The sequence below is a fragment of the Humulus lupulus genome, chromosome 2 (assembly GCF_963169125.1).
Source record: "Humulus lupulus chromosome 2, drHumLupu1.1, whole genome shotgun sequence".
Taxonomy (NCBI): domain Eukaryota; kingdom Viridiplantae; phylum Streptophyta; class Magnoliopsida; order Rosales; family Cannabaceae; genus Humulus; species Humulus lupulus.
This window is the reverse complement of record NC_084794.1, coordinates 285,561,840-285,706,018: the sequence shown is the minus strand read 5'-3', so window position 1 is coordinate 285,706,018 and position 144,179 is coordinate 285,561,840. Positions and strand designations below refer to the sequence as shown.

The 144,179-nt window shown below is 34.8% G+C and overlaps 7 protein-coding genes across 8 annotated transcripts; 2 read left to right on the top strand and 5 right to left on the bottom strand.

Annotated features, from left to right (window-relative positions):
* The first annotated feature begins 51,254 nt into the window (after positions 1 to 51,254).
* Positions 51,255 to 72,565, top strand: LOC133815623 (uncharacterized). The gene is made up of 4 exons (XM_062248439.1): positions 51,255 to 52,078; positions 52,154 to 52,294; positions 66,110 to 66,266; positions 72,123 to 72,565. The coding sequence occupies exons 1-4, from the start codon at positions 51,530 to 51,532 to the stop codon at positions 72,563 to 72,565; spliced, it is 1,290 nt and encodes a 429-aa protein (XP_062104423.1). The 5' UTR covers positions 51,255 to 51,529.
* Positions 72,566 to 75,521: 2,956 nt separating this feature from the next.
* LOC133816758 (uncharacterized) lies at positions 75,522 to 76,679 on the bottom strand. The gene is made up of 2 exons (XM_062249082.1): positions 76,137 to 76,679; positions 75,522 to 75,624 (listed from the first exon to the last, which is right to left on the bottom strand). Exon 1 carries the CDS (start codon positions 76,611 to 76,613, stop codon positions 76,179 to 76,181), a length of 435 nt encoding a protein of 144 aa, XP_062105066.1. The 5' UTR covers positions 76,614 to 76,679; the 3' UTR covers positions 75,522 to 75,624; positions 76,137 to 76,178.
* A 14,479-nt stretch (positions 76,680 to 91,158) lies between these two features.
* LOC133819625 (CBL-interacting serine/threonine-protein kinase 1) lies at positions 91,159 to 94,783 on the bottom strand. The gene is made up of 12 exons (XM_062252917.1): positions 94,350 to 94,783; positions 94,195 to 94,257; positions 93,588 to 93,659; positions 93,376 to 93,483; positions 93,195 to 93,275; positions 92,931 to 93,110; positions 92,626 to 92,847; positions 92,428 to 92,535; positions 92,178 to 92,294; positions 92,023 to 92,085; positions 91,809 to 91,883; positions 91,159 to 91,683 (listed from the first exon to the last, which is right to left on the bottom strand). The coding sequence occupies exons 1-12, from the start codon at positions 94,563 to 94,565 to the stop codon at positions 91,615 to 91,617; spliced, it is 1,374 nt and encodes a 457-aa protein (XP_062108901.1). The 5' UTR covers positions 94,566 to 94,783; the 3' UTR covers positions 91,159 to 91,614.
* Positions 94,784 to 122,533: 27,750 nt separating this feature from the next.
* On the bottom strand, positions 122,534 to 123,960 carry LOC133816757 (late embryogenesis abundant protein D-29-like). Its single transcript, XM_062249081.1, has 2 exons — positions 123,530 to 123,960; positions 122,534 to 123,445 (listed from the first exon to the last, which is right to left on the bottom strand). The coding sequence occupies exons 1-2, from the start codon at positions 123,885 to 123,887 to the stop codon at positions 122,952 to 122,954; spliced, it is 852 nt and encodes a 283-aa protein (XP_062105065.1). The 5' UTR covers positions 123,888 to 123,960; the 3' UTR covers positions 122,534 to 122,951.
* A 1,582-nt stretch (positions 123,961 to 125,542) lies between these two features.
* Positions 125,543 to 128,887, bottom strand: LOC133819622 (uncharacterized). 2 transcript variants are annotated; one of them, XM_062252914.1, is made up of 3 exons: positions 128,650 to 128,887; positions 127,963 to 128,323; positions 125,543 to 127,649 (listed from the first exon to the last, which is right to left on the bottom strand). In XM_062252914.1, exons 2-3 carry the CDS (start codon positions 128,307 to 128,309, stop codon positions 125,756 to 125,758), a joined length of 2,241 nt encoding a protein of 746 aa, XP_062108898.1. In that variant the 5' UTR covers positions 128,310 to 128,323; positions 128,650 to 128,887; the 3' UTR covers positions 125,543 to 125,755. The 2 variants fall into 2 exon arrangements, with proteins under 2 accessions (XP_062108898.1, XP_062108897.1); XM_062252913.1 differs by having other exon boundaries at positions 127,963 to 128,318; positions 128,650 to 128,886.
* Positions 128,888 to 128,984: 97 nt separating this feature from the next.
* On the top strand, positions 128,985 to 131,548 carry LOC133819624 (protection of telomeres protein 1a-like). Its single transcript, XM_062252916.1, has 10 exons — positions 128,985 to 129,352; positions 129,443 to 129,573; positions 129,642 to 129,834; positions 129,934 to 130,001; positions 130,090 to 130,175; positions 130,265 to 130,543; positions 130,623 to 130,696; positions 130,807 to 130,865; positions 131,004 to 131,156; positions 131,257 to 131,548. Exons 1-10 carry the CDS (start codon positions 129,217 to 129,219, stop codon positions 131,425 to 131,427), a joined length of 1,350 nt encoding a protein of 449 aa, XP_062108900.1. The 5' UTR covers positions 128,985 to 129,216; the 3' UTR covers positions 131,428 to 131,548.
* On the bottom strand, positions 131,533 to 136,062 carry LOC133819623 (uncharacterized). The gene is made up of 17 exons (XM_062252915.1): positions 135,614 to 136,062; positions 135,438 to 135,535; positions 135,212 to 135,331; positions 134,897 to 134,986; positions 134,694 to 134,809; positions 134,197 to 134,296; positions 133,865 to 133,936; positions 133,737 to 133,784; positions 133,581 to 133,658; positions 133,383 to 133,502; positions 133,049 to 133,154; positions 132,801 to 132,964; positions 132,432 to 132,566; positions 132,181 to 132,311; positions 132,007 to 132,069; positions 131,834 to 131,912; positions 131,533 to 131,740 (listed from the first exon to the last, which is right to left on the bottom strand). Exons 1-17 carry the CDS (start codon positions 135,897 to 135,899, stop codon positions 131,672 to 131,674), a joined length of 1,875 nt encoding a protein of 624 aa, XP_062108899.1. The 5' UTR covers positions 135,900 to 136,062; the 3' UTR covers positions 131,533 to 131,671.
* Positions 136,063 to 144,179: the final 8,117 nt, after the last annotated feature.

The following is a 144,179-nucleotide window of genomic DNA, read 5'->3' as shown; positions in this document are numbered from 1 at the left end:
AATTGATTAATTCTGTTTGTTTTGTTGTTTAGGAAAGGAATTTTTGAATCGCTAAGGGAAAGAAAGGAATACGAGGCTAAAGAGAACACTAAGCTGGAAATGCTGCTGAATTGCTGGAGAACAAAATGCTATAGCATTTCTGGGTACTGGGAAATGACGTGGACAAAATACCAGCAGGCTTTTCTTCATCTAACTCAGCGCTTATGTGGCAGTCACTTAAAAGTTAAGTCAGCTGGCTGATGTGGATTGGACTAGTGGACCAAAGAGAAGAAAGTGGGCTTTCTAATTAGGGTAAAATGAAAATTGTACCCTAGAGAGGAGGCAACTAAGTACCAGCCATCATCACATTGAATAAACACAAAAGGGGGCTGCCATCGTTGGAGAAAAGTTGCAGAAAAAAAAAAAGAGCATGAAGAAGAAGAAGAAAAAGAAGGAAACACAAGGAATTGAATGAGGAAGATAAGGACAAGAAGATCCAACCTACAACACCATCAATCTAGGCTTTGTTCTCATGTCTTCCTTTCTTCTCTATTTTGTATTTTCTTATTTTGCATAGCTATTCTAGCACTCATGGATATTAATTTTCTATTTTGGTTTATGTTTGCTACTTTAGTTATGAGCTAAACTTTTGAGAATGGTTGAAAACCCCTTTTTCATGTATTTCAAGTTTGAATGCATTACTTAAGCTAAATTGCCATTGTTCATTCAAGTGAGCTTCATGTTTATTTACTGTTGTTGTTTGGAAATCAATGGCAGGTTATTAAGCTAGATTTAATACTGGAAAGGTTAAATCTAGTAGTTGGTACTTGAATGATGCAAGAGAACACCCATTTTCTAGGTTGTTCTTAGTAAGTAGAATAGGAGTATTTTACTACCTTGCATAACTTTGAGAATTGATGCTTGGATTTGTTGGGGTTTTATGCCCTAATTAAAACCCAAATTCTTTGTAATCTCATTTTATTATCAATAAAAGAATAGAAATCATTTTTTGACTTGGTCAATCACTTTGCTCACATGTTTTATTTTCATGATTATTTATTTAATATAAACTTCTATTAAATCCCGAGCATATAGCTAATCTTATTTATAGTGACGTAATCACAGTGGAATATAAATATGATTATATGTTCAAAAATAAGTTAGTCCTAAGATTAGTCAGTGCACCGGATTTACACTGACTTGCCAATCTACGATATGATCTACTTACACATTACAGTGTTATGTTCTTTCCAGAACATTAGCAAAGTAGATAAGATCGGATGTATTTGTTACATCGGACAGGACCGATATTGACAGTTGATAAGATAAGTAAACATACCGTTATTATCTATTCTAGTCATATCATATAGTTGACCATAGGTCAATTCAATCTCAATTCTGAGTGGTTAGTATTCTAACTGATTGTATTATTTGAGTACTTTGACTTGTTCGTTACCAGCTTACCCTACGGACTAGCCCATACTTACATCTTGGGAACTCGGTAGTATAATTGAGTGGGAGTGTTAATCATAGATATGAACATCTATAGCTTCTGATGAAGAAGTGAAACGATGGTTTCCTTTTAGTTTGGTTCAAGGTGTTAAATGATAGAGATCTCATTTCGGTAATTAAATTAGTTTACTGAAATACCATTTACAAGGAACTAAGTGTTTTAAGGATAAAATACAATGAGGGGTAAAACGGTATTTTAGTCCTATCTCATTGTAGACCGTCTATAGAGGATTGAGTGACAATTATGGTTGTAACAATGGATAATTAATAGCGTATCTATATTTGTTATAGAGCGTTCTATGAATTCAAGAGTGCAATTCCAAGTCTATAGTGGAGTCACGAGGAATTAATAAGTTAGTAAATTTATTTGTTAGATTTATGATAACTTATTGGAGCTTGATTTCATAGGCCCATGGTCCCCATTGTACCTTGGATAAAATCATCTAGATAGTCTCAATTAATTGATTTAATCATCAATTAGAATTATCAAAGTTGACCAGGTCAATTTTGGATAGTTTCACAGAGTTGTGTAATTTTGAGAAGAAAAGAGAAATTATGGCAGATTTATTAATTAAGATAAATTGGTATCTAAATTAATAAATAAATTTAAATCAAGGTTCAAATTATAAATAATTAATTTGATAAAGGATTTAAATAATTATTTAATTAATTAAATCAATAGAAAATAATACAGGCCTTGATTTTAAGTCCAATGGGCTTATAATCAAATGGGAAATTTCACGGGCCTATAGCCCATGATAATTTCGACCTAGGGCTTCAAAATGGCTGTTATTTTATTGATTTTTTAATTAAATTAAATGGCCTAATTGAGTCTATAAAAGGAGTGCTTATAGAGAAGTCAAAAAAGGGTTTTTGATAAGTCAGATTTTCTGATAGTTTTATATTCTCTCTAAACACAAGTCCTTTTCTAAGCCTCTTTCTTATTTTCTCTTCTTCTCTCTATATCTATCTCATGTGTTGAGAATTGCCCACACTAGTCTAGGTGGTTCTAAGGATACATTGGAAGATCGTGAAGAAAATAGAAGATCGGTTCAGTTTCTTGATAATACTCTGCGACAGAAAGGATACAAGAGTTAGAGAAACTGAAGGAAGGACTCTTAATTCCGCTGCGTATACTGTAAGTATTATATTGTTTGTTTCTCTTTGAATTCAATTTAGAAACATGTTTTAGGCTATCTCGTATTAATTTGTTTAATATCAGATATACATGAAAATAAATAAAGATCCTGTATAAGTTTTTTCCAACAACTGGCCTCAGAGCCTTTGGTAATCTTTATTTTCATGCATGAACATGTTTAAAATTGGATTATATGATATGTTTGAATAATTGGATGGTTTTTCATGTTTTTATGAACATATTGATTTTATGTGAATTTTAGCAATTTTTAGGTTATTTTGTTGTGTTTTCTATGCTCTTAATTTTTATATATGCTTTATTTTGTGTAAAACATGGTAAAAATTAATTAGAAAATGGTTTTGGTTTGAAAAATTGCTTAAAAAAAATTTTGGAAAATTTTTGGCCTGGTTGCCCATGCGCGAGCGCACGCCCGCACGCCTCCGCGCGCCTCCGCACGCCACCCGCGCGCAGGCCAGCGCGCGCGCACACCAGCCACCATCGATGAACAGTACCCCCGTGAACAGTGCCATGGGTACTATTCATCAATTTTTAATTTTTTTTTTTTGAAAAATAAATAAAATTAAAATTGTGAAAATTTATTATGTATAATCAAAACTAAAAATATCTTTTTTGTTTTATCATTTAAATTTTTTAAAATAAAGATATTTTTGTTAGTTGATTTTAATAATTAGATATTTTCTACAAAGAATCAAATTCAAATTTAAAATTAGACTAACAACTTAATTTTAAATCTTTTAATATATTAAAATATTAGAATTATGATATCAGATATTTAAGATATGTTCATTTAAATTCTTGATATTTTTATTAAATCTTTATTTGAAAATATAAATATCTTTTTATTCTATAGTTTTTAATATTTAAATTATTTAAAATTTAATATTGTTAGTTAGATATTTTTATGGATATTTGAATTTTTTTAACTATTTGAGATATTTTAGGCTTGTTATAACTATTTGTATTTTTTTTTTTAAATGGTTAAAATATTAGATAATAGTTGTAACAACACAAGATATTTTTTGGAAAATAGTTTAGATATTGATTTTAAAATTTAAAATTGGTTAAATTTTGAAAAATATCATGTTTTTCAGCCAATTAATAAAATATTTTTTTTTAATAAATGAGATTTAAATTAACTTTGGTTAATTGTTGATAAATCCTATTTAAATTAAATTAATTTTTTTTTTCAAATTAACCTAAAACCAAGTTGATTGTTGATAAATGAAATTTAAATTAACTATTGTTAATTGTTGATAAATTTCATTTAAATTGACTTATTTTTTGTAAAAATTTAATTAATTTGAATTTTTTTTGATAAATTCTAGATAATTAATTGTGGTATTTTTGCAAATAAAATAAATTGTGGTATTTTTGCATAAATTCATAGAATTGCTCATATTGTAACATGATTAGGCCCATCCAATTATAACATGTCTGTTTGCACTATATGTGGTATTTTTGCAATTGGGCTTAGATGCATATAGTGGCCCATATGTTTGTTAGATATATGGTATTTTGCCAAATAAAATATTCATAAAATGATAGGTTTTATTTGGGCCCATTAGAAAATGTAAAGTTTAAATTCCTCTCTTGTGGGTGATTCCACTTGTGAAGGCCAATTTGCTTTGCATGACTATAGTGGGCCTAATCAATTAATAACAATTAATAAAACGAAGGTTTAAATTCCTGTATTTTGGACCTTGTATGGAAGATAGGGGGCCTTTGTAGTGGGAAAGACATACTGGACCCAGCCCTCCTCCATACAAGCCCAATTGTTAAGGCCCATTTACCTGAGTTGGACTTAATTGTATAGGTTCATTATATTAGTTAAACCTAAATATTGATTAGCAATAAATTAATTCTAAATTAATTGAATTTGTTTCAATGTGACACTTTAGAATTAATAAGAAATTATAGGACTTTGGTTTTAAAAATTTTAATCTGTTTAATTTTTTTTGGAAAACCATAGTCATTAATTTTCTAAAAATAAATAATAAAAATACTATTTTTAATTTTATAATGAGCTTATTTTAAGAATTTTATTCGATCTCCACCGTTGGTTTAACATAGTCAATAGCTTAATGGGGCCTCGAGGCGCTTTGATTCGTCCCCCTACGGAAGGTGTTCATTAGTTATTTTGACAAGATTAGATTTCGAAAGATAGATAATTATAGGTCAAATTCTACTAGACTCACCCCTACGGTGACTACTAGGACTAAATCTATGATTATTGAAACCGTGGGTCTAGCTCATAAAATAAGAAATTTTGTTTTCTTATTTTGATCGAATAGTAGGTTGTTAATAATGGTGTCCATTATTAAATGAGTTTACAACTCTATTTAACTAGTGGTATTTTTGACTCTCGCCAACCGGGACAAGGATATCATAGATTAGTTAAAAACCTAAAGAAATAGAGATATGATTGTTTTTGGTATTTTTTCTCATATCTTCATATTTTTGGTATATGTTGTGCTATTTCTTGAAATTTGTGTGATTAGAAGTTTTATTGAGCAAATGTGATTGATTTCTACTTTATTGATAATTTGTAGTTTTAAGTTAAGTAGTGTCTACTCCCATCCTTTCTCAACTTTCGATGGAGAAACTCACCGGAGAAAACTTCCATAATTGGAAGCAAAATATCAACATAAAGTTGATTGGTGACAACTCCGAGTTCGTCATGATTAAGGAATCCCTAGAACGAGCATCGTCTCTGCACGTTCTTGATAGCATCGTAAATGCTTGGATAACACCGTCTCCACACGAACGTGATGGACCCGTGAATTCTCGGATGGCACCGTGTCTGCACGTTCGTGATCAACTCAACTATGGTCTGACGCAACTCATGAACGAGCTTCAGATTATTGAACCTATCATGGGTGGACCTAGTAAAGGAGGTGAAAATAAGACCACTGATGTTGCTGCTCATCTAGCTAAGGCTGAAGCTAACCAAGCTTCGTCTTCGAAAGCTGGAAACAAGAGGAAAGGTGGACAAATAAACAACCCCAAGCCTGCAAAGGCTGCAAAGACGAGTGCACAACCACGTGCACAGACGCCTAAGGGGAAGAACATGAAAAACAAGAAAGGTAAAGATAAATGTTTTCACTGCAAAGAGAAGGGGCATTGGAAACGAGATTGCCCCAAGTTTCTAGCAGCTAAAAACAAAGGTAATGATTATAGTTCATTTATCTTGGAAACATGTGTTTTAGAGAATGATAACTCCGTTTGGATTATTGATTCTGGATCTACTAACCATGTTTGTAACTCTTTACAGCTTCTTGAATCGTGGGAGAAAGTGAACGAAGGCGGCTTAAAGCTTAGAGTTGGGAACGGAGCGTTCATTGCGGTCCAAGCTAGAGGAAGAGCTCGTCTGAAGTTCGGAAATAAATTTTTAATTTTAAAAGATGTATTTTTTATTCCGGATTTTAGTAGAAATTTAATTTCAGTTTCCATGTTGCAATTAGAACGATTTGTTATGACTTTCACAAGTTTTAATATATCTATTTCTTTCAATGGATCACAATTGTGTATTGCATGTTTGGAAAACGGGCTTTATATTCTGCGACCTAACGAACCCATCGCTCTTAACAATGATTTATTCAAAGTAGCTAAACCTAGGACCAATAAACGTCAAAAGACCGATAACAATAATATGACGTATTTATGGCACTTGAGACTAGGTCACATTGGCTATGATAGGATTCAAAGACTTACAAAGGACGGACCTTTGAGGGAACTCACCTTAGGTGAATTACCTGTCTGTGAATCTTGTCTAGAAGGCAAACTGACCAAGAGTCCATTCTCTGCAAAGGGTGATAGGGCCAAAGAACCACTTGGTCTTGTGCATTCAGATGTTTGTGGACCTTTGAATATACAAGCCAAGGGTGGTTTTGAGTATTTCGTCACTTTCATTGATGATTACTCTAGATACTCATGTCTTTACCTAATGCATAGGAAATCAGAAACATTTTCAAAGTTTCAGGAATTCCTAGCAATGGCTCAGAACCAATTAGGTAAAAGGTTAAAGATCTTGCGATCTGATAGGGGTGGAGAATATTTGGATATGCAGTTCCAAGATCATTTAACTGAACTTGGGATTTTATCACAACTTACTGCCCCAGGTACTCCGCAACAAAATGGTGTAGCGGAACGCCGAAAACTTTATTGGAAATGGTTAGATGCATGCTTAGTTACTCAACTCTACCAGCTTCGTTCTGGGGACATGCAATTGAAACCGCAAATGACATTCTCAATGTCGTGCCGTCAAAATCAATCCCCAAAACACCTTTAGAACGCTGGAATGGTCGTGAACCTAGTTTACGCCATTATAGAATCTGGGGGTGTCCCGCTCACGTCCTGAGGAAAAAGGAGGGAAAGCTAGAACCGCGAACTGAAGTTTGCATGTTTGTTGGCTATCCTAAAGGTACTCGGGGTGGACTTTTCTACAGTCATTCAGAAAAGAAAGTGTTTACTTCTACAAATGCTACTTTTCTGGAAAATGACTATGTCCAGAACTTTAAACCTCGCAGCAAAGTAGTTTTAGAGGAGACTGTTAAAGAATTGACTCCAACCAATGTTCCATCGTCATCAACGCGTGTTGATGATGAAATTCCCACTCTTCATGTACAACCGACGCAAGTCGATTTAAATGAAGAAAGTACCACTGTTCCTGAGCAAACAGTCACGGAGCCTCGTCGTAGTGGGAGGGTTTCTAGAAACCCAGTTCTCTATGGTATGGATGGTGAAACCAATATGGTTGTTGGTGACACTAGTGATGATGATCCATTGTCTTTCAAACAGGCAATGGCTAGCCCTGAAAAGGAACTATGGCTTGAAGCCATGAAGCAGGAAATGGAGTCTATGTACTCAAATTCCGTCTAGGATCTTGTGGAAGCACCTAGTGACTTTAGGGCCATTGGGTGCAAGTGGATCTACAAGAAGAAACGAGGTGTTGATGGAAATATCGAGACTCATAAAGCTCGATTAGTGGCAAAGGGTTATACCCAAAGAGAAGGCGTGGACTATGAGGAAACTTTTAGTCCGGTAGCCATGCTCAAATCCATTCGCATCCTCCTATCCATAGTAGCCGCTCTCGACTATGAGATTTGGCAAATGGACGTCAAAACAGCTTTTCTTAATGGAAAGCTTGACGAGGTCATTTATATGGATCAGCCAGAAGGATTTAAAGTATCTGGACAAGAAGGAAAAGTTTGTAAGTTAAATAGGTCCATCTATGGACTTAAGCAAGCTTCTCGTTCCTGGAATCTTAGGTTTGATGAAATAATCAAAACCTATGGCTTTGAACAAAATATTGATGAGCCCTGTGTTTACCAACTAAAGGCAAATCAAATAGTGGTATTCCTGGTTCTTTATGTAGATGATATCTTACTCATTGGAAACAATGTTAAGAAATTATCAGATATGAAGAATTGGCTGAGCACTCAATTCCAGATGAAGGATTTGGGTGAAGCAAGTTATGTTCTAGGTATCCAGATCATCAGGGATAGAAAGAACAGACTCTTAGCTCTATCTCAAGCAGCTTACATAGATAAAGTGCTTGAACGTTTCTCAATGACAAATTCCAAGAAAGGGCGTCTACCGTCCCGCCATGGAATTCATCTTTCAAAGAAGCAGTCTCCCCAGACTCCTGAAGAGGAAGATGCAATGAGAAAAGTTCCTTACACATCTGCAGTTGGAAGTCTGATGTATGCCATGTTGTGTACTAGACCAGATATCTGCTATGCAGTGGGAGTAGTGAGCAGGTATCAGTCAAACCCAGGACCGGAACATTGGATAGCAGTTAAGCATATCCTGAAGTATTTGAGATGGACTAGGGATTATATGTTAGTCTACAAGGGTGGTGTTCTAAACCCTGTAGGCTACACCGATTCAGATTTTCAGACTGATGTCGATGACAGAAAGTCTACTTCTGGAATGGTGTTTACTCTTGGGGGTGGAGCTGTGATTTGGAGAAGTGTAAAGCAGTCTGCAATCTCAGATTCCACCATGGAGGCTGAGTACATAGCCGCGTCAGAAGCAGCTAAGGAAATAGTCTGGCTAAAGAAGTTCTATTCGGATCTTGGTGTTATTCCAGAAATGGATAAACCGCTTGTGTTGTTTTGTGACAATACAGGAGCGATAGCCAACTCAAAAGAACCTCGAAGTCACAAGAGGAGTAAGCATATAGAAAGGAAGTATCACATTATTCGAGAATATGTGGCCAGGGGAGATGTGAAGGTTATGAAGATTGCAACTGAAGACAATCTTGCGGATCCGTTTACAAAGACACTACCAGAAACTACATTTGATAAGCATATCAAGGAGATGGGATTAGTAGAATTAAGGCATTAGTTTCAATTAGTGCAAGTGGGAGTTTGTTGGGGTTTTATGCCCTAATTAAAACCTAAATTCTTTGTAATCTCATTTTATTATCAATAAAAGAATAGAAATCATTTTTTGACTTGGTCAATCACTTTGCTCACATGTTTTATTTTCATGATTATTTATTTAATATAAACTTCTATTAAATCCCGAGCATATAGCTAATCTTATTTATAGTGACGTAATCACAGTGGAATATAAATTTGATTATATGTTCAAAAATAAATTAGTCTAAAGATTAGTCAGTGCACCAGATTTACACTGACTTGCCAATCTACGATATGATCTACTTACACATTACAGTGTTATGTTCTTTCCAGAACATTAGCAAAGTAGATAAGATCGGATGTATTTGTTACATCGGACAGGACCGATATTGACAGTTGATAAGATAAGAAAACATACCGTTATTATCTATTCTAGTCATATCATATAGTTGACCATAGGTCAATTCAATCTCAATTCTGAGTGGTTAGTATTCTAACTGATTGTATTATTTGAGTTCTTTGACTTGTTCGTTACCAGCTTACCCTACGGACTAGCCCATACTTACATCTTGGGAACTCGGTAGTATAATTGAGTGGGAGTGTTAATCATAGATATGAACATCTATAGCTTCTGATGAAGAAGTGAAACGATGGTTTCCTTTTAGTTTGGTTCAAGGTGTTAAATGATAGAGATCTCATTTCGGTAATTAAATTAGTTTACTGAAATACCATTTACAAGGAACTAAGTGTTTTAAGGATAAAATACAATGAGGGGTAAAACGGTATTTTAGTCCTATCTCATTGTAGACCGTCTATAGAGGATTGAGTGACAATTATGGTTGTAACAATGGATAATTAATAGCGTATCTATATTTGTTATAGAGCGTTCTATGAATTCAAGAGTGCAATTCCAAGTCTATAGTGGAGTCACGAGGAATTAATAAGTTAGTAAATTTATTTGTTAGATTTATGATAACTTATTGGAGCTTGATTTCATAGGCCCATGGTCCCCATTGTACCTTGGATAAAATCATCTAGATAGTCTCAATTAATTGATTTAATCATCAATTAGAATTATCAAAGTTGACCAGGTCAATTTTGGATAGTTTCACAGAGTTGTGTAATTTTGAGAAGAAAAGAGAAATTATGGCAGATTTATTAATTAAGATAAATTGGTATCTAAATTAATAAATAAATTTAAATCAAGGTTCAAATTATAAATAATTAATTTGATAAAGGATTTAAATAATTATTTAATTAATTAAATCAATAGAAAATAATACAGGCCTTGATTTTAAGTCCAATGGGCTTATAATCAAATGGGAAATTTCACGGGCCTATAGCCCATGATAATTTCGACCTAGGGCTTCAAAATGGCTGTTATTTTATTGATTTTTTAATTAAATTAAATGGCCTAATTGAGTCTATAAAAGGAGTGCTTATAGAGAAGTCAAAAAAGGGTTTTTGATAAGTCAGATTTTCTGATAGTTTTATATTCTCTCTAAACACAAGTCCTTTTCTAAGCCTCTTTCTTATTTTCTCTTCTTCTCTCTATATCTATCTCATGTGTTGAGAATTGCCCACACTAGTCTAGGTGGTTCTAAGGATACATTGGAAGATCGTGAAGAAAATAGAAGATCGGTTCAGTTTCTTGATAATACTCTGCGACAGAAAGGATACAAGAGTTAGAGAAACTGAAGGAATGACTCTTAATTCCGCTGCGTATACTGTAAGTATTATATTGTTTGTTTCTCTTTGAATTCAATTTAGAAACATGTTTTAGGCTATCTCGTATTAATTTGTTTAATATCAGATATACATGAAAATAAATAAAGATCCTGTATAAGTTTTTTCCAACAGGATTGTGTTCTTAGATCTGATTTAATATAGGAATATATTGGGTTAGATGATAGAACTTATTTCATGAGTTTTGGAAAAATCTCATGAACATATAGGAATTCTAGTTAACTCTGTGCGTTTTGCTGAAGCAATGCTGTAGCAACTGGGCAGTTTTAGACATAGGGGGATTTAGCTATTCAAGTTTGTTCGTCCTTTGATTACTTTTCCTTGCAGTTAATTTTCCAGCATTTGTAGCAATATTTCAATCTTAATTCCAGTTCAATCAATTTTATTCTAGTTCACAACATCCAATCAATTTATTTTCTTAAAATCCAAATTGTTAAATAATTGATTTTGCATTAAATTTTACTTGCAATCCCTGTGGAGACGATCTTACTTATCACTTTATTACTTGTGTGACTGCGTATACTTGCGTATATTAATTTTCACAACAAGTTTTTGGCGCCGTTGCCGGGGATTGTTTTTAGTGAAATTTTTCTTGTTAAAATCAATTGCTTTTCAATTTGGTTTTTATTTTTCATCTTTATTTTTCTTGTTCCTTTTTACGTTTTGTTTGTTTGATTGTCTTGCAAGGAGCTTGAGATGTCTCATCAGCAAGGTCTCATGAATTTTTTTCAACACGACTTGGAGCCCTTGTATGAAGTATGGTGGAGATACAAGGCATTTCTAATGAGGTTTCCATATCATGGGCTGTCCAAAGAGTTTCAATTAGAAGTATTCCTCAATGGGCTGAATTCCACAACAAGGGAATGGGTAGAAAAAGGAGATGGTACCACCAATTTCTACCAATTATCATTGGAGGAAGCCTATTGGATGTTGGAAGATATGGCAACATACAACGAATGGTGTTGTAATTGTCCAAATAATGACCATGTTTGGGAGGACAACTACAACAATTTGGAGCCAAATTTTGACACTTACACTCAAGGACCAAATGATGAGATTTTGGAAGATTTTCAAGAGTTCAACATAGAAGAAGATCCTCATCAAATGGCTCAACCAAGTTTACTTGAGGTGTTGATGATGGAGTTCATGGCTAAAAATGATGCCTTAATTCAAAGCCAAGCTTCATCCTTGAGGAAATTAGAGAACCAATTTGAGCTTTTGGTCATTGAGTTGTGTGATAAACCCTATGAAACTTTGGGTAGTGAAATGGAAAATTCAAGGGAGGAAGAAAAAAGTGAAAATGTCATTTTGAGGAGTGGTGATGAGTTGGAGATGCTTGGGGAAAGTTTTGAGCAATTACAAGAGCCCACTTCAATCCAAAGTAACGAAGAAAATGAAAAGTCTCATGTCAATCCACCACTACCCGAGCAACAAATATTTGGTCTTCCATTTAATGAGTCATATTTCATGGAGGAGTACACCTATGACGATCCATATTGGCCACCACCACCTCCACCTCCTCTAGCTTCATTCCTTGGCATCCATCATGCCAATTCTTCGAAGTCAAGAAAAGTTGAACATTTGTGCTCGTCAATTCAACATCTCGCCAATCTTGAGGGCGTTCACAATGAAGACCCATAAGTGAGGGCATATGCCACTCTCAATGGGAGGAAGCCACTTTTTGACGAGCACTTATCCGAAAGTCAAGCCGACGACTTTAAATCAAGCGCTTCTTGGGAGGCAACCCAAGCTTTTTAAACTTTGTCTTTGTTTTGTTTTAAATTCAATAAATATGCAATGTAAAATAGTTTTGACAATTGCCTTGTAGTTTTTTTTTTCTTCGTTTCTTTTCTTTTTCTCTCTTATAGGTGCAAGTATTAACGCAAATGGAGTTGGGTGCACTTAGGAAGGGTAGCACTAGCAAGCTTTCACATCATTGATAAGGTGGAGGAAAGGAAGTTGTAATTTGGGAAGAGGGATGAGTATTGAAGAAAGCAGGAATTTTTTTTTTAGAAGCAGGAAGTCCCAGGTCTTACAGCATTGCTTCAGCATTTTGAAGCAGCACCACCCTGCCCAGATCAGCACCTGCATTCCCGACTTTTCCGGATCAAATTCTCGAACCTTGGCACCCAGTTGATGATGAAGACAGGGACTCTTGTGGTGAAGAGTCCGAATCTTGAGGGAGTTTTTCTTTTTACCTCAGTTTAGTTGTTTTATTTTAATGTTGTTGTTGGTTGTTTATGTTTGCTTAACTCTGTTGTGTTAGTTTTTATGTTTAGGACATGTTACTTAGTAGTTTTTGTTCTGTGTCATGTTAGTTTTTGTAACTGAGAGGTATATTTTTCTTGTTTAGCTTAGTTTAGCGTAGCGCTCGATGATGAAAAATCTCCATTTTCCTCCATATGTGATATGCCCTGAATTTGTGTGTTAAAATTGCGAGTCTGAGTGCTATTTTTTTTGTCCAAATGCTAGTCCAAGAGTAATTCTTTCAATAGAAGTGTGTTTTTGCTTCCCACTGTGCTTTGAGTTTTTAGAATGACTAACACCTTGAGAGAGTTTAAGCTTCTAGAATTGGTTGGTGCAACCCTTGAGGCGAAATCCTAGCTAGCTTTACAACTTAGAAATGATCTAGGCCATCCTTGGACGATTGAGCCTTTCAAGCTAACCCGATAAATATTAATTGTCTTTAGTCACCCCTATTTGAGCTGATTTGCCTAATTTTTCTTAACACCCATTAATGTTTAATATACTCCCATACCCATAATTTTCATTCTTCATTACCCGAACTTAATTGCTGAAATTTATCAAGGACAAATCAATTTATTGGTTAGGGAAGTGAGGGTATAATTAGCAAGAGTGTGGTGAAATATTCATAGTTATAAATGTATAGCCATATTGGGGACAATGATGGGATTTAAGTTTGGGGTGTGTGGAAATAAGCTCACATAAAACTATTCATTAATTATCTTGCTATGTATATATATAAACATATAGTTCTTTACTGTTACTGTTGCAAAGTTCAAATTTTTTTTTTTGAGAAAACAGATATATATGATAAAAAGAGAGAGAAAGGGGCAGTCTTAAAACCTAAGTTTGGGGTGTACCACCCTCTATACAAGAAAATATATTGACCTTCTTTCTCATTATCTAGTCAGTTTTGGAAATGAAAATAGCAAGAGAATTGAGTTGTATCAACTTCATTATTGTGGGTTAAGAGTGAAATCTTGGGTGAGCGCTTGAGAGAAAAAGAAAAGTCCTTGATAAATTGAGGTGGTTAGGTTGTAAGCCATAGAGATACTACCTTTTATCCTACCCTAACCTTAGCCTCACATTACAAGCCTAGTAAAGTCCTTTTGATCTAGGGTGTAAAGCTAGACTACATTAGTGGAGAGGGTTGCACTAATTCAACTTATGGAAGCAAAATTTTTTAAACTTGAGGATCAAGGGTAGTTATTATAGGAATTCAAGGTGTCGGTGGGAAGCATTTGCACACTCTAGTGATTGAGTTACTCTTGGTAAGCATTAAGGACAAAAATAGCATGCAAAACTTGATTGAAACACATAGGTTCAAGGCATATTCACTACCATCATTGCAATTTCCATTCCATATAATTCTGAGAGCATTTTCCTCGCTAAACTAAGTCTGAATGAGTAGTATCCTCTCTGTTGCAAGTGTTGTGTTGTTGCTGTCTTGTTTGTTTTTACTGTCTTTGTTAGTTATGTTTTTCATTACTCGAGGACGAGCAATACGCTAAGTTTGGGGTGTGATAACTCTATGATATAGAGTTATTTTTATTAACTTTAAGCTTGAATTTTTAGTGAAAAGAGTAATGAATGTGATGTTATTTGTAAGTTTGATTAGTTTTTATCTTTCTTTTCTAGTTAGTGCACTAATTTAGGAGTCTTTTAAGTTGTTAGTATTAAATGTAATTAATTAATTAATTCTGTTTGTTTTGTTGTTTAGGAAATGAATTTTTTAATCGCTAAGGGAAAGAAAGGAATCCGAGGCTAAAGAGAACACTAAGCTGGAAATGCTGCTGAATTGCTGGAGAACAAAATGCTATAGCATTTCTGGGTACTGGGAAATGACGTGGACAAAATACCAGCAGGCTTTTCTTCATCTAACTCAGCGCTTATGTGGCAGTCACTTAAAAGTTAGGTCAGCTGGCTGATGTGGATTGGACTAGTGGACCAAAGAGAAGAAAGTGGGCTTTCTAATTAGGGTAAAATGAAAATTGTACCCTAGAGAGGAGGCAACTAAGTACCAGCCACCATCACATTGAATAAACACAAAAGGGGGCTGCCATCGTTGGAGAAAAGTTGCAGAAAAAAAAAAGAGCATGAAGAAGAAGAAGAAAAAGAAGGAAACACAAGGAATTGAATGAGGAAGATAAGGACAAGAAGATCCAACCTACAACACCATCAATCTAGGCTTTGTTCTCATGTCTTCCTTTCTTCTCTATTTTGTATTTTCTTATTTTGCATAGCTATTCTAGCACTCATGGATATTAATTTTCTATTTTGGTTTATGTTTGCTACTTTAGTTATGAGCTAAACTTTTGAGAATGGTTGAAAACCCCTTTTTCATGTATTTCAAGTTTGAATGCATTACTTAAGCTAAATTGCCATTGTTCATTCAAGTGAGCTTCATGTTTATTTACTGTTGTTGTTTGGAAATCAATGGCAGGTTATTAAGCTAGATTTAATACTGGAAAGGTTAAATCTAGTAGTTGGCACTTGAATGATGCAAGAGAACACCCATTTTCTAGGTTGTTCTTAGTAAGTAGAATAGGAGTATTTTACTACCTTGCATAACTTTGAGAATTGATGCTTGGATTGTGTTCTTAGATCAGATTTAATATAGGAATATATTGGGTTAGATGATAGAACTTATTTCATGAGTTTTGGAAAAATCTCATGAACATATAGGAATTCTAGTTAATTCTGTGCATTTTGCTGAAGCAATGCTGTAGCAACTGGGCAGTTTTAGACATAGGGGGTTTTAGCTATTCAAGTCTGTTTGTCATTTGATTACTTTTCCTTGTAGTTAATTTTCCAGCATTTGTAGCAATATTTCAATCTTAATTCCAGTTCAATCAATTTTATTCTAGTTCACAACATCCAATCAATTTATTTTCTTAAAATCCAAATTGTTAAATAATTGATTTTGCATTAAATTTTACTTGCAATCCCTGTGGAGACGATCTTACTTATCACTTTATTACTTGTGTGACTACGTATACTTGCGTATATTAATTTTCACAACCCCCCCCCCCCCCCCCCCAGTCAGTTTGGATAACTTTAATTGGTGTCCCTAGTTGAAGCTCTACTTGTGCTTTAAAGCTAGTGAAAGTGGGTAAGGCTTCAGATTTTGTTCGAAGCATGTAAATCCAAGTGTGCCTGGAATAAGCATCAACAAAACTAATGTAATACTTATAGCCACTAGCAGAGCTATGAGGTGATGGACCCCATAGATCTGAGTGTAGGAATTGCAATGGTGCTGTATAAACTGTGGTAGAGATAGGAAAAGGTAGTTTATGATGTTTACCAAGAGAACATAATGCTGCACACAAGTCTGAATTCTTTTTATTATTAAGTTTGATATTACAAGAGGATAATATTGTTTGTACAATTCGAGAAGTAGGGTGGCCTAGCCTATTATGCCATAAGGAAAAATCAGAGTTGGATACAGACAGTTTAGGAGTATAACAAGCTTGAGTTTGTACATTATTGACACTAGAAGAACTGATTTCAGCTGACTCAGAGTTGGATAGCTCACTTGCCAATCGTCCTAATTGAATAGAATCAAACTTGCAGAGGCCTTTATCAAGCTTCCCAACCAGTAAGGTCTTCAAGGTAGCCTGATCCTTGACACAGCAGAAATTTGGGTGAAACTCAAAAAAATACGTGATTGTCATTAGCAAACTGAGATACACTAAGCAAGTTTTTAGTGATGGCAGGAACATGAAGCAAGTTATTTAAAGTAAGAGTTTGAGAAAGGAGTAGAGAAGAGAAAACAGATTGGCCAATATGTTTAATGTGCAAACCTGTACCATTCCCCATATGAATTTGTTGTGGTCCAGTGTAGTCTGTGCTATGGGTCAAGTTAGAAACATCAGGGGTAAGATGATGAGTCGCACCCGAGTCTAGATACCAGCAAGGATCAGCAACGCACTCAGGAGTAGCATAGAGAGCTTGCATTTCTGCCATAGCAGCACTGCCTTGAAACCCTTGGAGACTCTCAGGACCAGAAAAAGACTTATCAAAACAATAAAAACATAGTTTTACCGTGTGGCCAGATTTGTGACACAACTGACACTGTGGTTTCTGACCCCAAGCAGTGAACTGACCACGTCCAGCTCCCCTAGTGTTAGACGTCTGACCATGACTGGTACCAACTGAGTGTCCTCCACGAGCACCAGATAGAAATGGTTGAGAGCCAAAAGACGGTCCAAATCCAGGTGGTCCATATCCTAGCCCGTAGCTTTGCGGGCCGAAGAACATAGGCACAAAGCCTGGTGACCCCATACCAGAGCCAGAGCCTCCATAGAATCTGTAACCACTGAAATTAGGGTAAGCACTTCTAGCAAAGGGTGATGTAGAGCGAAGAGATTGATTAGCAAGGGGAGTAGGGGAAGAACCTCGGAAGCCAGAGGGAAGTTTCGTCTGGGAGATATTTGCTTCACCATCATGAACCTCAAGCTCTTTGTTCCATTTCTCAATCCTAACTTCCTGGGATATGAGGAGAGCTTCAATTTCAGCTACTGAGTATGCATCTGTGTGTGTATTGACAGAGGTAATAAAAACCTCATAGTCCTTGGATAATCCATTCAAAATTGCTTCAATGTGATCCTGAGGTGTAAGAACATGACCAATCAAAGCCAAGATATCAACAATTCTCTTGATCTTCAAGAGATAATCATCTAGCGAACCAGACATCCTTGTGTTGCGTAACATTGTTTTATACTGGCCGATCTTGGCTCGATTTTGAGCAACATAATATTCACTGAGTGCAGTCTAGATTTGTGCAGTGGTCTTAGATCCGACCATTCGAGTTAAAATCTTCTCAGTCATGGAGGAGAGAAGCCAAGTAACAAGGATGCTGTCCTGTTGATCCCAATCCTCATACTCTGCACTAACACAATTAGCCTCTCGATCTGCAGCAGTGAGGTACTTCGGTGGAGTGAGAGTCGAATCAAGGTGCTTGAGAAGTCGACTGCCTTTGATTGCATGGTAAACTTGATGTTTCCATGGCAGATAGTTATGCTCATCTAAACGAACAGAAAGAGAGTGAGAGAAAGTCACTAAAGACGTTTTGGGAAGAAGAGAGGCATTTTGATTTTGTGATGTAGAGGTAGGAGATGGTAAAGACGAACTATCATTGTTGGAAGAATCCACCATTATTAGAAAGAAAAAGCTCTGATACCATGTGATAGCACAAAGAAAATTGAGAAAGAATTATGTTCAATCTTTATTATCAAGAAAGGTTATTATAAGTGATGATATATCAGCTTGTATATATATCAAGCTGTAAAACAGAATAACAGAACTATAACCAACTGTCATAACTAATCCTATGCTAAACATAACAGAAAAGGAATTAGTACAGCTAATTATTTCTAACAAATAGAGAAGAATAATTATACTGTTTCAATTTTGATACAAAGAGAGTATGCACTACCAATTCATAAAATAAATATGAATTGTGGATACTTTTCAAATTGAAATAGAAATAAAAATAACATAACTCAAAATTCAATTTTCTTTTTCAAAATTAATATATAAAAAGTTATAAAATACTTTATATAACAATAAGATAGATTAATAATTTCAATCTTATTTTATGGTTCAATAACAATGAACAATTTCATTCAAGAAAAATAATTATCCTTCATATACAAATTTCATACAAAGCACTGCCAATTCACAAATTAAATATGAATTGTGAATATTTTTGCAAATTGAATGTCAATTTAAGAAAATTATTTAACAAGCTAAAGTCGAGAAGTATGTCAAGATCCCAATTATTGAATTATTTGCCATATTAATAGTTTTGTCAAGAGCACAGTCACACGAATCAATTTACAAAAATAAATAAAGAAAATGTAGATAAGCAACTACTTATTAAAATAATAATAAAAAATAATAGAATTTTTTTTATAGAACATTAAAATTAGGGTGTATATTTTTATTATTGAAATTAATTAAAATATTCACATGAAAATAATTGATAAACCATATTCAGATAAATAAAACATACATTATTTAAAAAATAATGAGCAAATAAAATAATTGATTAATTTAAAAATAATTGTATAACAATTAAACAATTATTTATTCAAACTTGTTAGTTATAACAGTTTCTTTCTAAAACAAGCAGATAAAAATCTTAAAACTATAATAAAAATATTATTCGAAACATATCTTTGAAGAGGAAAATCACAATAATTAGTAAATAAATTTTATAACATATATGTGAACGTATATTCTTTATAAAACTAAAATTGTCAACCAAATAAAATAAATTAAATCTTAATATATCAATAAAAAAATTATTTAGAAATTGCAATGATCATCTAAAGTCGCCAAATTTTCAACGACTCAGATCTTGGTTGCATCTCAAAAAACTATATAAAACATCTCAAAAAACAATTTTCTAAATACTTTAAATCTTTTAAATAGGAAAAAAATTATTTTAAAAATATGATTCAATCTTTTTAATAAAAAATCAAATTTATAGTTTGAAGAACAATTGGTGCTTATCTCTCATATCTTTTTTGTTTTTGTTTTTGTTTTTGTTTTTTGTGCTTATTAAATTAAAGCATTCCGCTTATTGATTCAAGATGATAAATGGATATAAAATGAAACTATTTGGATGACCATTTAAAGAATGACTATGTGGTAAAAAGAACATGAAGAACACTCATTCAAAAAAAAAAACAGATTAACTAAAACCAATCAAATAAATATTTAGAGATTTCTTATTTAAATCTATTTAAATAATATCTAAAGACAAATAAAGAATAGAAATAAAGTTTTTTTCTCGTTGAATTGCAGAGTTGGTACATGCATATATTTGTAATATATATAGAAGCCGTGATATTCAATAAGTGAAAGAATATTCCCTATATCATAATTATTATTAAAATATTAGTATCTTAGTGATGAAGTAAATGAAAACGTTTGCTAGAAAAAAAAAACTAAATCAAAACGTATCAAACATGCAATGTACACTTTATTTATCATTATTTTCACTACAACAAATTTTAACACGATTTAATTTCTATAAAGTATTTATTTTATATATCTTTTTTTTCTTTCCTCTTTATCTTTATTTACTCATTTTTCTCTGCATTTCAAAACTTTTTCTCAGTATTCAAAAACTAAGTTGAAGATAAAAGGTCATTTTAGGGTTCCCTAAATTTTATTTCACATTTTCCATGGATTACTTCTCTTCTATTTCAATAAACAGAGTAAAAATAATAATGGCTTTGTTTTTTATCTCTTTATTTTATTTTGCTTCTTTATTCTCTTTGATAGGTATTATAATTCTTCTATATATTTTTGTAGGATATTTCAACAGCTGGGGCTTCAGTTGAAGATCTGTCAGAAGTAAGATTTCTATTTAATCTTTTAATTAATATCCTAATTTACTTATATTTATTTTATTCTATAAAAAAACGATATGTATAGAATACTTTTTTGCTGAAAAATAACTTTATAGTTTGGGTTTTGATAGCAAATACCCCAGTTTTTTCCTTTATCAACTATCTTTCATAGTTTGATTATTGTTGTTGACCATGGCTTAGGCTTGTATGCCATTAAAAAATGGATATTGTTGGCTATTGATGCCATTGTTAGTGCTTGCCTTGTAGAGATAGATTTATCGTTTGAGCTTATCAGGAGTTGTTGTAAGAGATCTTTGATCTTTGTTCTTAATGAATTAAGTTTTTAATGTCGAAAAAATAAAATTAATTAAATTGAAAAGGAAAGGCCCAATTTTTGAGTTCCTTACATCTTTGAAAATCCTTACCCTTTACAATTCGTTTGTATACTGATTATAAAACATGCCATTGGTGCATTCTATATTAGTTATTTTAAACATAGTAAAAAATTATTACTAATTCACTCGCAGAAGTTTTTTTTTATTATTCTCTTACCATTTTTCTCAGATTTTGTTTTCATTAGAATTCTCATCTCTGTGGTGTTCATAGTATTTTCGTAGAGTATTTACATAATTGTACAATAGTTTCAATTATTCTTAAACTGTGATTTAGATGTTTTACTTAAATTTTAAAATTCTAATTATATTATTAGTTTCATTTTTAGTGATATTTAAAATGCCCCCAACATATATATTGTGTGTTAATTTTGTCATTTACATTTAAAATCACTCATCCACTCCTCCTCCTCCTTCATATTTATCAACATTATATAATTACATCTATATGTATATATATCATTAAGTTATATATATTATATTGACTATACTTTATTAGTTTCATATATTAAAATTTACAAATTATACTTATTATTTTGTAACTATTTCTGATATGAAGTTATCTCCAAACAATCATTAAACATTTTAATTTCATAACCTCTTGCATCTGTTAAAATATATTTTTCTTTTGTTAGTTCTATTATTCCAGATGTATGATTGAATTCTCATCTCTTATGCAATATAATTTTGTTTTCTTCTCTGTCTTTTTTTGTTCACATTACTAAATACATAAATTGATTGGGCTCTTGCATATTTTTAAATCTTTGAATGATATTATTATAATAAACATATCAACCACCACTCTTAGGTTTCAATGGCAATACAAGAGAAATTCATCAAAGATATTTTACCAACCGACACAAAATGGAAAGCTAAAGTGATTGTTATAGAGAAAGGAATGCGGAAAACTGCTCGGTATACTACCAAAAAATACATGAATTTAATTTTCTGCGATTCACATGTAAGTTAAAGAATTTAATTATATGAAAATTTTTGTCTCCTCCTTCTTTAATTTTCTGCTTTCTCATTCTCAAATATTTTAATTCATTACTTTCTTTATTTCTTTAGGGTACAAGAGTACATGTAACTATCTATGATAGGGAGATCGATATGTTTGAGAACAGACTGATCACCTTCAACAAATATTACATATCAAACGTACAAGTGAAAGAAAGCAAGGCACAATACCGAGTCGTAGACAATCAATATGAATGGGTGATTACTAGACAAACTTTCCTTGAAGAAGTTGAAGACAACACAATGCACACAATGGCATATTACAATTTCACTCATTTTCGTGATTTTCCCCGCCCTATGGATCAAACGACCTCAATTGGTAAAATGAATTATTTTTCTATTTTCTCTTTATTTATATTATATTTTCCTAATATAAACAACAATTAATTATTTTGATTTCTTTTGCTCTAGATCTTCTGGCAGTTGCAATAATCCTCAATCCCAAAAAACAAGTATACATCAGGAACAATTTACAAGAAATAATACTTGTTAATTAAGAGTAAGAGAATTATGATTATATTACTCATAAATATTTCCTTCATTTAATTCCATAAATAACTAATAATTATTCACCAATAGGGAGAAGCCAATATTACTGACTTGCTGGGATCAATTTGCCACAGTTGACAGTGTTGCAATTGAAGATATAATCAGCACCAAACTTATCATTCTTACAATGAGTTTGAAAGTTACATCCTTCAATGGTGATTTGCACATTAATTTATTGTCATATATAATAGCACATCTATTTTGTAACGCCCCAACTCCAGGGACCGTTACAGTGTGCCTTATAAACAGTGCTAAACTCGCTAATCGAGTCATTTGGCCAAAATCGTGAACTAGGTATTGTTATCCAAAAAATTAGCATTGGTGACGTGGCAAGTGATCCCTGGACACGTGGCTGACACCTGGAAACGTTCTACTAGAGTATCGACCAGAAGACACATTAAAAGTAGTACGAACCTGCCTTACCTGCGACCAGCCTGGTCGATGGTTCCGCATACAAGGCAACATTAATGGGAAGATCTTTGTGAATCCTGAATTTATCTCACACAATCTCCTGAGTATCTGGTTATTCAGGAAAGAATATCTGTAACAATCTTTTGCAATCCTCCTTGAGCCTATAAATAGCAAGAGATAGCTCAAGGGAGGGGACTTTTTTTGGCTTTTGAATCATTCGATACTATAGTTGTAACGCCCTGGCTACCCCAGAACAGTTACGGTGAACGGTGGACTGGAAATTTGACTCATTACCTGAGCCCTTTGGTCGAAAACGTGCTCTAAGTGTAATTAACGGGTTAAGGTATAAAACCAATAAAAAGGAAATGGAGATTTTATTACAAACTGCTCTGCAGAGCTAAACAAAACATTTGCAAGTGGTTCTCAGTACAAAATGGTCATTACAGTTTTAAATTTACAATCCCGCCGACCTAAGCGACAAAAGTAGGGTAAACCCCCTAGTTCCTCTGAGAACACCTTGACCGTGGTGGTCAAGCGGCCGCATATGTACACATCACCACATCAACTCTTCACTCAAGGCTAGGTGAGCTTTTCTTTCCCTTTACCTGCACCATAAAGCACCCATGAGCCAAGGCCCAGCAAGAAAACATAACACTTTATATAACATTATCAAATGATTATCATTATAATCACACTGAGCATAAAGCTTTCAAACAAATGAGTAAACACCACATGAGGTTCTGATAAACCACACTGAGTGACTGACAAGCAAGTCACTAATTCAGATGGAAGAGTGGCTGATAGGTAAGCCACTAGCCCTCAACAGGTTCTGGTAACCGTACTGAGTGACTGCCATGCATGTCACTAATTCAGATGGGAGAGTGGCTGCTAAGTAAGCCACCAGCCTCCAAGCGCTTATTTCATTCATCGACCCTCGGGGTCGGTCTGGCATTAATGCTCTCTGAGCCATTCAATGCTGATAATTGATTTGATCAAATCTTGTTGGCTTGCGTGACACACGCTAAGGCCGTCCTGACTAATAAGTCAGCTCAACATGATCAGTGCCCAGTACCACCGCCGAACCTGACTAATAAGTCACAGCTTCACAGTTGATACTAGTACCCTTGCCAAACCTGACTAATAAGTCAGTACCATGCACAAATGAGCAACATATGCTAAGCATTCTGTATTCAATCCATGTCCATATTCTCACAATCACATGCCTCATGAATATCCACACATGTCATATTTGGGGTGCAGTTTTCTTACCTTTGGTTCGAGCAAGAACGAATAAAAGAACAACCCTGAGAACGATCGACTTTTTGGTCCTTTAGCGGTTACCTGGTCATAACCAAATCATGGGATTCCATCAATAAAATGAATAATAAAAGGTTCCCAAACCCAAACCTAACCTTCGGGACCTCAAACACTACTCAACCGGGTAGTAGGTTCAATCCCGAGGCCTTAGGCTTGCATCCCCGAGCCAAAAAGCTAATTCTGGCCAAAAATGCCTTAAGGGCCGCGGCCCTCCTTGGCCATGCCGCGGCCCGCCCCTCAGACAGAGGCGCCTAAACCCAGCAGCCCCCAAGGGCCGCGACTCACCCCTGCCATGCCGCGGCGCAAGCTCCATTTCAGCCAAAACCCCTGTTTTTCCTCCCTTGCGTTTTCCCTTGAAACCAACCCTTCAAACCCAATTTAAACACCACCCAAACCTCTCTCAAACACCCATTTAAACCTCCAAACATCACCCATAAATATCCCTCATCATAACCCAAGTAAAACATCCCAAGAACTCCCCTTGATTCCAACTTTCCATACCAAAATCTAAAGCTGAAAACTATGAACGAAAACAGAGCAAAACCAGTAAAACAATGGATAAAACTCACCTCAAATTCGAAACCAAACCCTCTTCAATGACTGAGCTATGTCTACAACCTCAACCTCCAAGTTCCCTAGCTTAATTCCACACCTTGAGCTCAAAACTCCAAAGAGGAAGAAGAGAGAAATGAACTTACGGGAAGGAGAAGAAGCAAAACTCTGTTTTGGTTATGTTTTCTCTACAGCCATCTAAACCATATATATCCAAATCCCAAATGACCATTATACCCCTAGGTCTTTAAAAGTCTCTAAAGCCAACTCAAGGGCAATTTTGGTACTTTCCACCTACACCGTTAATCATAATTAACGCTTCCCAATTCCCGCTAATCTCAATATTCTCAAACTCCAATATTTCACATCCCGTTACCCTTTAATGCCCGGTAACACTCTAATCATTAAAACACCCCGAGACTCACCCCGAGCCCCGAGCTTATGCCTGTTATGACCAAACCGATAATCAACATTCCTTGATCGTCTCATGCCAAATGGCTCGAGCAAACCCACATCATAATGTGGTCTCAATCTATATTACCAACATGCGTTCAAATAATCAATTTACCCTTAACGGGTCAAATTACCATCACACCCCTGTAATTGCAAATATGGACTCACATGCATGCATTTCACATCATATCATAATATAATCAATATATACATGCATTCAATCATTTAATAACATAATTAAGCAAGTATGGCCCTTCCGGCCTACTGTTCACGCCGTTAAACACAACGGAGAATTCGGGGCATTACAATAGTAATTCTTCTAGTAATATTGTATTGTTCTTCAGAGATTAGTGAAACTCATTGAACCCAAGTTCTTTGATCACTCATCTGATTTTTATATCAATATCAACCTAAGTGTACGTAGGTCATTACCAGATCCTGGGGTCAAACCACTATAAAATACTGTGTCTTATTTACTTTTGTCATCTCATTACTTTCATTAATATCAAGCATATTCTGACTCCGTGTCAGTTGGTCAAATCGTGGGTCAACATTCTGGTGCTTTCATTGAGAGCTTGATTTATCGTTGTTGAGAAAACTAATGGCGAAAGCTAGAAAGAAAACTGGATAGGCGGCCTCCGCTGCACCGTCAAACCTGCCTCCTCCTCCTCCTCCTGCAAGCATGGCAGAGGATGAGCCACAACTGGACTTTGAGGAGGAGGAAATGGATGATGCAACGCTGAAGAGTACCCTGGGCGCGTTGCAGGAAGAGTTGGCTAGTCTGAGGGCCAGTCAAGAAACTGCTGCTGAGGTTATGGCGCAGCAGCAGCAGGAGATTGAGCGGCAGCGCGCGGAATTGAGCGAAAGGCAGGCGGAGGCAGACCGCCGCCAGAGCGAAGCCATGGCAGCCCTCAAGGCAGCCTTGCTATTGGCTAGAAATCAGGCTGCACCTGCCTCGCAGCCTGACCAACCGGTGAATGGACCACCCCAGAGGGGTCCAAATCCAAGCCCACCGATCCAGCCTTCGAATCCGCAAAGGCCCGAGCAGCCTCAGATGCCCCATGACGATGTCCCACTGGATCCTGAGGCACAGCCACCATCCCAAGCTGCTCGGGGTAATCCCCCGCAACAGAGGCAAAATAGGGCCGAGCATCAGCCTCGCAGCCCTAGGCGCCGTAGGGATGATGGGCCGAACCTACCGAACAGAGGTCAGTACCCTCCTGGCAACAGGAGGGACTCAGAGTTAGGCTCTGCGGTCCGGGGCCCCCCACGGCACGATGATGCACGGGGACACCACAACCAGCGCAGGCCACCCTCTAACGCTCGGGATGGTTCAGCCAGGAATGGACATCGAGGGAACAGTCGATCTCACCATAGCCAGTCGAGGTTCAGAGATGGCCACGGATATAATGAGGCCGACTCAGGCAAAGGAAATGTCGGTGGGAGGAATGAAGAAAGAGGTAAAGGCAGGAGCCAGGTACCTCAAGATGACCAACCAAATAGACAGGATGCTGGGGGGCAGCCTAGACAAAATAATGTCTTCAACCGGCTCGGGGGTAGCGAGCAGCGGAGAAGAGAAGAGGACCTGAGAGATGTACTCAATGATCGCCGTGAGAGGCATGGCGAGAACGTCCCCCCGGCAACAGAGGCCACAGCGATTCCTGCTGCTGTGCAGGCCCAGATAGACGCCCTCAACCAGGTTGTGCAGCAACTGGTCGGGGGAAGGACTTCATACATCGACCACGATAGGAGGAAATGCACTCCTTTTGTACAAAGGATAGCTAACGCCGAAACTCCCAGCAAATTCAAGATGCCTACGCTTCCAAACTTTGACGGATATGGAGACCCAGTCTCGTATGTCAATAAGTTTGAAATTCAAATGGACATTCAGAAAGTGTCCAAAACGCTCGGTGCAGGATCTTCCCTGCAACACTTTCTGAAGTTGCGCAGGAGTGGTTCTTCAAATTCCTTCCCGCAAGCATTGTTTCCTGGGAAATGTTCGTACGGGAGTTCTACGGACAGTTCTATGCTGGTCGTATACACCCGACCGAAGCAAACCAGCTAGTCGAAATTCGCCAGCAGGATGGGGAGTCAGTGAAAGACTACATCCAACGTTTTATGCGAGCAGCAGCTGGAGCGAAGACGGTCAGGGACGAAGGGAAGATGATGGCCATAACTGCAAGAGTAAAACGTCGTTATCCCCTCTGGAAGAGTCTCCGAAAGGAAGGGGTGAGAACTACCCAAGAATTTTTGGATCGAGCTGATCGCTATATCAAGCTTGAAGAGGCCATTGCCGACGATGGAAAGCCCTCAGGCAAGGATAAGAAGGCTTCCGAACCCGCCAAGGCCGCCAATGGGTCCAAACCTAGTGGCAACGGCAATGGAAACGGGAACGGCAACGGTAATGGCAAGAACGGTGGAAAACGGCCGTATAACGAGCCTTCCACCTCCGACAACAAACGAGCCAAGGGTAATCGTTATGAACCTCGGTTCACTAACTACACTGCCCTTGTTGAGTCTTGGGGAGAGGTTTACCAGGCCACAAGTTCCAGTGTGCCTTACAAGAAACCTGGGCCCATTCGAAAAGACATTTCGAAAAGAGACACCACCAAGTTCTGTCGTTACCATAATGACTAAGGACATGACACTAATGAATGCATCCAGTTAAAAGACGAAATCGAGTTCCTTATTAGACAAGGACACTTGAGAAGATACGTACGGGCCTCGAGAAGTTCCCAACAAGAAGCTACAGGTGGCAACGAGCAGGCGCCCACACGCCAACGCTCGCCACCATTACAGCCTGCCCCCGTGGCTGGAACACTCTTAACCATCTGTGGAGGCCCGCACCTCGCGGGAAATAGCGGAAAGGCCAGAGAACGGTATGCTCGGACTCTGCTCCACGACCAGGACATCGAGATGATGACTGTGGAGGACCGTGCACCAAAAAAGGCTCGGTCAGAGGGAGGAGAGATAACCTTCTCTGATGACGACGCCCAACACGTCAGGTTCCCACATTCCGATCCACTGGTCGTGGACGTCCAGATGGCCAATATGATGGTGAAGAGGGTACTGGTCGATACAGGAAGTTCAGTGAATATCCTGTATAAATCAACACTGGAACGCATGAAATTGTCCGTGAAGGACTTGGAGCCCTGCAATCAAACGATATACGGCTTCTCTGGAGAAGGACTCGCCCCAGCCGGATTGATCAAACTCCCAGTAACGACGGGTACAGCGCCTGCAATGAGGACATTACTCGCCACTTTTGTAGAGGTCGATTGTCCTTCGGCGTACAACGTCGTTATCTCTATGTGGCGTCTAGCCATGAAGTTCCCGACAAACGCGGGGGTAGGACGCGTTTTGGGAAACCAAAGGGAAGCCAGGGAGTGCTATAACGCCTCGATCACAAAGGCAAAAAGTGGAACGCCGAGGAGCACTACCCCAGATAGATTGCAGATGGCAGTTGATACGCAAGCCCAATCCGGTGATAAAGTCACCAAATAGGGTGTTGCCCAAAGTGAGGATGGAGATCTGGATCCTCGCTTTGGGGATTTTGAAGAAAATGTTGGACCCGTCGAGGACCTGGAGGAGGTCCAACTAGACAAAGAAGACCCAACCAAAATCCTAAAGGTTGGGAAAAACTTAGAGCCTACCACGAAGCACGCACTAGTGGAATTCCTGCGAAAAAACCAGAAGGTCTTCGCCTGGTCGCATAAAGACATGGTTGGGATAGATCCTGCAGTAATCAGCCATGTCCTGAATATAGACAAAACCTTTCCACCCATGCAACAAAATAGAAGGCTGCTTGATAAAGACAGATCACGAGCCTTAAAAGAAGAAGTCGAAAGGCTAAAGGAGAATGGGTTCATACGGGTGGCTTTTTATCCGACATGGGTCTCCAATCCGGTGCTGGTCCCCAAGCCTAACGGCAAGTGGCGGACCTGTGTGGATTTTATAGACCTCAATAAAGCCTGCCCAAAAGACTGTTTCCCACTCCCAAGGATCGACCAGCTGGTCGATGCTACTGCAGGACATGAGACCCTCTCATTCATGGATTCATATTTAGGCTACAACCAGATTAGCATGCATCCCCCTGATGAGGATCACACCAGCTTTTGGACCGATACGGGCTTGTACTGTTACAAAGTAATGCCCTTCGGACTGAAAAACGCAGGTGCGACTTACCAACGGCTTGTCAACCACATGTTTAAGGAGCTAATCGGTGTAAACATGGAGGTGTATGTGGATGACATGCTGGTAAAGTCTAAGAAGGCAGAAGGACATGTGAGGGATTTACAAGAGTGCTTTGATGTGTTAAACAAGTACCAGATGAAGTTGAATCCCCTCAAGTGTTCCTTTGGAGTCGGATCAAGGAAGTTTTTGGGATTTATCGTGAACTCAAGAGGAATCGAGGCCAATCCCGACAAGATAAAAGCCCTGATCGACATGAAGTCGCCAGAAAAGATCAAAGATGTACAAAGTTTGACCGGGAGGATCGCGGCCCTAAGTAGATTCATTTCAAAATCAACAGACAAGTGCGTCCCATTCTTCAATCTACTTAGGGGGAATAAGAAGTTTGAATGGACGGAAGACTGCGAGCAAGCATTCCAGGCGTTGAAAGCTCATATGGCACAACCTCCCATCTTGTCGAAGCCGATCGAAGGAGAAACTTTGTTCATTTATCTGGCGACTACCGAAGTTGCTGCTAGCGCGGTACTTTTATGGGAGGAAGAAGGCGTACAGAAAGCAGTCTATTATGTCAGCAAGAGGCTGATCGGTGCAGAATTACGATATCCGCCAATCGAAAGGTTAGCATATTGCCTAATTCTAGCCTCTAGAAAGTTACGTCCTTACTTCCAAGCCCATCCTATCACAGTTCTAACTGACCAGCCCCTTCGGCAAGTCCTCCAAAAACCTGAGGCGGCGGGGCGATTGTTAAAATGGGCAGTCGAACTAGGGCAGTTCGATATAACTTATTCACTGCGAGCAGCAGTAAAGGGACAAGTCTTGGCCGATCTTATTGTAGAGTTCACCGAACTCCCATACAGCGAGCAGTGCGAACAGCCTGAAGCACCTATGCCTCAAGATAAAACTCCTTCGTGGAAGCTATTCACGGATGGCTCATTCCAACGAATCCCACGCTGGAGCGGGAGTGATATTGATAACGCCGGAAGGGCATCGATTTCACTGCGCCATCAGGTTCGACTTCACTGCATCAAATAATGAAGCGGAATACAAAGCACTCCTCGCTGGATTGAGAATGGCAAAGGATATGAGCATAAAGACGCTTGATATCTACAGTGATTCACAGCTGGTGGTGAATCAGGTTCTGGGAGAATACCAAGCGCAAGGCTTGAAAATGGTGGCCTACTTAAATAAAACAAAAGACTTGTTAGCCCAGTTCACAAAGTACACCCTCCAGCAAATCCCGCGAGATCAGAATTCAAACGCAGATGCCTTAGCCAAACTCGCGAGCGCAAAGGATGCTGACACCTTGAACATCGTGCCAGTAGAAAGAATGAGTAAGCCGAGCATACAAACCACGGAATCCAGTATGGAGATTCGGATGGAAGATACGTGGATGGGTCCTTTCTTGGAGTATCTGATGAACGGTACGCTGCCAACAGATAGGAACAAGGCTAGGACTCTACAAAGGCGAGCTGCTAGATACATATTGGTCGATGGAGTGATGTACCGAAGAGGATATTCGATGCCACTACTCAGGTGCGTTACACCAGAAAAAGCTAAGGAACTCATGAAAGAGGTGCATGAAGGCTTCTGCGGGGATCATGCTGGGGGGCAGAGTTTGGCAAAAAAGATTCTAAGGCAGGGCTACTTCTGGCCAACAATGAACGAGGATTCCATGGAATTTGTACGAAGGTGCGATAAGTGTCAAAGGTTCTCAAAGATTCCGCGAGCGGCTCCAAACAAACTGAAACAAATGCAGAGTCCGTGGCCTTTTGCAGTATGGGGGATAGATTTGATTGGATCCCTACCTACAGGGAAAGGCGGAGTGAAATACGCAGTTGTGGCAGTTGATTACTTCACCAAATGGGCCGAAGCTGAACCACTCGCAACCATCACGACCAAGAAAGTTCTCGAGTTTGTCATTAAAAACATTGTCTGTCGATATGGTTAGCCCAGAAAGATAGTTTCAGACAATGGAACCCAGTTTGACAGCAATTTATTCACCGATTTCTGTGAAAGACATGGAGTTTTTAAAAGCTTTTCTTCAGTCGCACACCCCCAAGCGAATGGGCAGGTCGAAGCAGTGAATAAAACCCTTAAAGACACCCTGAGGAAAAGACTTGAGGAAGCTAAAGGAGCATGGCCAGAGCAGTTGCCTGAAGTCCTCTGGTCGTATAGAACGTCTCACCGAACAGCGACAGGACATACTCCATTTTCCTTAGCCTATGGGTATGAGGCTATGTTGCCTGTTGAGTTAGATCCCCCCTCACATCGGCGTTTGACTTACGACCAGAATCAAAACACCCAGCTAATGATGGAGTCCCTAGACTCAATCGATGAGATACGAGAAAAATCTCAACTCCGAGTTGCTGCATACCAACAAAAAGTCGCCCGGTACTTTAACTCCAAAGTTAAAGAAAGAAAATTCAACGTCGGAGATTTGGTGCTACGATGAGTTTTCTTAAATACCTGCGACCCTACTGCTGGGGTACTCGGACCCAATTGGGAAGGACCTTACCAGATTGAAGAAGTCCTTCATCCAGGCACCTACAAACTTGCACGCTTAAACGGAGATCTCGTTCCACGCTATTGGAATGGAGAACACCTGCGCAAGTATTATCAGTAAACAGTCCTTTATAAAGGACTGGCTTGTATTAAATTTCAATTTTTACAAGTTTTGCAAAGAGGGTTAGCCACGTTGTATGGCTAACTGCTCGTATATGTAAGGTTCTATTATAGAATCACTCGTAAAGACATGTTTAGTCCATTTTTAATACGAGATTATAAGGGACTGTGCGCAGCCAGTCGTTCTTGCCAACCATTGTGAATTTAAATTTATAAGTATTTGTTCATTACGTGTGTTGTTTTTCTGTATTACAAGTATCATTTTTCACACGAACAGGAATTTTCGAACAGGCCATGGTCAGGGCAAGTGACCAAGGACCTAAAGCTCCTCGATCACTTGGGGGGCATATAAGGCACATCGATAGCAAAGCATACTCGCAAGGTATGTAAACACATGAACAAAATGAGTGAAAGCATGCTACAGTACTTAGAGTATTTTTCAAAATTTATGTTTTGTTAAATTGCCAAAGTACTATGCTAAGTTCAGTCATACGGACAAATGTTATAGTAAATAAAGATATTATAGCATCAAGATTTAAGCCTTTACACCGCAAGCATCGCTGCTTGGATGTAACTGTTCAAGTAAAAGAAAAAGATTTACTGCCCGTGCAGCAAAGTTTAAAACAAAAATATATTGTCTTTACAACACGACCCGTGGGTCATGTAACCAAAAAGGGAAAAGTTTAAGAGGCATTTGGGCTTGGAGGGTCCTGAGCAGCATCCTGGTTGGTCGCGTCCTCGACAACTTCTTCTTCTTCTACAACAACAATACTGGGAGAGGCGGGGGTCCTCGCTCTTGCCTCCTCTTCCGCCAGTTGGGCGGTGCAACGGGCCAACTCGGCAGTCCTGACTTCCTCTGAAAGATAGCTGAAGTCGGCACCCTGATTGTGTTTCCAGAAATTGTAGAAACAGCGAAGCGTCGTCCTCTTGTACCTCTCCAGATTTTTGGAGTTGTCAAGCTCCAGCTGCTTCACTTTGCCTTCAAGAGTGGCAATGGCCTCATCCTTGGGCTTGAGCGTCTCTTCCAGCCTTTTGATTTCGCGAAGATGGGTTACGCTGGCATCTCGATACTGCTGCCGCGACTTTATTGCAGCTTCAGCTTCTGACAACTTAGTCACCGCAGCGTCCCTCTCTCGAGCCATTGCCTCCAACTCCTTGGCATGCCTAATCCTCAGCAGCCGAAAGCTCCTCAGCCGCCTTCACCTGATGCCTCTCAGTGGCCTTTGCCTTAGCCTGCTCGATGGAAGCCTAGACACGGGTACGAGCAGTGATAGCAGACAGCAAAGCCTGTGAATAAAGGAAAAAGTTAGAGCCTGCCGTGAAGAATAAAAGACTAAGGCTTAAGAAGTGAAGAAGTACTCACACTGGAGATTTCATTCAAGGTCCTATTCAGAACCTGGTCGGCCCCCATGTTTTCAGCCTCGACCATTGCATCCTTGACGCGGTCACTTTTACTGATGCGTTCAAGGCGATCCTTGGCGGATCGAAGGGCACGGCTCATGAGTTTGGCCCCGAGAGCTTCTTCACGAGTAATTTCCTCTCTGGTGGGCGCAGCCGGAGGATTTGGCGGGGCAAGAGGGGTCTGCTTCTCAGAAGGAGCTGGTGGATGGGCAGAAGTTTGCCCAGTTGGTGCATCCTTGGGAAGGTCTTCTGTTCGACCCTTCTTGGTTGGAGGACCTCGGCTGGATTCACCAGTCTCCTTTTGGACCTCCGGTGGAGTTGAGGAACTTCCTCCTCCTCCTCAGCCTGATACATGTCAAAAATGTTGGGAGTGGCCATGTCTGCATGCAAGTAAACACAGGAAAATGATAAGACAAGAGGCAGGTGAAAAGTTATTATACACCAGAAAAGAGGTAACAAAGTGAATACCCGAGCTACAACTACTGGTCACTACACTATTGACTATATTAGTCATATACTCATTATCTGGCATGAAGAAGTCTGGCCCTAATTTTGGAGTATATGTAAAGTTGCCTTCCTCGTCGAACAAATGACAGGGAATTGGCAAACCATTTAAAAGTAAAATAGTGTTACTGTTCTCATCAGAGGACTCTCCCAAGTCCACAGCTGGCTCTTTGGCCTTTTGTTTCCCCTTGCCTTGGGGAGCAGAAGGCCTTTCTGCGGAAGGATTGCCCGTGGGCTCCCTAATAGTAATCCCCGTTGGCCTCCTCCGAGGAGGAGACACAGGAGGTTGCTGCTCGGGAACCCCCTCGGCAGTGGCTTCGTCCACCACGGACCCTCTAGTTTCATGGCGAGGAGCCAGGAGGCCAGACAGCCTCAAGTTTTCTTCAGTCACCAGGGTCTTGACGCTCTTTGCTGTGTCAGAAATCCTGGCCAAAGTGTTGGACCTCAACACCATGTCTGGTGTTGGGGTCGGGCGTAACCAGGGGCCTGAAAAACAGATTACAGTTTAACAAAAATGGAAGGGAACACATCGACGAAAAGTATCGACCAGTTGGAGACAAGCACTTACCTCCTCGGGTGAAGGCCAGGTTGTTGCTGGTTATGTCCGGGGTAAGGAATTACTCCTTATTATACTGCCCCACATTCGAGATATGCGTAGTGTCACTCAGGAATGTTCGATTGGTTTCCTGGTGACAAAAATGGAAGAAACCCGTTCCGTGTTGTTGCGGGTTAGACTTGAGGTCAAAGAGATAGTTGACCTCGTGGGGTGAAGGTTCTGGCCATTTCTTAAGTTTATACAGGATATAGAGTGCGGCCAGCATTCTATATTCGTTTGGAGTTATTTGGAAGGGGGCGACACCGAAATAATTGGCCACCCCCACAAAAAAAGGGATGAAGAGGGAGATAAGCTCCCGCCTCGATATGATACCGAGACCAGGCGGTGTTTACACCTCCGGGGAGGTTAGCCCTCTGGTCTGCGGCAGGACGTATAATGGAAACCCCTGTGAGAGGGAATCTCCTGAAGCAGTTAGCAATCATCCGAAGGTCACTGAACTGGCCGGGGAAGTATACCACTCGACATCAGGCAAGTTCTGATGGTGAGGGCTGGCCCTGATTTGGATATTAGGGTCAGGAGCAATATTTTCTCGACCACTGGTCGAGGGAGCCCTTGCCTGCGAATCAGGCCGAGCAGGGGAATTTGGGTTGTTTTTAGACTCGGGTCTTTTCTTGCCTGAAGATTTGGAACGGGCCATTGGAGGAGAAGAATGGGGTCTGGAAGAGGATCGCGAAAAAGGGATCTCGTGGACACGGTCAGCTGGTTGTTCTTCTCCCTCGAGTAGCTGGGCGAGAAGGTCGTCGTCAATAGGCCTTTCACCTCCCCACAAATCTGGCATTAAAGTCTGCATACAGAAGAATGGGGAGGTGAGAATAGAAAACTTTTAAAAGCTTTTTAGAATAACGCTGGTCGAGTATAAAAGTTAAGCTTTTATACAACAGCATTCTAACAAAAAGCTAAATTTTTCTACACGAACAGTTTGAAAAACAGATCAAAGGGTGAAAGTAAAAAGTTTTCTGAAAAAGCTTTTTCAACTCCCCTTAGGACGGGAAAAACTTATTTTTTCAACTAGCTTAAAGATCGAATTTTTACTTCGATTTTACGTCCTAAAAAGCATGATCCTGGATTTTAAACTAACTCGTAACTCTATTGTGCCTACAAAATATTCTGTCTACAAGCGTCTCAAACCAGAAACAGATAAAACTCAAACAGTACACATTCAGAAGCATGCACCACGAAAAATTAGAAGCGTGGGAACTCGAAAACTTACCAAGAAAAATGATCGTAAAGATGGAAGAAGGGTCTTCGGAGATCAAGGGGCTCTCGGACGGGGTCCTGAAAGTACAGGGGGAACGGTCTTCGGGAACGTTAAGAGCTCTGGATTTTAGGTTTTCTGGTGAAGACGATGGCGTGCGTAAAAAGAAAATAAAGATTTCGAATGTCTTATATAAGTTTGTCTGTGGCATTAAAAAAATGTAATCATCAGTTTCCCTTTTTTCAAAATATGGGGAAGCGGGATGGCCGTCAAAATATTTTCTGGGGAACCGAAAGGACATGATTAGACAGAAGTGGGTTACTTTTTTCAAGAACACACGAAGGGTTCTGACACGTCAGGCGGGGTTACCGAAGAGTCGTTCGTTCAAAAGTTTATTTACTGCTCATAGTATACAAACTTGGGGGGCAAATGTTATCCAAAAAATTAGCATTGGTGACGTGGCAAGTGATCCCTGGAAACGTGGCTGACACCTGGAAACGTTCTACTAGAGTATCAACCAGAAGACACATTAGAAGCAGTACGAACCTGCCTTACCTGCGACCAGCCTGGTCGATGGTTCCGCATACAAGGCAACATTAATGGGAAGATCTTTGTGAATCCTGAATTTATCTCACACAATCTCCTGAGTATCTGGTTATTCAGGAAAGAATATCTGTAACAATCTTTTGCAATCCCCCTTGAGCCTATAAATAGCAAGAGATAGCTCAAGGGAGGGGACTTTTTTTGGCTTTTGAATCATTCGAGACTATAGTAATTCTCCTAGTAATATTGTATTATTCTTCAGAGATTAGTGAAACTCATTGAACCCAAGTTCTTTGATCACTAATCTGATTTTTATATCAATATCAACCTAAGTGGATATAGGTCATTACCAGATCCTGGGGCCGAACCACTATAAAATACTGTGTCTTATTTACTTTTGTCATTACGTTCTTCTCATTACTTTCATTAATATCAAGCATATTCTGACTCCGTGTCAGTTGGCCAAATCGTGGGTCAACAGGTATGATTAGCGGTTTAGGGATTAAAAATTTTGGTTAAGATGTAACGTTTCACTAGAACGTTTAACATATACATTGGGATTCCAAAAACATAATTTCAGAGTCTATTACAGAAAAATATTTACAACAGTCCGTTCTATGCGGCAAAACAGGGTTTAACCCTAGTTCCACTTTAAACCTCGGCCGTGGCGGACGAGCAGCTGCATATGTACACGTCATCACCTAAGCTCTCCAACTCAAGGATGGTCCAGCTTCCTCTTGCCTTTACCTGCACCACATAGCACCCATGAGCCAAGGCCCAGCAAGAAAACACAATTAAGCATGATATAATATCAACAATGATCATAATAATCACCCAGGACTATCAGTCCAAAACGGATAGGTGAGAGTAGCAAAAGTCACAAAAGTGGGTACAACTCCTTCTTGCCATGTGACGATAGGGTCACCAGGGCTTAACTTATATGAGAACCTTTCATAAGTTTGAACAGGATAGGTGTATGGTGAATAGTCAGCAACATAACCTTTCCCCATGACCATAGAGTCATAACCTTGGAACAGCGTTCCCTAGCCATGTGACAAACAGTCACCGGGGCCATATGCCCTGGCTTTGATCATCTGGTCTTAGACCAGGCAAGCGCTTATAGGTTCATCGACTTTAGGGTCGGTCCAGCATTAATTCCATAGAGCCATTAAATGCAAGTTCATCGACCTTAGGGTCGGTCCAGCATTAATGCCATAGAGCCATTCGATGCTGATATCGATTAGATCTAATCTTCATTTGGGCTCGACGTTCATGACGCTATGCCATTTCTGACTCTTAGGCCAGTGTCCCTGACTAGTCAGTGCCATACACAAGTAAGCCATGCCACTAAACATATATCACATGTTCAATATCCACAAACAAAGTATTCAGCATGCTTACTAAACAAGTACTAGTACAATTAGGATCATGCATAAACACAGAGATTCAAGCTCTGAACGATATCATACCCAGTAAACAAGGCATGTCCTAATCACATGTTTCTCGTGCATCATATGCATAACACTTAACATTCCAACATGCACCAATAATATCCATGCATGTCATATTTAATAATCAACCAACATGCATCAAGAATAGCCATGCATGTCACATAAACACAGGGTGCAGTTTTCTTACCTTGGGTTCGAGCAAGAATTAGTAAAATAACGACCCTTGAGAACGATCAACCCTTTGATCATTTAGCGGTCACCTAGTCATAACCAAATATGGAACCCCATCAATAAAATAAATCATAAAAAGGTTTATAATCTAAAACCACACTCCCAGGATCCATCCCGCACTCTCGGGAATCTTAATATGCTCAAACGGGGCAAAGGAACCAAACCCCGAGCCTTAAGGATCATTTCGAGCCCTAAAATAGGTTTGCTGGAAAATGGACCAGCGATGCAGCCCTATTTCCAAGTCAGAGAGCCCTGCTCTCTGCCCTGCCTAGCGCTGCTGTGCCAAAAACAGACCAGAAACTTTCTGGTTCTTCTTCTTTGCGATTTCTCTTAAAACCAACCCTCCAAATCAATCCCAAACATCCAATTCAACCCCAAATCATCATCTATATCATACCATCATCAAAACCCAATCAATCTTACACAAAAACTCCCATTGATTCCAACTATCCACATCAAAACTATAAGCTAAAAACTATAAAGAAAAAGAGAGTATGGCTTATATTCAAGGATGAAATCTTACCTCAAGCTTGATTTAGATATCCTTCAATGATTGAACCAAAGTCCTAAACCCTCAAGCCTTGCTCTCCTAGCTTGCTAACTCAAATTGGCTCTCAAAAATCAAAAGGAAGAAGGAGGAGGAATAAGTACGGGAGAGAAAGAAAGACGAGGATGATGATGCTCTGTTCTCTTTTCATACATTTTCTACAGCCTTTAAATGATACATATCCTTTGCCAAATGACCATATTGCCCCTAGGTCAAATAAAGGCTTCTAAAGTCATCCCGAGGGTATAATCGGTATTTTCCACCTATCTCGTTAATCATAATTAACGCTTTCCAATTCCAGCTAATCTCGATAGTCTCAAACACCAATAATCCATATCTCGTTACCCTATAATTCCCGGTAACGCTCTAATCATCAAAATGACCCCGAGACTCACCCCGAGCCTAGAACTTAAACCTGTTATGACTAGACCGAACACTTACATCTCATGATCGTCCCATGCCGAATAGCTCGAACCAATTCACCTTATAATATGGCTATATTAATTAATCACAACCATGCACCCAAAATACACAATTACGCCCACAACGGCCAAATTACCAAAATACCCTTATAATTATAAATACACCCATATACACGCATTTACCATCATATAATAATATAATTCACATAAACATGCATATGATCATTAAATAACATCATAAGTCAATTATGGCCCTCCTGGCCTCCTAATCAAGGTTCTAACCTTTATTAGGAAATTCGGGGCATTACATGTTTACTTTAATAGCACAATATCTGTTTACTTTAAAAATTGCATATATAATACCACAATATCTATTTACTTTAACAACACAATATCTGCCCCGTATATAATAGCACAATATATGTTTACTTTAAAAAATGCTTCTTAGCTTAATAGAAATTAAAAATTGTATCTTAACTTAGTAGAAATTGAATTAATATATTTGAAAATAGAAAAGAAATATTTTTTCTCAGGCTTTATGTTTAATGAAGATATATTTTTTCTATTCTCATAGTTATTCCTACATAATTGTTGCATTACAAACTAAAAATCTAATTTTTCAAGTTTTATTGATGAAATAGGTATAATATATTATTTTTATTTATTGCTTTTATATCACTAAAATGTATTTATTAAATTTATTACATTATTGAACATAATAAATATTAATCTTATGGAATATTTATTATAATATCAGAAATATCATTATCAACAAAAATAGGTACTTCTCTCATGATCAGCCCTAATGTTCCTGAGGTGCAGATTTTGCGTAATTGGTAAAATATATACTACTAAATTTAAAATTTCAATATTAATGTATTTATTATTTTATTTGTCAATATATTTAATAAAAACTAATTATTTTTACACTTGTTTTAGGTGCAATAAAAATGAGGCATATCTTGAGGACCTTATCAATCAAAAATCATATGTACAATCATTCTCTATTATCACAGAGTCTCCACTAAATCTTATGACAACAATAGATATTGTTACACCAAGAGAGGTAATTTTTCTATCATATTTATTACTTTTTGATATACATAAATACAAAATATTATACTAATAAATATCAAAAAAATTTCAGGAAAGATCATATTGGGTTACAACATTAGTTACAATCATAAAGCCAAATCAAACACTATAGTACATGATTTGTAATAAATGTAAAAAATTCACAGGTGCTAATACAAATCAACCTTTCACTTGTAATATTTGCTTGAAAAAAGAATGCCTGGCTGAACCAAGGATCATTATCTTTACTTTTCTACTTCTTCAATCAATTACATAATCTAATTTCCAATACTATAAATATTAGTCCTACATGTTATTCTAAATGATTTTTATATTTCTAGGGCTCGAATTATGGTTGAACTTCGTGATCAAACAGGAACTTTAGAAGCCATTATGTTTGGTAAAAATGCTAAAATATTCTTGTCCTATTCTGCAAACACTTTAATGAATTACACCATTCAGGTATCACATAGTGATCATTACCTTCAATTATATTCTTTTATTAATATAAAGATTACACCATGTAATTCTTAACATGCAGGAAACAATAAATCTCTTACACAAAATAAATCATGTATCAACCAACACAAAGTATTGCATATATATATGAGAACAATGAAATTTGTAGTTAGTAATAAATCAGATGTGCAGTATATTGTGACTACATTCCTACCAATATCAACAGAGGAAACAAAATCAGTTACTCAAGCAAAAATCAAAACAACTAATAAAGAAGAAGCAAAATCAATCAGTGAATGTTCAACTGCTAAAGAAAGTTCTTCCGAACAACATAATAAGTTTTTTGATGCATCATCTACTTCTCTTGATAGTATTTCAGGAACTTCATGCAGTGAAGTTAACAATTCATAAAATAGTTTTTGCATTGTATATAACTCACAATAGTCTTAAGACCTTCAACATTAATTTGAAACTAGGTTGCTAGATATGTCTATTTTTGTCTCAAATAATCTTTGAGAATGTATATAATAGTAAAATTACTCTCTTGCTTTTTACAATTATATCAACTGTTCTACATATATTATATCTACATATTTAATGTTATTTCTTCATTTTTGCGTATAAAGTACTTATATATTTTAATATTTTCTTTACTTAACGGGTATATATATAGGACAATTCTTTTATAGGGGCTTCATTTTAAATCTTACCGGTAAAGCTTTTAGTGTTTCTCGACCCGTGAACAGTTTTCGGCGCGACTTTTTTTTATGACCGTATATAATGTAGCTATTTAGAGCATCCTGCAAATTTTCAGAAAATTTTGAATAGTTTACAGTACCGAAAACTAGATTCAAACATGTTGTTTTCCACTCGCATAAAATATATATATATATATATATATATATATAGGGGAATTCTCCTATAGGGGCTTCACTTTAAGCCCTACCGGTAAGGCTCTTAGTGTTTACAACCCGTGAACAGTTTTCGGCACGATTTTTTTTTATGACCGTGTATATTGTAACTACTTAGAGCATCCTGCAAATTTTCAGAAAATTCCGAATAGTTTACAGTACCGAAAACTAGGTTCAAACATGTTGTTGCACTCGTGACTAATTTTTTTTATGCGCGTGAAAAACAACATGTTTGAACCTAGTTTTCGATACTGTAAACTATTTGGAATTTTCTGAAAATTTGCAGGATGCTTTAAATAGCTACAATATACACGGTCATAAAAAAAATCGCACTGAAAACTGTTCACGGGTTGTAAACACTGAGAACCCTACCGATGGGGCTTAAAGTGAAAGCCTTATAGGAGAATTCTCTTTTATATATATATACTCAAACTCAAATCCAATCTCAACAAATAGCAAATATAATTAATGTTAAAATATTTTACCATTTATAGGTTTTTAAAAAAAAAAATAGATAACTCATTCTACCATTATAATATATTCTCAAATCATGTATACAATATATATTCTCAAACTTAATTATTGTTCAACATTAAAGAAATAAAACAAAATCAAATTTGTCCAAAGAAACTTAATACACAAATTATATACACAATCATATTATATCAATTTTAGTTATCTACTGCTTATTTGAATTACTTAACACCAACACATTGTTTTACTAGTATCGTAAATATTTTCTAACTTCATATAAATTTTATTATAAAGTCATCAACTATACATATTTTTAGACCTTAAATTATATTTTTACCCTTATATTTTAAAGTGATATCAACCATATTTTTCCAAGGAATTCATATAATAAATAATATCAAGTCAAAATCATATATATATATATATAACTAGAAAATATAACCGCGCTCCGCGCAGTCTTTTGTAATTATTAAAACATATATATTTTAAAATATTTTTTGGGAGATTATGGAGTGGTGATTCATTTTCACCATACTCGTACAACATGCTCTTTATATGGACACGTGAAGACATCTTGACTATAATTTTCACCTTGTATTTTAGTTGTTTACCTATTTTGACCATTATTTTTAAAAAAAATTAACTTGTGGACCTTATATTTTGTCAAAAATTCAAAAATAGGAATGTAAAGATAGATTATTTGAACCACGTATAATTTGGTTGATTACCCGTTTGAATATTTTATTGTTAAAAGTTAACATTTGGATCATGTATTTTGTCAAAAAGTTAAAATATAAATAGATAGATTTTATTATTATTATTATTATTATTATTATTATTATATGTAGATATTTTTATCTATTATAATTTTTATTAAAATAAAAATGAGAAAAATAGATATATAGAGAACCGAAAATTATTATGTAATTTTTAATAAAAAAATTTTAGTATTTTTCAATGATTAAGTAGTTAATATATTTAAGCAAATTAAATTTTTAATTAAATTAATATGTATATATATTGATATTTTCAATTGTTAAGATATTTTAGAAAATAAAAAATGAATAAAAAAATTAGATTAAATGAGAAAATAAAAAAAGATTTAAAGAGATTTTAGAGTGCCACATAATCTCCTTAAAGCTCTCCTTATATATATATATATATATATATATATATATATATATAGATTCTAATAATACTCATATATTTTGACACTTGGGTAATAACTGGGTCACATGAAAATGTTAGTCTAAATAATTTTCCTTATAAAATGTATCTTTATATAATTTGAATGTTGAATAAAGTTATGTTTATCATATTTTCATTCTCTACTTTTACTAATTTTGTGGGCATCACACCTTCGACTTTTCCCATTTGCTTAGCCCTTTAATCATAAATTACCAGATCACATCCATAGTTTCACATCCAGTTCATATCCATAATTCTATCCACTACAAAATGGCACATTGAAAAAACCACCAGACAAAAAATAAATGCCCTTTTATTTCAGGTTACCTTTTCCCCTTTTGTCCCTATGAAAAATGATTCTTTACAAGAAACTAAATTCTTCTAATGATTGAATGTGAAATAATAATGATAATTATTAGTAAAATAATAATAATTAGAGGATTTAGGATCCAGTTGAGATAAGATCAAATGCAATATTATATACTTGAATAATGTTTGGAAAAATATATATAACGTAGACGACTGGTATACATTTGTTGAAAATTAATTAATCAATACCGTATATACAACTTATCACTTAGAATTACAAGCTTTCTAGTTGATTTTGTTTTATTTCTCTTTTAAATATTTAATCCTATACTTCAAGTATCATATATTCTTATATAAAAATTTTGTATCTACATATTCTTGGATTAAATTAATGATCTTTTATTTTTTTTATCTGTCAAATTTAAGAGAGTCTTACAAATATAACAGAATATACTTTTAAAATTAATTAAAATATACAAAAAAAAATTAGATATTTAATAATTATATTAATAAAATTTTAAATATTATAAAATATAATTATCATTAAATTATATTATATTAGTATAAATTCAAATATATAAATTATCATTATTATAATAATACTTAATACATAATCTTAATTTTTATTTATTTTTTTATCAATTTATATTTTTTTTACAAATATATATATATATATTCATATCAAGTAATAACAAACATTATAAATGTATTATATATAAATATAGTGTGTATAAAGAGTTTGATTACGTAACTACATAAGAAAGTAGAATAACATCATTTTTCTATCAAGAGTAAACAAGTTTTATTTTCAATCATTGAGGTGTGCTTTGAAGAATATTTTGTACCTTAGATAAAGGTAAGCAAGACAATTTGTGATTTAAAAAGTTATCATGTTATTTTTTTTTGAAACTATAAACAATGTTTTAGTTAATTTTTTTTAATATGTTTATATCATTCTTTTAACATATACGATATTGTTTATTTATTTAAAATCGATAATAATTTCAAAAATATGATAAAAATAAACTAATATTTTTTTTTTTAAAAAAAAAACTAAGTAAATGGGTATTACACGTGTGCAATTTTAATAGTTACTACCTATGGATGATTACTTTAATATTAACTATTGGATTAAGATCAATGGTTCATATTTATAGTTTTTAATTAATATTGCTAAAAATAAATAATTTTGATTTTTCAAATTTTTGGAAGGGTCACGAAAAACGTGTATTTATTATGAAAATATAATATTGTAAAATTTTCATTTTTCAAATGCATGTCAATTTTTAAATATAGCTAGTGTCTCTCATTGGTTGGAAACAATATTAATTATGGCAAAAAAAAATTTTAATTCAAAATTAATGTAGAAAAAAATATTTAACTGTTAGTGACTTGCTATACCAAGTCACTATGTTGTCACATTATCATAATTGTTAGTACCATCTATGTGTAGTAGCCATTAAAAAATCTTTCACATATATATATATATAGATAGATATAAGGAATATATCATTTTATACAATTAATTGTTCCTAAAATAAACTTAGTACAATTGTTGTTTAGTTAATACTTTGTATATTGTAAATGGGTAACTCCATGCATTAACCATTTTTTCTCCTTTATTATAAATATATATCCCTTTTAAAGTTTTTCACAAAAATAACTTCAAACCCACTTGAAAAGTCTCAAATACCCTTAACACAAATTAGGGCTATCTCTTCTCTTTCAACCTTTTCTTTCTCCTCTCTCACGTTTTGCACCAACCACATTTTCTTCTCACCATGATCAAGAGAAAAAGTCCAATGCACCAACTATCTTCTTCTACTCATCTTTTCTCCAAATCATCATAACAAAATCTAAATCACAAAAGATCAAAGACAGAATTCGATTGACCAAAAGAACCCATACTCTATAGTTTTAACATCAATATTCGTTTGAAAAATTCCCCAAAGTTGAAGGAGAAATGAGTATTTGAAGCAATTGATAATGAGTAGGTTATTTTGTTATTTATAAGTTATGGGTATGTTATAAAATAATTTAGGTGTGTTTTTTGCCCTAATATGGGCTTAGAACTCAACCAAAAATATTAATTTTGTGTTGACATTATGAATTTCTATTGAAATATGGGATTTAGGGTTTTTGGATTTGAAGATGGTTCAAAACAAGTTTGGACATGATTCGGACCTTGTTCGGACAAAGTGCAAACATGATTCACAGCTTGTTCGGACAAAGCACAAACATGATTCGAACCTTGTTTGGACATGGTTCGGACCAAGTTTAGACATGGTTCGGACCTTGTTCGAACATGGTCTTAACCTAGTCCGAATTCGGTCCAAACTTAATCATTACTATGTCTAAACAAGGTCCGAAAAAAGGTCTGAATAAGGTCCGAACTTGATCCAACAAAGTCAGAACAAGGTCCAAACTTGGTATGAAGAAGGTTTGAACTTGGTCCGAACCATGTCCGAACAATGTGTGAACTTGGTCTGAACCAAGTGCGAATTTTGTCCGAACATGAAAACCCAAAATCGCAGAAATCACACAAAAATCCGTCATGTCAGCATAAAATTCATTTTTTTTGGAAAAAAATTCAGCCTAAAATAGTTTGAAAAATAATTATAAACTATTATATAACATACTCGTAATATATAAACAACAATAACACTTAGCCATTACAATTTTAACATTGGTATAAGGAATTAGCTGCGGCCTGAATGAACTAATTCCACACTTCCAAAAAGAAAGAAGAAAAAAAATGAACTAATTCCTCTAAATAATGTAAGTCTCGCATATATATGTTCTTTACTTTTTTATTAAAAAAAGGGTAGGTAATCATTTGGTACCTTGTGTTTTTACAAAGTATCATTTTGGTATCCTCTGTTTTCCATAATGCTCATATGGTATCTTGTATTTTAAAATCGTACATATTTGGTATCCTAAACTCAAATTTAATTAATAAAATTTTACAAATTTAATCAAACGGCTGTCAATTATGTAAGTTCCAAATTTAAATTTAATTATTTAATTACATATAGCTGATGAGTAGAGTAAGGAAAGTAGTGTACTTGTCTATAAATAGAAGCATATCCATAAGGAAAGTAGGGCATATTGTGTAAATGCTAAATAATATAGGGTCCTCTCTTAAGTGTATATATAGATCCTTACTCATTGTACTGTAACGATTGATGATATATACATAATATTTAACATAACAAACTTTCTCTCTCTTCTCCGATTACATTAGGGAAATTTGAGTTTTTATGCTTACCGAGTTGTATTAAATCAAAAAAATGCAAGGCTTTCTAATCATTTTAAAAAAATGTCAAATCTTTTGACAATATCCAAAATACCCCTCCCATAATTTTTCCATCAACTTCCTCTTCTCTCTTCCCTCTCTCTCCCTCAACCCATTCCTCTCAACTCTCTCTTTAGAAAAAAAATCACGGGTAAGGTAAAATATAAGAAAACTCAATGTAATAGCAAGTATTCCTTACTTAGGACACTAAAATACTGCATTTCGAACAGATCTGGACATGATTTTTGAGTTTTTTTTTCAGATCTGAAACTTTGAAATCTGCAGAAAATCGACGTAGTTCAATAGTGCTCGATGCCAGCTCGACGGGCCTTCAAAATCAAGATTTTCATGAAAAAATCGATGTTGCTCGATGGAGGTTCGATGGTGTTCGATGCGATTCTTGCAAAATACGTAATTTTTCACTCGGGTGTCCGTTTTGGGTGATTATTTTTTTTTTATTTTGGGTATTTTTTTAAGATCTACACGTTTGAGATATATATATATACACATTTGGGAAACATAAATCTTGAAAAAAAAATGACAAATGCAAAATATACCTCATGTTCAAGATATGTTTTGGTATGTTTTCAAGTTCTAATTGGTCGACAATGTAAAACATCTCTAAAAACTATTTTCTAAATACTTTAAATCTTTTAAATAAGAAAAAAAATAATTTTAAAAATATGATTCAATCTTTTTAACAAAAAAGTTAAATTTATAGTTTGAAGATTATCTCACATATCAATTTTTTTTTGTGCTTATTAAATTAAAACATTCAGCTTATTGACTCAAGATGATAAATGAATATAAAATCAAACTATTTGGATGAACCATTTAAAGAATGACTGTGGTATAAAGAACATGAAGAACACTCATTCAAAAAAAATATAGATTAACTAATACCAATCAAATAAATATTTAGAGATTTCTTATTTTAAATCTATTTGAATAATAGCTAAAGACAAATAAATAATAGAAAGAAAGCTTTTTTCTCATTGACTTGCACAGTTGGTACATGCATATATATATATATATATATATATATATACTAGTTAATAGGTACGTGCCTAAGCCACGTACCATAATTTAAAAAAAATTATTTTTGTTAATTATTGTTTTTAATCAAAATAGAACTAATTAATCCACCATTCAATGTACATATAGTTTTTTTGTCCTTGCATCTAATGAAAAAGTTAAACATAAGGGATTGAAAAAGCAACCTTAATTTGAGACATGTAGTGCATTAAAAATTTTGGCTATAAATAAAAGAACATAAAATAGAATTTACTATAAATATATATATATATTAAACATATTATATATATAGATGGGAATGGGCTTTTAAAATTATGTAGAAGAAGATAAAAGTATTATATAGATGGGAATAGGTTTTTAAAATTCTTTAGAAGAAGACAAAAATATAGGGAATATTCTTACCATAGGGAATCTTTTAACTATTTAGCTATATTGAAGATCACCGCTTATATATTATACTAGTTAATAGGTACGTGCCTAAGGCACGTACCGGTAATTTTAAAATAATATTTTTGTTAATTATTATTTCTTAACATTTTTGTAAAAATATTTGTTATTTTTATTTGTTTAGATTATTGTTGACGCCGTTTTTCGCCAACAGATAAAAGAAGAGAGCACGCAAACAATTAAAGACAATGGTTAAAACAAACAAACGAATCAGACACACGGTTTTTACGTGGTTCAGCAGTTAAATCTGCCTAGTCCACGAGTCTCTGTTATTAATCTCAAGATTATCTCTGAACAATCCTTTAGCATGAATTCTCCAGAGTTTTCTCTCAAGAATCAGCAAATCCCCCCTTTACAATGGTGCATGCCTTCTCTATTTATAGAGAAGGATGCAGAATACTATCCCACATATTTTGGGTAGTTACTCTTTTGTGAATAAAATAAATGGCTTTAAATGCCTATAATCAGATATAAAAGGAAACGTCCCTGAAGACCAGGAAACGCATAACTGACCAAATAATATCCCACGATTCTTGGGGATTTACATTAATAAATGAGGATCATATCCCATATCTACAACTCTTGTAGATATTCAAGGTAGTCATTGCGTATCTCCAAGGCTTCACGTCATTGTGCGAGCCGCTGACACTTCCCGAGCTGACATTTCTTTCGAGATGGCATATCGAGCTCGAGATCCCTGCTCCGAAGTTGCTTCTGAAGAGGAGGGGCTCACAGAGCTATCCTTCGAGATCGAGATCATTTCGAGGTCACCATATTCGAGATCTGTACCATACTTTGCAGGCTCCGATTTACAATCGTAGAGCATACCATTAACCCTCACGAGACCATTTAATGCGAACTCAGCTTTCGAGGTCATATTTGCTACGGCTCGAAATCTGGGTATAACATTTTGCCCCCTCAAAAGTATTTGTTCGAATCCTAAGAGAAGGAAACTTTTGAACTACTCTTTTCGGGAACCATACCGTCACACTCTTAAAAACGGACACGTGCCAGATGGGTATTGCTCACTTTAGGTACTTGAGTACCTTGGGAACATGCCCACGATCGTTCGTCTGACAGCTTTTCGGCGCTATCTTATCATCGACTCCCCTCCATTCGATCTGTTGAGGATTTCAATCAACGTTCCTGATTAATTCAGTTTTCCCACCTATTTATGCAAGACTCCCTCTTCGTCTTCTTCACATTTTCTCATCACAGACCAGAAAAAAGAAACACTCCCTAAACCTCTTACCACAGTTCATGCTCATTGCATGTTTTCCAGGCCGAAGAAACAAAAGAATCCTGGTTTGTACGACTCAGTGAGTTCTTTCCTGCAACCTCTTCTCCACTCGACGATTTCGCTGCACTCCCCATTACTGTGTAAGTACGCCATTTTTGTTGTTCCTTTTATATTGTGCTTGCTGTGTATGTTAGTTTACGTTATTAGCATGATGCGATAGGAGGGTTTGAACCGATAGGTTTTTAGGCTTTCTGGATTTTCACTCTGGAAGTTCGTCTCTGGTTTATATTCAGATTCAATCGTTTGAATGTAGTTTCAACTTTCTGGGTTTTGAAGATTTTAGGCTATGTTTCTTGTACACCAAGTTTTCGGGTAAAAACCCTTATTCTTGACAATTACACGAAACCCGAAAAAGCCCTTTCCTGGCTAACCGCCACCTTTCTTTCCCTTGAACTTCGGGATTTTCAAAAAATCATCCACGTTCTTTTTCTTCCCTGTGGAACACGCGCTCTGACTCTTTAGTGAGGGTCTTAATATTTAGTTTCTTGCCCTTAGTTATCCGAGCTTATCTTATCGAGTTCGTGATCCTTGCATGCATGGCCCTCACCATTTTTTCTTTCTCGTTAGATGTCACAGAATCTGGAAAGACGGTGGGGGTCATTACGAGCAATCCTTTACGAGCCCAAATCTCCGAGCCCGGAATCGGTCTTTGTTCGGAACCAGCGTCGGATTAAAGAGTACGAGATCGCACGCGAGCAAGAAGACATCCGAGCCCACTATCGCCGCCAGATTGACGAGGTCATCGAAAAGAAGAGAAGGGTCCTTCGGGAAGCCATCTATCCGGTGCCGAACCCCGGACCTAGGCCAGTTCCCCTCGACCCCGCGTTAAAAGTCACGGTAGCATACCATTCAGGGGAACTTCAGTTTTCCTTAATGGCGGAGCCTTCGTCTTCGCAGCCTAGGAGGGAGATGTTTGAAGCCGAGTTCTACCAGAGCTCGGTTACCACCTCCGACCAGATAACTGACATTCTGGCCCTTCATGGCCTTAGCTCGTTGGACACACTGAACTGCCGAGCTCCGACAAGACATGAACGGAGCTGCTTCGCTCCTGGGGGCCGTGATTCCAGTGTGAAGTACGCGGCCTGGAGCTAGGACCACCTAAAGGCAGGAGCTTTGCTGCCCCTGAAGTCCTTTTTCAGAGATTTCACCGATTTCGTTGGGTTGGCTCCATTCCAACTCAACACCAACTCATACAGGGTGCTGTCTGCCCTGAGGTCCTTATTCCACGAGCTGGGGTGGATAGGACCTTCACCCCAAGAGATTTTATACCTCTTTTGTTTGAAGAGTAATCCCTCCCGAGCTCGGGGAGGAGATGGTTTTTACTATCTTTCGAGCTATCCCAAAGAGACAAAAATCTTTGAAGACCTTCCGAACCATCCCCCTGACTTCAAAAGGGATTTTTTCTGGACAGACGGTCTGTTCCCGTCTCGACATCGTTCGTTTAGGAGAATTCGTAAGTATTCTCGTTACTTTCTATTTTTGAGCTCGAATCTTTAGTCCTTGTATCCATGTTTAGTTGAAGTGTATCTCGCCTTTCAGCTAACTTTCAGCGTCCCACCCCCGACGAGACAATGAAGGAGCACAGAGGGAGCCTGCTCCGACTCCCTTATGGCAGGAGGTCTCTTTCATTTCTGTTACATGAGGACAAGCTTCGAGCTTGTGGCTTGTTGGGACAGGGCCAGTCAACCTCTGACTGGTCCAGTAAAAAATATGAACGCTGGGAGGAAGTGCCTCTGCCCACAGGCATCCTTCCTCCGAGGAGGGAAAGGAAAGCACCTCTCCCAATTCGCTCGAGAAGTCCGCGGTCAGGGAACGAGGCAAATGATGAAGCCTCGGGTTCGGACTCCGATGGAGGTAAAACCCTTCCTACTTCGCGAATGTGGTCTCCCACTTTATTAAAACACAGGCCCAATAGACTAGTCTCGTGCCCACAGGATAGATATCACTTCTACATATGGAGTTGGATAGATGACTGTGTCCATAGGTTTGATAGTGGGCTCGGGAAATACGACACTATGTATACCACAGACGAGATGTGGAATGGGATAGCTGTGCAGTATGGGACCAATGACTATAGGGACCTTTCGAGGTTATCACCAACTTATAGGGAAGGCCCTCCCCCCGCCTCTTCTGAAGACGGGGGAATTTCATGGTCCCCAAGCTCGATCTCGGGGGAAAGTTCCAGTTAGGTTTTTTCTTTCACCACTCTATATAGTGTTGGAGTAACTTGTATTTCTTTCACTGACTCACTGTGATGACTTGTGCAGGCAACATGGACTCCGACCTCGATGCCCTCATCGACAATGCGGGTGCCAAGAGGAGCAAGCGCCCCAGGGCAAGGGGACTGACAACCAGTCAGCCTGGGAAAAGCTCCAAGAGATCTAGGAAAACGCCTCCTCCTCCCCCGCCGGCTTCGAGCTCTGCTGCTGCGTCGACTGGCCAGACTAACGTCCCCACGACGATACCACCCTCGCAGGCCGTCGTCCCTGTGGTGGCGCCGGCCTCGCAGACTGATATCGCTGCCGTGGTTGAATCCCAACCTCCTGTGGCGGGTCAAACGCCTTCTACCCAGCTCGTCAAAAGACCTTCTGCTTCCCGAGCCCTGAAGCTAACTATTTCCACCCATATGGATTCGTATGTGGTGGATAATGCTGCCGGTCCTCACGGGTCTACGCTGATCTCGGATGTAATGTCCCGGATTGGCCAGAGCTACGGCAATTTTGAGGCTCCTCAGTGGCAGTGTCTAACTGGCACTCGGGACCGCACTGTCCTGTACGAGAAGAGTATCGAGCACACTGCCGCGGTAAGTATCCTATATATTCCCTTTGCTTACATTCATGCTGTCTCGAGGCTTATGATGGTTTCTTCCTTTTTTCAGGCTCTTGCTTTCACTGCCCAGCTTAATTACGAGCTGAACAACGAGGTCCATTCGAGCAGGACCCTCGCCCAAGAGGAGAGGGACCTCCACCTTAAAGTGAATGACGACCTGAAGGCAGTGAATACTAAGCTCGAGGCAGTGGTTAAGGAGCGTGAGGAAATGGCCAAGGAGCTCGGAAAGCTGAAAAACGAACTCGAGGAGCAGAAGAAAGACAACATCCAGCTTCGGGAGACCAATAAGAAGCTCGAGGAAGACAAGGCCGTCACCCTCGACCTCATGGAGGATATCAAAACCCGCCTTACTGCTGAGTTCAAAGAAAAGAAGGAAACGGCGGTCGATTCAGCCATGTACCGGATGTGGGCCTATAACGAAGAACTGGACACCAGTTTTTTGGGTCCCCTCGAGGCGTCCTTCCTCGAACGATGGAATGCCCGGCTCGAGAAGGAAGAGGCTGACCAGCTCGAGAAGGATAAAGCTACTCCGAGTACCGTTTCGGAGGGAGCTCAGGAGGATAGTCATGCTATTCGTCCTGAGGGGTCCGGTGCCACTGATGCTGAGAAGGCCAAGGAGACTCCTCTTCTTTGAATCTGACCTCGGGGAGATCAGTTTTCGGGGCTGCGTCCCATTATTTCTGTAATTATTTCAACTTGTGCCCACGGGGCTGATACAATTCCCTTTATTATTCTTTTATATACTTACATTTCTTGGTTCGAAATATTTTGCATATTTTTATAATTGATGGACCGGTTATGTTTATTTATGCATACAAACATAGTTTGGATTTAGGCTCGAAATTCGATGCATTCATGCATAGTTTATTCGATTTATCCGTTTCCAACCTCGTTATTTATCAAGGTCGGACATTACTGTAACCATGAACTGAAAAGTACTTATATGGCATGTAATATGAATGATTTGGTTAATCTTTTTAGTCACTTTTCCTCATCCTTAGTATCTTAGCTCCGAGGTTATGAGTTCGAAACTATTTTAAGATGTTCCAGCCTCGATCTCGACATATTTTGTGACGGGTTTAGGCTCCCATTCATCATTGATCGATAATTTGGCTGGTTTGTTCCAAACCTGTTATGCTTGCACATCTGGTTAATTCCAAACGTTTTTGGTTTTTGGTAGCTCGGTAATGTCCGAACTATCTAAGCCCGCGTACTTGGTTATTTCCAAATACTTAATGTTTTTTTATAATTCGGTTAAGTCCGAACTATCTAAGCTCGCTCGGTTAAGTCCGAACTATCTAAACTCGCGTATTTGGTTATATCCAAATATTTTTTTGTTTTTGATAACTCGGTTAAGTCCGAACTATCTAAGCTCGCGTATTTGGTTGTATCCAAATACTTTTTGTATTTTTTTTTTTTTTTTTTTTTTTAAAGCTAGAGGTATGTATACCAATGTTGCCCCCTTAATATCCTATGAGTGTGACCATAGGTTATTAAATTAAGAGAGATTGCAAAAATAAAAATAAGTTACATGTGAAACAAAGTAGACCCTTTATTTGAAATTCAAAAACAAACTAAGTACAGAAAATCATAGTTACGGGCGACACTTCCTACACTATTGATAATATGGTCTAAGGTGTTCGCCATTCCATGCTCGTGGTATGAGGTTCCCATCTAATCTCGCAAGTTTGTATACGCCAGGGCGGATGACTGATTCTATCTGGTATGGTCCTTCCCAGTTTGGCCCGAGTACTCCTGCTGCTGGATCTCGGGTTGCTAAGAATACTCGTCTCAAAATCAGGTCTCCTACTCCGAACTTTCGACTTCGAACCCTTTTATTGAAATATCTTGTTGTTCGTTGCTGGTAAGCAGCATTTCTCAGCTGAGCCTCCTCCCTTTTTTCTTCGATCAAGTCTAGGGTTTCTTCGAGCTGAGTATGATTGGAACTTTGGTCGTAAATCTGAGTTCGAATTGTCGGAATTTCGACCTCAATGGGCAACATTGCCTTGCAGCCGTATGCTAGAGAAAACGGGGTATGCCCAGTTGATGTCCGAGCTGTGGTTCTATATCCCCAAAGGACTTGGGGTAATTCCTCAGGCCATCGTCCCTTCGCTTCTTCCAACTTTTTCTTCAAGGAACTCTTGAGAGTTTTATTAACGGCTTCGACCTGACCGTTCGCCTGAGGGTGAGCCACTGACGAAAAGCTCTTTATTATACCGTTCTTGTTACAAAAGTTGGAAAATAAGTCGCAATCAAACTGGGTTCCGTTGTCAGACACAATCTTTCTTGGCACTCCATATCGGCATACGATGTTCTTTACCACGAAATCCAGGATCTTCTTCGAAGTTATGGTCGCCAATGGTTCAGCCTCTGTCCATTTTGTGAAGTAATCAACCGCGACCACAGCATACTTTACTCCTCCTTTGCCAGTTGGGAGTGAGCCTATGAGGTCGATGCCCCATACCGCAAAAGGCCATGGGGACGTCAACATGGTTAGTTCGGAAGGTGGAGCTCGGGGTATCGTGGCGAATCTCTGGCACTTGTCGCATTTTTTCACGAACTCGAAAGAATCCGTCTTAATGGTTGGCCAGAAATATCCTTGGCGTATAATTTTCTTGGATAGGCTATGGCCCCCGGTATGATCTCCGCAAAACCCTTCATGAACTTCTCTAATAATCTTCTTTGCCTCGGGGGGAGTCACGCATCTGAGCAATGGCATGGAATACCCTCTTCTGTATAGCCTTCCATCCAGGATGGTGTAACGAGGAAGTTGATACATTAGTTTCCGAGCCTGACTTCGATCTTTGGGAAGAATTCCATTTTCGAGGTATTCAACGATCGGGCTCATCCAGGTCGGTTCTGTCTCGATCATGCACACATCTTCCTTTTCTGACTCAGTAATGCTGGGTGCTGACAGATGTTCTATGGGTACAACATTCAGCTCCTCATTTTCAGTGGAAGTGGCGAGCCGAGCTAAGGCATCTGCATTTGAGTTTTGTTCTCGGGGAACTTGTTTGATTGCATAAAACTCAAAAAACTCCAATGCGTACTTTGCCTTCTCCAGATAAGCTGCCATTTTTGTGCCACGAGCCTGATACTCTCCCAAGATTTGATTAACTACGAGCTGAGAGTCGCTGTAGCAATGTATAGCTCTGGCCTTGAGTTCCTTTGCTATTCGTAGTCCCGCCAGTAAGGCCTCGTACTCAGCTTCATTATTAGATGCTTTAAAGTCGAACCTTAATGCAGAGTGAAATTTTCTCCCTGCAGGGGTGATCAGAATAACTCCTGCCCCCGCTCCATTTTCATTTGACGACCCGTCGACGTAAAGTTTCCACAGCTCGTGGGCCGTGGTTGTTACTTCGTCGTCGGCTGTACCGGTGCACTCTACTATAAAATCTGCCAACGCTTGTGCCTTAATGGTTGTTCTCGGATGGTAGGTGATCTCGAATTGTCCGAGCTCAACTGCCCACTTAAGGAGTCGACCAGATGCCTCTGGTTTGGACAAGACTTGCCTTAATGGTTGATCTGTCAGTACATGGATAGGATGTGCCTGAAAGTAAGGGCGGAGCTTTCGAGATGAGTGGATCAGACTGAGGGCGAGTTTCTCCATCAGTGGATACCTTGACTCTACCCCCAGTAATCTTTTACTGATGTAGTAGACGGGTTTCTGTATTCTCTCTTCCTCTCGGACGAGCACCGCGCTTATCGCGTGTTCAGTTGTTGAGAGATATAAGAACAGTACTTCTCCCGTCTCAGGTTTCGATAGGATAGGTGGTTCGGCTAAGTGCCTTTTTAGCTCTTGAAAGGCTAGCTCGCACTCGTCTGTCCATTCGAACTTTTTACTTCCTTTCAATAAGTTGAAGAACGGGAGACCGCGGTCCGTTGACTTCGAAATGAACCTGCCCAGAGCTGCCATCCTGCCAGTCAAGCTTTGAACATCTTTATGCTTCCGAGGTGACGGCATATCGATCAGGGCCTTTATTTTATCGGGATTAGCCTCGATTCCACGAGAGTTGACAATGAAACCCAGAAATTTCCCTGAAGACACCCCAAAAGTGCACTTCTGAGGATTCAACTTCATGTTGTACTTTCTGAGCACGCCAAAGCACTCTTCGAGGTCATCAACATGGTTCTTGTTAAGTTGAGACTTTACGAGCATGTCGTCAACATAAACTTCCATGTTGTTCCCTATTTGCTCTGAGAACATCATGTTTACGAGCCGCTGGTACGTGGCTCCGGCATTCTTGAGTCCGAATGGCATGACATTGTAGCAGTAGAGCCCTTTATCCGTAATGAAGCTTGTATGCTCTTGGTCGGGGGCATGCATGGGAATCTGGTTATATCCAGAATAGGCATCCATGAATGACATCAGACCATGCCCCGCCGTGGCATCCACGAGCTGATCAATTCTCGGTAGGGGAAAACAGTCTTTCGGGCAGGCCTTGTTGAGGTCTGAGTAGTCAATGCACGTCCTCCATGTCCCATTGGGTTTCGGGACCAACACTGGATTGGCCACCCAATCAGGGTAAAAAGCGTCCCTTATAAAATTATTTGCTTTCAGCCTGTCCACCTCCTCCTTTAGTGCTTTCTTTCTGTCTTCATCCAGCTGCCTTCGCTTTTGCTGCTTCGGAGGAAAGCTTTTTTCTATATTCAATGCGTGGCTCGCTATATTAGGGCTTATTCCCACCATGTCAGAGTGGGACCACGCGAAGACATCCTGGTTTTTCTTCAGAAAGCAAATTAATTGCTATTTTGATTCGTCTAGGAGGTGTTTCCCGACCTTCACCTTTTTCGAGGGACTAGATTCATCGAGCTGAACCTCTTCGAGCTCCTCCAAAGGTTGGAGGTCAATCTTCTCTTCAATCCTTGGATCGATCTCCTCGTCAATTTTTAGAACTGTCCCGTCTTTATACTGTATGACAACAAGTGCTTGCGCGCTTGTTTGTTTCTTTCCCCTTAAGGAAATGCTGTAGCACTCCCTTCCTGACAGTTGATCTCCTTTCAATGTTCCGACCCCGCTTGGAGTTGGGAACTTAAGGGCTAGATGCCTTACAGATGAAACTGCCCCCAGCCCGACCAGGGCGGGTCTCCCGAGCAATACATTGTAGGCAGATGGTAACTCTACTACCACGAACTCCATCATCTTGGTCACCGAGACTGGATAGTCTCCCAAGGTCACAGGGAGTTCAATGGACCCCATACAGGCGGTTCCTTCTCCAGAAAAGCCGTACAAAGTGGTTGCACAAGCCCTCAGGTCGCGAAGGGAGAGCCCCATTTTCTCTAGGGTTGCTTTATAAAGAATGTTAACTGAGCTCCCATTGTCTATGAGAACTCGGCGCACTCTTTTGTTGGCAAGCTGTAGGGTGATGACGAGTGGATCATGATGAGGGAACTGGACGTGAGAGGCATCCTCCTCGGTGAAGGTTATAGGCTGAGTCTCAACCCTTTGGCTTTTTGGTGCCCTTGGTTCGGGTTCATATGGAGACCCGTCCCCTGTCTTCAGCTCATTCACATATCGTTTTTGAGCATTTCTGCCCCCTCCTGCGAGATGAGGACCTCCCGAGATGGTTATTACGTCCTCTCCATCTATCGGTGGAGGCCTATCCTCATCCCGAGATCGGGAGTTATTATTCTGTGTTACCGGAAGCGCGGCTACTCTCTTGCTGGCAGTAGCCTGTCCAGTATTCTGGTTTTTGATATACTGCCGGAAATAACCTCTCGAGATCAATCCTTTGATCTCGTCCTTGAGCTGTCGGCACTCATCAGTTGTGTGGCCGGTGTCCCTATGAAATCGACAATACTTGCTGGAGTCCCTCTTGGACTTTTGATTCCTCATAGGATCCGGTCGCCTGAAGGGGACCTGGTTTTCATTAGCCAGGTATATGTTTTCCCGGGACTCGTTGAGCTCGGTATGCACTTTATATACGGAGAAATATCTTTCTCCTTTTTTCTTCTTTCCTCCATCAGCCTCGGGATTATTTCCCTCGCTTTTTTTTCTCTTGGAAGGATTCTCCGAGGCAGGCTGTGTAACTAGAGGGTCAACCGAGGTTGAGGCGGAGTTAATGTTTATCGTTGTAGTTTCGGTCTGCGAGGTCGCTTTGAGTGTTGACCTCGCTTCCTCTACATTAACAAATTTCTGCGCCCGTCTGTTAAACTCGGTTATCGACCTCACCGGTTTCCCTTGTATGTCATCCCAAAGTGCACTCCCGGGTAAAACACCAGCTCGGATGGCCATCAAGTGCCCGCTGTCATCCACGTCACGAGCTCGGGCGACCTCTAGATTAAATCTTGTCAGGTAGCTCTTTATTGTTTCGCCTGGTTGTTGTCGGACGTTAGTCAAAGTGGATGCTTCGGGTCTGACTCCCACCATAGCCCGGAACTGCTTCTTGAAGTCTCTAGACAATTGATCCCACGAAGTTATAAAATGTCTCTTGTACTTCTCGAACCAACTCTTGGCAGGCCCGGCCAATGATGTTGGAAACAACATACATCTGAGCTCGTAACCTACGTTACTAGCTCTCATAATAGTGTTGAATGTACTCAGATGGCTGCATGGGTCGGTTTTTCCTTCAAACGCTGGGACGTGAGGAATCCGGAACCCTTGGGGGAACTGAGTGTTAGAAATATTGGGAGCAAACAGCTCGAGCTCCTCATCAGAGTCCTCATATCGACCGTTTCCTCGCTCATTCTTCAAAAGCCTAAAGGCTTTTTCGAGCTGATCGATCCTTTCTTGTACTGGGTCCTTAGGCGGTGTTTGGAATTGATAGTCATTAATCGCGATCCCAGGCTCGCGTCTCCGTGAGGGATCTCTACGCCCATTCAGATGATTCCTAAGATCCGGGTTTGTCTGATCTCCCTTTCCCCTGCTCTGATTCAGGTGATTGCGCAGGTCGGGATGGCTCTTGTGATTCCCAGTATTTTTACGACCCCGGTCGTGTTTACTGACAGACCTTGTTTCTCCGGAATCATCGCTAGTGAAACTCATCGATCGGTCATTTCGTGGTGGATCCTTTCTACGTCGCCTCGTCACTGCAGTACGAGATCGGGACGTCTGACTTCTCTCGGATGGCGCGCCTTTCCGCCCCTGGAACGTCTCCCCGTTTCCTTGTCTCTCCCCTGTACGCCCTTGATCCTGATCTCGACCAGGTTGAGCGTTCCTGCGGGGAGGTGAAGGATATCTTATGGGAGACGGAGGAAACCGTATAGGTGACGGTGGTTGCCGTCCTTGCCTCGGCCTGGAAGGTCCAGAATTTGCCCGAGATGGGCCGGTTGCGTTTGGTGCGCTACCAGGAACCTGAGTCCGAGCCTCGACAGGAGCTTGGTTGTTCTCAGTTCCTGCAGGCACTTCCACGGGTGGATTAGGCGGGACCCGAGCTCGGGTACTCCTCTGAGGCCTAGAAGGAGCAGATGGCTCTGTTGGTGCTGGAGGCTGAGCTGGCCTCCTTGTGTTAGCATTTTTTCGTGGACGTCCACGGGGCTTCCGGGGAGGAACGTGCACGTCCCTTGGAGGAGGGGCTCGGTCTTCGCGCGGAGGTGGGGGCTGAGCCACCTGCGCCTCCGCGGCTATCCTAGTCAACTCCTCGTTACGTTTGTTGGCATCTGCCAGCAGTTGTTTCAGCTGCCGATTCTCCAATTCTACAATAGGGACATAACGCTCAGGGTTATAGTACATGTCCTCATCCCTTGGTTGTGGAGGTGGTCCCCGGGAATCAGAGGACCCACTCCTTTCATCAGCGTCCGGGTTCTCCATTGGCTGTTTTCCAGGACGCCTTGGGTAATTTTCTTCAGGAGTGTTCTGATTGTTTGTAGCCATGAATCTCTCAGGGATGGATGCTTGAGGCTCTCAATGAAAGCACCAAACTGTTGACGCCGTTTTTCGCCAACAGATAAAAGAAGAGAGCACGCAAACAATTAAAGACAATGGTTAAAACAAACAAACGAATCAGACACACGGTTTTTACATGGTTCAGTAGTTAAATCTGCCTAGTCCACGAGTCTCTGTTATTAATCTCAAGATTATCTCTGAACAATCCTTTAGCATGAATTCTCCAGAGTTTTCTCTCAAGAATCAGCAAATCCCCCCTTTACAATGGTGCATGCCTTCTCTATTTATAGAGAAGGATGCAGAATACTATCCCACATATTTTGGGTAGTTACTCTTTTGTGAATAAAATAAATGGCTTTAAATGCCTATAATCAGATATAAAAGGAAACGTCCCTGAAGACCAGGAAACGCATAACTGACCAAATAATATCCCACGATTCTTGGGGATTTACATTAATAAATGAGGATCATATCCCATATCTACAACTCTTGTAGATATTCAAGGTAGTCATTGCGTATCTCCAAGGCTTCACGTCATTGTGCGAGCCGCTGACACTTCCCGAGCTGACATTTCTTTCGAGATGGCATATCGAGCTCGAGATCCCTGCTCCGAAGTTGCTTCTGAAGATGAGGGGCTCACAGAGCTATCCTTCGAGATCGAGATCATTTCGAGGTCACCATATTCGAGATCTGTACCATACTTTGCAGGCTCCGATTTACAATCGTAGAGCATACCCTTAACCCTCACGAGACCATTTAATGCGAACTCAGCTTTCGAGGTCATATTTGCTACGGCTCGAAATCTGGGTATAACAATTATATTAATTTAATTTTAATTAAAATTTTGAAAATGAAAAATTATAACAAATAAAATAAGTAATTATCTAAATAAATAATTACCAATTCAATTATTACAATTTTTTCATGTTATTATTGATTTTATTTATTTATCCATCTCTTATTATTAGTGTATTACTTATACTAATTATGAAATATATTATTCAAAATGTATATACATCGGGTGTAAAGAATTAAAAATGTAATCACTTTATAATAAATTAGTAATTTATTTTATTAGGTTATTTGTAATTTAATATTCATATTATATAAAAAATTATAATAAACAAAGTTAAACCTAAAAAATACTGGATAATAAATGTAAAGTTTGTTTAATAATATATATTATTAACCACTGAGATTGTAGATTAAAAATTTGAGAAGGAAACATGAAGTAATATCTAATCCCAAATTATGATTTCTTTCTAATTTATTAAGAAAATAACAACCGTACATTTATATATAGTAAATTATAAACATAGTAAATTAACAGATAAAAACAAATGAAAAAGAAAAAATGGAGAAAGATAAAATAAAAAGAGCATATTTAAAAAAAAAAGTACATTCAATTAGAAAACAAAATACATCACAGGTTAGTGAGATATATCATCATAAGAAAAAAAAATTGTTAGAACTAAAATGATGAAACAAAATTAAATATTTTTTTAGAAAACTATGTGTTTAATTGCCTACAAAGTCTTAAGAAGTATAATGAATTGTGCACATTTTTCATATAATAATATTTTAAAAAAATCATATAATAATATTTATATAAAAGTTTTTTTTTTTATATATAATGGAAAGACTGAATGGATAAAAAAAAAAAAATACGTGACACATATATAATAAGTAGAATATTTGAATTTTAAAAAAATAGACACATAAATTTGTATTTAAAAAAAAGATATAAATACTTAAATCTATAAAAACATTACATTGATTAGATTCAGCCAAAATAAACAAGTAAACGTTAAATAATAAAGTTATAATAAGGGATGCAAAATAACAAAAAATTATAAGGAATCTTTCTACTATTAAAAAATATTTCTAACTTATTTAATTATCACCGCTTCTATATATTAGAGACATCTTTCCATTTCTTCCTGTAAAAAAATTGTTGTAGTCAAAATATTAATAAGTAAAGTGTAAGTGTGCATGCTTGACATCTTTTCATTTACTTTAATATTTTAAAAAACGAATATCTTAATAATTTATTATAACAAATATATAACTATATACATACATATTATAAAATAAGAAAAATATATGTTTATATGTTTAAATAATATAGAAGTTTATATGTTTAAATAAAAAAAATATAGAAGTTTAAATAATATAAATAAATATATTAAATAAATAAAAATAAAGTATATAATTATTATTAAAGCAACTAATTAAATTATTTTGAAACATATAATTGACATTCGTATTATTTTGTAATTATTTTAAAATAATAAAGCAATAAACCATATTATAATTATTTTAAAACAATAAAGCAACAAACTATATATAATAGTTATATTTTTTTAAAAAACAATAAAGCAAAAAATCAATAAAGCAACAAACGATATTGTAATTATTTTAAAATAATATAACAATAAACCATATATAATTATTATATTTTTTTATTTAAATAAATACATAGAATATTCCTTCACTAAGGAATATTACTTAATAGTAATTGCAGGTTTTCTATTTCAATTTCTACATATAATGGCAGCACTTCTTCTTTAACAAAAAAATAACTCCATACAATTTACTTAAGCCAAAATACATTTGGCTGATCACTGGTAGATACAACTCCAAAAAATATTGTGATTACAATTTTGCCCCCAAAACAAAAAATTAATAATTAAATAATAATATATATATTCTCGAACAGTTAAAAAGCAATACTTTTTCTTATTCATAGAAATATAGTACCAGTTACAAAACTGCTTTTTGAAGGTAAAAAATTACAAAATCAACTTGTTGCTACAGTGCATTAAGCCTTGTCTTATGTGAAGGATTAAACACCTCAGTTGGAAGTGAGTGATTAAATAAGTACCCATATAAGACAAAAAAAATAGAAAATATTCTTACTATAAGGAATATTCTTACTATATTAAACATCACGGCTTATATATATAGTATAGATATATAGATATATAAGTAAAGAAAATGCCAACACGTGTGATCGTCTGTAATTGTGCAGCTAATTTTTCTAACCGAATATGGAAAATACCACTAAAGTGTAATTGGACCACAATAGCTATGACCAAGTCTTTATTCTGTAACAAAATCAATACAAACATAAAATCTGAGATACAAACTCATAATCTCACTAAAAATTAAACCTGAAATAGAATCTCAAACTCAACTCCACCAATCTCAACATATAGCAAAAATATATTAGCTAGTCTCAAATATATTAACAAAAATAATTAATGTTAAAACATTTTACTATTTATAGGTTTTTTATTTTAAAATACTTATTAAAAAAATAAATAACTTATTTTCCCATATAATATATTCTCAAACCATATATATAATATACATTCTCAAACTTAATTATCGCTCAACATTAAAGAAATAAAACAAAATCAAATTTGTTAAAAAAAATTTAATACACAACTCATATACACAATCATATAATATCAGTTTTAGTTATGTACTGCTTATTTGAATTACTTAGCACCAATATATTGTTTACGATATTAGTGTCGTAAAAATGTTCTAACTTCATATAAATTTTATTATAAAACTATCAACTATACATATTTTTAGACATTAAATCATATTTTTACTTTTATTTTTTAAAGTTATATCAACCATATTTTTCTAACCAATTCATATAATCGGTAATACTAAGTCAAAAAAATATATATATAATATTCTAATAATACTCATATTTTAACACTGGCTAAAAACTGGTTCACACGATGAAAGTGTTAGTCTAAATAATTTTCCTTATAAAATGTATATTTATATAATTTGAATGATGGATAAAGTTATGTTTATCATATTTTTCATTCTCTACTTTTAGTATTTTTGTGGGCATCACACCTTCGACTTTTCCCATTTGCTTAGCCCTTTAATCATAAATTACCACATCATCATCCATAGTTTCACATCCAGTTCATATCCATAATTCTATCCATTACAACATGACACATTGAAAAAACCACCAGACAAAAAATAAATGCCCTTTTATTTCAGGTTACCTTTTCCCCTTTTGTCCCTATGAAAAATGATTCTTTACAAGAAACTAAATTCTTCTAATGATTGAATGTGAAATAATAATGATAATTATTAGTAAAATAATAATAATTAGAGGATTTAGGATCCAGTTGAGATAAGATCAAATGCAATATTATATACTTGAATAATGTTTGGAAAAATATATATAACGTAGACGACTGGTATACATTTGTTGAAAATTAATTAATCAATACCGTATATACAACTTATCACTTAGAATTACAAGCTTTCTAGTTGATTTTGTTTTATTTCTCTTTTAATTATTTAATCCTATACTTCAAGTATCATATATTCTTATATAAAAATTGTGTATATACATATTCTTGGATTAAATTAATGATCTTTTATTTTTTTTATCTGTCAACCTTAAGAGAGTCTTACAAATATAACAGAATATATACTTTTAAAAATAATTAAAATATACAAAAAAAACATTAGATATTTAATAATTATATTAATAAAATTTTAAATATTATAAAATATAATTATCATTAAATTATATTATATTAGTATAAATTCAAATATATAAATTATCATTATTATAATAATACTTAATACATAATCTTAATTTTTATTTATTTTTTTATCGATTTATATTTTTTTTACAAATATATATATATATATATTCATATCAAGTAATAACAAACATTACAAATGTATTATATATAAATGTAGTGTGTATAAAGAGTTTGATCACGTAACTACATAAGAAAGTAGAATAACATCGTTTTTCTATCAAGAGTAAACAAGTTTTATATTCAATCATTGAGGTCTGCTTTGAATAATATTTTGTACCTTAGATAAAGGTAAACAAGACAATTTGTGATTTAAAAAGTTATCATGTTATTTTATTTTTGAAACTATAAACAATGTTTTAGTTAATTTTTTTTAATATGTTTATATCATTCTTTTAACATATATGATATTGTTTATTTATTTAAAATCAATAATAATTTCAAAAATATGATAAAAATAAACTAATATATTTTTAAAAAAAATTAAAACTAAGTAAATGTGTATTACAGGTGTGCACTTTTAATAGTTTCTATCTATGGATGGTTACTTTAATATTAACTATTGGATTAAGATCAATGGTTCATATTTATAGTTTTTAATTAATATTGCTAAAAATAAATAATTTTGATTTTTCAAATTTTTAGAAGAGTCACCTGATGAAAAACGTGTATTTATTATGAAAATATAATATTGTAAACTTTTCATTTTTCAAATGCATGTCAATTTCTAAATATAACTAGTGTCTCTCATTGGTTGGAAACAATATTAATTATGGCAAAAAAAAAGTTTAATTCAAAATTAATGTAGAAAAAAATATTTAACTGTTGGTGACTTGCTATACCAAATCACTATGTTGTCACATTATCATAATTGTTAGTACCATATATGGGTAGTAACCATTAAAAAATCTTTCACATATATATATATATATATATAAGGAATATATCATTTTATACTATTAATTGTTCCTAAAATAAACTTAGTACAATTGTTGTTTAGTTAATACTTTGTATATTGTAAATGGGTAACTCCATGCATTAACCATGTTTTCTCCTTTATTATAAATATATATCCCTTTTAAAGTTTTTCACAAAAATAACTTCAAACCCACTTGAAAAGTCTCAAATACCCTTAACACAAATTAGGGCTATCTCTTCTCTTTCAACCTTTTCTTTCTCCTCTCTCACGTTTTGCACCAACCACATTTTCTTCTCACCATGATCAAGAGAAAAAGTCCAATGCACCAACTATCTTCTTCTACTCATCTTTTCTCCAAATCATCATAACAAAATCTAAATCACAAAAAATCAAAGACAGAATTCGATTGACCAAAAGAACTCATACTCTATAGTTTTAACATCAATATTCTTTTGAAAAATTTCCCAAAGTTGAAGGAGAAATGAGTATTTGAAACAATTGATAATGAGTAGGTTATTTTGTTATTTATAAGTTATGAGTATGTTTTAAAATAATTTATGTGTGTTTTTTGCCCTAATATGGGATTAGAACCCAACCAAAAATATTAATTTTGTGTTGACATTATGAATTTCTATTGAAATATGGGATTTAGGGTTTTTGGGTTTGAAGATGGTTCAAAACAAGTTTGGACATGATTCGGACCTTGTTCGGACAAAGTGCAAACATGATTCACAGCTTGTTCGGACAAAGCGCAAACATGATTCGGGCCTTGTTTGGACATGGTTCGGACCAAGTTTAGACATGGTTCAGACCTTGTTCGAACATGGTCTTAACCTAGTCCGAATTCGGTCCAAACTTAATCATTACTATGTCTAAACAAGGTCCAAAAAAAGGTCTGAATAAGGTCCGAACTTGGTCCAACAAAATCATAACAAGGTCCAAACTTGGTATGAAGAATGTTTGAACTTGGTCCGAACCATGTCCGAACAATGTGTGAACTTGGTCTGAACCAAGTCCGAATTTGGTCTGAACATGAAAACCCAAAATCGCAGAAATCACACAAAAATATGTCATGTCAGCATAAAATTCATTTTTTTTGGAAAAAATTTCAGCCTAAAATAGTTTGAAAAATAATTATAAACTATTATATAACATACTCATAATACATAAACAACAATAACACTTAGTCATTACATTTTTAACATTGGTATAAGGATTTAGCTGCGGCCAGAATGAACTAATTCCACACTTCCAAAAAGAAAGAAGAAAAAAAATGAACTAATTCCTCTAAATAATGTAAGTCTCACATATATATATGTTCTTTACTTTTTTATTAAAAAAAGGGTAGGTAACCATTTGGTACCTTGTGTTTTTACAAAGTATCATTTTGGTACCCTCTATTTTCAATAATGCTCATATGGTACCTTGTATTTTAAAATCGTACATATTTGGTACCCTAAACTCAAATTTAATTAATAAAATTTTACCAATTTAATCAAACGGCTGTCAATTATGTAAGTTCCAAATTTAAATTTAATTACTTAATTACATATAACTGATGACAGTTTGATCATATTGACAAAATTTTATCTATCAAATCTGAGTTTAAGGTACCAAATATGTACGATTTTAAAATACATGGTACCATATAAATATTATTGAAAACAAAAGATACCAAAATGATACTTTGCAAAAATATAGGGTACAAAAATAAGTAAATTCTCTTAAAAAAAAACATATACATGAGGTGCGTTTATATCATATGGTTATATACTTTGCTCTTCGATTTAGAAACGAATCAAATGACCTTCAGACTTCTGTGGTCAAGATCTCTTGGCTTGAGGGAACTAGGGCTGTGCAGAAATTTTTACAACCCGCCCAACCCGAATAATCCGCCCAAACCAACCCGAAAAAACCGCCAAAAAACGCAACCCGAATAAACCGACCAAAATTTAAACCGCCCAATTGTTTCATTGGGCGGGTTGAAAATATAACCCAACCCGCCCAATTAAGCATTATATATATATAAATTAATTAAGTTTTGTTTTATTTTTTTACTATAAATTTAAAATATTGTTGTAAGTTAAAAAAGATAAATTTCACACTATTAGTATTAGTATTTAAAATAAAAAAATTACAAAAATTTAAAAAAAATTAAAAAAAAAAAAAAAAATTGTTTGGGCGGGTTGACCCGCCCAACCCGACCCTCGCCCAACCCGCCCCAAAAAATCCCATTTCGGTTTGGGCGGGTTAACCCGACCAACCCGCCCAAATTATTGGACGGTTTAAAAAAAAAATTCTTAATTGGGCAAGTTACGGGTCATTTTTGCTAACCCGATTATGACATTGGACGGGTAAAAATGCCTTGTAACCCGACCAACCCGCCCAATGCTCACCCCTAGAGGGAACACCCAAATCATTTGAAAGTTTTTTACACAACTGCACAGCACACAAGAATTGACTTAAGTTAAACACATATGATGTTTTTGTTGTGTATCCAAGAATATAATAATAATAATAATAATAATAATAATAATAATAATAATAATAATAATAATAATAATAATAATAATATACTCATTTGGTACTATGTGTTTTTGCAAAGTATCATTTTGGTACCATCTGTTTTCAATAATGCTCATATGGTACCCTGTATTTTAAAATTGTACATATTTGGTACCCTAAACTCAGATTTGATAGATAAAATTTTGTCAATTTAATCAAACTGCTGTCAATTATATAAGTTACAAATTTAAATTTAATTACATAATTACATATAATTGATGATAGTTTGATCATATTGACAAAATTTTATCTATCAAATCTAAGTTTAGGATACCAAATATGTATGATTTTAAAATACAGGGTACCATATGAGTATTATTGAAAACAGAGAGTACCAAAATAATACTTTGCAAAAACACAAGGTACCAAATAAGTATATTCCCTAATAATAAAGCGAGAGTAGAGTAAGGAAAGTAGTGTACCTGTCTATAAACAGAAGCATATCCATAAGGAAAGTAGTGCATATTGTGTAAATGCTAAATAATATAGGGTCCTCTCTTAAGTATATATATACATCCTTACTCATTGCACTGTAACGATTGATGATATATACATAATATTCAACATAACAAACTTTCTCTCTCTTCTCCGATTACATTAGGGAAATTTGAGTTTTTATGCTTACCGAGATGTATTAAATCAAAAAAATGCAAGGCTTTCTAATCATTTTAAAAAAATGTCAAATCTTTTGACAATATTCAAAATATTCCTCTCATAATTTTTCCATCAACTTCCTCTTCTCTCTTCCCTCTCTCTCCCTTAACCCATTCCTCTTAACTTTCTCTCTAGAAAAAAAAATCACGGGTAAGGTAAAATATAAAAAAACTCAATGTAATAGCAAGTATTCCTTACTTAAGACACTAAAATACTGCATTTCGAACAGATCTTGGCATGATTTTTGAATTTTTTTTGCGATTTTTTTCAGATCTGAAACTTTGAAATCTGCAGAAAATCGATGTGCACTACTACAATTTCAGCTTTTTACTTCGGTTTTCAGAGCTTTAAATTTGAAAATTAAACTAAAAACGGAATAAAAATGTCTAAATTAATATTTTACTTCGTTTCCGTGCAAAACCGAAGTAGTAAGCCTCTCACTTCGGTTATATGCGTTAAATGAAGTCAATCACTATTACTTCGGTTATAGAACATAACCGAAGTTAAAAGAATTAATGATTAAAGGGGTGTACCGAATTCAAAGAATAAATGGGCCCAAGCCCAATTGTATTATCTTTAATTAGTCTCTCTCCCAAGCATGAAACCCTACATTCCTTCATAAATCCTCAGCCGTCATTCACGCATAACAGATGGACATCTTCATTTTTTTTCATTTGAATCTCTGCTCTTCATGTGCTTAGCTTGCCACCATCGCTGTTGTTCCTGTACGCCAGTGACGGCGTCAAACTAGTCCTGCCGGCGTAGCATCATTCTTCAATTAATGCCCTTGCATGCATTGCCTCCCCGCCAACCTCCGTCGCATCCTCGATACTTCATATACTCCAATGACAGCTTCGAAGCAGCCCACCAGCGTAGCATCATTCGTTTCTCCACTGCCCTCACATCCCTGCCAAGTTCTATGGCATCCTTGCCAAGGTCCATTGTCATCAAGTGCCTCTGCTATTCCTGGACCATGTTACCATTATGGTAATAAGGAATAAATTCAAGACATATATATATGCAGAAAGGATGTTAATTTATAGGAGGAGTCTTCGTTGGAGAAATCAAAAGCTGAATGGAAATAAATCTTTTATTTTATTACTGTCATGCTCATTTGCGTTTGTAGGGACTTTTGTAGAACTGAGTAATTTATATTTAATTAATATTTTTTTTGTTTATAACAAACATTTTACTTCGGTTAATTCAAAACAAACGAAGTTATATATAACCTACTACTTCGGTTTTGTATAAATAACCGAAGTTGTAGAATTGTAAAATTGTGGGCATAAACTTATAACTTCGGTTATTATATAAAAACCGAAGTAGAAAGTACACTTTCAACTTCGGTTTTCATATAATAACCGAAGTAAAAAATGTATTTTCTACTTCGGTTTTCTTATACTTTTTACTTCGCGTGGATAGACTTCGGTTGTCATTTGTCCAGTAAACCGAAGTCTATCCAAGCTAAAAACCGAAGTTAAAGCTTAAATTTCTAGTAGTGGTGGTTCGATAGTGCTCGATGCCAGCTCGACGGGCCTTCAAAATCAAGATTTTCATGAAAAAATCGATGTTGCTCGATGGAGGTTCGATGGTGTTCGATGGTTTTTTTTTTTTTAAAATACTTATTAAAAAAATAAATAACTTATTTTACCATATAATATATTCTCAAACCATATATATAATATACATTCTCAAACTTAATTATTTCTCAACATTAAAGAAATAAAACAAAATCAAATTTGTTCAAAAAAAACTTAATACACAACTCATATACACAATCATATTATATCAATTTTAGTTATGTACTGCTTATTTTAATTACTTAGCACCAACACATTGTTTACGATATTAGTATTGTAAATATGTTCTAACTTCATATAAATTTTATTATAAAACTATCAACTACACATATTTTTAGACATTAAGTTATATTTTTACTTTTATTTTTTAAAGTCTTATCAACCATATTTTTCCAACCAATTCATATAATCGGTAATACTAAGTCAAAAATATATATAATATTCAAATAATACTCATATTTTGACACTCGGGTAATAACTGGGTCACACGATGAAAGTGTCAGTCTAAATAATTTTCCTTATAAAATGTATATTTATATATTTGAATGATGGATAAAGTTATGTTTATCATATTTTCATTCTCCACTTTTAGTATTTTTGTGGGCATCACACCTTCGACTTTTCCCATTTGCTTAGCCCTTTAATCATATAGGGAAATTTGATAAATCATGCTTATATTAGCTTAATAATTAAAATTTGAACCAAAGTTAACCACCATATGATATCAATGCTCATCTTTCATTTAATACCAAAAATACCCCTCTCATAACACCTTTCCTCTCTATTCTCCCTCTTCCTCTCTACCTCTCTTCACCATACATTCTCTCTCACTCTCTCTTCACCATACGTTTTACACACAAGATTTTTATACTAAAATCTTGCAAGAAAGATACACATTCGGACATTGTGGATTGTTTGAGGAGAAACACCAAGCTTTGTGTTATTTTTGCTCATAGTGAAGAGATTAAATGGGTAAGTGATTTTCTTTAATTCTTGTTGTTGTTGGTTGCTTTTATGATTCATAATGCTGTTTAGATGTTGGATCTGTAGTTTGTTTGTATTTTTTGCTGTTTTTTTGGGTGAAAATCGTGTTATGTGAAAATCTGCGTTTTCTTGGGTTCCCTGAGTTTTTTCTAAATGCCCGATAGTGTCCGATACAGGCACGATAGTTGTTGAGTATCAAGGTTAGGGATGAAGGTCCGAGGGCAACCCGATGGTTGCCCGATAGTTTGGTTACCCGATGGTTATAAAGGTACGATGGCTACTCGATGGTTGCCCGATTATTATTTTAAATCTATACACCCTTTTAAGTGCGATAATGGATCGATAGTAGTCCGATATATGCCTGATTGTTATTATTAAGTTACTGCGGACCTAATAGTACGATGGTACACGATGTTACCCGATACTTGCCCGATATTAGTGTTTTAAGTGATCAAAAACATAAATAAACTTTGCCCGATACCGCCCGATATGGGCCGATACTAGTACGATGCCAAAACATTTGAACTAAATTTCGACATTTTGTTGCCATTTACTGATTTTTTTTTCTTTGTACATGATAGGGTCAACTTTGTTCGCGTACTTAATGTATAATGGTGTTTGGGAGCGTGAAGGTAGAGATTGGGTTTTTAATGGAGCCGAAAATTTAACGTTCGAGTTGGAGAAGGACATAACTTACTCACAACTTGTTGAACTTTTGTACTCAGAGCTGGAGGTTGACAAAGTGCAGTATGACCTGAAATTAGAAGTGAATTATAAGTACATGAAAGGGTTAATGTATCGGCCTGAACTTATAAGGAATGACAAGGGTGTAAGCTTATATTTGTCAATGCTTTTGAAGAAGCCAGATGAATTTGTTCCCCTTTTTGTGACTTTGGTAGAGAAGAATATCATTGTTAATCGTAATCCTCCACCAAGTACTGTTAAGGATACTCGTAGTGAGGTTGGGACTTATGTTCCAGAAACAAATCCGGAGGTGCTGGTAGCCACTGCTGTACCTGAATCAAACCCTTTCATACCGACAGTTGATCATGTAGCACAGATGCCATTTCATGATGATTATCCTGATTGTCCTGACCCTAAAAATGATTTTGAGGGCAATGACGATTTTCTTGATTATCCTGAATCTGATGCTGATTTTGATTGCAATGAAGATGTAAGAGACAACCAAGAAACAGAGGTCCGTTCTCAAGCTTTGAGCCTGAGTCCACTGTCGTACCAAATACCGAGGCAAACAACATGTAGAAGTAGACCCCGTAGAGAAGATCGCCAAACACCTGGTACTAGTAGTAGTTGTCCAGACGGAACAAATGATGCTAGATAATTTAGTGATCCACTTTCTTCTTCGACATATTATAGTAAATTCAAAGTTCAGATGTTTACAAGAGAAGACATTGAGGATAATAGTCACTATATATCTATGGGTGGCACATCGGGCGGGGAGATTCATTTAGGAAAGTTTTTCAGAGACAAGGAACATTTAAAGAAGGTTGCTGGCTTATTTGCAATGAAGAAGGGATTCGACTTTATAGTTAAGAAGTCTGGTACTGATGTTTGGTACATTACATGCAAGGATCCTGATTGTGGGTGGAGGTTAAGAGGGAAGAAGAAGCAACTTTCTAACATGTTCGAGGTGACAGCATTTGAAAATGTACACACATGTTCCCTCGATGTTCGAAAAAAAGATAACCGTCAAGCATCACCTTTGGTAGTTGCCGAACTGATCAAGGATAAATTCTCAGTTAACGGTTCAGATTATTTAGCCTCCAAAATAAGAGAAGATATGAAGAATTATTTCATGATCGAAATGAGTTATGAGAAGGCTTGGAGATGCAGAGAGAAAGCACTCCACATAGTTAGGGGTACGCCTGAAGCTTCATATTCGAAGTTACCTGGGTACTTGCACATGCTGCAGTTGAACAATCCCGATTCCATTACTGATTTGAAGGTAGACGAGGGTCACTTCAAGTATTGCTTTTTTTCTCTGGGTGCTTGTAGGCGGGGATTCAAGTTTTGTCGACTTGTTATATGTATTGATGGGTCCTTCTTGAAAACTAGGTATGGTGGCCAAATGTTGTGTGCCGTGGCATTGGATTCAAACAGCCACATATTTCCGATTGCTTTCGCAATAGTTGACAGTGAGAACCACGACTCTTGGACCTATTTCATGAGGAAGTTGAAACAAGCGATTGGTGATGTTGAGAACTTAGCATTCGTATCGGATAGGCATCAAAGCATTGTTCATGCTTTGGAACTTGTCTTCCCTGATGCACCCCATGGCGCATGCTACCACCAAATTATTATGAACGTGGCTAGCAAGTTCAAGACTGATTGCTTCACGGATCATATTTACAGTTGTGCATACTCGTATAAGAAGACAGATTTTGAAAGAGAGTTTGAGAAGATAAAAGCAATGGATGTTCGAGTTGCACTATATCTTGAGGGCATTGGATTTGAAAGATGGGTTCGTGCGTACTTTCCAGGGGACCGTTACAATGTAATGACAAGTAATTGGGCTGAAAGTTTCAACAGCAAAACTAAGGCCGCAAGAGCCTTCCCGATCACTGCTTTTGTTGAATTCATCAGGTTTACTATTCAAACATGGTTTGCTACTCGAAAGGAAAACGCTGAAAAGTGTAGCACGACTCTATCACCAGTTATGGAGGGGGACTTGTCATGTCAATTTGAGAAATCTCGGTTCTTAAGCGTCGACAGAGCTGGACCTTATACATTTAATGTCCACCCCGGAGGAATAGTTCAGAGCGGTGGTATAGTTGATTTGGAGGCACGAACATGCAGTTGCGCCCTATTCCAAATCATGAAGATTCCTTGTCTACATGCATGTGCTGCTGCTCAAGAACGAAATATTAGCATGTACGCATTGTGCTCTCAATATTACACAAGAGAGAGTTGGAAGAGCACATATGAGGGGACAATTATGCCAGTTGGTGATGAGGATGATTGGGAATTGCCTGAAGACATTAAGAACATCCAAGTTGGAGTACCGATTGAGAAGAAACCTGTAAGCCGACCGAAGAAGCAAAAGGTCGGACGAATTAGGAAAAATTGATATCCTTCTAATGGAGACAAGGTTGTGATACAACGATGTTGTAGCAAGTGTGGTGGTAAAGGGCACAACAAAGCGTCTTGCAAGTACCAAGGTTAAATTGTTTTGTTTGTATTCTAGTTGACCTATTATGTTTTATTTCTGCTTGAACTAGTAATATTTGTTATGTGCTGGATTTTGCAGGTTTTTTTTCTGTTTTTTTCTCCATTATGAAACTCTTAAATATGTAATAATCCAGTGTTGGTTCGATAGTGCACGATGCTGGTACGACAATGCACGATATTGTTTGTTGTATGATTCTTTAAATGTATCTTACAATATGGTACGATGTTGCTCGATGTAGTACGATAGTTAATGTACGACATTAGGGTACGATAATGTACGATATTGGTCCGATAATGGTACGATGGTATGGTTTCAGTACAGTTTCGTGAAATTTGTGAGGCATGTGAGGGTACGATAGAGTACGATAGTGATCGACGATAGTACGATGCAAAGATTAAGCACATTAAAATGTAGTAATTACAAAAAGAGCAATCAAAAAAATTATACAATTCAAAAAAATTAAGACCGTTCAACATAAGTTTTGGTAGAATAAGTCTACACACCACCTTTGCCTAAAAAGTTTCATATTATTGTCAGTTACATTATCAAATGGTAGTTGTAGAAGCTTATGTTCAATATGCTCAATTACGTAACATCCGCAATCGCCACTGCATTAGAAAATAAACAATAATTTAATAAATTTTGTAATTAAGAAATAATAATTAATATGTGATATTTAATAAAGTTCACCTAGATTTTGTTTGCGGTACGAATTCACGTGGAGTGAGTTTCCAATCGAAGGGTCTGACCTGGCTCTCTGATGCTGTCAACTGAGGCGCGAGTATAACGTCATGGTTCTCAAATAAACCGGACTGTCGCAAGACCGACGGGAAAATGGTACACAAGTCAACCATCAAGCTGATCAAATCGTTTTCGGAAATTGATCCAATACTGGAGTCAAAGATGTTGAGCATCCACCCATTCAGGTCTGCCTCTACAGCTACCCAATGCAATTGGTCTTTCAAGAAGAGGGCAAAATAAATGAACTCCTTGTTCTGCCAACTCGGTAAGAACTGGACTGCATCACCCCTAACTAGGTCCAATATACTGTCATCCCAACTAAATCTAGAGTAGTCAAAACCTGGAAAAGCATCCCACTGAGCCTTCAATGATTCGGGAAAAATTGTAGGCATAACAACACATTTCTGAGGGTACACGTTAGGATAAAATTCTAGACGCCTTCTCATAAGATGGAATGCTGCATCTAAATGCTACATTAAAGGAAAATTAAGTCAGTAACCACATTATCGTACCAAAATAAATAAACAAAAAACTATCAGACATGAATATAGTAACTATCGTACCCCAATCGTACATGAATATAGTAACAAAATAACAACAATAAAACATTCTATCATACCCATATCGTGCTAATGTCGTACCATCATCGTACCTTTATGGCAAAAACTAATATTATACAACATCGTACCCACTAGCATCCCACTGTCGTACCATCATCGTACTACCATCGTACCTATATCGTCCCACTACAAATTCTAAAATTACGATGGTAATAGTAACTACTTAACAAATTATATCGTACCCCTATCGTGCTAATGTCGTACCACAATCGTACCATTGACATATAAATAGCTTATAATTTGACACTTATAATTATCGTACTACCATCGTACACCAATCGTACCTATATCGTACCACTACATATAGAAATATTTAAATAAATTTTCAACATTATTTAATTATGAAGTTATAGAAAACTTACAGAGTCAGAAAGCCATGTCCTCGGAGTATGCAGTTTCAGGAACTAAGCAGCATCGTGTGTCCCTGAGAAGCATTCCCTCGGATATTTATTCCCAATGGTGCCAAGCAACCACTTGTGAAAGGTCATAAGTAATTTACCATCAACAACCCTCAATGGATCCACATTCACTGCTGTCTTCGATTTCTTATTCCTTTTCCTCATTGCAGTGTACTTATCGAACCACCTAGGCCTCTTTCTTTCTCTCCTCTTCTCCGGTGCTGGTGGAGCTATGTTTAAGAATTGTACTTCAGAATCTTCAGTATCTCCGATTACAGTAATTTTCATATCCTCTGGTGTGCGAAAAATGTGATCATCTACATCATCAGGTCTGTAATCGTTAGGGAGAATGTCTTCATCTACAGGAGACTGAGGGCCTTCTTCAGTGGACTGAGGGTGTGGATCTGGAGCTGGCCTACTAAGATCTTCCATCATTGTCATCAGCTTCTGCAATTGACCCAAGATCTCGGACTGACCTTTAATAAGGGCACTTTGTTGCCCTTCAACCTTTTCCATCCTGGCCAAAATCATAGAGTAGCCTGGTTGCTCAGCTTGGGAGGAGGTGCTGGCATGAGGTGTTGATGGGGGAACCTCAGGTGCCTCAGGTTGAGCTGGTGGAACCTCCTTAAAAATATTTGCTGCTTCTGCTTGCTCAGCTAACTTTTCAACAAGCTTTTCAGCCTGGCTCTGTAAGGCTTCCTGTGTAGGCTGTCCATCGGGACCCACCTCTAGTTCCTCTAACCTCATGTCCACATACAATGGGGCTTCATTGTCTGTAAGGGTCCTCACATACTGTTCTTCAGCAGGTCGGGCACACAAGTAGGGGTATACTGTCAACTGCCACAAAAAACAATGCATATTTAGATTGGAAAGCAAAACAATATAAAAAATAAGTAATTGTCATCGGTGAAAAATGGTACACTATCATACCCCAATCGTACCATATCGTACCCATATCATGCAATTATCGTACCCATAACATAACAATATCGTACCCGTAAGTGAGAATTACTTGCTAACTATCGTACCATCATCGTACAACATCGTACCAATATCGTACCTCTACAACAACATTAATAAAGAATGCATATCGTACCCCCATCGGACCATCATCGTACCAAATCGTACCCCTTAGCCAGTTTTCAAACAGTTGACAAATGTAGAGTCCAAGAACTTTACTTAGCTAATTGTTTAGTAGTATTATCTTTGTTACTGTGGATTTTTGGTTCAGACCGGGAATTATTTGGACACTCATAGTAGTACTTATATATTTTCTAAGTTTAACCTATAGTTTAAGAATATTAAGTATAACCTAAGGTTTGATTATATGACTGATAATTAAGGATTATATTTATTATACTATAAGGTTTAGATATCAACCAATAGGATTTTAAGCACATGTTATGAATGGGTAATTAAGGATTAAGTATTTTTGAGGTTTAAATAAATAAGGGTAAAGTTTGAATGTTATAGGGTCAGTCAGCAGCTTTGAATACGTTGAAGGCTTAGTCAAGGCTGTTTACTCCATTCAAACTTAGCTAAAAATGTGTAATTTTGTGTTTAAATATTCAGTGTGTGCCGGTATATCGCAGCTATAGGGGGCGATATATCGCAGCACGTAGATACGGAAAACACGAGACGATGCACGGTCGCCTCGGGCATACTGGCCCAGGCGATATATCGCCTACAGGGGGCGATATATAGCCTCCTCCAGCATAAATTCAAACATTTTTGAATTCTTTTCCTTTCAGCCATTCAAACTTCTTCAAAAGTCCAGCATCTTTTGAACGAGTCTTCAGCCTCTACTGAACGATTATTCAAATGATTTACACCTAAAAAGCCATTATTTTTATTCAAGTAAAATCAAGATACTTTCATTCCCAAACTCTATAAATAGGACCTAGTACCCAGCCATTATTCACCTTTTGCTCTAAATTCAGAAGCTGCTAGTGTTAAGTGAGTGTGAGAGTGTAAACACCTGGTTTGGGAAAATCATAAGCTTCAACATCATAAGCTTATCAAACACTTTGGGAAGTGAGGTTCTATAGTATTTCGGTTGTGGTGTAATTTGATCTTACAAGTCTTTGAGGTAACCAAAACTCTAGTTCATTTGTTTTAAGTTATTTTCCCTTCTCTTAATCTTCTACTCAGTCTCCTAACCCCATTTTATTTTGGTTAGGAAATCTAAGCTCTTGAGCACATAAGTTTTGGTAAGTGTAACTTTCAATGGTTTAGTCTTTCCATCCCTTTCATTTCATCTCTTTTCTTCTTTAGACTCACTCTTTTTAATGGTTATTAGGAGTGTTCCAAAAAGTCCCAACTCAGTCCACATATCCCGGTAACTTTGGTAAGGAAAATAGGCTAGAATCAATATGTTATATGCTTATGTTATCTTATGTTTTATGTTATTAAATGTGTTATGAATATGTATGTTTGTAGGCTTGGGCTTATGCCCTATTTGACTAACAAGTCCCCAAAAAGATTATGGGCATATGCCTACTTAGCTAGTAGGACACCACTAATCTCATGGGCATAAGCTTGTTTAGTCTATGGGACCCCAAGTAATAATGGCCATTATAATAAGTGTATCTATTAAGTGTTATGATATGTCTTTACGTTTATTATGAAATTTATGTTTATGACTATGTGTTAGATTTTCCTTGCTGGGCATTAGGCTCATTCCTTTTTGTTTTATGTGCAGGAAAATAGCTTTAGAGGCGGTAAGATTCGTGACGCTTAGAGGATGTGTATCGATGATGAATGGAGTCAAGGGGCCAAGCGTTATTCGATTCGAGGATGTAGTCTCATTTTACTTTTTTTTTTATGGTTTTACATGTATTTTCCGCATTTTCTATGTAACTCTTTTCATTTCAAGTTATTTTTGTTTTAAAGACAATGGGTATCCATATCCTACTTATTTTTATGAAAGTAACCTTTGTTTCTACAAGTTTATAATAAATTATGGTATTTTTGCAAATGTATGTTTTAGTAAGAATTTGTATGTATAGTTCGATAATGGTCCAAGAGTCTAGATTAGTGGGTCATTACAACAAAAAACCACAAAATAACCCCATAATCGTACTCAAATCGTACCCTATCGTATTCCTATCGTGCAGTACCCATAAAATTGCATATCTAGAAAAAAATATAGAACATTCAAAAGTAAAGTAAAAGCTCACATTTTTGGCAAACAACTTAATGAGTTGCTCTTTGTGTATCTCTACTTTCTCCTTGCTCTGCCAGTTGATCATTCTTGGAATGCCTTGGCCCAATCTCACAGCATAATCCTGACCCAACTCAATGATGGACTCAAAAGCCCAATACTGCAATGCTGCAGCATACCCATAAATAGAGTACTTGGCCTCCTTCTGAGTCTTTCCTTTCTCAATCTTCTTCTGTAAATGCTTCTTCATTTCAACAAAGTCTTTTTGACAAGTTTGTAACAACTTCTGGTATGATATCTTCCCCCACGGGTACTGGAAAAAGAAGCCAACGTCATCTACCATCTTCAGCATGTCAGTCCAAACCATCAACTTCTCCTCTCGACCTTTCAAAACACCCTCAACTAATAAGCACAAACCCATCTTGTACACATCATCAACTATTTGACAACTCTCAAAAGTTCTGCGCAGTTGCCCTATGCTCACTGGGGAATGACCATTGAAGTACTCAAGAATCAACCGATCCGAAGTGGTCTTCGCTTTAATCTCAGCTTCAGACGGTCCGGCCTCAAAATTTAAACCAGTAACTAAAGCGAACTCCAATTGGCTAAATCTACATCTTTTTTTACCAATATAAAACTGGACTTCGTCAGTCTTCTCCCCTCTGAATTTGTGCAACAACAGCTGATGGACTAAGGCACCAGAAAAATTTAATGGTTCCGCCATGAAGAACTGTTTGAAAGGGGATTCCTTCACCCTATCCAATAAACCACACTGTATAAATTTTGCTTTAATCTTTGGAAAGTACCAACTGTCGCGCCAAGTGATACGTCTCGTAAAATGTTCCTCTACTGGAACTTTCAGTTGTGGAGGTCTTAAGTTCTGCATAAAAAAAATAAATACCCAATTAAATAGAATAACAAAAAAAATCATCAAATATTATATTCTGCAATATACTATCGAGCAACTATCGGACACTATCGCACCATATCGGACACCAATGAAAAACTGGAACTATAACAATATCGTGCACTGTAACGCCCTGGTTACCCCAGAACAGTTACGGTGAACAGTGAACCGGAAATTTGACTCGCTACCCGAGTCCTTTGGTTAAAAACGTGATCTAAGTGCTATTATCAGGTTAAGGTGAAAAACCAATAAAAAGGAAAGGGTACATTTCATTAAGTAAATAAACTGCTCATGAGCCTTTCAAAATGTTTACAGGTAGTTCGTAATACAAAAGAGTTGCTACGGTTTCAAATTTACAGTCCCCGCCGGCCTAAGCGGCAAAAGTAGGGTAAACCCCTAGTCCCTCTGAGAACTCCTTGACCGTGGCGGTCAAGCGGCCCTGTATGTACACCACATCGCCCAAGCTCTCCACTCAGGGTTGATTAAGCTTTTCCTTTCCTTTACCTGCACCACATAGCACCCATGAGCCAAGGCCCAGTAAGAAAACGCAATAAGACATGATATAATATCAACAACGATCATAATAACCATTCAGGACTACCAGTCCAAACAAATAGGTGACAATAGCCAAAAGTCACAATAGTGAGCATCGCTCCCTCTAGCCATGTGACGATAGGGTCACCAGGGCTTAGAATATAGGTGATTCTTTCATAAGCTTGGTCAGGACAGGTGTATGGTGATTAGTCACCAACATAACCTTCCTCACGACTCTAGAGTCGAAACTATGGACAACGTCCCTTAGCCATGTGACAAACGGTCACCGGGGTCATATACCTTGGCTATAGTCATCTGGTCGTAGACTAGGCAAGCGCTTATAAGTTCTTCGACCTTAGGGTCGGTCCTGCATTAATGCCATAGAGCCATTCAATGCATGATCATCGACTTTAGAGTCGGTCCCTGACTAGTCAGTGTCTCAAGTAGGTAATCAGCGTTCACTAGCATTTAATATGCAATCCACGTCCACATATATCAACCAACATGCCTCAATATCAAACCATGCATGTCATATACCTATACAGGGTGCAACTGTATTCATACACTGTTTTCTTACCTCTGGTTCGAGTGAGAATTATAATATGAACGACCCCTGAGAACGATCAACCTTTAAATTCCTTGACGGTCACCTGGTCATAACCAAATTATAGAATTTATCAATAAAAATGATAACCGAGGGATCCCAAACCAAATCCCAACCCCCGAGACATCAAATACTACCCAACCGGGTACTAGGTCCAACCCCGAGGCCTATGGTTTGATTCCCCAAGCTAAAAACCACATTTTGGCAAAATTGGCCTTAAGGGCCGCGGCCACCCTCTGCTGCGCCGCAGCGCGCCTCCAAACAGAGAGGCTCCCCATCTGCCAGACGCCAAGGGCCGTGACGCTCCCCTGCTGCGCCGCGGCGCTCAGCCCAGAATGGCTAAGTCGGCCACACGAACCAGTTTTTTTCCCCTGTGCTTCTTCCTCTCAAACCAGTCCCTCCAACCCTCATAAAACCTCTTCCTAACACGCAATTTAACCCCCAAACAACTCCCTTAGCTCACTCACATCAAACCCCAATCAAACTAACACCAAAACCCCCTTTGATTCTCATTTCCCACACCAAAATCCATGATTCAAAAACTAAAACGAAAACAGAGTACCAGCTGTGTTATATGACCAAAACTCACCTTGAAACTAGCTTTAAACCCCCCCTTACAAGCTGAACCAAGTCCCCAACCCAGCCTTTAAGTTTCCCTAGCTTGAAACTCCACCAAGAACTCAAAACCCTCAAAGGAGAAGTGAAGAGGATGATGTACGGGAGAGGAAGATGAGAGTGCCTCTGTTTTGTTCTGTTTATTCCACCACCTTCTACAGCCACTAAACATCATATATATCCTCCCTAAAAAGACCAAAATACCCTTGTGCCATCCAAAGCCTCTTAAACCAACTCAAGGGCAAAATTGGTACTTTTCGCTTAACCCGTTAATTATAATTAACGCTTCCCAATTCCCGCTAATCTCAAAATCCTCAAACACCAATAATTCATACCTCGTTACCCTAAAATCCCCGGTAACGCTATAATCATTAATAACACCCTGAGACTCACCCCGAGCCCCGAGCTCAACCCTGTTATGACCAAACCGATAAATCCCGTTCAACGATCGTCTCATGTCGGAATACTCGAACCAATCCACATTATAATGTGGTCTCACAATATATCATTAACACGCAACCAAATATTCAATTATACCCTCAACGGGCCAAATTACCAAAATACTTCTGTAAACAAATGTGGATTCACATGCACACATTTAACATCATATTATAATATAATTCTCATAAGCATGCATAAACACATTTAATGGCATAATTAAACTGTTATGGCCCTCCCGGCCTACTAATCCAGCCATTAACCATAATAGGGAATCCGGGGCATTACATGCACAATCGTACCTCACATCGTACACCATCGGATTATAACAACACAACCATTTGTTCCCACTATCAGGCACACATCGTACCCAACATCGTACCCTATCGTACCTCCATCTTCAACCTCAAGTTATCAGAAAACACAAACCTATCGTACCAACGTCGAACCACTATCGTACCCCTATCGTACACTCATCTTCAACCTAAAGTTATGAGAAACACAAATACTATCATACCCCTATCGACCCACTATCGTACCCTATCGTACCTCTAAAAAACCCATAAATTTTTTTCAAAATTTTACGGTTTATCAGATTTCACATAGTCAGATTTCACATAGTCAAATTCAACAATACATACTATAACATTTTCCAATGGAAAAGAAATTGAAAAAAAAACACATACCCTAGACATTTTTGCGTAATGGGGTGTTGGTTTTTCTTCTCCGGTGAGGCTTGGTTTTTCTTCGTCTCCGGTGGGGGTTTTTCCGACCGTCGGGTGAGGGAGAGAGAAGCGTCGGGTGAGGGTGGGTGAGGGAGAGAGAGGCATCGGGTGAGAGTAGTTATGTTGCTCGATGGTTTTGTGGGAGTGAAGAGTTTTGGGAGGGAACGGGAAATGGGCAGGGGAAAAGCTGAAAGGTACGGTTTTTATTTAAGTTTTTCTATCACTATCGTGTACCATCGTGTACCATCGTACTAATAGGTCCGCATCGGGTACCATCGTGTACAATCGTACTAATAGGTCCGCATTAACTTTATAACAACTATCGAGCATATATCGGACTACTATCGATCCATTATCGTACTTAAAAAGGGTGTGTAGATTGAAAATAATAATCGGGCAACCATCGGGTAACCAAACATATCGGGCAAACATCGGGTGGCCATCGGACCTCATCCCTAACCTTGAAACTCAACAACTATCGTTCCTGCATCGGGCCTCTATCGGACACTATCGGGCATTTAGAAAAAAACTCAAGGAACCCAAAAAAACGCAGATTTTCACCAACCACGATTTTCACCCAAAAAACAGCAAAAAATACCAACAAACTACAGATCCAACATCTAAACAGCATTCTAAATCATAAAAACAACCAGCAACAACAAGAATCAAAGAAAATCACTTACCCATGTGTATCTTTCTTGCAAGATTTTAGAGAGGAAATGTATGGGATTTTGTTATGAGAGGGGTATTTTTGGTATTAAATGAAAGATGAGCATTTGTATCATATGGTGGTTAACTTTGGTTCAAATTTTAATTATTAAGCTAATGTAAGCATAATTTATCAAATTTCTCATTATAAATTACCACATCATCATCCATAGTTTCACATCCAGTTCATATCCATAATTCTATCCATTACAAAATGGCACATTGAAAAAACCACCAGACAAAAAATAAATGCCCTTTTATTTCTGGTTACCTTTTCCCCTTTTGTCCCTATGAAAAATGATTCTTTACAAGAAACTAAATTCTTCTAATGATTGGATGTGAATAATAATTAGAGGATTTAGGATCCAGTTGAGATAAGATCAAATGCAATATTATATACTTGAATAATGTTTGTAAAATTATATATAACGTAGACGACTGGTATACATTTGTTGAAAATTAATTAATCAATACCGTATATACAACTTATCACTTAGAATTACAAGCTTTCTAGTTGATTTTGTTTTATTTCTCTTTTAAATATTTAATCATATACTTCAAGTATCATATATTCTTATATAAAATTTTTGTATCTACATATTCTTGGATTAAATTAAGGGGCAGGATGCAAAATGACCATTAATGTTGTGTGAAAGTAAGTATATGTCCATATTTTTAATTTTGTAGTAAAATAGCCTAATCATCTATTTAATATCACATATTACCAAATACACCCTTTAACAAATTACTATTTTATTCTAAATATTTTAATATTATGGTATATGTATATTAGTTTTGTTTAATTAGTTTTTATTATAAAGTTATTTTGATTTTTTTTCATTTTTTATAGGTTGTTGAATGATATACCATACCACAAAATATATATACTGAGTTGAAAAATAATATACCATCAAAACTTATAAAATTATTACTAAAAAATGTATATACTATGCTAACAAAATTATATACTACCATTAAAATGTATATACTATGATACAAAATTATATACTACCACTATGTATAATAAAATAGAAATTAAATATCACAAAAAAAAAATTATATACCATACCACAAAAAATATATACACTAATTGGAAAATAATATACCAACAACCTAAAACTTAAAAAATCAATATAACTTCAAAATAAAAACTAATTAAACAAAACTAATATACATATACCACTATATTAAAGTCATACAGTCCTAAATAAATAAATAAATTATAAAAAAGGGCAATTTAGGTAATCAACAATATAAAATGGTCATTTATCTACAATTTAAAAAATGAGGACATTAGCTTCTTGATGGCTTTATTTTGGGCTAAACATTAGATATTTAATAATTAAATCAATAAAATTGTACATATTATAAAATATAATTATTATTAAATTATATTTTATTAGTATAAATTCAAATATATAAATTATCATTATTATAATAATACTTAATACATAATCTTAATTTTTTTTATCAATTTATATATTTTTTCAAATATATATATATATTCATATCAAGTAATAACAAACATTATAAATGCATTATGTATAAATGTAGTGTGTTGTATAAAGAGTTTGATTACGTAACTACATAAGAAAGTATCTATCAAGAGTAAACAAGTTTTATTTTCAATCACAGAAGTGTGCTTTGAAAAATATCATGTTAAAATATTTTGTACCTTAAATAAAGGTAAACAAGACAATTTGTGATTTAAAAAGTTATCATGTTTTTTTTTTTGAAACTATAAACAATGTTTTCGTTAATTTTTTTTAATATGTTTATATCATTCTTTTAATATATGATATTGTTTATTTATTTAAAATCGATGATAATTTCAAAAATATGATAAAAATAAATTAATACATTTTAAAAATAAATAAAACTAAGTAAATGGGCATTACACGTGTGCACTCTTAATAGTTAATACATATGGATGGTTACTTTAATATTAACGACTGGATTAAGATCAATGGTTCATATTTATAGTTGTTAATTAATATTGCTAAAAATAAATTTTGATTTTTTCAAATTTTTGGAAGGATCACCTGATGAAAAATGTGTATTTATTATGAAAATATAATATTGTAAACTTTTTATTTTTCAAATACACGTCAATTTCTAAATATAGCTAGTGTCTCTCATTAGTTGGAAACAACATTAATTATGGCAAAAAAAAAACGAAATTAATATAAAAAAAATATTTACCTGTTGGTGACTTTCTATACTAAGTTACTATGTTGTCACATCATCATAATTCTTAGTACTCATCTATAGGTAGTAACCATTAAGAAGTCTTCCACATATATATAGATATAAGGAATATATCATTTTATACGATTGTTCCTAAAATAAACTTAGTACAATTGTTGTTTAGTTAATACTTTGTATATATATTGTGGTGTACAAGATAGCCACCAAAATGATCTGTTCTAGACTCAGAGAGATTCTTCCTTCAATCATTTCAGAGAACCAAAGTGGTTTTATTAAAGGCAGGAATATTGCACATAATATAATGTTGTGTCAAGATCTAGTTAGGGGGTATGGGAGGAGGAATGCTCAAGCATCTTGCCTTTTTAAAATAGATTTGCAAAAAGCCTATGATGCTCTGGACTGGAATTTCTTACAGGAGATGATGACTGCACTTAAGTTCCCTAATAAGTTTGTTCAGTTAATAATGAAGTGTGTAACAACAGCTAGGTTCTCTCTTATGATTAATGGGGTGCCTACTAGACTTATTTCTGCTAGAAGAGGAGTGAGACAAGGGGACCCGATGTTCCCTTTATTGTTTGTGATAGGAATGGAGTACCTCTCTCGAATTTTAGCTAAAGTAGCTAAGCATCCGGATTTCAAATATCATCACAGATGCAGCAACTTACAGCTAACTCATATGTGCTTTGCTGATGATTTACTGATGTTTAGCAAAGGAGATTTCAAGGCAGCTTACTTATTATTGAGAGGTTTTCAGCTGTTTTCGGAGACATCTGGTTTGAAGGCTAATAAAATGAAATCTGCAATTTATGGTGTTGGGCTTAATGAGGAGAGTTGGTTTCAGCTTACTGAAGCTTCTGGCTTGCAACGTAGCAAGTTGCCTTTCAAGTATCTTGGGATGTCAATTAGCAACAAAAGAATTACCAAAACTGAGTGTGAGTGTTTGGTTGAGAAAATGGTGAAAAGGATTCGAATTTGGAGTACTAGAAACCTTTCTTATGCAGGGAAATGTGTACTTATTAACTCAGTGTTGATGTCCATTAATACTTACTGGTCCCAAATGATTATTCTTCCTTGTTCAGTGATAGATAGAATCAATCAGATTTGTCGAGGCTTCTTATGGAAGAATGGAGATAATATGGAAGGCCCTGGGCGAATTTCTTGGGCAGAGATTTGTAAACCAAAGCAGCATGGAGGTCTGGGTTTCAAGGATATTGGTCTTTGGAACAAGTGTGCTCTAGGGAAATATGTTTGGGCGTTAGCTAACAAGGAAGACAATATGTGGGTTAAGTGGATTCATGCGGTCTACATAAAACAGCAGGATTGGTGGGACTATGTGGCTCCTAGCTCTAGCAGCTGGTATTGGAAGCAATTGGTTAGAGTTAAAGATGGATTAAAGGTCATATATCATCAAAAGCTCTCCGCCTGGGATCAGTACAGTGTTGCTAAAGCTTACATTCTGATGAAGAATAATGCAGAAACCAGATGGAATTATGCAGCAATATGGGATAGACTTGGTCATCCAAAGCACAAATTTATTGCTTGGCTGGTGTTAAAACAGAGGTTGCCGACGAGGGATAGGCTTCACAGATTTGGAGTTACTCAAGAGACTATGTGTGTAATCTGTGGTCTTTGTCCAGAAAGTCATCGGCACCTATTCTTTGAGTGTAAGTTCAGTACACGTTGCTTGGAACCCATCTTGAATTGGTTAGGAATAGGTTCTTTTCGTTTTGAACTGCCTGGGTTGTTGAACTGGATCAGAAGGAGTAAGCATTCTTCTTGCAGAAGGAGAGCTTATACTAGTGCAATTTGTGCTTGTATATACCATATTTGGGTAGCTAGGAACTCAGCTTTATGGAATCTGCAGCTGCCTCTTATAGGGTATATAATTCAACATATTAAGTTTCAAATTTGTCATAGATTTAGCTGGTTGTTGGCTAAGAATCTAAGTATTGAGGATTTAAGTTGGGTGAGGAATTTACTTTGTAATTAATTGTGTTTTGTTTTAGTGAGAGGTTGTAATTGATTAAAGTTTGTAATAGTTGTGCATAATACAAAGCTAGCTGATTTACCAAAAAAAAATACTTTGCATATTGTAAATGGGTAACTCCATGTATTAACCATTTTTTTCTCCTTTATTATAAATATTTATCCCTTTCAAAGTTTTTCACAAAAATAACTTCAAACCCACTTAAAAAGTCTCAAATACCCTTAACACAAATTAGGGCTATCTCTTCTCTTTCAACCTTTTCTTTCTCCTCTCTCACGTTTTGCAGCAACCACATTTTCTTCTCACCATGATCAAGAGAAAAAGTCCAATGCACCAACTATCTTCTTCTACTCATATTTTCTCTAAATCATCATAACAAAATCTAAATCACAAAAGATAAAAGACAGAATTCGATTGACCAAAAGAACTCATACTCTATAGTTTTAACATCAATATTCTTTTGAAAAATTCCCCAAAGTTGAAGGAGAAATGAGTATTTGAAGCAATTGATAATGAGAAAGTTATTTTGTTATTTATAAGTTGTGAGTATGTTATAAAATAATTTATGTGTGTTTTTCGCCCTAATATAGGCTTAGAAACCAACCAAAAATATTAATTTTATGTTGACATTATGAATTTCTATTGAAATATGGGATTTAGGGTTTTTGGGTTCGAACATGGTTCAAAACAAGTTTGGACATGATTCAGACAAAGTGCAAACATGATTAAGACCTTGTTCGGACAAAGGCCAAACATGATTTGGACATTGTTTAGACATGGTTCGGACCAAGTTCGGACCTTGTTCGAACCAAGTTTGGACATGGTTCGGACCTTGTTCGAACATGGTCTTAACCTAGTCTAAATTCGGTCCAAACTTAATCATTACTATGTCTAAACAAGGTCCGAAAAAAGGTCTGAATAAGGTCCGAACTTGGTCCAACAAAGTCAGAACAAGGTCCAAACTTAGTATGAAGAATGTTTGAACTTGGTCCGAACTATGTCCGAACAATGTGTGAACTTGGTATGAACCAGGTTCGAATTTGGTCCGAACATGAAAACCCAAAATCACAAAAATTCATCATGTCAAGCCCTTTCCTAGTAATTAATGTAATAACACAAAACCAAAAACCCTTTTTCCCGTGAGAACCTTATCGCGGAGAGAGGCAGAGGTCAATATAAAATTCATTTTTTTTGGCAAAGTTTTCAGCCCAAAATAGTTTGAAAAATAATTATAAACTATTATATAACATACCCATAATATATAAACAACAATAACATTTAGCCATTATCAAAAACTTTTTCTTCCTTCAACTTTGACAAATGTTTAAAAGAAAGAACACAAATTCGAATTAAATGAAGGTAGTACTTGCATTCCATGAATGAGTTGAGAAGAAAGAAAGAGCACAAAAATTGATGGTAGTTTGTGGCTGCAAAATCATTAGAGAAGAGAAGAGAAAAAGAGTCCTAATTTGTCCAAAGGGTAATTGAGACTTTTCAAATGGGTATAGGATTATTTTTGTGAAAAACTTTGAAAGGGATATATGTTTATAATAATGGAGTAAAGAAATGTTAATATGCAGAGTTACCCTTGTAATTCAAGCCATACATTTTCAATCATTTTGATAAATATTTTTTATTGATAAAAATTTATAAATACAGTTTAAATCTAAAAGAGATTAAATATAATAATTTAAAACACATTTACAAACTTTTTATAAGAAAAAATATTTACCGAAATTAGTGAACAAAAATATATAATTGTGATCTAATTTTTACTATATAAAGTATTACAATATTATTAAGTAAATAACAAGTATTAAATTAATTCCAAGAGAAAGACTATAATACTAAAATAGGACAATATATAATATAAATTACATGATATTGTTTAATTCATTAATTAGTTAGTACCCCTTTTCAGGATGAAACAATCTTCATATTTAATATCTTCTGCAAATTCCACTTGTCACCTAACAACAATCATAAACATCCCAACAATTGTATTTTATAATTATAAATATGGTATTTTTTTTTCCCAATCTCTTTTATATAAATAATTAAATATACACAAATGACAATTTTAATAAGATAAGACAAATAATGGGATTCTCCCCAAGATTTTGAAAACAAAAAATAGTATTAAATTACCCATCTAAAAGGCAAGTGAACTTTTTTTTCTTTCTCCCTATTAAAGTGGGAGAGGGATGGACCCCTCAAGTTTGATTGATGAACTCATGAATGAGCATCTTTTTTCTTTTTCTTCTTTTTTGATGAACTCATGAATGAGCATTGTTCGAGTGCCATGTGCCTCACTTTTTATCTTTTCTTTCGTCTAATATAATAATGTGAAAATATGGTAGTTGGTTCCATTCCACATGTTAAAAATTTAATGAAACGAACGAGTGAAGAAAGGTCAAGCTTGGTATCCCTTTTGGTAGTTGCAATTCATTTCATTATTTTTTTTGGCACATGATCCATATGATGATATGTAATTGGTTTTTAGTATCTGCCAAGTCTAAATTTGTTTCGGCTTCCTTTTATGTTCTAACACCGACGCTCCATAACACTTCTACATTGGTAAAACTAAAACACTACTCTTATTAGTACAACACGCCATTGACCCAAAAAAAGATTAAAAAAGAAAATTTAAGTTGATACATTAAAGGATGTTGTTTCTTTAGTCATTCTATAACTAAAATGTTCCTCTAGCAATTGTAGAAATTAAACTTGGAAATAAGAAAGTCAATAAAAAAAATTAAAGTTATTATATTTAATATTTAAATTATGAACTTATGAATTGGATGTCATATTAGATAAGTTAGATTTATAGAATATTTTGAGTATATTCCAACATTGATTCTTTTTTTTTATTATTTATTTATCCAAATTCCAATATCTATTATTTATTAAGGAGATTAGATCTAGAAGAGTTCTGCCACATAATATCTTGTCCAATATCTCATTTAGGGAATTTTATGATTTTATATAAATAATTATATATATATATAAATTAGAATTTAGTAGAATTAGAATTGAGTTTTAATGTGATTTTTACACACAGCAATGATCATTCCTTTTTACAGTGTACATGTTATACTTATACCTTGAATATCTAAATATATAATGAGTAATGATATGTGCACCCAAAATATACATCCAAATATTACACACAGTGAGGTGACAGTTTAACCTAGCCAATCACATTTATTAAAACTGTGACTCACTGTTTTAAAAAATAGTGACACGTCACTATATATAATATTTGAGTGCATATTTTGAGTGCACATATCATTACTCATATATAATATATGTATTTATATGAATAATTGTAATTTCTTTACATTGGTATAAGGAATTAGCTGCGGCCTGAATGAACTAATTCCACACTTTCAAAAGGAAAAAAGAAAAAAATTAACTAATTCCTCTAAATATTGCTAGTCTCACATATACATGTTCTTTTCTTTTTTATTAAAAAAAAACATATACATGAGGTGCGTTTATATCATATGGTTATATACTTTGTTCTTCGATTTAGAAACGAATCAAATGACTTTCAGACTTCTTTGGTCAAGATCTCTTGGCTTGAGGGAACACCCAAATCATTTGAAAGCTTTTTACACAACTGCACAGCACACAAGAATTGACTTTTATGTTAAACACATCCGATGTTTTTGTCGTGTGTATCCAAGAATAGAATAATAATAATAATAATAATAAAGCGAGAGTAGAGTAAGGAAAGTAGTGTACCTGTCTATAAACAGAAGCATCTCCATATGATTTTCTTAATTCAACTACAAACAAGGAAGGGCTAATCTCATACACCTGGCACAGTTCAAAAGCAATGATTAATTCCAATTATAGTGGTAGAAAATCAATATTAATAGCCAGAATATCAGATGCAATATTTGTTGTCAAAAAGTAGTTTTGTTGTATAATGTAAAGAGAATTTTCGAAAGTGTACCTCTACTGCAAGTGAAAGACAACCGGAACTTTTATGGCCCTTGTGTTCTTGCATTAGTTTCAACTGAAAATTAGACATAGAAAAGTAGGTGAGTAACTCCATTTGTTGATCTATATAACAATAGCGAGTAATCATATGCAAGAATATGAACAAACCTTTCCATTTTTCTTCTGAACACAAAATCCCATCTCTATTACAATACCCTCGATCCTCTCAAGCAATTCTTTTGCAGAATAATTGGATGTAAATCTGATTTTTCTCTCTGAGACATCCTGAATTAGCACAAAGTTGGATACATTGCAATCAGTGATTACTCGAGAATGTGAAGTTTCACCAGACAAGGCAAGCAGTAAGCTCCAGCAAAATGAAAAATAATGATACATTTTAAAGTCAGTCACTCTTTACCTCTTTCTCAAAGAAACCCGAAAGGTCTAAACATGAGGACATTCCAATGAGTTGAAAGGCATTGATTAAAACCGGCGAATCTGAAGTCCTATTCTCTTCTTCAGATGTCTGGAACAAAAGAATCAAGTTTCTGTTATAACACCATCCTGCCTATAATGGGTGGGGAAAGAAGAGTAAAATGAAATTCCTTAGGCATACCACATGGTGGATTGAGCAGGCATCATCATTGTCAACGTATGTATCTTCTTCTTCTTCTTCTTCGTAGGCATTTGGAGGAACATAACACTGCTGAAACCATTCATCTGATTTGATGCTTTCCATTGTTATCCGGGTAACGGGGTTGGGATCAAGAATTCTCCTAATCATGTTCTGTGCGCCAGGAGATAACCATTTGGGTATCAGTGCTTCACCCTTCAATATCTGAAATCAATCAAAAATGAAATGAGTAGACATAATAATACAAATGAAAATTATTCTGATTCTGATGAATGTTGGTTAATTACCTTTTGATAGAGAACTGCAAGATTTCTATCATCAAAAGGAAGATATCCGGTAAGGATTACGTACAAGATAACACCACATGACCATATATCCGAGGTAGCTCCATCATACCCTCTATTAGCAAGAATCTCTGGAGCAACATAGTTGGGACTTCCACAAGTTGTATGCAGTAAACCATCATCCTGAAATGTATATTTTGTAAGTGACTGGACATAAAAAACTGCATACTTGGTTATGTTTCCAAAAGAAGGACAAGGTAAGGGTACCCTGAAGTGCTGTGGCAGTGCGCTGAGACCAAAATCAGAAATCTTGATGTTCCCTTTGGCATCCACAAGAACATTCTCTAGCTGAAATAAAGAGGCCCAATATTTATTTATTTATTTTTTTGAAAAAAAAAAAGATTAAATGGCATATTTTTGGAAAATGGAGTGAAAGAAGAAAGAGTACCTTAAGATCACGATGGAAAACACCCTTGCTATGGCAATAGCTGACCCCATCAATTAATTGTTGGAAGAGCTTTCTGCCTTGAGCTTCTGTGACTTTGCCTTTATTTGCCTGAATTCATATTAGAAGTGAGTTAATAATTGCGAGGTCTGGACTAGTGATTGATGTTAAGTAAGGAGTGATATAAAGACATAGTAACAATAAGAAGGTCTTACAATTCTATCAAATAATTCTCCTCCAGTGACATATTCCAAGACCATGTAAATCTTGGTTTTGCTTGCCAAGACCTGCAAAGAGTAGAATTGAATGAGAAGAAAATTCCATAGCATACCACATCATCACTGTTTCACAAAGTCTGGAATCCATAAATGTATATTTTATTTGTTTAATTAATTATAATTAAGAAAAAAAAAGTCACTACATGTAATGCAAAAGGACAAAAGGTAGAGAATGAGTTGGCAGTACGCAAAGAGGCAACAGAGGCCTGAGGCATGGGCCCAAGCCGAACTGCTGCACTAAACTGGGTCTGGGTCTGGGTTGGGTGGGCTGGGCAGTAGGTAGATAAGTCTTTAATCACAAAATACACGTGCTTTCTTGGCACTATTCATTCATTCAAAACTCCAATAACAGCTGACAGAATCAGACGTATCAGGACAGGCCAGCCATTGAAATCCAATGGACAAGGAGGAAGGGAAGGAAACGACAAACACTAGTCTTAACTTTCAAGATGACCCCGCATCATTTCATGGATTGGGATTGGAATTGGGATGGGCAACACAAATTTAAACAGTAATAAATAATATTAAAACATAATGAAAATACCTCATGCAATCGGACGATGTTAGGATGTTTGAGGAGCTTGAGGGTAGCGATTTCTCTCTTAATCTGAAATAATTTTGCTTCATGTGTCAATAATCACAAAGAACATATTTGATTCCTAACCCAAAAAAAAAAACAAAGACGATCGAAAGGTTTACCTGATCGGTGATGTTGAGGTTGATGATTCTGTTCTTCTGGAGAATTTTGAGAGCAAAGAGATTACCGGATTTATGATCGTGAGCAAGTTTGACTTTCCCAAAGTTTCCTTCTCCTAAAGTCCTTCCCAACTCGTATTTCCCCAGTCGCATTCCCGGCGGACCTACCGCCCTCTGATGATGATGATTCCTATTCTCTACCTCAACCGCGATCACCATGAACAGGCGGAGAGAGAGAAAAAGAAAGAGAATGAAAGAGAGAAACGCGTATATACAGTATATATATATATAAGCTTGTTAAACTGTAAAGATTTGTATAAGCACTAAGCCAAATCTCTCGCTCTCTCTCTCTCTCTCTCTTTGATTCTTCCTGTTCTTGTGTGTATTTGAAATGTAATCCTGAAGCAGAGAACCAAACCAAAACTTCCTTCCATTTATAACTCTCGTCAATTCTATTTATATAGCAATTTTATAATAATAATAATAATAATAATAATAATAATAATAATAATAATAATAATAATAATAATAATAAATCATATACCTGTTGTTATGGGACAATATGACCCACACCTTCCTTTTTATATTATTATTTTTATTATTTGCTACCACCCTACCTTTTTCTAACGTATTACGTGGAAAGAAGCATGTTATATTTATAGACTACACACTCAATCTATTACTAATACGTTTTTTAATTTAATATTAAAAAAAATTACGATTTTTAATATTAATATTAATGATATATAGGGAGGTTTTTTTAGATAGGTATATTATTTTTGTCTCTATATTAGGTGAGTTTTCTATTTTTTTTATTTTGAGAAATTATAATTTGGGAAAATTATGAATAATATAGAGTATCGAAATCAGAATTTAAATAGCTTATTTTTCACGCATATAAAAAAATAAAGTACACGTATAACTGACTGTTTGAACTGTAATTTCGACACCGTAAATTATTCATAAATTCTCAAATATTAGCAGGATAACGTGTTCCATCATGAAAAAAAAATTTAATTATAATTTTTCCAAGTACCAAAAATAAAAAAGCGTCCGAATAGTAAGGATAAAAAATAATGCCCCTATCTTCAAAATGAGAAGTATTTTTTTAAGCCCCCAATAAGAGAAGTAATTTTTTTCTTGATAATAATAATAATAATAATAATAATGAATTTTAGCATAAATGCCCCTAATTTTTATCTTGTTTGATAATTCAATCCTTAAGAGAATATTTTTGACAATCAAGTCCTCTATTTTTTTTTTTTTTACAAAATCAAGTCTTCTAGGTTTATAAACAATTACAAATAAGTTTTTATTATTTATTTTTTCATAAAATTATTATTTTTTTATACAATATGAGGTGTGGAAATATTTGAAGGCACATAATATATATATATAAAAAAATTGTCAAAAAATAAACTAAACAAATTTTAGTTGTTGTTGTTTTCAAAACTTAATAATTTTTCTGAATTTTCAAAAAGGTAATTTGAATTATTATGATGATTAATAGGGAAAGAGATATGAACTTGCCAAGTCATGTGAGTTCAAACCAATCCTTAAAACAAACTTTATCAACCAACTTGAATCTTATTATGTAGTTATGATTGAGAACCAAACCATTTTTTTGCCCTTTTTATTTATTTATTTCTATAAATTTATCAACCACTTATTATTTTAACCAAAAAGTGCCCTCTCGACGTACCATAGCGCCATTTATATGTTCACTTTTGAGTAAATAATTGCATAGTGTTTGGCCTTGATAACCACTCACTCAAAATTGAATCGTCACTTATATACTTCTCTTAATTTCTCTATATAGATTCGCTATCAACTTAGTCTATTATAACACCAACAATAACTACTATAACATTATTTTCTTCAACTAGTAAATTCAATGCATATAAGTTAATTTGTTTCAATTTGTTCAACAAAATTATGCTAATTCGATTCGATTCGATTAGGTTTGGTCCCCACACTTGGATACTAATATGTCTCCTTCAAAATGTTAAACAAAAAAAAGTGTCATTATTTTTATTAAATAAAGAAATAAAAAAAAAAAGAATAAGCTAGTGCTTGTAGATGAGATCAAATCAATTGCGTGTATTTTACTTGTAATAATTAATTGAAATGAGAAAATTTTGAGGTTGATTATTATGTAGAATATAATGATGAAAGAGTCAATGTGGAAGAACGCCAATTTCGTTAATTAGATTATAGGATAGACTATTGATTTCTAACTTTTATTTATAGTTATTAAACTAAACTTAAACTTATTTTTTGACGTTATATATAAATATATTTACATATATATATATTTATATATGTATCATAATTTATTCAGTACGACTTTCACAAAAGAAGCTTCCCTTGTCTTCCCCTTCCCTTCACGCAAAGAACACAAAATCAAACACAGACAAAGTTGTTTCCCAACTAGATTAGGGTTTCTTCTTTTACATTCCAAACAATATTTTATTTTACTTTTTTCCTATTTTTTTTAATAAAAAAATAATAATTACTGATTGGTAATTAATATTCCTTCATGGAAATGGAATTAGATTTTATTATTTAACGGAGCAGTTTCAATTTGAACTTTTCAATTAAATCCAATAATTACTATTTTAAATAAATTATAAACTTAAAAATATTAAACTATTAATTCTCGTACTCAAATTATAACTCTTAGCTACATATTGAATGTTTAACGATAACATTAAAGGACAAAATTCAAGATTTAGAAGATTTTTTAAGATTATGTCTCCATAGGGTATATATTATCTTTTTAAAAATATATATTGTTATTAATTTTATTTTATCCAAAACATTATGGATTAGAAAATAAAACATAGAAAAAATTACTTCAATTTTCATGTGTGTTGATATTTTCTGCTTTCGACCATTCTTCTTAAAAAGAAACTATAATCTTCTCTAAATTGGTAAGAATAATGTGACAAGATTTTTATTTTATTTTATTTGTAATTATTATTTTGACTTTAGGTTAGACAGAATAAAATATAAAAGGGATACGTTCATTAATAGAATTTTATTTTATTTATACGATAATTAAATATTTATTTCATAAATATATAACTTAAAGTTTTTTTTTTCTAAAATTATAGATTGCACTAGACAATTCATAAAAATTCAAGCCACAAAGAGTCTCATTAGTCTACCACTATTCGTTAAATAATTTACATAAATGATCTCTCTTTCTCTCTATTAAGAAACTTTATGACATACATATCATGTTATATGAAATCTTATCATCATGTATATATATATATATAAACATATATATATTTATATGACTTCCATATGGATTTTGATACTGTGTGCTACAACTACAAGCATCATTCTAATTTTATTTGACATTAGCCTCCAAATATAAGATTAAATTTACTACAAACATCATTTTGTAGTAATTTAGTATATTTTGAATATTATTTCATCTAGTTAGCTAAAATAATAAATATATAAAACCATAAATAATAAACATTAGCAAATATTATTTTAAGTTGCTTTAGTTGCAAATAAGATTTTTATATTGCGTTAGTTTTATATTACGTTGCTTAAAATTTGTATGAGTTTTTTTGAGCTGTTTTAGGTTGTGTAAAGATGATTAATTTGTCAAATAAAGTTGCTATAGTTGTTTAAAATTCTAAAATCTGCATGTGAGTTATTTTCAGATGCTATTGTATGCAACCTATGTTGCGACATATGCAACTTCTACAACATTTGTTGCAACCTCTTTTACAAATTTTTTATTGCAACATTTGCAACAATAATTTGCAAATGAGATTTTTTTAAGTTGCGTTAGTTGCATAGCATGTATAACATCCATTAATAGTTGCATTTTGAGGGTGCATTGGGTTGCACATGGCTTGTATTTCACACATGAATTGAGTTGTATGAATTTCATTTAAGGTTGTCGTTGCATGAGTTGTATTTGACCCATGAATTGGATTGCATTATTAGGTTGATTTTTCATGTGTAAATTTGTTTGGCTATTGCTTGGGGTTGCATGAGCCAAAATTAGTATATAAGTGTTTAAGTTGTCATGGGTTGCATGAGCTTGCATTTGAGATTGTAGTGTCTTGCTTTAGGTTGCATGAGTTGCATAATAATGATGAAATTTGTAACTAAGTTTTATAAAGTTGCCTTAGGTTGCATTTGAGATCGCAATGAGTTGTATTTAGTTGCATGGACATGCACTAGAGTGTGTAGTGGGTTGCATGGGCTTGCATTTGAGGTTGTAGTGAGTTACATGAGAATGATGAAATTTGTAAATGAGCACTACTACAAATATAGGCTTTCTCTGCGCTTTTTTTCAACTTTAAATAAAAAGCGCAGAGAAAAGGTCCCTATGAGTCTGAAATACCATTTTATTGCGGGTTTTTAAAAAAAATACAGTCTAAAGTTCAAAAATTGGGGAGGCGGAGACTTTTCTCCGCGGTTTTATAAAAAAAAACCGCAGAGAAAAGTTGGCTACTTTTCTCTGCGGTTTTTTGTATATAACCGCGGAGAAAAGTACCACTAACCCTACAAGACGAACCCGAGCCTCATTTCCCTCTTCATTTTTCATTTCACAAAGACGAAGAAAGGAACGACGCAACCTTCGTCCCCAGCCACGATAAGGTCCATTTTCACTAATTTTCATTGTTTTTTTTTTTTTGTCATTTTCTTGCATATTAACGCTTTAAATCATGTAAATATATATAATATTGATTTATTTTGAAGTTTTAGGGCAAAAATAAAGAAATATTGAGTGGGTTTAATGAGATTTTAATGTATGTTTATATTGTGGTTTTCAAGCTTTTCTATAACGTTTTTTAACGTTTGTGGACTATAAGACATTTTTATTGTTCAAAATAGGTATTAATCACTAAAACTTGATTTTTTTTAATATTTCAGATTTTGGGTATTTTTTATATTATTTACCTAATTTATTTGTATTTTAATAATGTTAATATTAATTATGTTATATCTTTAAAATTATTGTATTTTACTTAATTTTTTATATTATAATATTATTTTTTACATAATTTTTTTTATTATTTACATAATGATTTTTTAATTAGATAATAATTTATTAAATTAGGTTATTATTATATAATATTTAAAATATATATAATCGGAATTGAATAATTGTATATAATTGGAATTGAATTATTGAAAAAAATTATATATAATCAGAATTGAATTATTGAAAAAATATATCTAATTAGTAATTATTTAAAAAAAAAAGAATTTCTCTGCGGTTGTGTTGAAAAAACCGCAGAGAAAGATGTTATTTCTCTGCGGTTTATTTAACACAACCACAGAGAAAAGTAATCTTTCTCTACGGTTTTTTCAACACAACCACAGAGAAAGATGTGGCTTTTCTCTGCAGTTTTCGCAACACTTTTCTCTACGGTCGAATACACTGCGCTTTACACTACTCTAAAAAACCGTAGTGTATTAAGTAAAAAAACCGTAGATAAAAGCCTTTTCTGTAGTGTTGGAGTTTTTTAAAGTTGTTTTATGTTGCATTAGGTTGAGTTGCTTTAGGTTGCATTTGAGGTTGTAGCGGGTTGCATTAGGCTTGCATTTGAGGTTGCAGTGAGTTATATAATGATAAATTTAAATATAAGTTTTTTTATTTTTAAAGTTGTTTTAGGTTGTGTTGGGTTACATTAGACTTGCATTCAATGTTGCAGTGGGTTGCATGAGAATAAAATTACCATATGAGATTTTATGTTGCCATGGGTTAAATGAGGTTTCATTCGACTGTCTTGAGTTGCATGGAATTCCAATGGGAGAGAGAGAGAGAGACAAGATGTTGAGAAAATGAGAGAAAGAGACTAGAGGAATGGGGAGGGGTTTGTGAATGACTTTTGTGATCATAACGAATTTTCATTTATGTGAACTCAAATCTAGTTCTTATGGAACCATTAAGGATATGGATGCACATAAATCATAACATCCTAATTTTGATGCAATGATTAGTCTTTTGTTTTAACAAAAATATTTTATTTATTTGTTTTGTTATTTCTTTTTAGAGACTGTAAATATGAATTTATTGTGTACCTTAAGCAACCAAAATTAATTGAGCAATAGTTTTATAGTACATAAAAACAGCATCTTTAACTTTCACTTATCCATTTATTTTTGTGGCCACATAGTAATTATAACAACAGATTTTTTTATTAAAATTTGGTGCAATAATATGCGTGGAGGAAACCTGGGATATAAGTTTGTGTATATATCATATTATTGGAATAAGAAGCTTTAGATTAACGTAAAATTGAAAAAACATCATATATAAAAATGAAACATAATAAAAAATCACGTAAATGTAGAAAAAAAATGAGAAATTGTCGTATTTGGGGTAAATTCCCACATTTTTATATTGTAACAAAGATAAAATTAATATATCAGTTAAAATTTAAAATATACAAATTTTAGTTTGAATATACATTTAAAAATGATATATACACAAATGAGAAAGATTTATTTTATTTTTAATTAGTATTTTAATTTTAGCCCTTAAATTAATTTGATCAACGGGTCTTAAAATCTAGGGTTTATACATTTTTGGACCATATGTTTTGTCTCATTACCTGTTTGGACCTTGTGTTTTGATAAATTACTTTTTGGACCCTATGTTTTGTAAAATGGTTAAAATAGAACCCTAAACCCGATTTTGGTCAATATTTTTTCAACTAAAATCACAAATAATTTACCAAACTAACAATTCAGAAAAGAAAAAAAAATCATTCTACTTAAAAACGGTGTTGTTATATTCAATTTTTTCTTTATCAAAATTGAGTTTAGGGTTCTATTTTAACCATTTTACAAAACATAGGGTCCAAAAAGTAATTTGTCAAAACACAGGGTCCAAACAGGTAATGAGACAAAACACAGGGTCCAACAATGTATAAACCCTAAAATCTATATATGTAGAAATAATATATATTATGTAATTTTGTTATTCAATTTAATTTCATATATATATATATTTAATTTTGTATCTCTTTATATATAAAAAAATGTGTAGATAACGAAAATTCTTAGTTTTAATAGTATTTTTTGTTAACTTTAACAAAATATTCTAAATATTTAACGAAATATACTCTTAAAATTAATTAAAAATAAATGTTTATTAATTATATTAATATAAATTCAAATATTATAAAATATTATTATTATAATAATATTTAATATAAGACTACATATTTAATAATTATATTAATATAAATTTAAATTCAAATGTTATAAAATATCATTATTGTAATAATATATAATACAAAACTAGATATTTAATAATTATATTAATGTAAATTCAAATATTATAAAATAATAATATATAATCATAATTTATTGCAATTTATATTAATTTGAACTATATAATGAATGTTTTGTACCTTAAATAAAATAGATTATGATTTAAAAAGTTATCATATTATATATATATATATATATTTTAAATCATAAACAATATTTTAGTTTATTTTTTTTTTTAATATATTTATATCATTATTTTATATATAATATTGTTTATTATTTATTTGAAATTTATATGAGAATTATATAAATTTAATAAAAATAATTAATAAATTTTATAAATAAAACTAAACAAACACTAAGTTAGTTGGTTGTATCTAGTATATAAATATACTTGAATTAATTATTGTGCTCAAATCAACACTGTGTTATGAATCATGATTCATGATGCATAAATCAACTAGACATCTCGTAATTAATTGGTTGGTAATATTAATATTTGTTTTAAACTATTGAAAATTACACATCTTCAATAAATATATATAATATTTATGTATGTGTGTATGATAACTTATAGGTTTCAAAATCAAAATGTAACGTAGAAGACTGGTATACATTAATTTCAAATATGATTAATAGACCATTCCTATTTTATTACATAATGCCTATATGTTATCACAATAATATCTACCAGCTTTCTTAATTAGTTGATTAAGTTTTTCATTATCTATTCTTATATACATGACGAAATCAGAAAATAAAATTCAGTAGGATGGATATAATTATATCATTATTTTAAATTGAAAGTAAAATTATTAAAAAAAATACATGTATATTAAATAAAATACTGTATGATAAACTTTTTTCACATATGCTAAAAACTGAAATATGCAAATTTTAGTTTGAATATACATGTATAAAATGCTACATAGTACTTAAGAAATATTTATTTTTATTTTTAACTAGTGTTTTAATTTTAGCCCTTAAATTAATTTGATTAAACGGTTCTTAAATTCTATGTTGTGATTTTGTTATTTAATTTAATTTCAACTATTTTATGCACGTTTATTTGATTTTATTTATTGAATTTTTTTAGTAAATTTGTATTATTTTTATATAAATTTTAAATAAATAAATAATATTATATATAAAAGAATGACATGAACATATTAAATAAAAATTAAACCAAAATTTTTTTATGGTTTAAAAAAATGTATATAATATAATATAATAATCTTTTTTAATTATAAATGATAATTTTTTAATAAAAATTAAGATTATGTAAATTTATATTAATATAAGTATTAAATATTTAGTATTGTATTAAATATTATTATCATAATAATATTATAATATGTAAATTTGTATTAATATAATTAGTAAAAAAATTAGGATTATATATTTAAATTATAATATTTAAATTTATATTAATATAATTAGAAAATATTTATTTTTAATTAATTTTAAAAGTATATTCCGTTAAATATTTATAATATTCGGTTAAAGTTAACAAAATAATCTATTAAAATTAAAAATTTATGTTATATACACATTTTTTTTATATATAAAAGAGATATACACAACTTAGACTGAATCTTTCTCAATAATAATAATAATAATTACACTCACTCAACACTATTATATATGAATCATGATGCATAAATCAACTAAAGATCTGGTAATTATTTTTATTTTTATTTTTTTGAAAGAAGGGATCTGGTAATTATTAATTGGTTCATATATCATTAATATTTGTTTTATATATTTCAATCGAATTATATTATCATAATTATGAATGAAATGGTGAGGCCATATTTCTTTCTACTTTTCATTACTATTGAAAATTACACATCTTCAATATATAAATATATCTATATATTGACTATTTATCATTGAATACATCAATTATAACTTATAGGTTTCGAAATCAAAATATAACGTAGACGACTGGTATTCATAAATTTCATAAATAATTAATAAAAACACGTCCTATTTTATTATATAATGCCGTTTGAGTGGAGAATCCCATCTCATATCATTAAAGTTAACTTATCATCACATTATCTACCAGCTTTCTTTTGATTCATTTTTTCATTATCTAATGTTATATACTTGACCAAATAAAAAATATATATTAAAAATTCCATAAATATTAATAAAAACATAAATATTATTTAATTGAAATTATTACTATACAATAAACTTGTTTTTATGATGGCTAAAAATTGACATGGAAAGTTTATCACGTCTTAGTTGATCAATTGACGTAGTGTAATGTCCTACTAATCTAGAATCATTACATTATGTATTTTAAATAGTGCTTAACTCGTAAAACGAGTCATTTAGACTTTAAAACATATAATTAAAAGTAACTCAATGATTAGACATTAAAATTTTTGGTTAAACAGTAATCATTTTATTAAAAAGGTTTAACTCGGAACACTGGATGCCAAAAGAGTTTATAAATTGATACATAAACAACACTAATACAAAAATGTCAGCCCAGGCGACAAAATAAGGTTCAACCTTAGTTCCAGCAAGTAACATTGACCGTGGCGGTCGAGCAAGCCGCATATGTATACTCTGTTAGGATTAATACTCTAAAGGCATGTAAAGACATTTTATTGGTTTTAAATAAAAGTACAATTTTATTATATTTGAATGTTATAATTATTGTTTGAATTAATTATATAATAATATCAAGAAAATTCTCTATTCATTCATAAGAATATGATCTTGCATTAGTACGAGAGAATTAAGATCATATATAATGAATAAATGTTAGTAACATATTAAAGTAAGAAATCTTTAATGAATGGTTACTAGTACGGTTTGCTAAGCATACGAGATGCAAGTATTCTAGATTCGGATTACTGATGTGGATAAATATCTTAGTAAATGTGTTATATGTAATAGAGGTTATATACGACAGGACCGGTGGGAATTAATTATCTTTATAAGCTTGTCGTTTGATGTAAATATTTAATTCTTATCATAATAGATGATCATTAGTAGATCAGTTTAAATCCTGAGTATTCATGAACTCCTGTTTATGTTTATTGGATTTTTTTATTCACTCGTTAAGGTCTCTTAGAATAGTGAGGCTAATGACTTTTGTTTTGGAGATTCGATATCATGGATGGTTGGGAACATGAATTACGATATTGGAATCCATGCTTTCCTAATAGATCGAATATTGGTTCCTTTAAGGGTTGGTTCTAGAACTGAATAGTTATTGAGTTCAAATCTATAATTAAAGTATAGATTAATTATTCGCTAGTGAATTAATGGTATTTAAGGATCAAGAGGTAATTAGAAGGGTAAAACGGTAATTTTGACCAGCTCTAATTAACGAACCAATAATGGAAGATAGAACTACATATATTGATTATATCAATGGATTACTAGAGAAAACTCTGTAAATATAATTCTATAAATACTTAGAGTGCAATTCCATATTTATAGTGGAGTAATCATGGAGTTAATAAATAAGATTATTAGATTAAAGAGTTTAATTAATAATCTAGTTTATTAGAGCTTCGTATTATAGGCCTATGGTCCCCAGATCACCTATGTCCTACACTGTCAAGGGTAAGGATGTCAAAAGAAAGATTTGTTAAGAGAAATGACTAAATTGCAAATGAATTAAATTTCTAGTGCAAGGAAATAATTATTTGATAATTATGGGTAATTGATTAATTGTGAATTAATTAATTATTTAACTATATAGTTGTTATTTTGAAAAACTATAGGTTAAAATTAATATTAATCTTGTTTGTATTAATATAAAGATAAAGAATAATAAATATCTTATTTATAATATGATATTTATTTAATTTAATTTAATCCTGATATTTTAATATAAAGTTAATTTTGCATTGACTGATATTTATGTTGGGATAAATATATTATCTTAAAAGTTGATTAAATAAACAAATGAGAAAATTAGGGCAACCCTAATAGGGTTGGGCGAGACACATTGTACAGTACAGTGTGTGGCGCCTAGCATCAGGAATTTTTATCCTTGAGATTTGAATTTTGAATTTCAAATAAGTTTGTTCAATCAGTTATTTAATTATTCTTTTAAATATGATTTAAATAAATATAAATGAAAATATCTATTCAGTTTTAATTTGAATTATATTTTAATTAAAGATTATTTAATTAGATTAAATATCTTTATAAATCTGATATGCGTGATTTTTAGATGAATGCTTAATTATCAGATTCTCTCTCTAAAGATATAATTTTCTCTAAACCTGAAAACTATTATAAACCTTCTCTCTATCAAATCTCTCTAGATCTCATGTGTTGAGTATATCTAGGAAGTCACATAAATCAACCTTTTGAATCCTACGTGCCCACACATGTCCTTGTGTGTTTGAGGATTAGTCTGGAAGATCAGGATGTGAGATCTCAGAACACTCGATAGGAAGATCGTTGATTTATACAAAAAGACTCAATGACACTTGATAGGCTACAAGAGGTAATCTCTGATCTATTTGTATGTGATTTAATATTTATATATATGTATGATCCTGGCCGGTATTAATATTTATTAAAATAGGTCCATATACTCCGTTGCATACCTTTGATTTGATCATTTAATACCAACACACTTCGCCCCTGAAGCTCTCCAACTTATGGCTGGTCTAGTTTTCCCTTGTCCTTATCTGCACCACACAGCACTTGTGAGCCAAGGCTCAACAAGAAAACAGAAACAGATTCATAAACAGTTATTCAACGAACCAATGATCATACATAACATGCTTAGCCGTTATAATCAATACCCAGGCATGCATTCAGTCCATTTAAGCTGCCATAGAGCCACACAGATACTCATGGCACTATTCCCTTTGGAAATGGCTTTAGAGTCGGTCAAGCGTGTACCACGCTCCATGTTCTGAGCGACTATAGAGCCAAACAAGCATGTATCACGCTTCCGGGTCGGCCCAGCCATAACGACCTGCGTTCAACATGGTATTGCCGACCACGGCTTATAAGTCAAGCTTCTATATTGGCCCCGCCATTACAGCCTGCGTTCCGCACGCTAATGTCGTCCACAGCTTATAAATCGAGCTTCTATGTTGGCCCTGCCATTTCGGCCTGCGTTCAACACGCTATTGTCGCCCTCGAATTATAAGCTGAGCTTCTATGTTGGCCCGCCAGTTTGGCCTACATTCAACACGCTATTGTCGTCCTTGACTTATTAGTCGAGCTTCTATATCAGATACAAACATATAAACATCTACTACTTAATGCAGTTATGCACAGTGCACTCAATCATGCTTAATTAAACATATCAGACATGGTTATAATCATGCTCAATAACCGGGGCTCGAGCCCTAATCTCATACCAGGTGTAGTTTTCTTACCTCAAGTATTAAGCCTAGCGGTACGATCCTTTTCCTGAGTACGATCTTTTCCTCCTGAGCCTAGTGGTACACCCTAGTCACAACCATAACGAGGAATATCCATCAAGAAACAGACCAATAAAGGCTTCCAAACCAAGTCCTAATCTCAGAGACCTTGAACTCTACTAAACCGGATAGTAGAATCATTCCCGTGCCTTTAGGTTTGGGTTCCCATAACCCAAAACATGATTTTGACCTTTTTTTCCCAATTTGAGTCGCGACGCCCCCCACTAAGGGCCGCGACGCCTAACTAGGCAGAGAGCCCGCCCAAATTTCCCATGCACATGCGCCGCGACGCAGCTCACCAAGCGCCGCGGCACTAAGGTGGTTCGAGGCACCTCTGCTTCGATTGAGTTCATGCGGGCTGCGACGCCCAAGAACAGCGCCGCGGCGCAAACCTGCGAAGTCAGAATTCTAACGATTTCAATAATCACAAATCCTCCCAACACATAGTTTTAACCCATTTCGACCACATGAATGGTCTCAGCAGCTCAGAAACACAAAAAATACCGACCCAAACCTCTAAAACACACTCAAACACCAAAATTCAAAACTTGAGAAAACTAACTAAAACTTAAAAAGAGTTTGGATTACCTCTACAAATTCGAGCTTCCCCCAACTAATTCTCCTAGTTTGACACCCTCTAATCCCAAGCTACAGTCCCAAAATCCACCAAGGATTGGCCTCCTAGCTTGTAGTTCTCAAATTTGCCTCAAAATTTCAATGAGACACATAAGGGAGAGAAAAATGAGAGAGAGAAGGTGAGAGAGTATGTGTTATCTGAGTTAATCAACTCAGCTTGGCATATATCAAGCTAATGGTCCAAAAGACCAAAATGCCCACACTCCACACTTTCCTCTCAAAGCCCCTCAATGGAAAAAGGGTTATTAGACATTCTAATCCGGTATAAACTCAAGATTCCCAATTAATTTTGCCAATCCCAAAATACCAGTATTTTTTCCAACATACGACTCATACTCCAATGAGTCCTGATAACTCACCGAATTACCAAAATACCATTTGGCTCACCCCAAGTCCAGTATAAATCCCGTTGTGACACTACCGCTATCTTGCTCAAAAGGATTGACCTCTGCCGAATATCTCAAATATATCCACATAATAATGTGGTCTCAACCACATAATACAATATAATCACAATCATACCCTCAGCGGGTTAAAATTACGAAAATGATATCTTTAACAGAATCAGGCCTATAAGCACATTTAATATACTTAAGCATGCATAATTAATCGTATCATAATATAACTCATGTAATTCACATAATCAAATAATATTCAATAAAATCATCGCGTCTCCAGTTTTGCTCTTCCGACACCTTAATAAAAGTACTCAGCCTTATTATGAATTTTGGGACACCTAACAAAACACATATTTTACTACATTATGATGTTAGTATAACTAACCTAATAGGAAATAATTTGTAACTTATCCACATCAAATAATATTAAGAACCTTTGACACAAAATCCTTAAAAAAATAAAATAAAACACATGATCGTACAATTTATATAAAATACTGCTCATTAATATATGGTTAATTAATACAATTTTGTTTTAATAAATATTTGTTATAAAAAGTCAACTATTTAATTTTATCTCAATTCAAATTGAGAAAAGAAGCAAATTTTAAAATTAAATAAATAAAGATTGATGAAGTATAAATAAAGGCTTATTTTATTTGCAGCAAAACCTCAACCTCAACCACCTTAGATTCCTAACTCTTATAACTTTGCTAATAAATCCCATCCTTTATGGATCGTAGCAGCTGTTAGACTTTTGTTCATTCTGTTAAATTTTACCGTTTAACGCATGTTTGAAAGAAGAAAAATAAACTGGTCAAAGAAAGTGCTCTGTTTGGGAGGTTAGAAACAGAGAGATAGTGTGAACCCAATACTTGGTCTTAGACAACTTTGGGGCCAATGCTTCCTCCAATAACAGTAACCAAAGTACTCACTTACTTCACCATTTCCACTTTTTAGAATATCAAAACGCTTGTGGTTCGACATCTCACCAAGTTTTATTAGTTCGGAGTCGTACGTTATAGTATCTAAGAGAATCTTCTTTGACATACCTACAATGGGATTGGGAAGAATCTCCAAATAACCATTTCTTTACTCTTATTAAGTTCACTCAAGGCAATGGAGCTGCCATTGCAGTGAACTCCACGAATGGCTTCTTCCTCGAACAATGCAGACCTATGTTCTTGGCCGTACAAAGACTTATCAAAGGAACTATTGAAGGTTTTTGTGGGATGATGAAACAGAGAGTTAGGGAGACAGATTATGCACTATTTTCATTTCATGCAATATGCTTGTTTAAAGAATCATGTGCAATGCATATGCGTGGTAACGGTAAAAATTAACTGAATAAACAAAAATCTAACAGCTGCTACCATCCATAAAGGATGAGGATTTATTTGCAAAATTATAGGAGTTAGGGATCTAAGTGGCAAAGGTGGTAAATAAGCCATAAAAATAGGGAAATTTGGGTATGTATGCATAGTTTAGGTTCATATATATATATATATATATATAAAAATACAATCATTTACCGACATTACAAAATAATGCTACTATTTACTTGGTTTTTAAATTTTTATTTTTTATTTTTTTAACTTCCATCTCTCTTCTCTCTCTTGGGTCACCATTTGATTTCTTGGAGAGTCTAGCAGTCACTACAAAACCATCATCACCACCAAATTTCTTTGAAAAAATCTCCTCAACTTTGGCATCCTCCTTTTTTTTCTGTTCGTTTTCTTCTTCTCTTTTAAAGTATCCATGAAGACTAAAATAAAATGTCTCATGATAGTTTTTTATGATATAAAACTTAAACCCATTAAAAGTTCAATTAAGACACTAATTTATGCATTTTCGAATAGATCTGTGCATGATTTTTTTGTTCTTTTTTGCAATTTTTTTCACATTTTTTATATCTGAAACGTAAAAATTTACAGAAAACTCAATATACTTCGATATACATCAATGTGCCTTGATGCCCAGCTCGATGGGCCCTTAAAAATTATGATTTTTATGAAGAAAAAAAACAATCTGCCTCGACACACCTCGATGCCACCTCAACATGCCTCGATACATCTCGATGCAATTCATAGAAAGTGCATTTCACTCGGGTGTCTGTTTGAGGTGATTTGTTTTTTGAATTTGGGTAATTTTTTTTTGTGATCTACAAGTCTGAGATGTGTACACATACATTTGGGAAGTTGAAAGCTTGAAAACATACCTAACTTTGAAAATATAAGGGTATTATTTTGAACTTTTGGGTGTTTTTAAGCTTTCAACTTCACAAATGTGTGTGTACACATCTTAGATGTGTAGATCACAAAACAATACCCAAATTAAAAAAAATCACCCCAAACAGACACCCGAATGAAAAGTTATGCACTTTCTATGAATTGCATAGAGGTGTGTCGAGATGGCATCGAGACAGATGTTTTTTTTCTTCAAGAAAATCATGATTTTTAAGGGTCCATCGAGCTGGGCATCAAGGAATATCGAGGTGTATCGAAGTATATCATAAAAATCATGATTTTCATGAAAAAAAAAATCATCTGCCTCGACACACCTCATGCCACATCAACATGCCTCGACACACCTCGATGCAATTCATAGAAAGTGCATAACTTTTCACTTGGGTGTCTGTTTGAGGTGATTTTTTTTTAATATGGATATTTTTTTGTGATCTACACGCCTGAGATGTGCACACACACATTTGTGAAGATGAAAGCTTGAAAACACCCCAAAGTTCAAAACAATACCCTTATATTTTCAAAGTTGGGTATGTTTTCAAGCTTTCAACTTCCCAAATAATATTGGTATAAAAATAATATTTATCAAAATTGAATAATTTTAGTATTAAGTTTGTTTAAGGACAAAACAAAGTTTTAAAATAGTATATATATATTTATACTAGTGATGAGTCACATGCAAGACATGTCCTCCAATCTTTTTAATTTTAAAAGAAATTTAAATAAATAAATTATGATAATTTTTTTATTGTATCTATTTTTTTAAAATATTCTAATAAATGTGGAGAAAATATACTTTAACTATCTTTATTCTGTAATAATATAAGTCATTAAATGGATTTTCAACTCAAAATATCTACTAATTAAATAGTTATATATTATTTCAATAACTTCTTGTTTACCGAGGTTTTCGGAAACGAATACGAACGGAATAATAAGAAGACAAGAGCTATAGAAATGCAGAAATGTAAATAAACAAACAGTGTTTTTACGTGGTTCAGGCGTTAACGAGCCCTAGTCCACGAGTCAATGTTATTATACTTGCAGAGAATAACAGTCAAACAGCTGGTGTATAAGGAACTCACAACCTCACAGTGTTTCTCTCGGGTTCTCTTGGAGAAGATGAAGCTAGAGCGATTTTAGTAGAGTTCTTGCTATGTGATTTGTTGGCCGTCCTTCCTATTGTAAAATGAGGGGGTCTTTATAGCTAGGGCTTTGGATTAGGGTTTTTCTCTACTCGCATGAGTCTTAATTACACCAGCCATAAACAGGGGATACAATTACCGTAGTCACCTGGCTACCAGGCTCTATGTGGGTATATTTACGTGAAAGTATGGGGAATGCACAAAGGCAGCCGTCTTTTCCAAGTTGTCAGCGGAACAGTAGGCGAAATAGTACTTTTAGGCGTGCTGGGATGTGTGCGGCTTTGACCTGTCGGGCGTGTCAGGCGGGATTCTGTGTCAGGCGGATATCATTCCAACTATGCCTCCTCCATGACTCGACCCCCTGGTCTTGTTCCATGCGAGGCACGGAACTGTTTCCGCGAAGACCACTTGAAGAGCTTCTCCTGGAAGGAGCTTCCCCGAAGGATACCCCTTCGGGAGCGGACACTAAACGGGAGAGGCGAAACCTTTCTGTCCATCCGCGAACTCTGGTCACCTACCGTGAAAGACATTGATAATTCTGCTTCCCCGAGGATATCCATCTAAACGCTATCCGGAAATCTGGATAACACTTCTTTCATAAAATATACATCATAAAACAACACAATAATAAGCTATGAATAAAAATATCAAAACATGTAAAAATATATTAAAATGTGAAATAATTGTATATATAAGTTATAAATATATATGTATAAACCACAAATTTAATTAAAGAGCATATATTTTTTAATATGATAAATGTCATTAATTAGATTTGATGTAATTAATTATATTATTTGTTAAATATAATAAAAATATGTAAAACTTTATATATATTTTATAACAAAATTTAATATTAAATTTTATAATATTTATTCCAATATAAAATTTGTGTTTAAAATGTGCATTCATTCAATTTATATTTATAAATAATATTAACAATAATAATAAAAGAAAACTCAAATGAAAGAATAAATTAATATATGATTATTTCTATTTATACATAACACTAAATAACTAAAGAAATAAATAGATTATCTTAATTGGATAAAGGAAAATTGTATATCTATATATTATTTCATTATTGATTTTAGTAATTAAACTCAAAAAAGTGAACTAAAAGGAAAGACAAACTAATATGATCTAATACATGTGTTATATTATTATTATTGGGATATTTTTTGTGTGGGGATTATTATTGGAATATCATATGCAAATATATACCTAATGTTTCAATAGCTAAAAGACAAAAAAAAGGATACTCATGGAAATAAGTGAGAAGGTTAGACCATTTATTTTTGTATGAAGGGCATATAGTACCTTATTATATTAGAATGATATATAATATTAATCTACTTTTCATATAGAGCCATGAAGGTTATTCATTGCACATGCATGCAATTTTTGACCACATCATAAAATATATATTTATATCAGAGACGGCTACCTTACCTTATCTAAAAATGACTTCGCCGATACATACACACATATACAAATATACATATAATACGAAAAGAAAACTGAGATGACTTGTTAATTTTACATTTACACCTAGCTAATTAATATTATATTATTTTCACAGCATAGCATGATTGTCAGCCGTGACAAACAATAATAATATCAATGAATGATTTGTGTTTGTTTTATTTATTAAACTGTGGAGTTGGTGAGACTAGGAGAGTAGTACTAGTACTAGTATTCTAATATAATTACAATAAACGTGTTTATCAAGCTTGATTATATTTCATAAATACAGCCCATTAGAAACCATTGATGAATTTTAAGTTATCCCCATTTCTTACATTTCATATATATTAAACTAACTATAGGGAAATTCTTGGGTACTCTTGCTCAAAACGCCAGTACCATAATGTCATTTTTAAAAATATGAGGTGGCTTACTCTCTAGCTACCATCCGCCAAATTTGAAAATTATTTTCAAACATAACTTTACACAATGATTGGTGGCATTTTTTGTTTATTTAAAATCATAATATATAATATGGGCAACTTAGAAAAATGTGAAGGTATTTGCGTGAGTATCACCTATCTCACATCACTGCACATTTTAATATAATATTAATTATTTAACAAATTCAATTATAGGGTCTTTCTTCGATTCTCTCTCTAATTACTACCATATCACATATATCTTAGATTTTGTGAATACTAAGTATTTTGGACATATTATTGTGTATAGTAAATACAATATAATGTGTATATATTGAATTTGCATAATGAATTCCAAGATTTTATATATAAATAAAAAAGCTTTATTTTTTTTAATCTTTTATTTAGACATTTCTAAGACAAAATTATATTTATTATATTATTACTGGATTTAATTTTTTGGTGTAATTAAAATAATATTGTTTATAAGCAAAAAATATAATGTTATAATTAGGGCAAATGTAGTTAATTTGCTAGGAGTATCTCCAATGAAATACTAAATTGGTAATGTATTGCTAAAATATAGATTACTTTACAAAAAAAACTTGCTCCAATAATGTGTGAAAAGTTGTGTCAAATTTGACACATGCTAAAAGTTGGACCAAATTTAATACACAATATAGCATGGTGCATATTTTGCATCACCACAATAAATGTTACACTTTTTTATTTACTTTTGTGTCATTTATATTATTCTTATCTATTTGCATTAAATGTTATGGCTTTTACCTTGTTATTTTATTATTATTTTATACTATCAATAATAAAATATAAAAAAAAATTATTTTTTTTATATTTTTAGTAAATATCAAATTAACATTAATGAAATATTAAATTTTATAATAGTTTTTATAATTATGCATTGGAGCATAATACTAAAAATTGTGCTAAATATATAATATATTAATTTTTTGTGCTAAATATAACACATTATTTATATTTTCTTTGAAAAAAAAATAGTTAATTTGCTAATTAGTGTGACTAACTATTTTTATCTTTTCTATTTTTCTAAAAAGTAATTGAAGTCTGCGTGGTAGTTCGGTCCATGTGACCTTTGAGTTTTGGACAGTTAATTAATTAGATTTTTATTATAATGAAAATGGCAATTGGTACTTACATCTTTTAAAAAACGTCACCTGTTATTATTTAAAGCTATTTTTGAAAATAATTTCCAAAATTGATACATGGTAACCAGAGAGTTAACCACCTCATATTTTTAAAAATGGCACTATCGTATTGGCCCAGTACCCAAGAATTTCCTTGAACTATATATTGTAAAGACAATAAGATTAATTAGTGTAAGACAAACGCATCCATTTCGCGATGAAAAAAATCCTCCAATTTAAAATATTTCACACATTCCATGTTCACCTAACAACAATTAAATATAAATTTTTTACTTTATATAATATAAATAATGACAAATTTGATAAGATTTTGTGGTTATTTATTGTTGATACACATAATATATGCAATGTTTAATGGATTCTGTTCTGCCCGAGATTTTGAAAACCAAAAATGCATTATTATATTGATATTCTCACACATATATAATAGTAAGTAGAGCAAACCCAAAAAAGGCACAATAAATGGGTTTTTTTTTCTTTACTATTTTTGGTTATCACCATCCACATATTTATTTTAAAAATAGACAAGGGTTTCATCAAAGATCAATGTTATAATTTAATAAACAAAAATCCTGAATGGAGTGGTGGTGACCCACATAGAATTTTTTGTCCACAAACTAAACTAACACATGAATTGGAGTGTGGATTGATTGATCACATAGTTGATTTGTGGCTCTGATTGGAGCTGCACAAGACTCTTGGGGGTGCCTAAATAATACGCGTATGGGCTTCAATAATTCATACATTGTCACGTGCATTTTTTTTTAAAGAGATATATGTAGTAGCATTGTCACGTGCATTTTTTTTTTATAGAGATATATGCAGTAGCATTGTCACGTGCATTTTTTTTTATAGAGATATGTGTAATAAAGATAAAGAGATAGGTGAAAATAATTTTTTTTTAAGTAATTTTGTATTCTAGTCTATTTTTTATAATTTTTTGTAAAATGATCTTTGTCTAAAATTTTTGATTGACTGTTTGAATTTTTTGACTACCTGTCTAAATTTTCAACTATCTGTCTAAATTATGAAATGTCATTTTGCAAAATATTATTAAAACTAAACTAGAATGTAAAATGTCTTTAAAATATATATGATATTTTGACAAAGAACCCTAAGATTATATTAATACAACAAATGGTAAGATTTGAACCAAGTTTCTATTATGTGATGTTAAGTAATATATGATGATATGAAATGAGATGAGCACCACACAAGATTGGATAGAGATACTCAAGATGAAAATGAGCATGAGACATGCAACTATTCTCGTCTTCTTCTTCTTTTTTCTTTAATTTAATGAGGTGGTTTGATTGTGTAACGTGGTGGTTGCTACTTGTCAGTGGGATGATGACCCTTTTGCTCACTCACCAATTCATATGATCTGCAATGCACATGCATATGTTGCTTTTTACTCTCTTAATTACCAACTTAACATATATGGCCAGGCAATCTACTAAGATTAAGACTACTGACAATACGTATAAACATATGGTGTTGGTATCATGTTTGTGTCGATAATGTTCATGATACGACACACACAGTTATTAAACATATCAACAATCTAAAGGCAAATACAATATATTAGTTAGCAGATCATACGAAAACACTACACGTTTACTTAATTTTATTTATAAAATATATTAATTTATTTTTATTATCATATGCATTTTAAATAAATAAACAATATCATATTTTATAAAAGGATAATATAAACATATTTTTTAAAAATTTAACCAAAACACTGTTCATGGTTAAAAAAAAAGATCATTTTTATTTTTTAAAAAAAGAATAAAAAATCATTAAACCAAGAATATGCCAAAAATACATTTTTTATATATAAAAATATGGTGCATTCTAGTTTTAAAATTAAATATTTTTTTAGAAAAAACAAATATGAATTTTAATGTAATAAAATATTAAAAAAATTCTAAAATTTTTAATTATTTGATTTATATACATTATTTAATTAATGACTTATGCGATTAAAATAAGTAATTTTTCATTAAAAAAAACTAAACGGAAAAATAAGAAAATATGTATGTTTATGTCTTATTTCACTATTATATATATGTTTGGATAAATAAAATATGTTAAATGACAAAATAAATAATTAATAAAAGAAAGAAAAAAAAATTAAACACATAAATATTTTTCAGTTATAGTTTTAGAAAAAAAATTGATAGAGTAATTTAAATATATATTTTTAAAGAAGAGTAATTTAAATACTTTAACATCAAATTTTAAAATATGTGATGAGACTCATTTGTTACTTTTTATTTTATTTTTTAATTTATTTACCTTATTTAGATTTATTACTTTTTACTTATTTTTTAATTTATTTATCTTATTTAGATAATTTTAAAACTAACAGTTGTTACACCCAAATTTTGAGGATGAATAAATGAGTGTCGAAATGTAGACCCGTAAAGTGTAAACTCGAAAATAACAAGCAATGACTGAACACTTGTATAAATATGCATGATTCCTGGCCTGTTCTTGTTGGCGATCGAGCACAAGTTTAAAGACTTGAGCTTAAGGTTCAAGCTCGAAAGAAAGAATCTTCTCCGACACATATGGGTATTATTCGAGCCTTAGTTGCAAGCTCTAGGGTATTGGTCTCCGAAGATTAAGTTCGATGAAACCATTAGCTGAGGAGGAGACTAACTGGAATAACGAGCTCGAAGAATTGGTCGATCTCGAAAACACGTTAACCTTGCATTCGAGGTCAGCAACGCGTTTTGTACACAACAACTGTTAGGAGATCCCTATTCCTTAGGGATTTGTTGTTATCTGATATTAAATCTCAATTAACATGAGATATTATGTATTTAATGTATTTATTTACATTTATTTCATATTTGAATAATTTGTTGTAACTTCCCTGAATCAGGGGAAGATATTCTCCTAACTATGCTTATAAACAGCCTGGTAATTTTCATTTGTATTCACGCACAACTTGGTACTGAGAATACTCTGTCGAATTGCTCTGAGAAAGCTTTGAGAGAGTATTACGAATCAATAATATTGATTCGTGGACTAGGAAAATTTTAACTGCTGAACCACGAAAAAGTTATTCTGTTTTGAAATATTGTTTAGCACTCTTCAAATTGAAGTTGATGAAAAACGGCGTTGTAAGCACACATAGTTAGTTACGTTTGTTCTAGGCAGTTGGTTTTTTGTTTTCGTTCTGTTTTATCTGTTATTTTACCAACTGATCATTTAGTTACTGCAACAACTTCTTAACATTTTATGTACCAATATATAAACTCATGTAATCTGATCTTTTAATTCAATGAAGCACATTATTTCTTTCACATACTGTTATCTACTTTGTTCTCATTTTCTCAACATTAACAGGCGTCAATAACAGTGTTAGAAAACAATAAAAATATGTTAAATCTACTCGAAAAAACTTATTTCGTTAAACTCACATTTAAAATATATAAATATATCAGGTAACTTGAATACAAGATTAACATGCTTAATTACATAACTAAACGTGTTGTAAAAATATAATTATATAACATATTATAAAATCTAAAGCACAAACATAATACATAATTCAAGTATTCATTAATAATAATTTAAAATTTAATATAAAATAATAAAATTATATATTTAAATTGAATATCTTAAAAAATCATAAATATCCTTAAAAAAAAGACAGATCATAAATAAATTAACAGAAAAACCATAAAAATTAAATGTATCTATTTATTTCCATTTACTTTGTGTCGTGTTAAAAATTATCAACCTAATTAAGATCGAATCTTCATCTCTTTTTTTCCCTCATTTTTACTCTCTTAATTACCAACTTCAAACATATGGAAAACGAATCTTCCAATCCAAGTCCCAACTCTATATCTTTTTTTTAAAAAAAAAGGTACCAACTCTATACTTTCCTATTACTTAGGTTCATATCCAATCCAGGCCCATATATATTGTATTTGAATTATATTAAGAAGAATTTACAAAAATATGGGAAAAAATATGAGTTTTTATATTTATGGACAAAAAAAAAATGCTACAAGATATGGTGATTTTTTTTATAAAAAATAAAAAATTTAAAATATGGAGATCCCATAAAATATAAAAATTAAATTACCATATTTTTACATTAAACTTTCTCACACTTTCTCATCATCTTATTTCTCTCTTATGTTTATCCTATTCATTTTCTCATTTCTCCATCTCTCCTTCCTCACTTGGTTTTTTCTTCTCAACCCTCTGCCGTAGACATCACCTCTGCCCTCCATCGGTGACGCAGCCCCCCACCCCCCCGATGATGATGCAACTCCACCGCCCTTTGGTTCTTCTTCTTCTTCTTCTGTTGTTGGTGGTGGTGGTGGTTTTAATGTTATTCTTTTGGTTGTTCTTGTTGCTCTTATTCTTTTTCACATCTGATTTTGTACTTTAGATATGATTTTTTTCTTCAAGCCCTAACTGTAACCAGTTACCATTACAATTTGTTTAGATTTTTTTTGTTCAAATCTGATTTTTTTTTTTCAGACCTGTTTAAGTAACCACGTACTATGCCGACTGATTCTTTTTTTTTCATATTTGATTTTTTTTTCAGACTTAGCTGTAACTAGTTACAATAACGATCAATTTATATATATTTTTTTGTATATATCTGATTTTATTTTTAGTTCTAGATAAGTAACTGGTTACCATCGTAACTATTTTTTTTTTCAGATTTGATTTTTTTTTTCAAACCTAGCTGTAACCAGTTGCCATTATGATAATTTTAGATTTTTTGTTTGGATCCTATTTGTTTTCAAGTCTGGCTAAGTAACCGGTTGCCATCGCAACTAGTTTTTTTTTCAAACTTAATTGTAACCGGTTACCTTAACGATCAATTTAGTTAATTTTTTTCATATCAGTTTTTTTTTTCTCCAAATCTCACTAAGTAACCAGTTACAGCTGATATTTTGATAATAGTACATTACTAAAAAATTAAAATTATTTGTATAGTTGTAACTAGTTACTACAACACAACTTAAAAAATAAAACTAATTTTTATAGTTATAACCAGTTACCACCCATCACTAAAAAAATTGACAGCGACAAATGATTAGTACTACAAAAAAAAATCAAAATTGTTATGATAGTGGTAACCGGTTACATGGGAGAAAATGTTGATTGAAGAAATAAAAAATAAAAGAAAAGAAGAAAATGAAACGTTTTTCAATGTCTGAACAAAAAAAAATAAATTAAAAATAATACTTACAATTACTGAAATACCCCACAAAAAATTCAAAATTAGCCAAAATAATCATATATAATTAAATATGGTAAAACTAATAAATCATTGCACAAATATGGGGAAAAATCCCATAAAAAGTAAGAAAACATAAAATATCATATAAAATGCACACAAAAATGCTATATTTATCAAAGTTTAGAAAATTTTCTCATATTTCATGTAAATTCCTCTTATATTAATACTATCAAAAAAAGCTCATTAGATTGGATTAAATTAAGTGAAAATTACACTCTTTATGCCATTTTTTCCATTTAATTATTAGGAAATTTACACATATATATATATAAAATGCAAACTAATTCCAAAAATACATTAAAACAACTTATTTATATATGTCATGCCATGTCAGCACTGGTATATCAGAATTTGAAAAAAATACGTAAAATTCCACATTCAATTTTTTTTTTTGTTTTCTAGATTGTAAAAATATTACTTTTTGGTTGCTTACGATACCGATAAACCGATTAATTACTTTTTATTTTATTTTATGAACAATTGTATTTTTAGATCATATTATTTCGTATACATTTTAGTTACCTCGAAACTTATTTGTAGACATCTTAATATACCAATTAGTTTTTTCAGGTTATATTATGAAATCTTATTATTTAAGATACATTTCGGTAACTTTCAAACTTATTTAGTAACTAATAAATTGTCACACAGTATAACAAGTTAACATATTTCTTATTAATAAAAATTACTTAGCATGCGAAATAATATCTTTTAAATGAAAATTTTTAATAGAATTTTTTAGTCATTCATGTAATTTACATGCTGCCTTATAAGTTTAAGTTTAAAGTTTATGATGTTTAAGATACCATTTGGTTTCCTTACAAGTTTTTTTTGGAAACTTATCGAAATTGCTCTATAAAATAAGATTATTTAGAATACCATCTAGTAACTTTTAAATATGAAATAACAAAATACTTTTTAGTAACCCATGAAGTTGATTGGTATATTGAATTTTGTTTAAATTTAAAGTTTGGTTAACCAAATATAAAAAAAAAAATTACAATGTTACTTTTGATTCTGGTCATCTTCTCTAGTGACGGTGAGAAAACATATGCTTCTCAAATCACAGAAAAGAAAAAGAAGAAAGAGTTGTGTTATTTATCGACCCCATTATTTGCGGCAAAACTTTTCACCGGAAATACCTTTATATTCACTACAAATAAGCATTCTGATTAGTTATAAGTGAAACGACGTCGTTCCATTTAAAAATTGAAACCCTAACTTTATTTGTAGCAAAAAATTTCACTGCAAATAATACATTAGTTTGCCGCTAATAATGAATGAAAAAATGCTCGCATAATAAATTTCAACACAAATAAGTGGACTTGCACAAATACAGTATTGCAAATCTTTCACGCTTTTATTTTTAGGGAAATCTACAAAAATGCACTAAAAGTTAAAAAAATATATGAAAAATATGGTGTATTAGAAAAATACATAATTTTTGGATAAAAACACGGAGTGGCAAAAGTGTAAATACGAAGTGACTTTTAAATCATAAATAAAAGCGATAAAATATAATTTTCTGGGATCAACATTTACAAACTTGTAAATATCTGTTACAAAATTGTAAATATCTATTACATGTTTGTAAATAATATTTATAAAAATCAGTTTTAGAATTATTTTTTTTTGTACATAAAACTTACGAACAAATTCGTAACTAATTTTTTATTTTTGTAACAATAGTTTACATATATAGTTTCATAACTAGGAAATATATTTTGTAACTAACATTTACAAAAATAATTTATAGTTGAGAAATCGTAACCAAAATTTACATAAAAATATTATACTTTTCCATATGTTACAAACTTATACCAAAAACCATCAAATTTATATTATACAACTAAAAAATATAAATTTAAGATATTTATTATTTATAAATACAGTTACAAAATAGTGAATTACAATAATTTTGTAAATAAATTTTACATTTTTGTAACTAACATTTACATAAATATTTATAATTTATTTAACATGATTATTACAAAAATTTACAAAACTAATTTTTTAACTCTAAAATATATTTTTGCAACAAAGTTTAAACTTTGACTAGATTAAGATTTGAAAGTAAAAAAGTCACAAATTTATAATTGATAGTATAGGAAATATATTAAAGTGGTGTAAATTCACGGTAGCGAAAAATTCGCCATCAAAAAATGCCAAAATTCTTAGTGTTTTGGGGATAATTATTTACGGAATGACTATATTTATCACAAATAATTGAGTTATTTGCAAATACTATCACAGTAATAATATGGGAAAGCCATATTTTTATAAATTAGTTCTTAAAAAAACTATATTTTGAAAATTTTCCCTTAAATTAATTAATATGATTTTCTCATAATTTATAATATTAATATATAAGTCCCCACAAATACTCAACAAACACAACCATGGTACTGAAAATGCTCAACATGCTCATAAAAACAAAAGCCCTAAAATGCTCGACACCACACTAATTAAGCTTTAAGGTACTTGGAATACACACAATTAAGGTTCTCAGCATCTAAGGTTTTAGATGCTCAGAAGACACATTTAAGGTTCGCTTCTCAGCATCTCAACAGACATAAATACTAACACCAGGATACTCAACATCACATACAGTTAAGTTGTCTGTTAATTCTGTTTCAAATCCCTTTACTTGTTTTCTTATTATGTATTATGACCGTTATATATGTTAGCTGTACTCGAATCATATATATTGTTAAATTATCTCGAGTAACAAAAAGAGAGAGAGAGAGAGGCATCACTTGTGTTGATTGTGTGTGAGTTTGTGTTCTCGTTCTCCATTGTTCTTCTGTGCTTTCTGGTGTGTGTTCGATCATATTTTCACAACACACAACACTCAACATCAGACACTAATACTAACTACTTAATACTAACAACACTAGGAGAAACAAAATAATCTACTATATCAGTAAACACAATTCGGATCAATAAGAACATAACATGGGCAAAGAAACTGCACTACATACTTTCTCTTATAGTATTTCCTTGGGTACCATAAACCCACCTATATCAAAACAAAACAAAATAGAACCAAAAAAAAAAAAAAAAAAGCAAAAGCTTCAAAAGCATATTATCATACACAATCTTAAATTTCAAACAAAACGAAACAAAACACAGTGCCCATTTGTTCAAAGCTCCTCATCTCGACCTCGACCTACTTTGTCCTTTGCAGCCTCATAGTTCGACTTAATGGTGCCCTTGGCAGACTCCAAAGTCTCCTCTGCTCTCTTCTTAGCCGCATCCTTATCCCTACTCAGCTGCTCCTCCGTCTCCCACTCTTTCTTCTTCCCTTCCTCTGCCTTCTGCGCCACCTTCTCTTTCACCTCCTCTGCCTTCTGCTTGGCGGCGCCACTGCCTTCATAAGCCTCCTCTTTGGCCTTCTCCGCCGCCTCGTAGGTCTTCTCCTTGGCCGCACCCGTGGCGTCGTAAACCTTCTCTTTGGCCTTCTGGGCAGCCTCGTAGGCCTTCTCCTTTGCAGCCTGAGCCGTGTTGTAGGCCATATCCTTAGCCGATTTGGCAGTCTCGTACGCCTTGTCCTTCGCCACATTCATAGTTTCACCGGTTTTCTCTGTTGCAGCATCTCTCGCTTTTCTTGCCTTGTCAGAAATACGCTCACCAGCATCTGTTTACAGTGTTATTTAATACATGTTAAACTATACATATATAAACAAGTTATAGTGAGGCCTGGCCAAGTGTTTATTATTACCTGAAGAAACCTCCTGAACTTTCTCCTTGCTCCTCTTAGCAGTATCAGAAACTGTTTCAGAAGCTTTCTGAGCATCATCCTTGGCTTCATTGGCGGTGTCCTTAAACCCAAGCCCTTCAGTGAACTTCTCCTTGGCCCATTCCGTCCAAGTCTCCGAAGTTTCTTTGGCTTCTTTTGCCGTCTCCGCCGCCTTGTTCTGCGTTTGCTGTGTCTTTTCTTTCATCTTGTCGTAGTCACGGCCTTCTTCATTGGTAGAAGGCATATTGCCCGCACTGGAAGGCCCGGTTAAGATCACCATAACCACCACCGCCACCGCCATACAGAAGAAGAGCCTAAAAGGCACACTCTTGGAAGCCATGATCGTGTAATATCAACTGTGTATAGTCTAATATCTCGATCACTACCCTGTTTACTGTGATTTTTTGAATTGAGAAAATGTAGAAGATGGTAAGAGTAAGATGCAAGAAGGGATTTGGAGGTTATAAACCTTATCGAAGAGGGTTGTAGAAGAACAAGTATGAGATTTTGACATGACACGTCCAGTGCCAAAGCAACGTGGAGTGTTGGAGGTTCTGGGTGTTAGCCACGTGTCCTCTCATTACATTCTAGGTGTCACCATCTTATCGTATCTGTGTCAACCGCACATACATATGATGTATCGAATGCTTTCTTTCCATTTTTGTATGAATTGTTTTTAGTGTGTACGCATTTTATAGGCTCAGATCAGATCTAAAGTTCCAGTGTTCGATGAAAGAAGATAACAAGCAATATTACAACAGCTAGCTTCCTTGGATAAGAGTTTATAAGCATAAAACAAAAGAAATACCAAAATTTATTCTAAAATTCTGGCCGAATATGAATCTCTAGAAACGTTGTTTTTTCTAATCAACATATGGAAAAACAAAAAATAAAATGGTATTTTTCTAATCTAACAGAAAATGATATATTTCAAAATTGACAAATATATGTGATATTTTGAAGAACTGCATCATCTTCATTTTTCTAGATTTAATTTTGATGTTTCTCCAGCCGAAATATATGCTTTATTACCCAAAACATTAGGAAAATAAATACCAAAATATTTCTAACAACCTAATGGAATATAAGGCATCTTAAAAGAAAAAGAAAAATTAGAAACATTTTGAAAGAACAGGAAATATTATAGAGTATGAAAAAGATATATATATATATATATATTGAGTGTGAATTTAAAACTCTATTAGAATATAAATAATGATCACAATATATGAAAAACCAAAAATATTACTAGCTATCATACACACTCACTTCTAAATATTAGAAATTTTGTTTCTGCTGATATTTAAATTTAAATTTAAAAATAAAAACGTAAAACAACTATTAGTATTTTATATTCATTCAAATTCTATTCTAGAACAATTCTTTGAAATATCTATAAAAAATTGTCTTATAGCTAGATAAATTTGTTCGAATTCAAATAACTTAAAGTTAGCATAAGTATGTGAAGGTTTATAATTTAAAGAATTATTTTAGCAATATAATTTTATAGAGTTTTAAATAATGAGATAAATTAGTTATTAATATTTGAATTTTAAAAGGAGGGAGAGCTTAGAATGGATATGGAAAAGAAAAACTTGTGTTAATTAAATTGCCATATTATCTTTTTTGATACAAATATTTATTAATTTAAAAAAAAATTATGACACATGACATTTTATTTTGCCTTTTTCTTTGAGTGGATTAAATTTTATAAATTTCTCCCTCCTTTTTTTTGTGCCCTTTCTCTCTTCCTCTAGTCAATGAAGAAATTCTGTAAAAATCGGCGTAGATTGGTTCTTTTGAAATCATCCAAAATCGGGGTCAGCTTTTATGTGCCCATTATATGCTTATATGTATTTCGGGCTCCTACTGACTGAAGTCGACAGTTAAACATAACATGAACGTGAGGTGATACACTTGTTTTCCATGCCAACATACCATTCTACGAAAAATAAGAAAACAGCCCTGTTAGCAAATTAATTCAAGTATCGTAGATGAGTAAAAAAATGAGATGATTAATAGACCAAATTGTTGTTACAAACAAAAAGCTTTCCTACGCTAATCTCAACTTAAGCTCGCAAAGTGCATAAATTAAAATACCCCATCAAAAATTTCAGAATCCATTTACATCAGGAGAGAAGAAAAAAGAAAAACGACCTACTTACAAAATCCAATCCTAACATGTGTGTGCTAAACTAAACTAAACAACTAAGAACTTTTGCAAGTCTTCTTGTTATGGCCAAGGCCTTTGCACTTGCTACATTGTAGCTGGCGTTTAATAATGTCTAATGATTCAACCTGCTTCATCTTTGGCCTCCCTGGGGGTCTTTTCGTCGGAGGTGGTGTCACAGTAACTAATGCCTGATTTGAATCACTCACAACTGGTTTGTCCACGTCTGGAACGGGCATAATTGACTCAGCGTAAGCTAGCCGGTAAGTCTCCACGGTGAAGTATCTAGAGCAATAATCATAAGGGCTCCTACCAGTGCATTCCATTACAGCAATAGCATGGCAGCAAGGCAAGCCTGTAAGTTGCCAACCCTTGCAGCTACAATCCCAATTGTCAATATCAACAACCACACTTCCAGATTCTCCCCGAACCTCGTATGAGCCACCATGTAAGACCAACACTTGAAGGGATTGAGCAGTTAAAGTCTCTTTCTGAAGCTGTTCTTCCTTAGATGGTGTTAGTTTCGTTGTCCATTGGTTGGAATCAACTCGATGTGTATAGAATGATTCCATCATCTTGCCTCTTAATACATCAATCATCTGTGTTATTGGCAACTCATGTGCCTCTGATACCCAACTGTAGAACTGCTGCCCAAAGTTTGATGTCATGTGATTATACCTTGCTCCTCCAAAAAAGGCGTTAGCCCAGTGCGCTGGCTCGCTTTCAATGACCCAATTGTGAGCATCAGGTGAGATACGTTTTATGCTATCCACACTTCGCTCGAAATCGTCTAGTCTGCATGCATAGGCAGCAGCATAGAAGTCATTAATCATGAACCTTCTTGCTTCATGAGAAAACTGACCCTTCAAGTCCCTATTAAGTTTCTCTGCGAGATGGCGTAAACAATAGCAGTGGTAGCACTTATCAAATACCTCAGCCAATGAATTCTTTATACCATTCTGAAAATCCGCAACAAATGTAAGCGGCTCAGATGTTGAAATTGTAGATTTGAGTTCTGTTAAAAACCAATGCCAGTTCTCATCAGTGTCAGCATCCACAACAGCAAAGGCAACTGGAAAGATACCTTCATCTCCATCTGCAGCTGTTGCAGACAACAACACCCCTTGGTATTTTGAGTTTAAAGCTGTGCTATCAAGAAAAAGGAGAGGGCGGCAACCTTGTTGAAAACCCACAATTGAGGCATGGAAAGATACAAACAGACGATGGAAGCTTGAGTCCTCCTTTGTGCTAAACGTAGCAATGCTGCCTGGATTTGTTTCCTTTATCTTCTCACAAAAATAGGGTAACTGAGTATATGCCTCTTTATAAGAGCCTTGAAGCTGCTCCCTAGCAATCTCTTTTGCACGCCATGCCTGAGAATAATTCAACTGAATCCCATACTCCCGTTTGATGTCATCAGCAATATCCTTAGGCTTATAGTTTGGAGAAACTTTCAACTTCTCCTTTATGATACTTCCCACCCAACCTCTAGTTGCGCGATACCCAGCTTTCACAGCAGCTCCATCACATGTGTGATTCGTGTGCATTTTCTTGATGCAAACCAACTGGGTAGTAGACAACCTTGAAGCATATATTCTCCATGGACAACCTTGGGACTTGCATTTGACAGTGACACGGTGACTGTCATTTTTCTTATATCTGTAAACAAATCCATGTGCAATTGAGTATTTATGCAAAGCTTCCCGGAACTCACTAAAACTATTAAACCTTTGATCCACACCGGTGATTGTGTTTTCCCACTGCTGAGCAGCTTTACGATGATTGTCGTCGCTCAAACCAGAAGGAACACAAACCAGAGGAAATTCATATGGCCTCAACTCATTTTGATGATTATCAGTGCCATTCTCAATCACAACATCAACACCCTCAGCAACAGGAACCACTGCTTCCGATACAGTTGTCCGGCTTGACCTGCACATTCAACCAATTTTATGAATCCTTTTCCACCAAGATTCAAACAAGATGCAATGTACTAACAATGGACGTTTATGCATCAAAAAGAAACAGCACATCACAATTCACAATCCACAAGGGTATCCAAAAACGCATTGTGCCAAAATGATTAAGAAGACAAGAACAACTTGTAATGTTAAACAACAAGCACACTACACTACCTTTCTGACAATGCATACCAAAATGAGGCACAGAATCCATATTCGTATAATTACACAAATAATGCATAAAAACACAAAAACGAAACAATAAACACCACAGCAGTAAGTACCTACTAGCAGGCATGTTGGATACATTTCTCGCAGCAGCTTCCTCAGACATGACAAAGACGTCGACAGTGACAGCCTCCCCAAGAAAATTGACCATTCGTTGCAAGTCCTTGTCCTTGGAGATGGTGATGAGGGTCTTCTTATTGCCCGGAAGAAAATACTTAATAATCATAGTATCAGCATTGAAATCAAACATTTCAGCTATTTCTGACTTGAAATCATTGAGTTGGGTTTCATTGTCAATGTCCACAGCGTAGGCCTCACCCCCAGTGTAGGAGAGGGATCCATCTTTGTCGGTGACGAATTCTCCCCCGGACTGACATATTGCTATAACTTTCTTTGTAGCCATGGCTTTAGTCTGCCCTACCAAACATTATTCATCAACACACACAGAGTAAGGCTTTTAACATTTAAACTTTCCATGAATAAAAACACATACAATGAAACATAACAACAACACAATTTATAATTTTCAGAATATAAATCAGAGCAAACCCAGTTTCCAATTGCCCTTAAGTAATCAAGAAGCGTTAAAAAAATTACATCTTTTTTCTTTGTTGTTTTTTGGGGGGAGAAATCAATATTCATTCTCAGCGAAGAACAATACCACATGAATAATAAAAAAGAAAGAAAAGATTTTTAGGTAAAGAAGAGGAAAGGGAAGAACCCTAATACAAGAAAAGACAAACCTTGAAGCCAGAGTAAGTGTGTGTGAGAAAGAGAGAAAATATAAAAGTCTTCGCGCTTGAGCCCTTTATCTGTCTTATTCTCGTTCAAAATAAATATAAATAAAAAAGAAAAATATAGAATAGAGATGGAAGTGATAGGCCAAAACAAGAATTGGGTGTTTTGGGTTAATGGCTTTAAGCCTTATGACGAGTTCTTCCTGTTCTTCTTCTTCTCCTCCTCCCTGGTCGTAGGTCATAGCCGTAAGAACAAGGGAAAAGTGTTGAAGGAAGAGGATACTCTAGCTGGGGTTGCATCCTTATCATGCTACGCCCGCCTAATCCCACCCCCTACATTACATCACTCTCTTAGCCCATCAATCTGGCCCAATGGGCTGATTTCTTGGGGGCCCACTTTGCTTTTTCTCTCTCTTTGAAAAGTTAGATAGATATGAAGTGTAGTAGTATCCTATAGCCCAAGTTCAAAATCAATCCAATCAACAAAAGAGGAAAAATTGCTAAAGAAGTTAAAGAAAAAAATTCAATCTTTTTTAGCAAAGAGTATACAGAGAGTGAATTCAATTGAAGAAGATGAGAGATAGGAGTGATTTTATGAGAATAAGAGAGGCTGTTGCACTCTACAACAGCAGAAGAAAATCTACCCAGAAGTTTAAGTTGGTTGGTTTTGTCATTGAGTTTTCTCTTCCCAGAAAGAGTCAAGGCACTGGTATTTCTCTTTTTTCATTTCTTTTTTTTATGTATAAGAATCAAAACCATCATCAACTTTATGTAAAGATTGTGTCTTTGTGTTGTGTAGATTATGTAACTACAATCAAAGTTGTGGACGAGTTACTCGCTGAGTTATCCATTAACATGTTCGCTGAGAAGGAAGAGCATCTTCCTCATCTCAACTCTTATAAAGATTTGATTGTTCTAAACAATGTCATGGTAAGTACCCTTTAACTTTCTCTTTCTCTTTTTCATTATCTTTGCTTTACTTTCCCCTTTTTTGCCAGATGAAACACTATGTTGATGGTGATGAAATTTGTGCTGTTTATTACAAACAAACTTCATCATTCGCTTTATTTGATGTCAAAACTACCACCAATACTCCATATCAAACTTCACCTGGTTTTCATCTCCAAAAACATGACATCCCTTGCATTACCTCTATGAGGGCTTTGAGTAGTCATTATGAAGTCAGTGCTGGTAAAGTTTAACTAAATAACATTTTGTTTGATTTCTTGAATTGTCAAATGAAAAAAAAAATAGACTGAAGTGTTCTCACTTGTGTGTTTTCTATACTAGGAAGGAATGAATATCTTATAACAATCAAAGATCTAGGAACTAAGATGTTCTTTGATTTAGTATGTCAGGTGAGCGGCTAACTCTTATCATTATTATCTTAATTAATGAGTTTTTGATGAATTTGTCTTACCAGTCTTCTTTTTCTGCTCAAACAAGGTTTTGTATGTCCAACAATTGGAAGGTGGGTGCATGCTTTTTGTGTGGGATGGAAACGATGCACCTCCATTAAAAGTGCAAACAATGTAAGACATGTTAGTTATGAACTTTATGGCTTCTCAAATCTATTTTTTTGTCTTTGCAAACCTTCACACGAATACGGTTTGTTCATCAGGCATGAAGAAGCAGAACTAGACCCTTTACCACTGGAAATTGAACCGACAACGCTAAATATGCTAATCCTTAGTAAATTTCCTTGTGTTGGAACTGTGTTGAGAGTGATGGCTCCTGTTGATATGAGTCCCTACTTTCAAGAAGAAATGGAGCAATGGGTGAAGATTCGCAACATGAAATGTGAAGAATCAGAATCTGGTTTATGGCTTGGTAGTTTGCTTCCCACCACTAAGGTTAGGCTCCTTCCTAACAGTGATCCAATTGTCATGGAATGTAAAAGGTAATAATTTTCTACTTAAATCTCTCAAAATATGCTGCTTGGTAGTATTACACACTATTTTTGAATTTGATATCTTCAGAGCAATGGATGAGCGTGGAGTGGGCAGAGAAGGTCGTTTGCCTTTTGGAAGTAATCCGCTATCTGGTTTAACTGGTACGTACTTTTGATAAAGCAAGCACTAGCAAATATATCATTCATAATCAATGTAGCAGCCTGCTGCTTATGCTTATGCATGTTTTGTACGTGTTATTTATTCTTTTCAGTGGTAGATTCCACAGAATTTCCATTTGCAACATTGATGGATCTCATCACTCACACAGAGGTTTTATAACTGATATTTTACCTTTTTTCCCATGCATTAGCTATTTGTGTATCATATATTCATTCAAAAGAGTTCCAAACTAATACATTAGCTTAAATATTTGGCTGGTATAAATGTATTGCATATTATTATTTTTAGATTGAAACCATAGTGAGATGTGTTGCTCGAGTAGTAGCAATCTGCCCTTCAAATTTGGATAGCTTTCTTATCCAGAATGGAGACTGTAGGATTATACTGACACTAGAAGATCCAACTGCAAGAATCCATGCCTTATTAGATGGCCACCATGGGGTAATAATAATAATATCCCATATTACTTATCAGAGAAGTTCAACATTTATTTTGCATTTTTGTAACTCATCTTCTGATTAATGTTGGTTGACACTTGCAGGATGTTTTCTTTGAGGATTTCACCTCTGCCTCAGATGCTTTAAAAACAGAGAAGATGAACAAATTACTAGGCTGTGAAAGTGATCACAGGAATCCACTTTGGATTGAATGCTGTATAAAGTCCAATGCTAATAGAATATATTTCATGTGCAACACTAAGCTTGTGGCATAGTGGCTTGTAGAGATGATTATATACAAATTTCGTTTTGGTCTTCTGTTTGAGTACATATTCACTGTTCAGTATGGGTAGTGTAACTTGTGAGGTAAAGGAAAAAGATGGCATTAGAAAATCTTATTTTATTGCATCTTTGTTTAACTCCAAGTTTCAGCAGTTAACTACAAGTTTAATATGTAATAGTTCCAAAATAACAACCACATAAATGGTCTTAACAACTAACATTACAATAGTTGTGATTTTATTGGTGGTTGTCGATGGTAGCAGACCCATTAAACATAGAATGGTTATATGAATCATGGGCAAGCGTCTGCATTAAAAGAAGGATATGCAGAAGTTAGTGAGTGTTAAGAAAAAGTGATAATCCAAATCATCGAAAGATGATGCCTTAATCTCAAATTACCTGTTCTTGAGAGCGGAAATACATAAATGGTGTGTAGTGCAAAAAATTTGACACTCTAGAAGTATATATATCTGCATACCTGCAATTTGAGAGTTTTTTTACATCATTTTAGTTAGAAGGTTCCAAGAAGTATTTGTAAAGAAAAATATGAAGTATTTGTAAAGGTACATTACTTCTCAATTTGTCTCATTATATGGCTTTTGTCCCATAAACCTGCTCGTGAAAGAAAGCCCCACCTAATATAGAACAGAAAGAGCTCAACTTAACCCGCAGATGATGCAAGTCTGAGAACACATAGGTATATATAATGTACATATAATATATTATATATGCATATATTATTTTACCTCTTGTTGAAGAGCTCTCCATCTGCTTCTAGCATTGTAGCGATTTTAGTGTCTAGTCTTTGCATAACTATAAGTAGCTTTTGCATACATTCTGTAAGATCTTGATCATCCATGTTTGTGGCAGCAAGAGTCTGAAAGCATTTTTTTTAAGGCAACAGTAAAAAGCAGTAGATTAGTTTTATAGTTTTTTTTTGTATTTTCTTTTTCTATGCTTTTCATCTCTAAGCCCACAGTGGTGAATGAAAGCCTACTTGAGCAGGACGCCCTTTAGTTCGCCTTTGCAGCGCAAGTCGAAGTTGGTTGAAAAGATCTCCTACAACTTCCTTCTGATTTATGAGCTCTATCAATGATTCTCTATGAACTCGGCTACGAATCAAGGCACGATACTGCACTTTCAATATTTCATGACACAATGAAAAGCTTTTCATGATTCAGTTAGTCAAAAGAAGCATAAACCTTTGCAAGCTCTAAAGCAAATAAGTTAGTAGTGTATATCCAAAGCAACAAGTGATTCTTAATTACAATGATATCCTGACTCCTAGAAATACTTCTTCAGTTGCCGTCCACTTCCATGCTTTTCTGTGTACTGAATATAAAGAGGAAACTAAGTATACACTGACCTCTTCTTCCAGCTCTCGACAAATCAATGCTGTTCGCCATCGCAGGTGGACTTTGGATTGACTTACGTCTGTGTATATATGATCACCCACATATAATATTTCATCTCCATGAATGTTTAGGGAACTCTCAACCATCTGAGCGCTACCCCCAGAGTATAAACCCCCTGAAGACAAACATAATGGATTGAATGGATTAAGCATCATCTATTGTAATGACTAATGAGCACAGGCACTAGAATAGAAATCACCTGTTTCAGCCTTGAAGCATGGACGCATAAGACCCTCACCCGTCACCACCTCATACATTGGTTGTGCCATTTGAAAAAACTCCGGTTTCCTGGCTGAGACTATTACCTGTTATAAACAACAATAGCAAAATAAACAAAAATAGTGACTTGGCATTCTTGATAATCAGTCATAATTCTAAGGTTGATCATATTTCTGGTTAAAGCAAGACGTTCTGAGATTTTTGCAAACAGAGCATGCAACTTTACCAATGTGGTTGACGACAAGGAATATTTCTAAACCTGCACAAACACTATCATTCATTGAATTTTGGCAAGAATTAGAGTGTTCACTCACAATGTCAAAGAGATCCCTCCAACCCATATTGTTTGGAAGATATCTATCAAAAGAATGCTGCATCATTTTGTTTGTGTAATGGTAATCTGAGTTGGTAATGAGCAGAAGTTTTTTACCAGCCTGACAAATGAGAATGTCAGTGTGAGTAAGACTTGATTTCACATTCCGCATACAAAGGAAAAAAAAGTTGTTGCATACCTCCTTTTGATCCAAAAGTGCTAAAGGTAGTTCCGGATCAGGCTCCACAAACAGTTCAGGTTTGGACATTATCTCACTCTGTAATATTGCCATTATCAGTTGACTCTGGTCTAATAAAGGCAATAATAAAAGCATAACTAATTAATACATTATTACCTTAAGCTGACCCTCTACATGTGCCCTGAAGAGGGCTCTTCCAACAGCCTGAAAACCATATTGGAAGTTAAAAGGAGCATAAATAACTAATACTAGTAGTCTGTAAACAAAATCTCTATGTACAGTGCCTTATAAAGCCCTTTATAGTCAAGTGGACCAAGTTCTGCAGTTATGGTTCCATCATCCAGTCTGTCAACCATCTGCAAGAAATCATATGATATAACTTTAGGTCAATTATATTGTTCCTTAGAAAAGGGAGAAAAATAAGACATGCAGGAATAACCTTAAATTATCATCCTTATAAATTAGAAAAGACATATTAAGTAAAATAACAGTGTCAAAGTAACATGTGTAGATCCTCAAATATCCATAAATTGAAATCCTACTTATTATTTCAAGATTAATTTAAAATTATTCAACATACAAAAACAGAACAAATATATTAGTGACAGTAAATTACCTGCATATATGCCACAGCTTCTGAAACAGAGAACAATGTGTTGAGAAACTCCCATCGACTCTCCTTCCGGAGATCCACTAATTCCCTCCCATAAATCTCACTTCGATGCAGAAAAGTGAAGTTCAATGATAAAAACAAACTGTTTTTTTTCCTCTTTTACACAAATGATGTACCGAAATACATAAAATTTAAGCCTATGAACACATAGTAGGGTGAAAAGGTGGTGCAACCAATCTATTTGAAATTTTGAAGAATAAAATGCACTAATAATATCAGTCAGTAACCCCAAGATAACTTCCTAAAAGAAAGTATAGGATGTTTATTATGCAATTTTCACTTAATAGGGCGTGCCAGTAATGTATTTTCTTTGATAGATTGAAAGAATGTGCATTTCTCATGTGGTCTCTTAGACCAACATAGCTCAAACAAATATGTTGCAACAAGCAAGCTATGTCTTCCATATTGCTGGAACCAAATCAACAAGGTCCAAAATATACCTTACAGCTCGAGTAGATAACATTTTGGTGCCATGCATAGCCCTTTTTACGTAACCAAATCGATCAGCCTTAACCAAGTTCCCTTTCTCCTTGTCAATTACAAGGCCTCTAATAACCTATGCAAAACGATGGAAGAAAGTAGTGAGATTACAAAGGACTGAGTTTATGAATAAATACATCAACTACTTAAACAAAGTTGGTACCAAGTCAGGGTCAAAAGAAAGTCCATCAACAGGGAAACCCACTTTCCTCAGATTGTCCATACAGTAATCATAAGCTCTTCCTTCCCAAGCCTACAAGAAAGTGAATCCATGTGAGACAAGAACCCCCCTCAAAATCCCAACTAAATGTACTATGAAAAAATAGATTTTATCGTAATGATAAACTTGCAGCCATTACCAAAATCACTTGATATCTACTGAGCGGTGATAAGTAAAGAAAGCTCAAATTGATGACGGTCCATTTAGCAACACAAAGATATAAGTTAGTCATAAGATAAAGGAGAAAGGTAATGTTACCATGACATTGTAATGCACCAAAGTATAGTCCATATCATATCCAATGGCACTTATTGATCTGAGATTCAAAGTGCGAGTGCAAAATATACCACGAGGTGAATATCTGGATGAAGAAGGATTCTGCAGCAGGAGAAGATTCTCAAGAATAAGACCCATATGAAAAAAAATGAAGTGCACAAGTTCAGTAAAGCTGTCATTTTATTGTCTAGAGAGTAAAAAAAAGCACCGGAATACCGAGGTCCCTAAGCAAATTCTCAGCTTCTTCAGCCTCCATCCAGGCTACTTCTTCAATGGGACCTTCTAATGTTGATTGGCCATCAATGGCTGCAAAGTAAAAGGGAGAAGAAGTGGGCTAAAGAAAGAAATAAATAGGGGGGCAAAAGAAGCGGTTTTGATAGATACCCAATGAGTGAAGATGGTCCAAGTTGAGGTTCAAATCTCCTTTGGTGCTCTCTCCCAAGTAATCAAAGTCACTGGAGCTGGAAGAAGTAACTGAAAACACATCATCTCCAATGGGGGTCTGGTTAGCGGTGGTGCAACCACACTTGGCGGTGGTAGTGGTGGTGGTGGCAGGAAACCGGGCGGCAGCAAACGAAACCTTAGAGTTGGAGTAGTTGATGTTGTTGGTATAGGAAAAGGGTCGTATCAAAAGAAAGCTGGCTGCAGCAGGGGCCTCTGAGACATACATCTTCTGGGTCGTTGCGAGTTGTGAGAGCGAAGAAGAAGAGAAGGGGAGGGAAGGAAATATCTTTCCACTCTCTGCTTTGCTGTACTGTGTGTTATATCAAACTCTCAGACTTGTGAGGAGTAGTCTCCCTCGAGAGCGAAAGACGGGGTCTTGTGTTTGGGCTTGTTTCGGCCACTCCCACAGCTACATTATACGTACAAAGTCAGTCCAATAAGCAAAGGCCTTTCTTTTATTATGTCCACCGATAAAAGTTGTAACCTTGGACAATACAGTACGAGAAGAATAGACTTTGGTTTCATTAACCGTTACATGTTTTTCTAAATTAATAATTAATGCTCGTGTTATTATGTTTTGTCGGCGTGCTTTTGCTGTTTTTCGTTTTCGTATGAGGATTAACTAACGTCATTAACGACCAAATAGCTGAAAATTAGAGAAGTTTCATTTGGTCCAATAGCAGGTCAACTCTTCAGGCCCAGTTGATTTCTAAATCCTAGGCCCAACTCCTGTCCATGAACGATGCAATAGGTTTGGATGTAAGTATCCAACAAAATGACACGACTGATTTTTGATTTATTAGAGCACCTCTCCAATGATGGTAAATATTAGAAGAAATTACATTTGATATGTGATTTTTAACCGTGTGTGTATAAATATGACTTTTTTAAAAAAATTCACTTTTATGAGTTTATTTTCTCATATTTTTGTATAAAAGATAATTTATGCTATAATTTTAATCTTAATCAAGTTTTATTAATTTGGAAGGGTATGTGATTTTTAACTGTGTGTATAAACATGGCTTTTTTAAAAAAAATTCACTTTTATGAGTTTATTTTCTCATGTTTTTGTATAAAATATAGTTTATGCTATAATTTTAATCTTCATCAATTTTTATTAATTTGGAAGGGTATGTTTGTAATTTGATTGTTATTTTTTTAGCTTATTTATTTATTTTATATTAAATTTTTCTTTGGTTGTTTTGCAAATTTTTTTTGTAATATGAATTGTGTTTAAAATTATTTTTTATTTATTATAAACATTTTTTCCTTCTATTTTAGATTGTACGTTTCTTTTTTCAAATCATGGGTAAGGTAATCAGTTACTTGATTGATCTTTGACAGTTATGTAAAAAAAATCCTAGAGCTATGTTAAATAAAATGTACTGGGAGGAGTAACCAGTTATCCTGAGAGGAGTAACTTTCTGCCATAAGAGGGGTAATCAGTTACCATAAGAGGGGTGACAAGTTGCGCATATTAAATATAAAAAGAAACATCAAATTTGAAGGAAAAAAAGGAAGAACACTTCATTAAAAAATGAAGAAGAAGTAACTATGATTTTTGTAACATAGTTAACTAATTAAGAACCTAGAAATATACACACATGTTAGAACATGAAGGTAACCAGTTACCATCAGAAATATACACACAAATAACATGAAGGTAACCAGTTACCCCAAAAAATATACACACAAAGAACGGGTAGGTAACCAGTTACCACAGATTTGAAGATAGAAAAAAAAATTAGATCCACCTCCTTTCCCTTCTTTCCTATCTTCTTCATATAATTTTTTTTTAGATTTGAATGTTCCCATCAAGGTAACTGGTTACCCATTTACGTTTTCATAATTTTATTAGTTTTCTTACCAAATTTTGGTGTTCCTATAAGGGTTATAGTAAAAATAAAATGCTGTTTTTACATATAGTGAAAAAAAAAACTATAAAAAAAGATACAATAATAAATAAAAAAATAGTAAAATAATTATGTAATGTTAAAATATGTGTGAAAAAAAGGAATGGAATGAGAAAAGAATAAATACAAAAAATGAAAAAAAAAAAAGGAAAAAAAACTTAGGAAAGAAAACTAAAAAAAACAAAACAAAAGAAATAATGAAGGAAAAAAACAAATGAGTGAATAAAAATGAAAAGAAGAAGAAGAAGAAAAATAATGGAAAAATGGATTGAAAAAAAATATATATGAATGAAAAAATTGGTAGAAAAAAAAAAGAAAAAAATTGGAAGAAGAAAGAAAGCTCATATGTGTGAAAAAAGAAAAAAAATGGAATGAGAAAATAATAAATACAAAAATGAATAAAAAAAATGAAAGAAAATTGAAAAAATATGAACAAAAAAAAAACAAAACAATACAAATGAAAGAAAAAAATAGATAAATGAATAAAAAGAAAAAGAAGAAGAATGGAATATGGAAAGAAAAAAAAAAGGATAAAGGAAAAAAATGGCAGAAAAAAAAGAAAAATGGAAAAAAAAAAAGTAAGGAAAAAAAGAAAAAAAATAAGGGAAACTACACTAATTGACCCTAATTAGCCCTATATTTATAACTCTAACCTTTAGTTAATGTTTTTCACATTTTTGACTCTTTAAGACAAAATTACCCATCTGTCAATTCATGGAGTTTCCCTTAAACAAACTATTAGAAACAAATCTAACTCTTACCCTTCTCATCTCTAAGCTTCTCATTGAAAACCCTCCCAAACCTAGCTATCTTCAACATTGTCGTCGAAGCTTCGGTGGTGTTGTCGTCTCCGGCCAGCACCCACCTCGTCTCCGCCACACCAATGCATGTCCTCCCAGCTGCGTTGTCGTCTTTGCAACCACCTTTTTTTCTTACCCATTTCGTTTTCAGCCACCTTCTCTCTTACCCATTTCATTTTCAGCCCCTTTTACACTCTTCCTTCTCTCTCTCTCAAATCTACCACAACCCCCATCCCCTTCGCTTGCTCCCGACCCCACGAACCCACATTGTTGCCTCGCAACCATATCGTCGAGCCCACGTTGCCGGAGCCCAAGGTATACAACACCTAAGACCCCACGCTCCCCTTGCAAGCCCGATACCCTAGCCCAAGGTATTTTTGTTATATTATTTATTACTCCTTTGTTTATTTTGATTTTGTCATATTGATGCTTTGAGATTTGATGGTTGTGGTTGGAAACATGTTAGAAGAATGTAAGGTTTGGACTTTGGTTAAATTTCTAACTACTTGAGGCATGTTTTAATTTGGTGTGAATAATGAGTGAATTTAGTGTGAATCATGTGTGAAGTAAAGTAGTTGTGAACCATGTGTAATTTCAGTGTGAACAGTGTGTGAAATTGGTGCGAACCATGTGTGATTGTGGTGTGAATTTAGTGTGAACCATGTATGAAGTGAAGTTGGTGTGAACCATGTGTGATTTCAGTGTGAATATCGTGTGAATTTGGTGTGAATAGTGTGTGAACGATGTTCAGAATTTATGGTGAATGATGTATGAACCATGTGTGATTTCAGTGTGAACAGTGTGTGAATTTGGTGTGAATAGTGTGTGAATGATGTTCTGAATTTATGGTGAACAATGTGTGAATGATGTGTGAACCATGTGTGAATTTGGTGTGAATAGTGTGTGAACGATGTGCGACCCATGTTTCGAAATTATGGTGAATGTAATGCCCCGAAATCCCTAATACAGTTTAACGGCTGGATTAGTAGGCCGGGAGGGCCATAATTGTTTAATTATGCCATTAAATGATTATATGCATGTTTATGTGAATTATATTATAATATGATGTTAAATGCATGCATGTGGGTTCACATTTCATTACAGGGGTGTTTTGGTAATTTGGCCCGTTGATGGCATAATTGTATATTTGTATGCATGTCGGTGACATATTGTTGAGACCACATTATAATGTGGGTTTGTTCGAGCTATTCGGCATGATACGATCTTGGAATATTAATTAGCGGTCTAGTCATAACAGGTTTAATTTTGGGGCTCGGGATGAGTCTCGGGGTGATTTTAATGATTAGAGCGTTGCTGGGAATTAAAGGGTAACGAGATATGAATTATTGGTGTTTGAGATTATCGAGAATAGCGGGAATTTGAGAGCGTTAATTATAATTACCGAGATAGGTGGGAAATACCAGTTTTTCCCTTGGGAGCCTTTAGAAACCCTGAATTGACCTAGGGGTATTTTGTTCTTTTCACCCCTAGGATAAATATAAGCCATTAAGGCTGTAGAAAGGTGGAGAAAAACAGAGTAAGTTCAAGAGCTTTCCCGTACCTTTTCTCCTTCAGCTTTCTTTGTGATTTTTGAGCCATTCTTGAGGATTCAAGCTTGGGAAGTAAACCTTGGGCGTTTGGAAGTGTGTTCCACCAGTGAAGAGCATCATAATCTGAGCTTGAGGAAAGTTTCTATCCATTGAATTCCCTAGTTTTCCCTGTTTTAGTTCTGTTTTCAGTTGGGGTTTCTAGATTGGGTGCTTGGTTTTGTTGGGAGTTTTGGCTAGGGTTCTTATGGTTGTGATGTTTGGGGTATGTGAGGGTGGTTTTTGGGTTCATTTGGCATAAAAAATGGGATTTGGAAGCATTAGAATCAGGTTAGAACTGAAGGAGTTGAAGAAGGAGGTTTTAGGGGAGGATCAGTCTGGGGGTAGCGCTACAGCACCCATCAGAGGGCGCTATAGCGCTACACAGGATGATTTCTGGGAAGTTTGGGGTTCTGAGTTTAGCGCTGGGGCGCTAGGGAGCAGCGCTACTCTGTTCCTTCAGAACCCCATTTTGAGTGTTTTTTTAAGTGTTTTTGGCTTGGGGTTTCTATCCTTAAGGCCCGGGATTGAATCTACTCACCGTGTGGGCATGTTTCGAGGTCCCGAGAGTAGGGTTTAGGTTAAGACCCTTTCTTGGTTGATTTTCATTAATGGAGGTTATAATTGGTTGTGATTAGGTAACCGCTAAGGAATCAAAAGGTCGATCGTTCTCAGGAGTCGTTCTTGTTATATTTTCCGCTCGAACCGGAGGTAAGAGAACTGCACCCCATATGTGACATGCATGGTTGTTCATGAGGCATGTTGATTGTGTAAATGTGGACATGGATTGATTATTGAATGCTTAGCAAATTTTTCTCACTTGTGCATAGTACTGACTAATTAGTCAGAATTGGTCAAGGTGTCGGTATCAACTGTGAAGCTGTGACTTATTAGTCAGGTTCAGCAGTGGTACTGGGCATTGGCCACACAGTGCTGACTCATAAGTCAGGACGGCCTTAGCGTGTTCAACGCAAGCCAATAAAGATTAGATCTAATCGACATCTGCATTAAATGACTCAGAAGAGCACTAATGTCAGACCGACCTCAAGTTCGATGAAAACTAAAAGCACTTGTGTGACTTACCCATCAGTCACTCACCTGTTAAGTTAGAGACTTACCCATCAGTCTCTCATTTGTTAAGCTGGTGACTTATCCATCAGTCACACATCTGTTAAGGCTAGTGACTTACCCAGCAGTCACTCATCTGCTTAAATTAGTGACTTGCTTGTCAGGCATTCAATATAGTTTACTAGAACCTCAAGTGTTGAATCACTCATCTGTTCAGAGCTATAAACTCTGTGTGATTATAATGATAATCATTTGTTGATATTTATATGCATTACTGTGTTTTCTTGCTGGGCCTTAGCTCATGGGTGCTATGTGGTGCAGGTAAAGGGAAAGAAAAGCTTACCTAGCCTTGAGTGGAGAGCTTAGGCGGTGTTGTGTACATATGCGGCCGCTTGACCACCACGGCCAATGAGTTCTTAGAGGAACTAGGGATTTACCCTATTTTTGTCGCTTAGGTCGGTGGGTTTGTAATTTGAAACAGTAATGACCATTTTGAGTTGTAAATAACTTGTAAAAGTTTTTGATGGGCCCATGAACAGTTTTATGTATTTAATAAAATATATCATTTCCTTTTGATTGGTTTTCCACCTTAGCTTGTTAATAACACTTAGAAGCACATTTTTAACCAAAGGACTCGGGTAGCGAGTCAAATTTCCGGTTCACCGTTCACCGTAACAGTTCTGGGGTAACCAAGGCGTTACAGTGAACAATGTGAGAATGATGTGTGAACCATGTGTGAATTTGGTGTGAATGGTGTGTGAACCATGTTCTGAATTTATGGTGAATAATGTGTGAATTATAAAGGGAAACTACACTAACTAACCCTATTATAAAAATGCACGACCTCAATTTCTAGTGTGTATATATCTCTTTTTGTTGATTGGAATAAATTTATTAGCATATTATATATGATATATAAGTAAAAATCAATTGTGGAAGGAACTTGTAACTCAAATGCACTAGTTTGTTATCAAATATATGAATGAGTATTATCAAATGCCAAACATGCTCAAAGTAGCTAAAGAATAGGTACCATATTTATCTCCATTGTTTTGAATTGAATCCTCATGGAGTGTGTATTTCACAACAATTTATGATCATTTAATGTTTATATATGAATTTAATTGAAAAACTAGTATCTTTTAATAATATAAAAAAACTCATTTGAAATATCATTTCATTTATGCAAAATGTAAGTAATATTTTTTTAGTTTTTGGGTTTTTGATTGAGAGATATCTTAGCTCAAGTAAGACCAACTGTGGGATGGTTTATGGATTATTATGGGTATTGTACGCCCTGGTTTTCCCACGGGCTGATTAGCAGGTCGAGCCTCGGACTAATCAAGGTTAGTCCGTAAATTTCCCCAGGCCGGAGCTCCTGTTTTCGAGGTCGTACCCCCTTAGCTCGAGGTATCCTCAAGGACTCGCCAAGGCTGCCCAAGACTGGGGGAAGGAGTCCTTGAGGCCGAAGGTCGGGTCAGGGAAGCAGCTCATGGTATGAGCTTCTCATGGATCTCTGACCCTTTGTAAAGTCAACACACGCAAGATAAACGTGCCTATATCTGACATCACGTGTCCGATATCTCCCTGACTTCTCGGACACGTAGCAGGAACGTGCGTATTCAGACACCCACGGCTGGGTTGGGCCGTGCGGCCCATTTTCTCCTTATCTATCGATTTGACCATACTTATGTGTCAGGTTTAGGAATTAATCATGAATGTCACAGAGTTGATATGACAAATAATAAGGTCATGGGATGACCTCCTTACCAACTTCCAGGTGCCTTCTCCTATAAATATGGAGACCCTGGGAGTTGATAAGGGTTGGAAAAAATAGTCTCAGAAGAGATATACACTTTGTAACCAAATATCCAGAATATATCAATAATATTGACTAGTGGAGTAGAAGGATTTTAACCTTTGAACCACTTAAAAACGTGTCTTGAGTCACCTAGTTCATCCTCTAAGATTTCATATCTGTGACGGTTTTACTTTCAGCACTAATCCCTTTCTCTCATTTTCTTAATTACCTGTCGGCGAAGAACCGCGTCAACAGTTTGGTGCTTTCATTGAGAGCAAGTTCAATTAGTGCTGCCACAAACACCCAACTATGGTGACCACTCGATCCAGGCATGGCAACGAAACAGAGCAGCAGGAGGGGCAGGAGGCCCACCATATTGCCATCCCTGATGAACAAATTCCTGAAGTCCAACAGAGGCCAGGAAAGCAGCCGGCGGGCCAAGATGACACTGGTAGCTCAGCACCCCGGCCACCTAATCTGAACCCGTGTTATTATACTGTGGTGGAGATGGAGAATGCTCAACTAAGGGGCCAGTTAGCAATAGCCGGTCGGCAAATCCAGGATATTCTGGCCCGACTACCCCCTCTCACAACCAACGTTAACGTTGGAGAGAGGCAAGGTGAGGCTCCTAAGTCTCACTGGGGTAATCGGCCCAGGCATAGCCGGTCGGGTAGGCCTCATGCAGCCAACTCCACCCCTTCATCACACCATCAAGAGGCAAACTTCAGGGAAATGCCTGGGGTCGGACAACAGCAATACAGCCGTTCGGTCAGGACGTCAACTCCTAGTTCTCAACCTTCCTCGGGAACGCTCAGGAGAGCTCGAGGAAACTCCCGAAGGAGATCCGGGGCGGGCCAGCAGCGCCAGCCCGTCCCAGAGGACCGTCCTGCGCCTTGACCAGCTCGCCCAAGGCGGGACCAGCAAGCTGGCAGGGCCGAAAGGCCCCCACCAAATTTGGTCCGTCCATACGGAACTAGGATCGCCTCCCCAGTCAGGCATCCTACTTCTCCAATCAGATATCCATCTCCTCGGCCCTTCCGAGACATCCCGGCTTACGGGAGTAGTAGGAGAGACCCACCATCAGCGGGACCTTCCCGGCGTAGCAGGGCGCTTGAAGAAAGCTCAGGTCCTCACCACCAAAGGCGGACTCCAAGCCTATCCGGCAGGAGTCATTGGACCGGCAGCCGCCGGAGTGATCTCTCCGGAGGAGACCTGCGTCAGCGACTGAGTTCGGCACAGAGCCACCAGACCACCCAGGGGGGCGACCTTCGAGATCGCCTCAACTCTCACAGAGAGGACAGGGCTGGAGATGGTAGTTAGGCCCGCTTGGCGGGAGTC

Bases quoted from the DNA above. Each gene is read 5' to 3' on its own strand.
- LOC133815623 (XM_062248439.1), top strand. From the start codon at position 51,530: ATGACTTGTGCAGGCAACATGGACTCCGACCTCGATGCCCTCATCGAC. The intron at 52,295-66,109 runs GTTAAGGAGCGT...TTGGGTTTGAAG, and splicing joins ATACTAAGCTCGAGGCAGTG to ATGGTTCAAAACAAGTTTGG. The intron at 66,267-72,122 runs GTCTTAACCTAG...TGACTTTGGTAG, and splicing joins TCAGACCTTGTTCGAACATG to AGAAGAATATCATTGTTAAT.
- LOC133816758 (XM_062249082.1), bottom strand. From the start codon at position 76,613: ATGACAATGATGGAAGATCTTAGTAGGCCAGCTCCAGATCCACACCCT.
- LOC133819625 (XM_062252917.1), bottom strand. From the start codon at position 94,565: ATGGTGATCGCGGTTGAGGTAGAGAATAGGAATCATCATCATCAGAGG. The intron at 94,258-94,349 runs GTAAACCTTTCG...AAATTATTTCAG, and splicing joins ACCTCAACATCACCGATCAG to ATTAAGAGAGAAATCGCTAC. The intron at 92,086-92,177 runs GTTTGTTCATAT...TCTAATTTTCAG, and splicing joins TTCAGAAGAAAAATGGAAAG to TTGAAACTAATGCAAGAACA.
- LOC133816757 (XM_062249081.1), bottom strand. From the start codon at position 123,887: ATGGCTTCCAAGAGTGTGCCTTTTAGGCTCTTCTTCTGTATGGCGGTG. The intron at 123,446-123,529 runs GTAATAATAAAC...CACTGTAAACAG, and splicing joins AGTTCAGGAGGTTTCTTCAG to ATGCTGGTGAGCGTATTTCT.
- LOC133819622 (XM_062252914.1), bottom strand. From the start codon at position 128,309: ATGGCTACAAAGAAAGTTATAGCAATATGTCAGTCCGGGGGAGAATTC. The intron at 127,650-127,962 runs GTACTTACTGCT...TTGAATGTGCAG, and splicing joins TCCAACATGCCTGCTAGTAG to GTCAAGCCGGACAACTGTAT.
- LOC133819624 (XM_062252916.1), top strand. From the start codon at position 129,217: ATGAGAGATAGGAGTGATTTTATGAGAATAAGAGAGGCTGTTGCACTC. The intron at 129,835-129,933 runs GTAAAGTTTAAC...TTTCTATACTAG, and splicing joins TCATTATGAAGTCAGTGCTG to GAAGGAATGAATATCTTATA. The intron at 130,697-130,806 runs GTACGTACTTTT...TATTCTTTTCAG, and splicing joins TCCGCTATCTGGTTTAACTG to TGGTAGATTCCACAGAATTT.
- LOC133819623 (XM_062252915.1), bottom strand. From the start codon at position 135,899: ATGTATGTCTCAGAGGCCCCTGCTGCAGCCAGCTTTCTTTTGATACGA. The intron at 132,567-132,800 runs GTCAGTGTATAC...TTGAAAGTGCAG, and splicing joins GTCGAGAGCTGGAAGAAGAG to TATCGTGCCTTGATTCGTAG. The intron at 131,913-132,006 runs GTAATGTACCTT...CTCAAATTGCAG, and splicing joins ATAATGAGACAAATTGAGAA to GTATGCAGATATATATACTT.